This window comes from Diadema setosum, chromosome 5 (assembly GCF_964275005.1).
Source record: "Diadema setosum chromosome 5, eeDiaSeto1, whole genome shotgun sequence".
Lineage (NCBI taxonomy): Eukaryota > Metazoa > Echinodermata > Echinoidea > Diadematoida > Diadematidae > Diadema > Diadema setosum.
The window spans coordinates 9,622,700-9,754,278 of NC_092689.1; the positions used below are offsets into that span (position 1 = coordinate 9,622,700).

At 39.8% G+C, this 131,579-nt stretch overlaps 2 protein-coding genes across 3 annotated transcripts; one reads left to right on the plus strand and one right to left on the minus strand.

Moving 5' to 3' along the window:
- The first annotated feature begins 2,167 nt into the window (after window positions 1–2,167).
- On the plus strand, window positions 2,168–86,155 carry LOC140229067 (bone morphogenetic protein receptor type-1B-like). Its single transcript, XM_072309326.1, is given in 11 exon segments — window positions 2,168–2,261; window positions 55,867–56,014; window positions 73,743–73,909; window positions 74,538–74,652; window positions 78,831–78,972; window positions 79,958–80,150; window positions 81,832–82,129; window positions 83,453–83,628; window positions 84,677–84,765; window positions 84,768–84,812; window positions 85,465–86,155. Coding segments are annotated over 11 exon segments (1,590 nt in total). The 3' UTR covers window positions 85,588–86,155.
- A 13,136-nt stretch (window positions 86,156–99,291) lies between these two features.
- LOC140229068 (uncharacterized) lies at window positions 99,292–125,083 on the minus strand. Of its 2 annotated transcripts, XM_072309328.1 has the most exons (15): window positions 124,717–125,083; window positions 121,648–121,740; window positions 119,783–119,917; window positions 118,879–118,992; window positions 118,061–118,140; window positions 115,867–115,972; window positions 114,143–114,200; window positions 112,894–112,988; window positions 112,293–112,442; window positions 111,517–111,679; window positions 108,868–111,024; window positions 107,895–108,084; window positions 105,087–105,901; window positions 101,745–101,776; window positions 99,292–99,741 (listed from the first exon to the last, which is right to left on the minus strand). In XM_072309328.1, the coding sequence occupies exons 1-15, from the start codon at window positions 124,870–124,872 to the stop codon at window positions 99,619–99,621; spliced, it is 4,467 nt and encodes a 1,488-aa protein (XP_072165429.1). In that variant the 5' UTR covers window positions 124,873–125,083; the 3' UTR covers window positions 99,292–99,618. The 2 variants fall into 2 exon arrangements, with proteins under 2 accessions (XP_072165429.1, XP_072165428.1); XM_072309327.1 differs by lacking the exons at window positions 101,745–101,776; window positions 118,061–118,140; window positions 118,879–118,992; ... (1 more) ...; window positions 121,648–121,740; window positions 124,717–125,083 and having other exon boundaries at window positions 99,606–99,741; window positions 115,867–115,967.
- Between the last annotated feature and the right edge of the window lie 6,496 nt (window positions 125,084–131,579).

A 131,579-nucleotide genomic window follows, 5' to 3' on the forward strand; every position in this document is an offset into this window, starting at 1 on the left:
CGTCGATGTGTTTATGACCGCCCAGTCCATTCGAGAAAGATATTGTTTGCGCTCTTCATTCGGTTAAAAATTACAGAGGACATTAATGTGTTTCTGTTATGTTGACAAAAAGAAAGAAAGAAAGAAAGGAAGGAAGAAAGAAAGAAAGAAAGAAAGAAAGAAAGAAAGAAAGAAAGAAAGAAAGAAAGAAAGCAGCTGGTTATTGATTCGAGCATCGAAAAGACGACACAGCAAAATGAGCGTCGCTATAATGTTTTGATAACCAAACGGAATGTCTTTATGTATACGACACAGCGGACGTTCGGCCTATGTGGACAACAGACAATAATAATAATTGTAGTGACACTTTGCTCACTCCACACCATAGTAGCTGATGAAATCACATCAATATTTACAGCTCTCGATCTTTGCTAGGAGCATTATTGTATATAGAAAAGTCACAGAGCGAAGAAATTAGGGGGCATATCGCGATAATTTTAATAGAACGGATTTTTTTATTAGGATGCGTGAAATTCACAAAAGATATATTGACACTGTGCGCAATAGAAGTCCATAAACTATTCTTAATCAAGGAAATATTCTTTCACTGTACCTTTTTGTTAAGACTCGCTTCTCTTTTTAATCTATATACTGCTCATCAAATACACAAACACAAATACACACACACATACAACAGCATCATGATTTTAAAAAGCTTGCTGAGATGGGCTATACCGTTTTTCAAGAAAAGTAATTGTATGTTTCACTGGATTATTTTCCGCATTTCTACTTCCTAATTTGAGCTGTTCCAAACCGTATACTGTGGGAAAGCATGGTAGGCCAACATGGCATGAGCTTTCTGCTAGCCGTCATAATATGCGAGATCGTTTATATACAGCACTTCGAATAACGCAAATTTTTTTCTCTTACGATTTTCAATAAGTAGGACCTAATACGTGGAATATGCCGTTATGAGAAAAAAAAAACGAACATTAAAAGACAAGCCTGATTTATCTGTGTCATCAACAATGATCAGCAACAATAGACGTTCAAGGTGACACAAACTTGGCACACCTTATTGTTGGCCCTGGTTCAGAATAGTTTGCAGCCGGTTTTTGGCGCCCATTCAACAATTTGTTCCCTGTATAAAATCAGAGTCGGTTTCGTTACCACTTTCTGCAAAATACGAAATGCTCAGAATAGTGCATATTTCAGGTTTCAGGTCTCAGGTTTATTTAACACTTCCATCAAAATCAACACATCACAGAAACAAACAGCATTACAATCAAGACTACATAAAAGCATTAGTATTACGTTACTATTACAACAACATTCTTGACTCTACAACAAAACAAATATTGGATATTGCTTTGTAGCGGAGTTATTGGGATTATATCTCGTTTGCCAAACTAGCTACTGCAATGTGTCATCATATAGACCATAGTGGGCTGAAATGCACACAACGATAAAATGACTATAAATTATCAGTGATTCCTATATAATACGATGAAGATCTTTTTGTTATTCATTTTGTCTCTGGTGCGACTTTCTAGTCACAACAGCGTATACCAATGATGTGATAAAACAGGACTGTAGTATCAGGTTCGGACGGTGATTGATAGGGGAAGGAGACAGTGTAACTCTACCAATGGCTTGATTAGGTCCCTAATTACTAAGATGATAGGAAAATAGAAAATAACATTCAAAATTCATCGGGCCTGCGACTTCTGAAGAGAATACGAGAAATAGCACCGAGGATGTCATTAAGATACAATGAATAAATGCGTCACAACTGTGTGTGTCACATCTGAATAAATTGGAACAGGAAATACACCTGACATTTATTGGTCGGAGAAGAAAAAGATGTGAAAAGATAAAATCAAACGTTATAAATTACCGCGAGTGGAAGTACTTATAAAATTTGTTCCTTACTGCTTTTTACCCCAGCGTCAAAGCAAAATAAAGCAAAAACGAAGGATTTTCTTGTGTATTTGTATTCTCAGTGTAATGAAAGTTCTTATAGTTTCTGTTTAAATAATATACCGGTACACATTCTTAGATTCACCTGATTCAAAATCTTCAAGCACCGTGCTGTTTCCGAATGACGATTTGGGCCTTACGTGACGTCACTAAGGTCAGTCACGGTTCATCTGCATATTCATGAGCCTGTTTGACAGAGTACTAGAATATGGCGACAGATGTAACACTAACCGGACGAAAAGCGTGGTGGAATTTACCCTTTTTCTCAGCGTGTTTAGGACTGCTGAGCAGTTCTGCATCAGGTATGAGATCTTAGACATATATTGTAGAATACTGCATGATTTATTCCTTGACAGTGTTCGTTGAATAATCAGAAAATCTCGCTGAATTTGTTGATTTTGGCGGTGTTACCACTGTACGTGTGAATATGTACGGTGCATGTAGCGTAAACGAGTAATGTATCCACGGAGCCGTAGCCGTCTGCACAGCGGTCCGTCGTAAGGCAGGCAGGCAGTTCGGTTTGGTGTTACGGTGCATTGCTCACAGAAACTGACACGAAAAAGAATTGTGTTTATGCAGTGTCGTTTGGAATCACGCAGGCTTTTATAATCCTAGGAAATAGTAAAGACAATCCGCGACACTGGCAGTCTTTTTGAATTGTCTCTGAACTTCTAATGCAGTATCTGATGGGTGATGGCATGAATGAAGTGGGAATTGGCTAGACCTAGGCAATGAGCAGATCACATTTGTTTCGGCGTAGGCCCTAGGCCTATTTTCAGTGGAGAAGTAATTTAGTGCAGATAGTGTCATGCATGCATGGGACTGTGGTAATGTTGCTGATGACAGTGATGTGCAACAATTGTGATGTAGCCCATTGTAGGGCCTAGATCTGTCTGTGGCTACACTTGTAGGCCTAACATTAGGTTTCAATGAAGCCATGCCCCATGGCACATGGAAGCCATTGTTATGATTGTAGTCTTAACAATACAGTGTAAAGAGGTGTAGAGTTTATGTTACAATGTCAGTAAATTTGCATTTCACCAAGTCAAAATCACTCTCCAACTGAGTCCAAGGAAGTATACGACTACGGGCCTACGGGATACGAGTGTCCAACTGTCAGAGCATGAGATTGATATTGCATGATAGATACATTTATTGCTCAAACTCAATATGGGTCTAGAACTCATTGATATAAATCAAGGACGCTTAACTGAAAAGACAGGAAAGTGCGCGCTAATCCTGTACAAAACAAATGGACAGCGCGCGGTCCTCGAGCGTATTACGCACATCACCTGAGACGCGCTGTCTTGACACTTGATAAACAACAGCAGCAGCTACATAGTACAGGAATAGCACGTCTCGGGTGATGTGCGTCTTTTCCTGAGACGCGCTGTCTTTGAAGATGTTGTTGTTTAACAAGCGTCTTTGATTGTGAGATCATGTTGTTGCCAAATTTTTACCTCCACGAAATAATCCTTTTTACTTTAAAATCTTGTTCTTCAAAATAATCCCCTTAATCGTAAAAAAGCTATGACTATAATTTTTAAATCTTTTTAAAATAATAAAAATACCACTACCTTTGGAAATGAATGATGTTTCTAGGTGTACTGAGTTTGTACTTAGCTCTCTTTTGTATCGTCATGTAGGGTAGCCATTTTGTGTCCATTTTTATCGCGCGCCTTCTTATCTTGTTATCTACTATCTTTGATATAAATGCAAACATTCAAAGTTGACTGAGTCAATTGAGTGATAGAGATTGCCAAATTGAGGAATAGGATAGGACTATTCATGTGCATGGATTGTAGATTTACAGGCTATCATATCGTGAAAAATTACCCCGCTCATTCACTTCGCACAGTATCGCTTATTGCGTGTGTTATGTCTATACCACCTCCATTCACTTTTACACGCACGTGCGTGCGCGCACTGAATAAAGTGGGGTAATTTTTCACGATAATGCTGATTTACAGAGATCATGCACAAAATACAGGTGATTGTGACCAACTGGAAAAAAGAAAGAGTGAGGTGAAGTGGAATAGTACCGTAGTTGTGGGTAAACTTGGCCTAGCTGGTAAACTCGGCCCCCAGCACGCGCATTACAGCTAAGTTGTAATGCGCTCCCTGGGGGCCGAGTTTACTCATAACTACGGTACATGTATACAAAATAAGATACCAGGCCCAGAAAAAGAAAAAAGAAAAAAAAAGGTTCTGGTTAAAACTAGCATACATGTGCACTACTTGACTTCAATAGAAAGAAAAATAGCACTATTGAAGTTACCAAAGACACACAGTTTAACAAGTTCCTCGAACTATGACCTAGTATATGTTCTGGATTTGTTTAATATTCCTCACAAATTAATTTAAGAGTAAACGGCAATGAAAGTGAGATTTAGAACTCACTGTTTACAGCTCACAGTTGACAGATCACCCAAGTTCATTTCTTCTGTGCACGAAAAAAAAAATTACTCGTATAAGTGTATGCAAGATCTGCAGTGCATGATACCCATTCATTTGTAAACCATACCCGTTCTTGCGAAGTGCCAGGGTTTAGTGGAAAACTGTACTGTTTACTCATGAGCAGTGTGCATTTCTGTATTGAAGACTAAAATGCATGCTTCTAATGGCATGCATCAGTGGTACGCTCAGCAAATCGCCAGCAGGATATCTTTTTACTGTTTCCCTAGGGAAGTACATGTATGTAGTGGAAAAATGATTTGTCACTTTCAATGCTCTTGACCAATCAGTAAACAAGAAATGATTTGTGAACAGATATAATACCTCATGAAATAAACAATATAAATTCTATTAGAGAGTTCATACTTTGAATAGCAAGATACCTGTGGTCTTGCATGCATATTGTCTCAGTTGGTGTTTAATGTTTGTCAATCATTAACATCTTTTTGAACAGCTGTCCACTGGTGGTTTAATGTTACTGATTACTGTAGACCCTATAGTTGATTGCTTTTTTTTTTTAAATTGGAGTATAGAGTTAACAGAAATCAATGCTACACTGTATGTTTGCTTATAGGCATTTTGTTCTTCATTATTTATATTTGTTTACATATATCGCATGTGGATGTACTGTCGTTCTTTTTTTTTTCTTTGCAAGTTAGGCTAACACTCAATTGAAAGCTGCATCTCCACTGTATCTACATGTAGGATCTATATTCAGGATGTTAACAATGTCTGGATTAAGACTTCAGACATCACATGTCTCTTGTCCAAAGATAATATGCTCATATTTAACAAATTAAATAAATACATTCATGTGTGAAAAGCTAACATGTATCCAGTATTTTGCCTGTAATAATCATGGTGTGATGCAGCTTTTTAGGCAAATAAAGTAGCACTGTATGTCTCCCTTCCACCTCCACAGTAAAGTACAATATTTCATATACTACTGACCACATAGATGCTCGATGCTTTTTTGTCATTTCTGCTGCATGCGTTTAACAACTCCTAGCCCAGTTTCACGACAGTTTTGAAGGCTGCGGTGCTTTATCCAAAGTTGCAAAATCTTCCTCAAGCTACAGTTAGCACTGTTGGAGTGTGTGTATTCCTTGTCCACAGAAACTACATGTTTGATTGACCGAGAGCATAGGACTCTCCTTTATTTCTTTCCACATTTACAGTATATACAGTTAAAAACATGTACAATGATAGTGTATAATATGTTGTTAATCTGACCTTAATCATCAACGCTGCTAAAGTCAATGACTAAATTACTTCAATCTTGATCAAATAACTTGTTTTACAGTACCGGTACTCTGTTTTGAATGTTGCCATTTACTAGATTAGAAGTTTATAACAGAAAGTCAACATTTTCACTCCAGAACTTACTGAGAGGATGAAGAGAATTGTGCTCATAAAACTTGCCAAACTAAGAGAAACATGTTAGTTTTCTATGAAAAGATGTTAATGCAATTGTGCATTGAACACTGAATACCCCCTATATATCTTATGTCTGTCTGCACCTTGCATGGATGGCCCTTGTGTTTTATTTTCAAATTCTTTATTGCCTACTCAGATTTCACCCTCAATATACCATGTGCTTCTTTCCAGAGCAGTTACTCTCAGAGGTTCCTGTATCATCAGGGATGGGAGTCTTTAAAGATGCAAACACTATAAAATATACCAGCTGAAGATTAAAAATCATTTAATAGCAGGTAGACAATAACAAGTGTACTATGTTTATAGGAATGTTATAGTGCATTTTGAAATAGAATATTGCCTGCACAAGTGTGTGTGGGTACCAGACCACTGCTGTGGAGACTGCAGTTCTTCAGTGTATTCTTTTCATGTTTCATTGTGCAAACAAAGAATGTGGGGCACCGTTCATGTGTTTGAATACATGAGAACAGGCAGGTTTGCTCTTGATCTTGGACAAGTGTGAAAGCTGAGACTGCACCAAAAAAAAGAGAGAAAGAATTCTTTGCAGTTGAAAGCAGCACACCATTATTACAGCCACTTGTAGCAAGTCATAACATGAAGGTGTCCTTTTAAAGTGGCGCTCAATGTAGAAGTCAGAAACTGTGAGAAAGTAAATTAACATGGTGCCCTTGACATTCCAGGAGAGAGTTTCGGATGACACTGATGCCATCCAATAGGCTACTGCATGATCAAGGGCTGCTTTAAAAACACACACACACACACACACACACACACACACACACACACACAAAACAGCAACAACAATGATACTCCTACTAGTTACACTTATTGTACAAAATGTAGGTTCATACTTTACTAGTAGTTAACTCATAAACAGCTCAAACGACCTTTGAAAGAGCATGTTGTAGGAGCTATCAAAATAATCATGGAGCTGTGAGTACACAGTGTTGGTATAGTTGCATGCTGAATGCAGCTGAGTGATATGTGACAATATTTCTTCTCTTTTATATCATATGACAGTGGGAGATTTCATTTGTCTATTCCCATAGTGTGTTAGCTGCTATCAAAGAGTCTGATTGCTCTGACATCTTTATATTCAAGATTAGAGGGCAGTGCACAACACTTGCCGAGTTAAAACCCATTGTAAGCTCTATAACAAAAAAAAAAAAAACCCAAGGTGAACATCATTATGTCAGACCACGTAAGGTGGACATCATTATGTCAGACCACGTAATTGTTTTATTTTCTGTATTATGCTCCCTCAGTACTGTAAAACGAGGAATGTTCGCGTAGATTTTGATTTTGTGAATTTTGCGGGAGCCAAGATCCGCGAAATTAACATGCACATGAAAGTTCTTGTCTACATTATACGGATTTAATGTCAGAGGCAACTCACAAAATTTTCATGTCAAGAAAAAGGCTCCAATTCATGAAAATTTTATGCCACAAAATTATCATGTTTTACAGTATGCCTGGTATTACCACAGAATCTCTGAAACACATGGGACCAATGCATGTATGTGTCCTACAATATATCTCAAAGAAATTAAAGGGATGGTACAGTATTGGTGGAGATGAGAATTTGGCTTTTAACTTTTTGCGAGATACCAAGAAAACACTTATGATATAGTGCAGAGCATGCCATTTGAAGAGGAATTCAAAGTTTATTTGATGAAAATCGGGTTTGGAATGACTGAAACATCCAAAAACAAAGTAAAACAAAGAAATAATAATAAAGTGTGGGTCCCACACTTCATTAGAATCGCTCTTTTTTGGATATCTCAGCCATTTCAAAACCAATTTTCATCAAATAAACATTGAATTCCTCAAAGAATTACATGCTCTTTCATATTTCATAAGAGGTTTCTCATTATTTCACCAAAAAAAAAATCTTAGAAACCTGAAATTAGGTCTCAACGAAGACTGTACGATCCCTCTAAAACAGTGTTCTTGTCCTTTGTTGCCATATCCAGGCGTGGTTTCAGTTCAAGTCACCACAGGGTACAGTACATGTATGTTTTTAATAATGACACTATACTACACATACGAATTGAAATGTGGAAACATTGCAAAAGAAAGCTATCACTGTACATTTATTATTTAAGGAGAGTCATTTATATAATGGGGACATTTGCTGATGTGACTTGCAAATAAATGCCAGCTGTGATCAAAGTACATTCTTGTAATAAGCCAACTGAATTGTGTTCATGTACCTGAGAAGTCTGGAGGTGATATTGAGTGATTACATGTGCCCCCAACCCTTAGCACAATACTTTTTATCTATATTGTCCAAGCGAGCAAATGACTGCCTAATCAGATAACTAAGGAACAATTCAATGATCAGAAGCATATTTGTCTTGTCAATTCTTCCACTGTCGTTAATTATTAGTTGATTGTTCATTAAGCACTATATCATTGGAATTGAACGAGTCGATATGCCTGTGGGTATTGTGCTCTCGGTACATTGTTTCCCTGATAAGATCCATACCAGGTTGGCATTTCATAGATCATCCTTTTAAAACCTATGGGACTATGTAGGAGTTTATTCAGTTTGTTACAAACTATATGTTGTACTGAGATGCATGTCAGTAGCACTTTTTGTGACATTGTCCCTATGTGTTCAAGTACCTGTACATGTGCAGTTAACTAATGTCCTACACCACAGCAGGATGTTTTGTATCTCAGCGTTGGGAAAGAACATGTATGGTGGTGTATGAACACAGACAACTACACATACAAAATATCTAAAGGTGACCAAAGTCTGTAGAATATAGATGAAATAAAACTAGACACAAATGAAACCTTTAATACTTATAATAGCATACATGTCAAAAGGTTGTACAGAGTCACTTTAAATCATCATCATGCTAGAACTGCCATTTTCTGTCTTTGTTTTTTGTTTTAAACGAGGAAGATCAATAGGTATGCAAGAAAACAGTGTGCATATTTATTATGTCCACTTCTTATTTTTTAGGACTTATACACTTTGTTGTTTTTTTTTAACTTTTAGTCATATTTGACATATCACTGTTCCAAATTTAAGATCATGGACTGACATACTGCAGAATTGCTGGTTTAAAAAAAAAAAAAAAAAATGTTGTAGGCCTACACCCTGTGTTGGCAAGCTACTTTACTGAGCATGCACAGAGAGCTTTGTTTTGCATTTCAAACTGAATTCTTTATCATGTACACATGCCAGTGACTAAATATTGCAAACATGTGCCTGTGTAATGCCACGCTTCAGTTACAGTGCCATGCTTTAGTTGCAATGTATCCATTATAGCCTTACTATTTCAGGCAATCAGCATGATAGAAAACATAAACATTGCATCAGTGGTGCCAGGATTGATGCATTACGCATACACGTTTGCAAAAATTATTGTTGAGCTGATCAATATGAACTGCTTCATTGAGTACCGGTAGCATGCAGGGTGAGACGTTGGCAAGCTACTACAAATCCTTCACACGGGTGCTGCACTAGAGGGTTATTTTGAAACCCAATGCTGATGTATTGCTGACATTGTAACTGGTGCAGTGTTGTGTTTCAGTGCAGTGTTTACATTGTGCATGAGGCGATGTCTGCAAAGTTGGGGGATCACTGTGCAATAATTCAGCACTAAGCATGCACTGTGAATAGTATCTGTTTGAATACTGCTGTAGGTTTGCTAAAGAGATGTTCATCTCAGTTTGTTTTCTGTACTACATGTATATGAATAGGAGACTTGTTTTCAGTCATAGAAGTATCAAAGCAATAGTCCAGTGAAGATTTTAATTTTAATACAGTATATGTAGAATTATTATTCAACTGCAAAACATGTTATTTTGATGTGAAACAACAAAGTTTAATGTTTTATGTGGTTACTTGATTTCATCTTCTTGTGTGTATATCATTCTTTTGTGCATTACAGTCCGCTGTAGGTGATCCATGGCTTGTGTTGTTATTGTTGAGTGTATTTTTATAAGTGTCTATAAAGTCTGAAACCTTCAGTTTATGATGAAAGATATTTTATGAGCAAGACAAAGAGCTGTATGAAGTTGGAAAGAGGAGAAGCTTATATTGGTTGAGAACTGTGGTACCCCTAAATCAAACTGACTTTTATAAAAACTTTCTTTCACTCATTCTTTTTTTTTTTTGTCCAAAATAGTATCCCTCCAGCTAAAGTTAATTGTTTATCCTGAGTCATCATATTTTGTGCATTTCACAAGACTTTCAGCAGATGGAATAAGTTTCATAAATTTGATTAGGCGGAGGAGGAAAGATATTGCACAATTTGTGTGGTTGGCTGCCTCCGTATGTTTCCACATCCCGAAAATGTTTTTGCTGGAGATAACAAAAACAAACACACAGACCTCCGAAAAAGACGAGAAGATGATAGATCCATACTGCGAATAATCTGAAGTAAGAGGGAAGTGCTCCCACGGCAGCCATTGACTGATCAGATTGATCAAGTGCATATTAGGGCACGGATGGCGGTTCCCCTTGCAACAATCTAGCCTCGATGAATGTGCTCCATTTTCTGCCCAACCTTGGCTGCAGTTGATTCCCTGAAAACTTGTGACCCTCTTTTTTCCCCTCACAAGAATTGGCTATATCAGGACATAAAGATAAAGATAGAGGTATAGAGAAAGGGGAAGGAGAGAGAGAAAAAAAAAAACAAGAACAAAAAACCATGAAGAAGAGAGATGAGGATGGTTTGACAGAACCTGCAATTGTCGTCTATAATGACGCTGGTGATTGAGCCCAAATTGATGGAATTATGCTAAGCGATCGACCAAGTCGTGTGTTCGCATTTCCATTGCAAGGAGATATCGGAGGTGCCTGTTTGCGCAAATGTCATTAATGAGGGGTTTGGTTGGTATCGCTCATTTGCCTCCGATCGGGAGCAGGGTGCTGGCGCAGCATCCCAGTGGCAACCTTGAGAAAACACCTACAAATCGTGTATTGATGGAGATGGCACGGTTGTAATGGAGCATCACATTCATGTCACATCACAGCTGCTTCCTGCTGTGAAGTGTTTTCTTCTCGCTCTAACTTCATGTACTGTAGATGCACGTTTTTACAGGTTGTACAAATGTAGGTAATTGTGTCGTAGATAAAGTAACAAGCTTGCCTCTGTTTCAAGATCAGGTGAAATAACACATCTTGAGTATGTTAAGTTAGTCTTTTACTTCTTCTTTTCCCTTGGGACCATTTATTTTTCAGGAAGACTGATATGGATATTCTCCCTAAAATGTTGGTCATATAGAAGTCTTTTAGATGTAAGAGAAATAAGAAGCAATTTAGGGTAAGAGAAATAAGAAGCAATTTAGGGTCATGATTGAACCTTAGTAGACAGTACTAGTATTAGACAAAGTTAATCAATTATTTACAGCTCTGTGAAATATAGGGCTTCGGAAGATCTGTCGGTGAGTGCGTATGGGATTGAAACATGTCATGATGCAACAACGTAACTGACTTTTTTTTTCCCTTTTGAAAGACCTGTATGTATGGGGATATATCATCTAAATCATGTTAATCCTAAATCTGATTGGGTATATTACAGGCAAATCACTGTGATACTTGTGAAGAATTAATGCATTCACACATGTCAGTGTAATTCTAGGAGACATGATGTATTAATCCACATACTTGAAAAGCTTCTAAAACCAATCATTCAGTCAAAAAATAAAAAGCAGATAGAATTAACACTGTATGATAAAATGATAGAACTGATGCAGTTGTAGTTTCAATTTTTTGTTCTCATTGCCACAGGTATATTTTACTACAGACATTGATATGTTGATGCGTGTATTGAAAATTCCCAACAGATTACACATACACTGTGTACAGTGTACAACAACTGTTCAGATGGGCAGCATAGCCTACAAGTTACTCAAGCCCCAAAGCTTGAGGGTCAACTTCCTTGAAGAATTTGAAGTGCTGTATTGGGTAAACACAAGTAAGAAAAGATGGGCAGACTTGAGTGTGCTCAACTGTGGGATGAGATAATTGCCCATGTCTCCTGCTCTTTGTTAGGGGGAGAAGCCTATTACATAACAACCCCTTATAGGAAGCCATTGTTCTTTTAACCAATAGAAAATCTGTAGAGGCAGCATTAGCCAGTGAGTGGTCGTAAGTGAATTTGCCACAGTCTTAGCGACATCAATGGCATGTCTCCTACCACTATACAGAGCTGAATATAAACCATATGTTACAGGTAGACTTGTAGGTTTTCTATAGTTTCTTTTTAATCATCAGACCAGCAACTTTTAGTTTGCTTCTGTATGTTTGCACATGGATCATGCACTTCTACAGTAGTCATATCTAGCGGTATCTTCTTTGTCCATATGGAGCTGACTACATGCAGTTTTTGGGCAGTAAAACAACTTGAGTGATCCAGAACATGTGATTGTCAGAAGTTGAGAGGCAGGCCAGGGCCATGCTTGTCACATTAATCATAAAATGTATTTAAAATTATCATTGTTCGTCTTCATCAGTTCTTCTTCTCTATGATGATGATGATGATTAGTTTTATTATAATTGTTATCATTATTCTTGTTATTTTTTACTCTGATTATTCATACTCTTGATTTTTTTTTTATCAGTGAGTTAATTTTTTGTTGTTTTGTAGAACACTCTGTTGGTATGCATTCAGTATAGATGTTTAAACACTTACCCAGATTTTACAACAAACTTTGTCTTTCAACCACATCCACACATGTACTGTATGTAGTTTTCTCATGCAAGGTGTATGCCTGTGTGACTCATCTTTAAAAGCAAGAAAGAAAAAAGAAATTTATGCAGAAGAGAGTAATGAACTGAACATGAGAAGCACAGCGCCTTTGACAGAAGTTGAATACACACTCGGCTTCGTGCAACTTGGTGTGATTACTGTTGCATTAAAAATCAACACGCATGGTACCCTTTGCCTCATTATGCTGCAACTAAGACTGGGTACATACAACCTCCCAGTACACCTTCTTCCCCCATAGGACAAGGTGAGACTCTCCCTGCTCTATCATCCTACCAGTGTTTTCCTCATTATGGTGATGACATAATGCGAAAAGCAAGCGTTGCATCAGTTCCAATTTGGGAGACTGTCAACTGAGTCTAGCAGATACGCGTCTATGATACGGCATAAAGTGTACAACTGGAGTCAAACGCCAGTTCAGTGATATTGCAATTGTAGCGCAGTTGTTTAGGGAGCAAGAAGAGACCTCAGAGAGGTGTAGGAAAGGGTTTGTGGGTACTTCAAAGCAGAACTTAAAGTGCGCTGTATATTAAATTTGAAAGCCATGTGTGAAGCTATTTGATGGTGTATACAAATTATGGCTTTTCACTGGGGAAGAATTCAATCTGGCAAAATTTGATCAGAATTGTTTAAAGGGCATTTACTGTAGGTGAACTGCGGTCAAATTTTGATGAGCCTTGGCACCAAATCTTAATAGTGAACTATGGATATCATATTTTTACCAATTCTTTGGTGAGTGAAATAACATCCAGATAGGTGGGGAGGGGGAGAAAACATGTTTTATTTGATTGAAATCAAAATGAGGTTTTGAGTGGTGCCTGCTGATATTGTTTGGACATGCTTTTTGTTGCATTGCACAGCTGTTGAATGAATTATTATGATCGTATGCATCAGTGGTCTGGGACCCTGATACTTTTGGTGCATGAACACTGAGTTCTCTGCATTTGATAAAAAAAAACTCAATCTCTTCTACATCGGAAGTGCCAACATACAGGTATTTATGCATACCTTAGGACCATCCATAAGTTTGAAAAGTTGTGATAGAGACTGTCATACCTGGGTTAAGATTGCAGGAATTTTATTCAATAGCTACAGCCATTACATAATGATGTGCACATGTACTTAGGAAATGTCATGTACACAAACGTAGAGTGCATACCGTGAGTCACTCAAATCATTACACCACTTAAACCACAGTACGCAGACTTGGCTATTGTGTGCCAGCCCACAATGATTGTACCCATATACACGTATTTTCATTGTACATGCAGATTGCCCCGATTTGATTCCATGACCACCAGCCTGTTTTTATGCCTCTGCCCGAAGGGTGCCGGAGGCATTATTGTTGAATGTTCTTTCCAAAACTATGTGTGATGCACATGAATAGATGTCAGCCCATGATAAGCCCCCCCCGCCCCCATCTTTATCTGTAGAGGATCGTTACATGAACAATGCACAAGTGACCATGTGGCGTGTAGAGCAGTCAAAAGAGTACAGGCCCGAGTGTGAAGTGGGCCAGCGGTGAGAAACCACCCACAAGTCCGATGGAGTTCAGATGAGGAAAGCCAGATAGCACAACAGTAATGAGCTCCCATGACACAAAGTGATGTGGAGACGACAATTCTTCATCCATTGTGATTGCTATGGGGCTGTCACTCGGTCTGACCCAGTTCTGTTTACGAAGCTCCGTGTATTAATTTTTGCTTGGGCCAATATCATCCTTTCTCCCATTCTTGGATGCCAGCCCTACCTCACCCCACCCCCTTGTAGCATGTTGTTGTTTTCCAGGAGAATATTGTATTCGGCCATAGTTGTGATTGTTTTATTCTTGTGCAACTTCAAACAATATTGTGACCTGATTTTGGATAAATGATTGGTGAGGAATCAGTTCATGATGTACTTGAAAAGGGTTGCGGTGATGGTTCATATTACATAGGCATGTAGAGTTAAATAGATCTTCTTTCTGTGCTGAAGGTAAATGTACATGATTGTATATTTTTCTATGTCTAGATATGAAATTTTATGTTATCTTTCTACATCTCGAAAGAAGTCATCATCCTCTTCTTAATTAGAAAAAAAATCTTAATCTTGGTTACGCTGTGTTTGTTTGGAAAGCAAATATGCAGTATAATGCATAAGGTGAAATAGTCCATGACCAAAACAGTCAATTTAGATAGCCAATATTCTACATATTTACAACAAAAACAGAAACCTGAAATTCAACTCATTAGGGCAAAAGTTATCTTCGACTCTGCCAAGATTTTCTCAGATCTGCTGTTTATTGCGATAGTGTTTAAATTCATAACAAACTTTGTTTAAGTGGGATAAATGTATTATTCGGGACAAAGTGCTCAGAGTGAAGTACAACCAAGATGAAGTAAGTCGACACTTGGATGCTGCAGAAAGCAACATCCTAGAGTACTCCCACCGCCATGTGTGTGTATGTGTCTACCGTGGCACCAGCTCGAATTATTTTATGCAAATGACTCCTCAATGAGTTTCCCCTATTGCCACTGGCCACAAACTCGACTCATTGTATTCAGCCAGCATTTGCCGTCGGGAGGCATATTGTAGATGTGTGCCAAGTTACATTCGGAATGTACGCATGCCACATGTACATTTCAAATGCAACTGCCATTATGAATTTAGCACTTCACGTGATGTTCAGAGTTCAAAGTGCTCTGAAGTATAACTCCACTCCATTTTTCATTCGTTAATAAAGTGAACTTCATGCAAAAAGAATGGTAGAAGTTAGTATGGTATTATTGGGCACCTTATTGGAAAGCAGTGAGGTCTTATGGTCTGCTTGTTACACAACAATGATACTGGTACATGTAGACAAAATGATGGTTGTAATACTAGTAGAGTACCGAAGTGATGATGTCACAGTCTTTTGTTAAAGCTTGGGTTGGAACTAGGTGCAACCATGGTTAACAACGAATATGTTCAATTTAGGCCAGGTGAGGTTATTCAGAACTAGTTTCCATAGCGATGAATGGCTATAACATCACACTTTGGTGCTTTACAGCCTCATATCTCTAAGTACAGTATCCATTCATTTGCTGTGCAGACAAACTTTTGCTGAATTTTCTTGTTTGAGCTACATTGTACACGTAGACTTCTGAAATTTGGGTAATAAAACAACAACAACAGCAACAGACATGTATTCATTTTGCTTGCCATACAGCAAGTTAATATTGTTCCAGAAAAGTGGGCAAGTCATTTTGTAAGTCTGTAACAAATACATTGTATGGTGACAAATGTCATTAGCTGATTTTGGAGTGATTAATTTGTTTTGAGCATCTTGGGGAATCGTCTGAAAAGATTGGAAAATATTCTTAAATTGTGACTGAAATTGTTTCATAAGCTCACATGTGAAGTTTATGCTGTCAGCTCATGTGTAAAGTGAATGCTAATTAGCCAGGTATTTATGAGGAGTTGCTAATTTTCATTCTCTCTCTCTCTTCCTTTGCATGGTTTCATCATGATCTGGTGGCAAATCCTTTTCCCTTCCTGACTCATTGTGAAAGCAGGTAAGATTGTGAGTTTGTTCATGCCGTTGGCAACTGAGGTCACGAATGGGTTGTTGAGCTTGCAAAGAGCTGCAAAATAATGCATGGGAAAGAAAATGACAATACCTTGATTACTGTGGAGAAAATTTGGAGTTGTCTGAGAAAATTTTGAAAGAATACCCTGATATAAAGATTTTTATGGTTCAAAGAGAAGAGTGCATTTCTTAGAACTACAAATGGCAGATTGTAAGAAGAGTAAAAAGAAACAAAAAATTTTGATTTCAGAATCTAGTGTTACACTGAAGCCATTCAAATTTGATTGGTTGAGGATAATCCACCTTTTTTCTCTTATCTCTAGGAAATTAATGAAAGACGGTTAAAGCTGGACAAACATGGAAACAAAGTTAAGAAAGTTAATACATTTCTAAATGTAGGAATGGGGTAATTCAGCAGGTAAAAAATGTAAGTATGTACTATATGTTTGTTTTTTTTTTTAAGATTCTTGACCTTCCACCAGTGTCCAGAAATCATTATCACATCAATTATGTCCCGTTTGGGCTACCCTCTTTGGCTGTCACCTGTACTCTGATTTCCTGGGGACTCCCATGTGCTAATTGATAGTGGCAAGCCTCGCCACGGACTGCACATTAATCACTGCAGCCCCAATTAGCAGATTGCTCTGTGGACTCTTCGGAGGCAGCTGTACCTGCGACGACGTAACGCTTCACACGAGTGGGGAAGAAAGGCGACGACAATCGCGAGTTTGGTATGATGCGCTTGCCGACCTGTGCAGACAGCTCTCATTAACGATTTTGTTAACGTCGAATGTTTCCTAGAATGACTTGTTCAAGTGCTCATGTCAGTAAATTAGCACTTGAGTGCACAGTAGTGAGACATGCGTCTGTTATAAAGCAAGGTCTTTGTCATCATGTATGAAACGCTGCAAGAGAAGTGTGGTCTTTGCAGGATGGGTATTAAATTGTTCGCTGTTTGGAGAGCTCTCATTACTCGGAAGAGATACTGTTGGTATCAGGTCAAGTCTGTTGTTCTTAGAAGTTTTCATAGCCCTGTTTTACTGTAACCCTGTGGAGAAGGTGACTTCCCCTGTCCAGTTTTGAGAAGGAAGCTACAGCAGTGAGTTTTTTTCCCCTACTCCATTTATACCATGTTTGTGCACTTCCATTGCTTAGCTTTATCTTGAAATTAAATATAGTTTAAAAACTGCCTGATGTGGTAGAAATTGTATGGCGGATCCGATTTGCTGTCTTGTAAACAAAATAATATTGTTTCAATGATGGACATCAGATACTTTGTGTGTGTTTGCTTTAAATAGCAGTTGATACAGCTTATTGGCTTATCCCATGAATACAACTACTGACCCACAGTACTCATGCTGAATGTACCCACCATTTATTATGTTGGAGTAATTGTACAATGTATGTTATAGTATAGTAATCTGGTAGTGGCAGTAGTATTTAATTGTAAATTGCATAGCTGTGCTTCAAGTGCAACCACATGTAAGGCCTAAAGCATGCAGATTTCGTGCATGATATCATAGGTGCGTGGAGGGTTTGACTTATGGAAGTTTATAATGGCTTCTGATAATGGCTTATGATGATTAATAAAATATGAATGATTAATTACTGTAGAACCGAAAACATTTGCAGTATGAAAGCTGGCATTCACTGCATTGTGTAGACAAAAACTTTTGTCTGCATTTTACCTTTGCAAATCTTGGCTTCTCCAGAAATTCACGAAAGTTTCATGCACATGGAAATTTCTGGTTTAACAGTAGGCTCTGGTTTCTGACATGAACTTGTAGACAAGACAGAGACAGAGCGACTGAGCATGGAAAGGGGGGAAAAAGGCACGAAACTGTTATTTCAGTCATTTGGTTCCATCACCGCCAAGAGTGTAGTAGAATTTGACAAGAGGCTTTCATGTTTTTGTGACCTTTTCAAAAAGTGCCATTGGCCCAGTTTAGATCAAAGCTTTAGTGTTGTGGAAGGAATGTTATTGGTTTTTACTGCCTACTGTATGCTCCAGATTGAAAGCCTAGTGCCCAGTGCACCATGGTACACTGCAAAGTTTGAAAATAGTGGAGGATAGAGAAGGGGTATATTTGTACTGGGCTTAGGATGGAAGAGGGGACGCAAAGTTTGTGACAGTCTATAAGATGGAGAATTCACATGTTCTGAGTATACAACTGGCAAGATTGATAATAGAGGAGAAACATATCATTTTTGTATAAAGTGCCAACATACTGTTAGCACATGCCTCACTTTCATGTAGACCTATGCACCCGAAACTGATCACGGAAGAGCATAAGTGCATCTCAACTCAATGGAATTTCATTAATTGTATTGATTTCTGTTTGGTTTCAAGACTTTTGTAGCAGGTTTAAAAGATATTATGTAGCCTTCCAAATGTATGAGCTCCATTGGAAAACGTCATGATTGTAAAACTCTCTATATTTATCTTGAGATAGAGAAAGATAATTGTGAGTCACTAACCAGATTCTAATTTAAATATCATTAGTTTTGGTGTGGATAAAGTAGAAATCCTGCTCCAATTTCCTGAAGATGTTAATTCATCAGAATACATTGTATCTCCAGCCAAAGAAAATAATTGTGACAAAAGCTGCCCTTCTTTGAACCCTTATCCCAGTGTCAAAGAAATTTTGAATACTGGTACATGGAATGTGCCTCCGTCTGTCACAGACTATTGGTTGTGTCTTCATTTCATTGACAGAATGTGTAATTGCATGAAATATGTACTTTGCTTCAGCTCACATGTCTACAACAAGTCATATTTTTGCTGAAAAGATTTCACCCAGCAGTGTGATTTTATAAGCCCTTCCAATGGTGGTTGTTTCCCCATGGTTGTGTCGCGGGCGCGTCATTTGGCATGCCAAATGTTTTGTGGCGTCATTTTAGGGCTGTGTCTGCATCTGCACCTCTTGACGCAATTGTGCCGAAGTGCGCGGCGCCTGCCGCTCTCCCCTCGCTCCTTCATCAGATCTCGAGGAATTGAGTCTGTCATTGATCAGGCGAATCCCCCGCCCGTTGAGGAGATGAAGGAAGCGGAATAACGAATTGAAGAGATGTCAAGGGAGGACACCAATTTCCGATTACCAGTGCACCTCCCTGTCGATGGACGACCTTTGCCCTCTCTGAGGTCAGCCTCTGTGGCTACATGTACATGGCTGTCTCCTATGAGCTCATTTCCTCCCCTTCTGTTTATGGGGAAGGGGGAGTGGGTGTGTGGGTTGGAATAGAGGGAGTTCTTACAGATGTGTACAAACGGACTCATCTGATTTTGTCATAATGTCAAGGTTTGCTCATAACAGGGGCTTTGAACATCATATGGAAAAGAATAGGTACTCTCCAAGGTCATCATGGCATTCCATTTTGAAAAATCTTTTTATGATGGGTACAAAGAATGTGCTACCTCTGATAAATGGAACCAGTCCAGGCATGAAGGAGCAACAGGTGGAAAGTGACCGGAAATCTCTTTGCTGTTGCTTCATTGTACAGGTGGCGTTGAGGGCATTTCATGGCAGTGTTTTCTTGTAGTATGAACACTAGCTGTTGTGGTTTAACCCAGGTGTACCTGGCAACACTAGGGTAATAACAATGGCAGGGTAATAACAATGGCAGGGCCCTCTGGTAGAGCAGTGGCGACACTGAAGAGAACACTGTGGATACGTAGATAAGACATTATTATTATCATCATTTATTACTATGATTATTCTGTGGATAAAAACACAGTCTCTCACTATTGAGGTCCCTGGTTGAAATCCCAAGGCAGCAATGATGAGCACATAGCTGTCAGTCAGGCATTGTAGCTTCCTTGAGCAATCCTTTAGAGGGGACCTTGCTTAAATAGCCATTTAGAATCCTTTAATAGCAGTCATACAAAAGTAAGATCCAAATTCAAACCCAAACCTCAAAATGAGAGCATTTTTCTGTTACATCAAGCAACACCTTGTAATGGAAGCACTGACTTTAAAATGCAAACCTTCTTCCACTTGTCTGACCCTGTCAATGAGACAAAACCCTTGCGATAGCAGTTTCTCCATGCCTTGAAAGAAGAAAATCTTATCTGTTAGATATTTGTGAAAATGATTATCAGTCATACTGCCTGCAATTATTACATTGTTTGCGGTTTAAAATTTTAACAGCATTTCAAATTTCATGTCTTTGTATCTGATTACTCTTCATTTACATTTATAGAAATCTGGTATGGAAAAAAAAAGGTTTTACCTGTATTTATCATGCTTTACTGTACAGTATGTAGGGCTCCCCTACTCCCACTGATGCTGCAGTTTTTGTTCGCATGGTCGCAATATTATGCATGCTAATTTTAGAGATCAAGTCTAAAAAAAAGTTTAATCTCACTGGTGTAGCTTTTCTAAACAACACTACTATCACCTGTCTTCAAGATTTGTTTGTTTACAGTTTGTTATTATTTATTTTTCTGCACAGTTTCTATGTGATTTTGAATTATTGAAAGTTCAGACTAGTTTCTTTTAAAGGGGAAGTAATTGTGCTTTGTTAAATTCAGTTTGCTAGTCATCCATTCTGAACCTACTCCCCTTCCTCTTCCCCCCCCCCCCCCCGAAAAAAAAAAGAAAAAAAAAAGAAAAAGAAAGTGCAAATATGTGATGGAGCAAAAAGGATAGTAAATATCATTGTCATATTTTGGGAGGTGAGTCTTATTTACAGTTGTAACTGTATACCATCTTGCTTCAGATGTGGAAGACTAATCATAAAGCCAATCTTCATATCAACTCAAAATTCTTCAATAATGTCAGAGGCCCGCAGATGGAGAGAGAATTGGATGGACGTCTCCCCTCCCCCTTCCCCCCCCCCACCCCCCCCCCCCCCCATGGTTTAGTCAATCTACCTGGAATTCCTCTTGCCACTCCGGGAAGAGGATGGCCAGTGGCGAGTTGTCTCGAGATGAACTCATTCGGTTCCTGTCAATGCTAATCAGATAAAGAGCAAAGGGGAGTAGGATCATCACTGAAAGTTGTAATACATCGTTACTCTTACTTTGGCCTCTACTCTTACTTCAGCCTTGTTCCGTCCACCAGTGTATGAAATCGTATGAAAGATTTCTCTTCACTTTAGCATTAGCATTTTTGTGTACACGAATATGATATTCAAATTTTAATATCAAATGATGCATTTCTTTGATATGGATCCTTGGAAAGGTTACCCCTCCAAATTTTCTGCCATTACCCTGAGATGTACTTCAAACTCCATGGGTGCGTTGATTCCACATCGTAGGTAATGCAGGTATCCTACATTGTACCAGCACATCACTATCTTGGTTTCCCCACACACACTGTAGAGTGATTCTGTGTAAAAGAACAATTTGAATTGAACCTGCACAGTGGGAAGGGTGCCACTGCACACGCGTGTGCAAGGGAAATGCGCTAAAAAGATTGATCTGTTTTCCCCCTACTCGAAGGTAGAGTCTGTCCTGGGAGTCTAAGCAGTAACCTGATCATGTTTTCCATTTTTGGAGTCTGGCACCAGGAGTCTTGTTGAGGGGTTGCGACCCCACATGACACCCCTGGAATTGCCTTGTTTCCAGAGATACTAACCCAGTTTCCACACACAAACACACACACACAAGATTCACCTTGCACCGTCCCCGCAGTGGATACATGGCACCCACTACAGTGTGCAGTCCTCCTCGAAGGTTTCACACTGCATCACGGCCAGGTACTCCAGAGTGGACCGAGAGAAATAGAGTCCGTTCATTGTAATACCAGTCTAGTACATTGTTCACACCGCTTTCAATCATTTCAAATGTGTGATATATGACATTCGAGAAGTTGTGGTTTAGCAGGAATGTGGAATTGTGCTGTACAAGTAGGTAGCAAATCAGTGCTCTCCTACCTAAGCAGGTTAACAGGTAGTCTTTGTACCTGGGGATTTGATAAATTGTTGCACACACATTCTTAGACGGCACAGGAGATTTGTTTGCTTGTTCAACATATCAAATTTAGCCTACTTTGTTCAGAAAAAGTACATTTAGAGCAGTGAAATTTCATGCAGTATCCTTAGTCGATGACAATAAATGTACGTTGTTTAACAGTGTTGTATAAACATTGGATAAAAAGCTTCAGGATTTGGTATCGGGGTTTGCCTGGTGAGAATGAACCATAGAACATGGTAATAGTTTGAGATGTCACTAGGAAAAAAAGAGAGAATATTGAAACATTGGTTGTATTTTCCTTCTTTTTTTTTTTTGCGGGGGGGGGGGGGGAGGGAGCATTGAGTTAAAACATACCATGTAAAATAACATATATGTTCAAGGCAATTCTAGTCAAAAATGATTTCAACTATAGCCATGACATTGTGCATCCTACATACTATGTATCTTGTCAGTACAGTGCCACCTGTGTATGGACTTTACACTCTTTGATATTGGTCTTTTAATGATATTTTTTATTAATTGATATTTTTATTATTTGGCTTGATTTTATGATGAAGAGTGAAGAGAAATTGTTCTTGCTCACAAAAATTATTTAATGGTGACTTTTAATGAATATTGTCATGTGTCTGTCATGGACTTTAATGCATAGAAAATTGTAAATTGATATCATGTTACTGCTAGTAATGGACAGAGTGTCGCATGTTGATGCTTCGGTAAAACTGGAGTTACCATGTCTGTGACTTCTATCGGGTGGAAACAGGGTCTTGGTTGCTGCTCAGTAGGGGAATTCCTCCCCACACTGGCAGGCCCAAAACGGCCGATGCCTGGACATGCACATGTTGGGAAGGGAAATGTACTCAAGTTATGTAGATTTCATTGCTGGCTTGCTGGGAGTTCACAGTTGGAAATAGTTCTCGAGTGATGACCTTTGCTGGGGCGGCACGGTGCTTGAGCGCTGGATGTGGTCACAGAATACTGATGGAGGAAGGCCTCTGCTCTACTACTATACCGCACGTTTTAGAGACTTGATGCTACGTCGGCCTACCAGGTATACAACATTCTAGATGCACTGGTGGGACTGCCTTTGACAGAAATCACTGCATTATATGGCAACTTTGGATCAGATGGCTGGAGTCTTGAGTCTGATCTTGTGTTCTCAGTGTTGGTAGCTTTGCTTTTTCAGTGCGGTGCAAGAATCTACCATTAATAGGACCTCTGTTTCTTGAGAAATAACGGTACAGAATTGGTGCAAGTGATTGTAAGTGTTATTTATGTAACTACCATGCCAACAACATGAACGCTTATGACTAATTGGCCGAAACATGGTGGCTGCCATGGCAGCTGCAAGGTGGTAACAATGAATAAATCCTTCAGTAAGTGGTATGCGGTGGAGTATTGAAGTCAGCAACATGCACCAATGTAGGACGAATGAAAAGGCACCATTTGGGGGAGAAAAAAAATATTATCCATGGGTATGATGCAGTTTTGGGATAAACACTGTTCATTTTGCACCTTAGCTGGTTTGATGAACTGCATATTGTATGTACCATGTAAATGTCTTTAAAGTTAGTATATTGCGTGGTTTTACCCCTCAACGTTGTTTTTTTTTTTTTTTAATTCTCCATTGCGAAATGTTAACTCTAACTTGATATACCAATGATGTTTGTGATATACTCAGTCACGTTTCAATGAAATGATATTTCTTTTTTTCACATGGCACATGTTCTGCGGGGCAATTTCCCTTTTATATTGACATAACATGTCAATTTGGGAAGTCTGAAATTTCCTGTTTGCAACAGGATTTTTTTTTTTTACTTTTTTTTTTCTTGAGTGTCCGAGGGCATGTTGGAAAGTGGCATTTCCACTCTTTTCAAAATGAAAGTTTCTAAATCAATTGTATGCATTTCAGGTTGTTAAGTGCAGTCAACTAAATGATTTCCGCGGAGGATATCCACTGGCCCGGAGTAACCTTGTACCGAAAAGGGTTGAAACGAGAAGTTGATTAGGAAGTGTCATTGTGTACCCTCCATTATATTCGTCGGTTGCTATTGCACCTGTGCACTCACTGCAGAAGAACATGGCTGGTATTCCACATTGTGTGGCTGTGTGCCCAAGTGTTCTGTAAAGGGGGGGGGGGGGGGGGGTTGCTAGTAGTCCGACTCACACTGACCCAAAGTTCAACTCATTTGTCTGTGTGCACTCATCTTAGCCACTAAGTCTGGGCAGGATTTGATAAAGAAACATACATCTGGAGCTGTTTAGATTCCTGTTGGATGTAAACATGCAGTCACAGGCAAATTCCGTGTGACATTCTGAAATAAACAAACAAACAAAAAATGCCCTCTGTAAGGAGGAACATATAAGATCTGGATGTTGCCTCCGAATGCCAAACACTTTTGCCTATAGTCTGAGTATCCATCACAGTGAGAAGCCATTGATATCTAAAGAAAATTCATTAGCATATGATATTGAACTTGGAAAATAAGATCCCTTGTCAAAATACGATATTTCATCCTATCCTGTCAAGCCGTCGTGTTTAGATATGAAATATTGACTGTAGGCCTGCCGCATGTTTCCTTTGGGACTTACCGAGAAATTTCCATTCATGAGAACGCAGTCACCCCGGCAGGACGAGTGTTGAGTGATGGCGGGATGCGTAACTAATAAAGAAGGCAAGCAGTGCAAACTTATGAATTTCTCCTCCTCTTGGGACATAGTGTTGTCCTGGCCTAGGGACACATTTCTGTGGGAGGCGAGATATTATTTGACCTTTATCAACAGCAACATCATTACAATGATTTACTGTCATCGAGAGATTTGCGCAGCTCACTATCTGTCTGTCACTCATCATTTTTTGGTATCTTTCTCACTGGCAGAAGGCATCTTGACTTCTTGATGCAACTCCCTTCCCTTCCCCTCTTTTATTCTCTCTCTCTCTCCCATATTCTCTTCTTCTCACCCCGTTCTCTCTTACCCAGTCTCTTTACAGAATCTGTCTATCTTTTCCATCTCGATTTCTGCTGCTCTCTCCCCTTCACTCCCAGTTCTGCCTGGAGAAATAAACTTGAGGTTTAACTCGGCCGACCCAGTGTAAGCAGAAATGGGTGAAAGGAATGGGGGGAGATGATGAGACAACTGGGAGATGGAGGTGGGAGCACCACCTCTGATCCGGACGATTTGGATGTCATCAGCATTCAGAGTGATGCATTCAGATACAGTGTTCAAAAGTCGGTGCCGTGTGACTGCCGACATCTGCAGATCATTGTCAAAGCAGACAGTGTTATTTTCTGTCCCCCCACATTCGTGACGGATTCCATCATGGGTAAATGTGACTTTGCTTTCAAAATACGTGCATACCTGCAGACGGCGTTTGAAAGCTCGTCATCACATTCAGCATGCAGGTTCACATGTAGATTACTGTTGTTGAGGAATGGATATGTGCCATTCCTCAGCTGCAATTCAGAGATTTGGGAGGAAACAGATCGCTTTTGATTGACTTTATTATGCACGTAGGTACAGTTGTGCCTCATGACTGATAAGACATCCTGTTTATTCATGATTTAGTGTTCAACCGTATTTGAGAACAGACTTGAGAACATTGCTTATGTGTTCAAATGCACATAGGAGAGAGTCTGATGCAGTATTTGAAAGTTTGGGCTCCCAGCATGTTTGCAGCAACCTTCTGGAACCAGCCAAGCACACGTGACATTCCACGAAAGCCGGCATGTATAATTCTACACGCTCTAGTCTGTTGGAAAGTGCAAATTAGCCCGTTTTTTTCCACGCTAGGGCCTGTGGTAGGCGCCAACTCGGCTTAATTCGGATGAACAAAATGCAATTACCCAATCATTGGGGTTCAGTTGTCAGAAGGACCCTCTGGCTTCCAGGAGGAAAGAGAGCTCAGGCAGCTATATTGGGATAGACTTGGCCTTCAGCTTATTTTTCCTTCTTTTCACGCTCAGTTGCAGCGCGAGCGAGATTAGGGGAGAGGGCAGAAAATGTGTGGTGGTATGAGACGAGAGAGAGGAAAGAAAGAGAGACGGCGAGAGTTTGGAAGGGGTTGAGGTGGAGGAGAAGGTGAGAAATGGAGCCAAGAGATTAAAGAAAGAATGTGAGAGCACCTCTTCCCTCTCTGTGAGAAGGAGGAGAAGGAGGAGGAAAAACTCACATGCACACTGTAACCCTTTCAGGGTCACCGGCTCAAAACTCCACTGACGTTGCGCCCTAACATGTCATCAACAGTAGTGACAAAGACAGTAAAAGGTGCCACCAATGTATTTTTGTCTTGTTTGCTCTTTATCCAATGCTCTGATGATTGTTATCAGTAGATTGAAGCAGTTGCCAGCACTTTCATCCCAAACATAGGTTAGAATATCTCCAAGTTAATAAGTCTTTGAGTTGTGTAGCCCCCAGTTTTCTTTTTCGATATGCAGAATTAATAATGGCAGTTATTGAATTGAATAGAAAATGAAGGAGTATTGATATTTATTATTATGATGATTGATATGTCATCAGATGACAGAAATAAAAAGAAAAGAAAATGCTATTAATATAAGGCATTGATGGGCATAGTGATGATAATTATGAAGTAGAATTCATCATCACATGTCGCTGTGTGACATTCTGTTGAACAAAGTCAAACCATGAACTCATGCTTCAGCGAGCTAGTTTCCAAGGGAATCCCTCCGCCCTACCTCACTAATGAAGGTCACTGCAGCTACAAGTCCATGTACACAAGTAAGATTTCCCTCACTGGGGCCTACAATGTATGCAGATGCAAAAAAAAAAAAAAAAAAAAAAAAAGAAGAGAGAGAGAGACTTGATATTAGAATGAGGAAATGAGAGTTAACATTAACCTTCATTGCACTTACTTTAGTAGGAGACGCCAGTAGACACATTTACACAACACAAGAGATACGCACACAAGAGTTGGACACATCATATCTGCTACTCACAAAAATGCATTTTGCAGCGGAACTCCGCAAAATTTGAAATGGCCATTTGTTTTGATGAGGTTTTTTAAAAAGCATATTCTGCATTCTAAAACTTCTTCTTTTTTTGTAGCATGTAATCTTTATGAAAGTTCATAGCAGTGATATCAATAATAACAGCTGTAATGAAGGAATGATTATATTCTGTCAGCAAAAATGTATAATTTTAAGAAAGTCAAATATCATAATTGTCATACATCAAAGTCTTGCATGATATTTTGATAGACATCCACCAAAGACAAAGGAAGTTCATACTTTCACCCATATTTCAAAAGAATTGTAGTATTTTGGTCTTATTATGCTGTCATCAACTGATAAACATTATTCATCAACCTTGTATCATATGACCTCTAGGGCCCCATTTCATAAAAGATGTTGCTAGAATAGCAACTTCCCATAGCAACAATCAGGAACCAATCAGAGAGCTAGCTTCTTGTCATTACCATGCTAATTGCCATTCCAGCAAGAGTAGCCATCTAAAGGGCTTTTTACACTTGCAAATTTTTGCTTAGTCCCGTACCAACGGTGGGGCTAAAGGGGGGGCCTTAGCCCCAGCGTTGGTACCGGACTTTCCTTAGCCCACTTTCTGTTTGCACTTGTTTTTGCCAAAGTGGGCTAGCCCCACCGATAATCCTGACTATCTGGCCCTGCAAAAAAGCAGGGTTAGCACCGCAATTGCGGTGCCAAACAAGCGAGTGTAAACAGAACAAAAAAATAATCCGGGGCTAAGCAACGGAGATGAAGTCCGACCCCCCACTGACCAATCAGAAACGAGGTAATCAAGTGCTGCCGGTGCATGCGTGTACTTGTACAGTGCACAGCTTAATCATGAATATTCATGTGGTTTGGAAAGTACGGGACTAAGAAATACAAGTGTAAAAAGGTCAGTTTTCTCCTTAGCCCAGGACAAGAGCTTAGTACAGGATTTATTGGCGAGTGTAAAAAGCTGAAAAAATTGGTACGGGACTAACGATAGTCCTGGGTCAGAGAAAGTACGGGGTTAAGAAACATGTGTAAACAGGGCTATAGCAACTCTGTATGAAATGGGGCCCAGATGGACTGCTTTCAAGGGCCCTGTGGGATGCCATGTCAGATGACATACCAACCATTCACACCTCCTATTCACACTACCCATTCACACCATTGTAATGTGTTCTGCTGTAATGTACAGTGTACTTCCAAAGTTGCTGAAAATGTATTTCTCTCTTCACCAAGGTCATTCACTAACTTATTCAGGGAGGACACAGTCCGTGTGGTGTGGCAATCATGATAGAGGAAGCATGTGCAGATCTTAGTGGTACACTTAGCTTGTCAGAGTGTTGATAATGTGTATGTTGTGATTATTCAGGTGTTGAATGGGTCGATATCGATGTTTGTAAGCAAACACTCTTTCTCAGCTATTGCTAGAGGGCCTGCTAATGCCGGCTCGTGGATTGTATCGTCACTACTGACAAGTACCTGGATGAAAGTATTAGATTTTCTCATTTCATGTGGATATTGGGTGCAATACGATGTGTTCAAATTTGTTGGATGACTCCTGTTGGATCATGTGTTATTGTTTTGTTTTTTTCTTCTTCTTTTGGCATGACAATTCTCAAAAAAGGTTATAGTCACTCCATTATGAAGATACTACAGAGCACGAGTAGTCTGCTGTAGTGTGTTTCATTTATGGCTATAAGAAAACATGTCACAAACACAGGAGACATTTTTGTATCTTGAGAATTGTGGAGATGAATATATGCAACTAAAATGCATCTTTAGAGTCTGGTACTCAAGCACTCAAAAATTTTCCAGAAACGTTACCATTTCTCATTGCCTGTCTTGGAGGCATTCTGATCCAAGATTTGTCGCATGTTATAATAATCTTGATACCAATCGCCGTGTATCTACTATTTCTGTACATGACGCAGATGAACTTGTGATAAGGTAGGGTGGGCTCGTCGCAAAATGAGGCTGCCAGCTGCGTAGGGGTGAGCTTTGCCTGCCAAAGGAATCTGTCGCTGAGAGATGGGAGAATTTTGTCGGCCCCCTTCCCCCTTCCTTGCTCTCCCTCAACTTTCGCACTCCGTGTTGTTCTTGGTTCCGACAGGATTTGCCGAAAAGCCTCGGTCGGCTGGCAACCCAAGCCTCCCAATTTGAAACAGAATCTTGGTGGCATTGACCCTGACCAGTCTCTGGGATTGTCTTCCATTGTCGGTTCCCCGACCTCCGTGTAATGCCTAAACCCCTTCCATCCCTCCACAGCTCCATCTGGATTTTTCTGCTCTCTGGTTCATATTTGAGGGAGGGGGGTTGGGGGGAGAGGTCTGCATTTCTTCTCTTTCTCACTACTAAAGCCAAACAGTCTTTAAAAGCAAGACTCGTTTGTCAGAGGTTTGTTTTTGGTGTCACCAGAAGTGGGCAAATTTCTTTATCAAGAACAAAAACGTAGGCTGAAATTTTTTTTGGCTTCATATGTTGAAACATGTATCTCCCCCCCCCCCCCTTTATGCAGTAGCTCATGCTTCTCACTTAGATTTCATCATATGTCTGTGTGACTCTCTTGTTCATTTGTAAGACAATTAAAATCATGTCACGTGTGTGCAGTTGTGCTGTAGATATGTATCAAGTCTTGTGGAGTCTTATGTAGTTCTGTTAACACTTTCAGTCCCATTGGAAATATGCTGATGTATAATGTCAATGGCAATTATCGAAAGATGTCCAAATGAGTAATAGAATCAAGTTTGCATAATGTGTCTCCATGCACTTGGGTATTCAACAGGTCTTAGAGTTGTATGTAGGAATCATGAGATTCTTTTATGGGAGGGGATTATCTCCCCCCCCCCCCCCATCACATCACAATGTATGCTTCTTTCTTGTGAGACTGCAAGAAACTGAATTACTTCCTAATGTAGCTCCAAATGTTTAATGTGCAGTTGCATAGGAGCTCACTGTTGCCATGAAACATGCCCTTGAGGCAAGACTATTCCCATACTCTTTGATGCAAAAACACATGTGTTGTTGATACACAGGCACACAGTACAAGAGAGATGTGGACAGATGAAAAAATCTCCTCTACCCCCCAGTATAGCACGCTCTGCCTTTGAATCTGGTATTAGTTTCTCTGTACTGAAGTGGCAGAACTTTCATTGTGTGCTGTAACGATCATACATATCAGTATTATCACAGTCTTTGCTGTGAAATATTTGATGTGATGATACAGAAGTTGGATGCAGTTCCATTGTTTAGTCAAAAGTGCACTATACAACTGTAGTGTCCAATGTGGGTATGATTTGTTTTTTATTTCATTTTATTTATTTTTTTTTTTTTACTTTGGTTACCTTGTGACATGCCACGCATACTTGAACTCCAATGTATTGATATAACAGTCACAGTTAACAAAACAGAGGCTGATTGTAAAAAATAGTGGATAGGAAAATCCATGGGACATTACAGTATGTCATGTGCAGCTGTCAAAGCAAGGTTAAAACAAGACTGACAATAATAACTAGGCAAGTCATTGTCAAATGATAACATAATGACATTTACATGAAAAATTTTGAAGTTTTTCAGGATTTATTGGTCTACTATCCCTCCATTTTCCACTCCGTCTCGGAGTGCATTTATAAGGCGTTGGAGAATTCTTTGAAAGTGTACCAAACCAAAAGTGAGATAGTGGATTAAAAGCTATTTCAAAATTTTTTCATTTCCGTAAGTACATAAATGTGCGATTAAATAGTTTTGAAAGCTTTCTTCAGTCATACAAGTATACTACTTGTACATGTACTTTATGTCTTTTGGGTGTTTGTGTTGATATTTTTATTTAGACTAGAGTGAATTATGCAATATCCAAGGTCAATAATGCAACTTTATCTAGTCAGTATTAATATTTCTGCATGATCAGCAATATGAAATGATCTTGTCAGTATACACTGTATATCTCTCTGAAATCGAAAAGGGCATTGTATTTGTAAGTGACCCAAATTGTATATTTGATAAAATTGTAGACTTCATGTAAATATCTCTCTGAGTGACACAGGAAGAAAGCATAAGAGTTCTAATAACTTTACATATAAACTGGTAATTTACAGATACAGTGTGTACAATGTACATTATGTGTATGTATACTGTTAGTATGCTGTCTATATTGTATGTGTGTAGGAGGGCAGTGTACTGTTACTGTGTCTTCTTTTATCAGCATATATCTATATATGTCCTGAATGTACTGTATGTCTACACAAATATGTAGGAGAAACCTAAACAGGGACGAGACTGGAGCATATAAGGTTTGGTATCTAAAGTGTGGGGGTGGGGATGGAGGGGGAGGGAGGGGGAAGGGGAAGGGGAAGGGGGACATGGAGAAGGGAGGGGGGGTCGAAAGAAGCAGAGCGAGAAGATGAGAGAGAACAGGAGTGGCAGGCGCGGAGGTGTGAAACGTTTGTGCCCACTGATGTTGTCATAGCGCTGGTGCTCTTGTTTAATAAGGATTTGGGCGACACTCTCCCGAGATCCCTACCTGGTTTGGATAAATACTGGCGAATGATCCTTCTTCAAGGCGGTTCGGGAGAGGCTCCGTGTTTATTCTGGAATCTCATTTACTTGCCCCCATGCATGCATCTCGCAGACCAGAAGAAAAGAATCCTCATATTTGATTTCAATTCTGTGCATAGTCATCATCCAGTGTGCCCTCGTGGTTGGCTGATTGTCGCGCCGAGTCTTACCGAGTCTGCTTGGCAAGATTTTGTCAGTCCGAGCTCCGTCCAGGATTCAGGTTGGATGTTCTATGCATGCCTGCGCTTGCCATCTGTAAATTCTGTTCTGCGCCGGCCGAACAACTTGGAGCGAGATTTATCTTTTCATCCCTGAAATATCTTCGATGATGGTTGACAAATATTTGGTGAGAAATATGTTTTATTTGATTTCGATTACTCAGGGTGTCGTGGCAGAGTTCCTGACCGATTTGTGTAAACCACACAATATTTGTGAAGCATTTCTGAAGAAGGAACTGGCCTCGGTGTGTGCATAGTTTGGGTAAGATATGAAGTACACCCAGAAACGATTACATCAAGTGGGTCTTTGTGCAACTTTACACATTGCAAATTATATTTGCTGTGCACCCCAGGCTCTTGGCATCTCTTATGACACGTGAACACTTGGAATGAATATGTTTTTTCACGTGTGGCAGGACAGACGAACCATAAGAATGCCCCCTGCCACTGATGCAATGTGCATATATTCCTCACTGTCGGATCCTGTTCTTTGCTTCTCCTTTTCTTTTTTTCTTCCTCTTCTTTTTTAGCTAGACTCTCTTCTGCGGAGGGTATGAAATGCGCAGGCTGGTATGCAGCTTGAACATTGTCACTTTCCCCTCGTGGTACAGAGCTGGCTACAGCGACGGGGCCTGACAAATTGCGTGATTTACGAGGGTGGCTTACTCCGTCCTCAGTTGCACATTGAACAATGGATCGTGATGGGATTACCCGCAAGTTCAATTGCATTGACATGCGTTTATTCTCCTTGTCTGATCGCTAATACAGCAATGTCAGGGGTAGCGGCCTAATCAAGACAGATGAATGTAGAGATGCGTGAGTCATGTGCGACTGACATTTGCCAGAAGAAAAAGCAAGAAATCTTGTCAATTGAGTGTGGACAGTGACAGCGAATGAGGCTGTCTTTTTAATCACTCAGAGGCAAACTCTATGTGACAGGTAAGAAGATGTTGTGTTGTTTGTCTGTTTCCTTTTCTGGCCTTAGGGATTTATGCCAGCACGCATGTGTAGCGAGAAAATTTGAGGGGATAATCTTCTGTGTACTATTCATGAGAGTGGACTGAACACTCTGAGTTTTGCATATATATAATTATATGGGTGAAATATGCCAGTGATGTATTGACTTCCAAATCAATATTTCTCATTCAGTAGCAACTCAAAGCATCAAAAGAATAGCAAAAGAAGAAGAAGAAAAAAAGTCATTCTGCACCGGAGAATACACAGGATCCATGTCTGGAATAACTGTTAAATCATTTGTGCCCAGGGGTAAATTCAAAAACAAAATTATCTAGAAACTGTATGTTCAGTGAGTGCAAAATCTAAGGACAGAGTTGCAGAGGAGAGCTTGACAAACATGCCATGTTTTTCTCTGACTTATCTCCAGCTCAGTGGTCTATGTACATGTACAATTTGTACACATAGGTACGCATGTAGCATAGCCACAGCATGGCTCCTTTGGAGAGGCTTATATAGCAACGTACAAAAGCAGGCGTCGGAACTTCTCTGATTGGTGACTCACAGATATCACCAGATATTTGTATTTCACAAAGTAAGAATAGGATGTGCCTTCATCCCATGTTTTCATTGCATATTGACGAAGCAGCCGTCTTGCAGACTTTTTGTCGTGTGTACCATTTACATTCCTGACTGAAAGATTTTAGATGCTGAAGACAACATCATTTTGTTGGTGCAATACCTTCCCATGCTTCATACACATATGGATTTATGTATTAGGAAGACCATGTGCATTTGCATATAACCATATTAAAAGTGTGCCCATACATATTACGTGACACAAACGCATGCTTGAGGTGCAGATATATTAAAGATATCTCGTGTGTTTGAGGTTACAAGCTATTCAAGACATTCATAGCAAGCTCATAAGAGATATGTTAGACCACAGTGCAAGTAAATTAGCCGTGATTTCTCCTAACAATTGTACAATTGTCTAACTCCAAATCAACTTCTTTTAAATTGTAGACTGACTGTTCTTGTAATGTGTCATTGACTATTGTTTGGATGGGGCTACAGTTATCAAAGATGGATGCTGTTATATCAGCCCATAGGTACACTGTAGCTCTGTTGAGGTATTCTGCAATCTGCACACTGCTGTAATGCAGCCCCCCGTTGTCAGCGCTGAATTCAGAGGCGGGAGAATTTACTGCAGCTCACAGCATATACTGTGTTGTACGCATCGAATATAGTCGTGTATCTGTCTGTGTGAGCTTCATTGCTGTCAGCCACTCCAAGCACTTCTTTCTCCATGGGCAACTGCAAGGTAGTAAAAACTAGCTCATTACCAGTACATGCAAGAACTTTTACTGTAAAGCAAAACATTTTTGCAGCATGAAATTTTCACAAATTGCCGCTGGCACTCAATGCATATAATAGCGTAGACAAGAACATTTACGTGCATTCGAGTCTTGGCTCTCTCGCAAAATTAAAATGCATGCGAAAAGTTCTGGTTTTTGCTGTAAGCCACCAAGGGGGGGGGGGGGGTGGATCCCATGGAATAGAGGAAACCATGGGGCTTTGCAATACATCTCAACTAAACTACAGACAGAAACAGTATTTCTGTGGATCTCAGCCCTGTTTGGGCTTTAATGCCTTGTTCTTATTAGGTGGCTTGTATCCCACCTCCCTGATCAAAACTACTGAAGCATGGTCACAATATTTGATGTCATCACTACAGTCCCATACCACACCACAATGCCCTGTAACTGATAATCTGGCATAAAAAGGTTTTTGATGACCAATTCCAGGTTATCCAAAGGTAACAGTTGCAAGAAGGTGAGATTAGTCTTATAGAGAAAATATAAGATGATGGCAATCTGGGTGAAAGGATAGATTGACCAAAAACCTGAAAATTATTTTGATTCCAGAGGACTGAGTACTTATCTTTTATGCTGTATAGTCTTTATAACTGATACTGCAAATTTGTGGCCTTGCAACTTTGTCAACAAAGTGAACAAAGCATTTATCTCACTTTCTCTATGTCAAGGCAAACGTATTACATGTATATGTTAGGCCTATATGTATGTATGTAATAGGCCTATTTATAATATAGACCTTTACAATTACAGGAAAATGGCACACATTGATTGTATGTGTGTTTGTGTCTACATATAATCTGTACATACACTTTTAATGTAGAAAGATAAATTGATACAAGATAACGTATAGAGATATATGGATAGATAGATAGATATGAAATATAATTATGTTGCTTTTGCTTTATTTGCAAAATGTGTTATGGTCAAACAAGTATTAGAGTAAACATTTTGTATGAAATTTCTTTTAATATACATTGGTGTTGGGAGAAATTTCATGGGATAACAAAGGCACCTGTCAGGGAAAGTGACATTGCTGGACAGGTGTAGATGTTTACCTCTTGTGTCAAGGAGCAAATTACTTTATTCAGGATACAAGTCAAGCTTGCTGGGCACCTCCAGGGCAGGCAAGGGTGTCGCACCATGGGGTTGAGGCTGAGGTGTGCGCGGCCAGGACATAAATGGGGGCTGTTTCGGTCGGTCCTGCAAAACGTGTGGCGATGACATTCTGAGCGGATCGCGAAGAATCCACAGGATTTTAATTGGATTGTGGAAAGGTTGGGGACTGTCGTAGAACAGACCTGTGTAGCTTGGCGTAAAACTAATATCTGCCAAGGCAAAGGTACAATATGAGTGTACAGTGCATGTTATTTGTATAGCGTCCCATTTGTAAACTGCATACGCTTCTAGATTTAGCATTGAAGAACTCTAGACGGTATTAACAGGAAATGAAGTTTTGCAAGTGTAGAATGAGCCTATGATTGCCATATGACATTGATAGTATGCATGCTAGGATGAATTACAAGATATTTCTCATATGAGAAGCTGCAAAAGGGACATTGTCACACTGATTGGAGTGGTGAAAACTTACAGTGTGCAGTGCTCATACAACCGTTTATGGGAAGATTTTTCACTAGTACAAAATGCCTGTTGTAAATATGTAGGGCCTATCTGTACATCATCATTTTCTGCAATATGTCACTGTTACACTTTTACAAGGCATGCTAGAACCCCCCCCCCCCACACACACACATACTTAAAGGAATATTTTAAGCATTGCTTTATTATGTCTCTAAAGAGATTAAAGGCATAATTTACCATTTGCAGATGAAACAAAAAACCAGCATAAGTGCTTTATTATAGTTCTCAAATGTGAGTTACATGTAGGGTTAGAAACAGTCACTGTAAGAATATGAATCCATATAATCGATGCTAAGTACTGCTAAATGCACAGAATGTGAACAATAGTTATAAAAATGCTTCCAGACTAAACCGTCTACAGTTATGGTTTATTGAGAAAAATACTGATATCTCATTTTATGTTAGGCTTTATTGCGAAAATTGTATATGGTACAATCTGTATGATGTTTTGTGATACAACAAACCTACACATATGCATCAAATGTGATATCTTGAACACTTTTTAAATCACTGCTCCCATATGTAAACAAGACCTTCAATCTGTGTCTGTTTTCATGAAGTTTTTGGTGGTAATGTAGTTAGGTTGGTCTGTCCTTTTTTAATAGTCGGTTCAAGTTTTTCAAAGGAAGGGGTAAAAATGGGCCATCTCTTGCACTGTATACCATAGCAACTGGCAGCTTCATGTAACGCAACCCCTTCATCATTCTCACACCACAGCCTCGCGATGGGGTCAGTGGCTGCCGCGTTTTTCTAGCGATGATTGATTCTAGCCGCGGCACAATTTGTCACATGGGCAGGAAGGAAACAGGAGAAGGAAGGGGAGGGAGGTGGGGGGGGGGGGCAGAGATTGCAACTTCATCTTTGAGAGAGAAAAAAAAATGGGGTCGAGCGCGATGAGTTTTCTCAGGGAAATATTGTAAGGGAAGATGGGTCGTAGATGAGCACGTGAAGTCTCGCCGCGGTAATGCCGCGTGTCTCGCAAATGCAAACTTCTGGGACGTGCACTCATCCATCACGCACAGATGTTCATCCAGCAGCACTGGAAGGGAGGTGTTTGTTGAAATAACCTTTCAACATGCAGAGGGAATATGATATATTTGACATGTATATGTCTTGTTCACACGTTAGGGGTTACAAGACTAATGCACATGTCTCCGCCGCAGATTAGCGTGACATGTATGTGTACATGTGTAGTAGGCCCAGTCTTTCTCCGATGCCTGTCCACTAGCATCAAGAGATGACATGTGATTATATTCTTTACATCTATCGCATACTAATTAACCATGTACTTTTATGATCTGCCACTTTCTTTGCATCTTTATTAATCTGTAAACTCATGCCTGTTAACAGAGGTTTAAAACCATTAAGCATCTCCAAACCTTTCATTTCTACCAGCTTGTCAGGCATGGGACAAAGACCTGTCCACTTAAAGATTTTATTTTCCTGTAAGACAGTATTTTCAGGAGCTATATATACATCATAATACTACATATAGAAGCAATCCCTCACATCACATTGAATCAGAATTGAGGCATTTATTGAAACCAGAAAGGCATGTTCATCGTAAAACATAGTTCATTGCACTATCAGGTGACATCACATGAAGCAAAAATTTCGACAAAATTAATTAGAAGCAAACATCACTTTCAAACCTGTGTGAAATTATGTTTGTTTGTTCTTTTCTCTCAAAGGAGACGTCATACTGTATCAGAATCGCTGAGGACATTCTTTGATTTGGGGAACTGCTTTTCCTGTTTTCTGTTGCTGTAAATAAATCAAAATTTGTAAAGAGAGTTTGTGTTTTCTATCAATTTCTACCATTTAGGATGAATATACAAAAAAATCAGTGTTTCTCAGAACAATAATTTATTTTTGTAACAGTCATACATCTTAAATAGGCCACCTTGGAGTTGGTTATTGAATACCTTTTTCATTGCTGTAGTTTCCCCATGTAGTATAACCACAGTGTGAGTGTGTACATATTTTGAGGGAGTCATCAAAGCGCAACCATATTTATGCCAATCTCTTGAAGATACAGACATGAACTGATTTTGATTTCTGACCAAAGTGTCAGCTGGCATTCAGTGCTCATTTTCTGCAGAGCACCGCTTCTTCTTTCCCCTGTAAAGAAGCACACAAAAATGTGTCCGGCATGCAAACCAGCCACACCAATTGGAATGCACAATGTGTGAGACCATAGAGCATTGATTAGAGTTCAATTTGCGATCTAGGTCAGACTAACAGAAAGGGGTGACATTGCAGGCCCCCTTTCAATACCAGAGATGGAGACTTCAAAAATGGATGACCGAATGGAGTCACATCCCTTTGTCATCTCAAGTTACCCGCTGACCATCCTCTTTCCCCCGGTGTCCTGGGGAAACAGGGGATGTCCTCTCACCCTGAGAAGGCATCAAATTAGGAGCGATGGTCTTTTTGTGTGTGTGTGTGTGTGCAGGGGAGTGAGTTGTAGCTGGCCATCATCTGTGTGGAGAGCAGGATGGGAGACTTGTTTTGAAACCAAGCTGCCCTTTTACAATCCAGAGCATCTATGCCAAGTGTGAACTATGAATGACCAAGCCTGGATGATCCCTGACAGTTTGGTCAAGGTATCCACCCAAGGCTGGATCCGGTTTCATCACCCTGCTATCCTAGCTGATATTTATTTTGCATGTGCCCTGCACCACTCAAAGTGATGTTTCCTGTATAATAGAGTGAAGTATCTTTTGTGTTCTGGAGTGGAGTATTTGTAATGATATTGTTAATTTAGGGTATTCATTCTAAGCTCAAAGTTTGTGGAAGTTGTGCTCTTATTTCAGTGAAGATGTGTATTAAGTCACCACAGATATGATTTGACTTTTGATAGGCCTTATTTATTTTATTTTTTTGTGGTTCCTGTGGAGGAAGTGAACTGCAATTGACAAATTGACCTCATTGGTAATACTGTTTTAACATGTTGGCATTCTATTATTTGCACGTTGAACGTACTGTTTTTAATAGGCCAAGGACTTTTTGTAGTTTTTCGTGAAATATGTGCCCACATTGATAAGTGTGAGTGTTTGTGTTTGTGTGTTTAGATTTCACCATACCAGCCAAGATAGATAAAAAATTGTATGTGTTATCAAGGTGTCATCTTTCGAGGGATTTCAACTTTCTCTGTTGTACTTGAAGGTCGTCATGTGTTGTACACTACATGTGAGCTATCAACTACAAGTGTATGTCTGATTGCTATAATTCAGTTGATTGTAACTGTGGTAATTTGTTAGGTATCATGTCAGTGCATTGGTGACTTATCTCAAATTAGCTGATGTGTCAGTATTTCATGCAAATTGGCCAAAACAAAATGCTCCTTTGCCCTGGGAGTTTTGTGTCACTGATGGTCACTTTCCCTTGATGTACAGTAGGTATATATGATGGATGAGTTAGAAGGAAGTTTATATTGCTGTCAATAGGCAAATGCTTCAAAGGAAATGATATCAACAGGGTGCTTGTTCTGGCTGTTGCCCCCCCCCCCCCCACTACCTTGTAGGCCCTGTGAATCACAGTTAATTTCGTCACATTGCCTGTAACATGTTCCTGCCAGATTTTGTAGGGCAAATACACCTGTCTAAATACCTTTTATCGTAGGAAAGAAAAAAAAAAACTTGCGCTCCCTCTCCATGTTTACCAATGCCAACAGATTGTATTGACTAATCCCTCAAAGTCCAGGGTGTATTTTCCTCAGATTTGAAGTCTAGACTTGTGGGTAGCATTATGTAACCATTTTACCCCCACTGTTTCTGGACCAGAGAGTGTCTAAAAGTGCTGGCACCCTGGTGCCAGCTTGTGTGCAGGTTGTGACCTCGGAGCAAGATCCCGCTGCCAGGGACTGGTGTGCCTGTCACCCGGGTGACAGCGGGCTTGATGGGTTATTGTAGCAGGGAGGGCGTGTTTTGACACCGCAGTATGTGTGTCGAGTTGATTCGGGCGACCCCTAGCTCATTGAGTGAGCATTGTTTGATAAATGCACCAAGTCGGCCCCTCTCATGAATTGAGCCATTTTCACACCATCAAGTGCAGACATTTGCCAGTATTGTATGTGGTGGTGGTCCATACACTCACCAAGCAATGTGCTGTTCACTCCATTTCCTTGTCAATTTGTCATTGAGGATTTGTGATAGGGTTTACTTTGTGCCAGGATTTTATTTTTTTTTCTTCTTGAGATTTGTCCCAGTGCACTTTGTTCCATTGCACTTTGCTACTGGTCTGCACATTCTTACAATGTAATTTCCTTTTAAGAATGTGAATCTTGGTAACATATTATTGATAGAGGATATAAGTTGAGTCATGTTTGATTTAAAAAACCAACAACTTGGAAGTATCAACAGAAAGGGAAAATTGGGGGAATATATCACATCTTCACACAAACCAGAATCCAATCCTGTTGGCCACATTAATACTGACAATGCATATGAATGGAGGCAATATCTGAAGGCAGTAGCCAAATACCATAAGTCTAGATACAGTAGCTCAAAGATGCACTTTCACTTTTTGCAAATGAACAGTTCATCGGTCTGAGCTGAAACTGCGCAAACACACGTCTGACACTTAACGTTTTCAAGTGCATCTTCAGGCAAAATGTGGGTGTAAAGTGTGAGGATGGTTTCAGTTTGTAGGCCTACAGGTGACTCAAAACTGGTAATCAGCAGAAAGTGATGTACAGTGTATTGTGAAAGAGCTATTCTCAAAGGCCTATGGGTGCAAGTTACAGTATTTAAGGTGTATGGTGTCCACCCCTTTGTATTAAAGCATTCTCGGAATCTTAAACATCATTGAATGTTCAGCTGTTTGTTAAACGCTTTGTGGCACACACACTAAATCAGTGTACTGATTCAGAGAATGAAGAAGGTCAGACTGAAGTCGTGCATGTAAGCCTATTTGCGTTTGTGGTTTATTTTTGTTGTTGTTTTTGCCATAACACTCCTATCACATTTTCTGCTCTACTTTGGCAATCTTATTATGGTGGCCGAGTCTGGCACAGGTATTGTTTTAAGCTGCTTTGCGTAATGCTGTCAATCTGATTAGCATAAATCTGGGTAGATTTAGCATTTTTTTCTTTCAAGGTGTTAAGAAACACATTCCATGCACATCAAGTATTTTTTTTGTTGTGTGTTTGTTTGGGTTTTTTTTTTTTTGCAAATCTTAAAGCAAACTTAAATCACAATCCTCCCATGCATGTGTCTCAACATGTATTCTTATCAGATGTGGTCTGTAACTGCCAGTATGTGTTTTCCAATTGAGTACGGGATATACCATTATGATATATGCTGTTGCTCTCAGAATGGTTTTACTGTTAAACACAGTTGAGAAGGTTGAGCTTAGCTTGGTCTTGTATTTACTTATTTTGACTTTGTAAGTAAGACTACACAGCTGTGAGCTACATGAGGATATGCCATTTATGCTTGCTCTTTTGATTTTGTGCCATATTTACTTTCAAAGTTTACAATGTTTGTTAATGTCTGTGCATCAAGAATGTGTAAGGAACTATTTTGTACACAGTATTTTGTTGGATTCCATCCCACACTCTTTCTCAAAAACAGGCAGCATCAAAAACAACCAAAAGCATAGCCAAGTGTGCATTCTTTTCTCCGTTAGATGTGACCAACAAATTGTGTTCAACTTATTAAGTGCTTCATTCCACAAGGACTTTTGATTCAGGAAGAAATGAAGCAACCATTGCTGAAGCCATTTTTTTTTTTTCGTGTCACCCTCAATTCTTTTGTGTGTGTTGGGGGGGGGGGAATGACTTGTGTAAATGAAATTTAGTGTAAAAGATCATATTCATTGTTCTGGCAAGAATGTGTATAAGGAAAACATAATAATGATTTTCTTGCCTTGCTATGGTTGTGTGCTTCTCAGCCTGGGCAATGCGAGCGAGATAGGATCAGTGGTGCGTACCTGGAAACTTGTTCCGTCATTGTTCGGAGGATATTCAGTACATTGATTCTCAAAAGTGGTTCTCATCCGACGGATCGCGGGCGTCGATTCTGACGAGGGGTCATGCTCCGTGCCTGCAAACATGTTCACAGTTGTCATGTCGCATTATTAGCAGTCTAAACTTCCTGGCCTCTCAAACTGTTGTGTATGGAGTTCACCGGCAGTTGGTTGTGGGAGCTAATCCGACACTCTGAAAAGGCTCTTTACAAATGTTCTCTCCCCGCCGTTGAGAGGGGTTCATGGCAGTGGCCTTGCCTCTTCCCACTGGGGTGACTTTACTCCCAATAGTGCATGTACCCCGTGGTATTGCATGTCAATTGGTTTACCACGAAAGCAGATCAATAACCATTAGCCTGACATTACTATTCACCGCCTCTCCAAAAGGGCATATTGGACTAGTGTCCAGTAAGTTTCGTAGGCAAGTGTTGGAACATTCTACTTGCCTCGCAGTGAGTTTCACTTGTCCTTTAGCTGCTGGGCATGTGTAGGTCTGTAGCAAATCTGATCAGACTTTTACTTCTGTATGCACTCAGGATTTTCTTTTGTTTCTTTTATTTAAATTTTGAGGAACATTATGTGACTTTCGTCTGAGAAAGAGTATACTGAGTGCAACCCTCCCTTTCATGCTTGCTTGATGTCTAGGTTTAGAGAGATTTGATTTTCATTGTGATGATATCAGCCCGCATTGTTATTGACAGCATTGTCGTTGATCTCATTTGATAAGTGTCTGTTTTTTACATTAAAACCAAATTGCATTGATAGGCCAGTGAAAACAGTACATGTGACGACCAGCTTGGTTTCTGGAATTATTGTGTCTTGCAGTGCTGTTGTTTGATATTTAATTTTAAAACAGTATTGTATTTATTTCCTTCTTTACGGAAGTGCTGCCCACCTCTAGCAGATCTTAGCTAGACACCCATCAAAGTTTAGAAATGAGAGCCCCTCCCCTCCACCTTGCCATCCCCCTCTTCTCCCCTCTACCCCCCCCCCCCCCACCAATATCAACAACACATGAGATCATTAAAGGAAAGTAGTGCTGCACATTTGAACTCCCCCTTGCCTTTAACCTATCTTTCAGCTCCTTTCATTTGCAGGAGTCATGAGTTGAAATGACTCTTTATCTCTACAATATTTTGACAACAAGAGGTGATGAAACAAGCTGACTTTTTTCACCTTAAGCTGTAATTCAGACAGGTATTTGAATTGTTGGCAATTTTTTGGAGGAGGAGAAAGGGAGAGAGAAAGGGATATGAGACAAAGGAGGTGGAAGTCAGAGGAGTGCATGAGAGTTGGTTTGTCTAGAGCAGAGGGCGATAGAATTGATATTGCGAGAGATGCGCGGGGAGTGAGTAGAGAATGTCAGAGCAGAAACAAGATACAGTGGCAGAAAGATAGATCTCACTGCACCAATGATCAAATTCGAAGATTGATTCTGGAATATTATGTGGAACTCTTTCTTCATCAGGTTTAGTAGAAAGACATCAAACCGTCCAATTCAATACTTTGATAGTGTGAATGATGGAGCGTGGTGATGTCGTGTGAAGTGCTTCCAAATAGCCTTCAGAGTGCAACATTTGTGGAGGGGAGATATAATTGATGGAGATAGTCCGAGAAGACCATGGAGAAAGTGCAAGAAAACGAATCACTTGATGAACTAGTTCTCGAGGATGCCCTGGTTTGATTGACGGACAGTCAGGACGCAAACTGTTGATATAATTTTGCCGAGAGCCTTCCGAGTGCTGATTCAGGACTGGCGGGCAGGACTGTCTAATTTCTGCTCCTGCCAGTGCTGTTTTGAGAGAAAAGAAGATGAGAGAGGGAGAGGGAGAGATGGGTGGTGGTAATGATGCAGGAGATACCAAAGATGAGGATGAGATGTTGGGAGTGTGAAAGCCCATCCCTTCCCTGGGTCCCTGGAAGGAGGAATATTGTGATGATAAATCCCGCAGCAGAGAAGGAAATGTGCCGTTTTCATCACGTGCAGCATGACTGGCCTGGTTTCCTTGTGAAAGATCTACCTTCTCTTTACAGATGTAATCTCTCTCTAATGAGAATGGCTCGCATTCCATCTGATAATATTTGCTTGTGCTTTTCATGTAATGTTTACCTTAAATTGGGTGGGGTTGCATTCCCCTGAAAAGATGACTGAAAGTTTGTTTGTTTTTTTTCCATTAATGGAGAAGTATGAAGATGACCAGTGAATAGCTTTTGAGCTGTAGTTTTTCCTTTACCTCAAAATTTCATGCTGCTTGTGCACATCAATCGATCTCAGGATGTCAGTTGCAAATTGCATCCGCGGTAGACACTCGAGGCGATGTACCCCTAAATGCATTCTGCCAATATCAACCAGCTCCAAAACTTCCTGAAAAATCAATGTCAAAAATTCAGCAAGAATTGGCATTCTTCTTCTGTAATCCTTATCCTCTTCCCATCATTATTACCCCCTTCCTCCCCAATCCTCTTTAGAGCCACCTCCCTCTTGAATGCCCGAGAGCATCTCGGCAGTGCATTCTAAAGAGGAGTGTAACAGTTCGTAAGAGAGGTGACCAGTCAGAGAGCACGGTGGTGTGTACTGTACATCTCAACTTCTTGAAAGTGAAATTTGCAGAAATTAATGAAATTGGGAATATGGACTTGGCTGGGAAGCCCTCTCTGCTCTGCCTAGCAGCAGCTCTTTGCAATAGTCACATTCCTCTCCCAGTATTTGCAAATGTAATGTGAGTCCCTGCCGTGAGTCACGTATGAAGGCGAGTGCTCCCGACGATTTCTGCCGGCATTCACGTTGCTCTGCCCGTCGTTACCCCCCTCCATGATTTCTTATATTTCGTGTAAAGTTACACTCTGGCAAAGTGGTGTGTCAATTTACCCATCGACATGGCCCGTACATCGGTGAAGTCGGGATGAAGATTTGCCGTCCCTGTTGCATTGTCACTGCTTCCTATTCATGATGAAGTAGTGCTGCCGAGGGTATGGCTTGAAGTCTCTCATTTTACTTGTCACAAGGTGAAAGCACATCAGTGCAAATAAGGAGAAGCTGTTTAAGTTTGTGACAACTTAATGACTAATCCATGCCCCCTATCCTATGCACACACACACACACGCGTTACACATTTGATTACCAGTTCGGCAGCTAAAATCAAATCTTTTCAGATGGTTGGTTACCTACAACGAAAATCGCGAAGGAGTAAAACATGTTTGTAAACATTGTGCTGTCATTACTTTTGCAGAAAGAATGTTTAGCAAAGTTCTACTGATGTAATACACTTCTAACCTGCCTTAAAATGCAGAAGTATACATCATAATGAGGAATAGATTTTGGCACACTTGCAAGTTGCAGTGTGGAACTATTGATATTCCTTTTTCTCAACAATCAGATATTGGTGTGTTGTTGCCTCGGCCTCTGATTTGTGTTCTAAATCAAAACGCTACAATGTTTTATGTGGTTGCAAAAATGCATAAGTAGGACTGAGCATTCATAGTAGTTGGTTTTACAGATTGCTATGCCTTTCTTTGTTGATGGATTGCCAAAAGTAACACAGATTTGCAAAATGCTGCTTGATTGTAAATAAGCCCGATTGATGTGGCCAAATGACTAGAGTGATTGTTTTAAGTGATGATGAATAATGGAATGTTTTGTAGAACATCATGTAAGAAATTCACAGGCTATACATTTTTGGTCTTAAGCCATTTTCTCTTTTAAACACTTTTCTTCTTGCATAAAGTAATATGTATTTAAATTATGGGGACACTGTGGTATAGTGGAGAAGACTCTTGACTTTCAAAAGGAGGTCCCGAGTTCTAGTCCTGGCTAAGTGTTTACGACTTTAGACAAGATGTGGTCTGTGAGGTCCCTTGCGACCTAGGTGTTGAAATGGGTACCTGGCAATGCTAAACACTGAAGAGGCTACCCTTGGGAAGTAAGACCATCTACATATGCGTAAGATTTCTTTTTCTTTCTTTCTTTTTTTTTTTAGTCTTGTTCATACAGGAAAATAAAGTTCCAAATAATTCTTTGTGATGTATAAGAACTACATGTACATGTTGTATTACGTGCATGGCACGACAAGATGTAAACCATCAAATGCTACATTCCTGGAGATAAAACGAGCAAAACTCAAGCAGAGAGAATAGGGAAATAGAGACAGACAGACAGACAGACAGACCAAGGAAGAGAGAGAGAGAGAGAAAGAAAGAGGGGGAGAGTGATAAGGATAATGTTTCAGGGAGGGAACATGAATTTGAGTAGTAAAAACATTGTTGCTCTTTGGCCAACATGGATTTGATATGGACTGACAGAGACCTGTTTATTTTGGTAATGTGCTGGAGTGTGACAGGTTGTCGGGGAGTATGTGTAAACTTGACTGCAGAACTGGTGATGGTCGCGAGAGGCGGGAGTAACGACGGCAGTTGTACATTTCGGGAGAGAAAATATATTCGGAAACTGCGAGAGACAAGACAAATAGTGCCTTCAGAGGGAAGGTAATCTCAGAGTTGGTTGTAATGTGAATGGAGTAAAATGTGACCTCTGTCTGTTCTAGAAGAAAAAAAAAATAATATGTGAAAAATGATTTTATCTAATGATTTTTGGTAATTTGTTTCATCCCATTGCTCTGAACACAGGGATATTTGTTCATGTGGTTGTAGTTCTCTGTCCCTCTTTCTCTCTCCCTCTCTTTCTCTCCCTCTCTTTACGATTTCAAGTATTTGAGTATGTCTTGACTGTTGCTCACGTACGTTTCAAGTTTCTTATATAATTGTAATTCTATTAAGCTCTATTGAATCTGAAGTGAAAAGGTCAAATGCGGTCGCACGTCTTCAACAAGGAAGAAAAAATGTGAAAAATACAGAGAAAATGTAATGTATATAATCCAGTTCTGTTTAATTGCGATGACTCAAAACAGGAAAAATACAGGTCAGTTTGTTTTTTGCAGCAAATCCATGTAGTTTATCATCAAGCATAGTTTCATGCTGCATTCTGCACTGGTTTCATTTTTTTTTTTTTTTTTTTTGAATACCTGTGCGTGTTCTGTTTCTTTCGTCACATAACGTCTCATGTTACTGTTTGCTTGTGGGAGAGCTTGAAGCCACATCAGAGCAATAAGGACATCCAAACGTACAGTGTAGATTTCTGGAAAAGCGTGGAGGAAGTGTGTAAGGGAAATCTGTGCGGTTGGTACTGATTGAAATAAGCCATTGATCCGTGCAAGTGGACTGCTCGATAGAGGAAAAAACAATGCTAGAAGCTTTCCAGTAATCGCCCTGTGAGCACGGATATTGTGTTTTCTTCATTGGGGAGCTGAGATTATCAACATCCAACGGACAGAGTACAGGTGATATTGTCAATTCAGCATAGTCTCTGTACTCCTTCATTTTGAATAGTGATGCTCATATATAAACAATAGAAATGTTTGTCTTTGCTTTTGTACCTGATTGGTGAAATGCCACTTTGAGTGCTGTGTAATGTTGCCATTTTTGGGAGTTTTAATTTTCTTGGGGGGGGGGGGGTTCGTTCTTATTTCCTTTATAGATGAAAGTCTAGGGCAGAATAAATGAGGAAAATAGGCCTATATATTATTACTATTTATTATTATTATTATTATTATTATTATCATCATCATCATCATTATCATTAATATTATTATTATTATTATTGCACTGTGTTGTGCCTCTGCGAAAGTGCTAATATATGAGAAGTTAGAGGGATGGTGCAGTATTGGTGGAGATGAGAGTTGGGCTTTTAACTTTTTGCGAGATACCAACAAAACTCTTATGAAATAGTACAGATCATACCATTTTAAGAGGAATTCAAAGTTCATTTGATTGAAATAGGGTATGGAATGACTGAAACATCCAAAAGCAAAGTAAAACAAAGCGATCGTAATAAAAGGTGGGTCCCACACTTTATTAGAATTGCTCTGTTTTGGATATCTCAGCCATTTCAAAACCAATTTTCATCAAATAAATGTTGAATTCCTCATGGAATTACATGCTGTTTCATATTTCATAAGAGGTTTCTCATTATCTCACAAAAACATGTTAGAAACCTGAAATTAGGTCTCAACCAAAATTATAGATCCCTCTAAGTTGTACAAGCACAGTTGCTAAACTCTGTCTTGTACAGCACTTCCATCCTAAAACAAAAGTTCCCTCATTAACAGTTTTGATTCAGAGGTCCTGATGATTTAGATGCATTAAACATTGAAAATATGGATATACAATGTACACATGTCTCATTCTAAAAGGTGTACACAAACAGCCCAAGTTTTGCAGTGAATTCACATTGGTCATGAAAATATGTTTGATGAATTCTGTTAACACCTTTGTTTCTTGGTTTTTCTCTTTACAGCCATAGTTTAGATGTATCATTGGTATTTGTTTTTCAAGCAAAAACAAATACACAGTACATAATTTTTGAGCCTGGAGGTCCTTTTGAATGCTTCTAACAGCCTGTGTATGTTCAGCCTGTGCTGGTTGTCTTTTGTGTGTCATAGTTTGTGTGAATGTTCAGGCCATGTTTCAGGCAAGGGGAAGTTGTACAGTACCCTTTGCATGGATGTTTTTTGTAGGCTTATTTTTTTTTTTCAGGATTATTTCAGACTTTTGTCTGTGAATTTTGCAATTGCTAGTATGTGCATATAGGTGTGATCGCACAATTATTTCAAATGTGGCTTGTGATATTTGACTATATTTCATTTCCACATTCCTTGTCAGTCATCATTTCCAGAGTGAGAGAGAGAGAGCGGAAGAAATGTGATGGCATGAAAATAATGATAATACAGAGGGGAGATGAGAGGCGTTGGATGGGATTGGAGTCACAATTGAAAGAAGAGAGAGGGGATAATGCATCTGCCATGGGGCTGGGGGAGGAGGCAATCTTCGGCTATTTACTCTGGACGTTACACTAGAATTCATCGTTTGATTCCTCTGACAGGAGTAATCCCCCTCACCTTGCCCCGGCACGGCACACGGGGAGTTGATGGAGGATGATGCGATCAGTTTAGGAGATGCCTTGTCAAGCAACAGCTAATGTGATGGGGTGGAGGGGGGGGGGGGTAGGGAAGAGCATGGAGGTGCATGTGGGAATAGATAGGGAAATGGGGGAATAGATAGGGAAATGGGGGGTAACCAGGAGTTATGTATGAAGATTTTGGGGATGGATGTGGAAGATGGGGGGGGGGGGGGGGTGTGATTCGCTGGTGTTCTCTGGAGTGTAGACACTAGTTGCATCTCTACTTGTAGACAGGTGCATAGGCTACCCCCTTACCCCATGCACTCATAATACCCTCCCCTCCCCCCCCCCCTTCACCAAGGTTTCATCGTACAGACAATTTAATGGGCAACGGAATAATAACAATCCTCACACGTTCGCACTACCATTATGAGACTGCCCCTTCTTTTAATGATGACAGATGTTCCTTTTTAATATTTCTGTTTTGTAAAAGAGCACAATACATCTTGGAAATGCGTTATGATATGAAATATGAAGCACAACTACTGGGGAAATTCTGAATAGAGAATGACATAGATTTCAATGCCAGAATGGTATGAATACTGTTAATACGCACTGAATGTTCTAATTTAAAAAGCAAAACAAATCTGACTAAGGTGGCGCATTCACATATGCAGCACCCGAACCGGAATACTCTCTCTCTCTCTGTAAATGAGAAATTGCAACTTGTTCAATGCTTTCAGAGGTAGAATTAGAAGCACATGTATGCTTTCAATGAAGATATCAAGTTTTTATAAAGTATCAAGATCTTTTGCATTTCAATAGAATGTATCTCTATAGTTTATGCCCTGTGGAAATTTACAGCTTTATTTCAAAGCATTTCTAAACAGTTTCTTCCTGTGTTCCTTGGAGGGATGAGGGTTTAACTCTCTCTGTGTATGCAACATTATCTCAGTAATTCAACATACTTGTCATACAGTTGCTGTAATTTGATTATTCTATGAAGACACAGAAAGCGAGTCGGCATGAAATGAATTATTGTTACTAGACTTAAAAAGATTGTGTGTTTAATGGCAATGAAAAACAGGAGGTAAAATTACTGCTGTCAACACTGAATGAAAGAAAACAGCCATACCCACAAAATAACCAGCACAAAATAGAAATTCTAATACAGAGCAGACCTGCTGTCCATTATGCTCACAGTGCATTAGCAAAAGTGATCCACTGACATCATGCAGATCTGAGAGAGAATCTAAAGTTTTTTACTTTTTGAGTGTTTTACAACCAGAGAAGTGAAACGGACGATAAATAAAACATGTAACTCTTGAAAGATGAGAAAGGCAGCTCAAAGAAAGGAAGATTGGCTGAGGGAAATGGAAATGGAGAAGAGAAGTGTGAAAGAGAAATGAAGGAAAGGAAAACATAACAAAAACAGGTGACCCACTCAAGTATGATGACATGGCTTGACAACCAACAAAAACACAAAGTGAAACAAAACAACGCGAAAAGCAAATGGTTCTTCCCCTGACCTACATACTCACCTGCTTAGTCAGGTTAGAGCATCACGATTCTACCTGGTGCCTAAATTTATCGGGATGACAGAAAAAGAGGGTGGGGGAATCGAGGGAAAAGTCACGCTTTCCCTCCTTTGAAGAGGATGAGTAATACCTGAATTTGCATTGAAATTTTCTGAGAGCGGTCATCGTAAGCATCCAGCAGAACACCTAGGTGCGGAGCACACCTATTAGATCGTGTTACACTTCAGAATCCTCACTTTTCTATCTCTCTCTCGCTCTTTCACTTGCATTCCGCAAAGAAAAAGATGCTTGATGGACGTTATCGTTGCACTGTTCGAGAGTTTCACCTGTGGTGGGTGTGAGAATCCTGTCAGAAACTCCCATCTCGCCAACACAAAAGAACACAAGCAATGGCATTCTGGGAAATAGTTGACGGAGGAAAGACACACACACACACAAGTGCCCATAAATTCTTTCCATTATTCAGTGGCAGATGTAGTAGATTACCTGTTGTTGACATCATTCAGCATGATATATATTCTCTTTTAATAATCTCGTGTGTCTAATTAGCAAATTGATCTTGTTATTAAAACCGTGTCATTTCTTTCCTCCTATAGTGAATGTACAATGAAGTCATTGTCAAATTATGTTTTATTCATATAGTAAATCCTATCTGTGTACATGTACTTATAGCTACAACAAAGGAGGTGTTTAGATATCCTAGAATATATCAGCATTTATATGACTTACCAGCAAATTTTTTTATCTTTTTTTTTTTTGGGGGGGGGGGGGTCATAGCAGTCTGCGAGTCAGTCTGCAGAGCTTCTAAGTCTCCCTTATTCTACAGGAGGCTTTTTGAAAACTTCAATAAATGTCCCTTCTTGTCATCTGGACAAGAGAATATAAGAATCTCCCTGATTTGAGAAATTATTTGTTTTCATTGAGATGCATGTATAAATGCCAGCATCCCCCAGACTGCTCTTTGGAATCTGCCTTATTTTGGCTGTGTTCATCCAACTCGAGAGAGGGAATCATTGTTTTAAAGCCTGTTTCAAATGGCATTTATGAACGTGGTTCGAAACGTGATTCTCAGGGTGCCACATTTATCTAGACATCTACAATCGTGATTCAAAAGCCTCGCTGCGGAGCTGCTTTTTGCTGTTGGACCAGGGAAGTAGAGGTTAGCTGAGGCACGCTTTTTTTTTTGTAACCTATGGCACGTACGTATCCTCCAGGATGACCTCGGCTTCTTTATTAGAGATAAAAATGTGTTTGAAAACACAGTTGCGTTTGTCTATCACCCGAAAATGCTTCGAACACCTCTATAGATTGTGATTCTGCCTCAGAAAATTTGTAGATAAGCGCATCTTTGATGGTTGAATGTTGAAGCAAAATGTGTGTGTGCGCATAGATATTGCCGTAAAGCACTTTTTAGAAAATTGAAAGTTAGCAACAGTATCAAAATACTGTACATTGTGGTCTTGTCTTCCACAGAAGTTGTTTCATGAAAGATTGTCATTAGCAGCAGATCCCACAGTAAAGACTCAAGTAATGAATTTATTCAGTTCTGGCATTTTTATACATCGGTACAACACTTCACAATTTTGGAGCTGATAAAGGAACCTTTCATCTGAAGGCATGAGAAAGTTACCTGCCCTTAGTTTCCAATTCTTAGAATCGTAAAAGTGAGGTCACCACAGAATCACTATTCACAATATATCATTGCATCCTGCACACAACGTAGAATATTACTCATACAAACAAGGCGAGTGATACTGAATACCCTCTGCAAAAAGCATTTGATGCAATCTTGGCTGGGCGTACCAATATGGCTGCTTTTTAAATGGCCTTTTTTTTTTGTTACACTCTGGTCCGTGTGCCATCTGCTTCCCCACATGATTTCAACTCGCAGAGTTCAGCTCTGCCAAGAGGCATCGCATGGACAATGATTAGTTTACTTGTGGGAAACGTAGCCCTCACAAAAAGAAAAAAAAAGGGGTAATAAAGGGAAAAAATGTCTGGCATTGTTGATGCTGCGAATGCAGTTTCTACTTCATACATCGTTGCATAAGCAACGATCTCCTCGCGACACATAAATCTAACAGTATGGTTGAATGAGCGTTTTGTGGCTCTCTCATATTGAGCTGTCAGACGCAATTGCCAGCTCAACGAAGCTCCACATTCATCGAGGGCAATAACAAGGAGTGCCCATGTTACGGTCAAAGTGTGTTATCAACCCTGAATACCGAACAGTGAATAGCTGACACTTGCCAGGTGTCATAAATGTACCTGGTACAGCCATCCTATACATGTCATTGTCAGTTACTTTCAGTTGACAGTGTAGGACTAAGCATTGGGAACAAAAGGTGACATGTACACCCCCCCCCCCCCAATTGTTACTCAAAAAAAGGCATTCAAGTTAGATGCAAAAATCAGCATAAATGTAAGAATTATCAACTGCCTTTGTAGAAGTATCATTGTCTTGAATATGAAAACCTTGTATCAAGCATCTTTTTCATAATATAGCTTGATGTCAGATAAAATGTAGCATTATGCAAGTTAACCAGTCTTACTATTTTGTAAATTATTCCAAAAAAAAAATGCATGGTCCAGCAAAGCAGGTCGATGATAGCAGCAAAAACTGACACTAGTTGCAACCAGTATCTTGTGCAAAGATGGAAAAAAAAAAAAAACCACACACACACACACACACACACACAAACATTTTTCTCTGGGAGAAAGTGTGTTTAATACACAGATCCTTTGTCATGTGTACATAAATGCATTAATAAGGGAATACAAAAGATTGTATGATGACTATGTTCATTCTTGAGTGTCTGCACTAAGCCAGATAAGCTGTTATATGATATTTTATAGCCAGTGGATATTCAAACTGTTCGACTTTTTAGAATATATGATGTCACTCTATTTTCCACTTGTCTGTTTTGCTTGTCATTCTTCTTCTGTTGTTGTGTTTTTGGGGGTATTTTTTTTTTTTTTTTTTTTTTTTTCTTTGGTACGGTAGGTCTGTCAGGGGTAACCTCCCCTTTAACGCTTTGATGGAAACAAATGAGGAGCATCCATATTACAATCGATGTGTAATTTCATCTATGGCTGCAGACAATTTTGCGGCTGGTGTACATCAGGTGACGAATATACGTACTCCTACAGTACTGTATGCTACATTCAGTTCTACATTGAAGTGGAGTCAAAATAGTCATACTCTGAAAGATGAATACAGGATGTAGTGATACAGCTTTGTGTGTTGAAACTGACTTGGATATGGGGGTTGTTGAATAGCTCAGGGTGCATAGCATTGTAGTTTGACAATGGGATGATGCATGGAGAAGAATGTCAAAGCAGATGACATGGAGTTAATGATATTGACAGTGAAACTTACAATGTAAGTTTCTACACAAATATGGAATGTGGAATCCAGTCTGCATATGACTGTACAGGTCTATAAAGTAAGATGCAGGTACATGCCGGTTTAGGAAAGCCTGCATAAGTAATTTAGGATGCCATCAAAGGTTTAATGATGCTTCTTTTTTCCAAGAACAGATACAATGTACAATGTACAGTAGCATCCCATTGCAATTTTTTATTTTTTACATAGGAAAAGGAGTCTGAGATATATAGAGAGAGATAGAGATAGAGATAGAGAGAGCAGAGATTTATGGATGAGCTTGAATGAGAGGAAACATGCAGTTGAATTACATTTGTAGAGCTCTCTTTTAGAGGTAGCCCGGGCAAAGAAGCGAGTGATGGCTCAGGGGCTGCAACTTATCATCTTTGTGAATGAATGGATGCATTTTCCTGACAGTAAACGGCCCTCCATCGGTTTAAGAAGATAAAAAGAGAGAGAGAGAGAATGCTGGCATTTTCCCGCACACATTTGCATGCACATATGGAGCTTTTAAACAGCATTGAATTTATGTATGAATTACTCATCGTTTGGAATTGACTCGCAAGTGGAGTGGTTGAATGCTATTAAGCGCGGGGCTTGCGCATATTTCGGTCAGTTCCTGGCAAGACTTTTGTAGAGTTCACTTCCACAATTCCTCCCTCCGATCATCTCTACTGCTCAGAGGAAGATAGCGAGAGTCGACTATACAGCGAAGACGCTCAGCACTCGGAGGCCATGTGATGGAATAAAGATACTTGCTCAACAATACGGGATCTCAGTGTCACTACTGGACTTTGGTGTGGACCCAAACTGATAATTTCTGCATGAAGGCTGGGTATAAAAAGCACACACACAAAAAAAATCTCAACATCAAGATGGCTTACCACTACATGCGATACTATGAAGGTATGGAACACTACTGTCAATGTCGCTGTTGTTTATAGGTATTGCCATCCCCCCCCCCCCCCACACCACCACACCATGCAGGTTGTCAAAACCCAAATCAGTGCGTTTATTGTGTTACATTGATTTCATGTGCTCTTCAACAGGTGTGTTTATTAACCGTAACTTACAAATTCATACCAGCTACTCAATAGAAAGTGCAGTAAATAGAAAATGGAGGAGTAACAATGGTGATTACCTTTATTCAGATGTGCTTCAATTATACATTCAGAGAATATGTAAGATGACTCTCATCTAGCAATATACCTCTATATAGGGCTTCAGTGGTTTGTTTTTGTTTGTTAGAAGGGGTTGTGAACCTGCGGTCAAAGAAAATTAGAGCAGGCAAAACCATGCATCAGATTTCACTACAAGTCGTCTTGTTTTGGTGGAACATTTGACGCCTGTGACTGCCTGGCCGAAGCAGTACCACATGAACCTGTGTAGGGCTGCCTTTCTGGGACCCTCAGCAGTATCATGACACTGTTATTCTAGTTCAGGAGGGTACAATCCTACTTTCTTACTCGCCCTGCTTTGAGCGCGAAGGAAGCGAAAGAGTCTGTATCGGTGAATCCAATCGTTGATTTGTTACGTGCGCAGACTGCATTGGAAGTGTGGCCTTTTGCTGTGCCTGTGTGGCGGATCAATTCTTAATCTCGAGACTTTGTAATCGATGAGGATTTTTTTTCCCCCCCTGTCTCGCTTTTTTTTTTTCTGTGTGTCACGCATCCAACCCGGTTGTACGCTGCCGTATTTTCTCATTTGGACTAATGTATTCGTGGAGTTTCTCACTCTGAAACATGTCGGTGATTGAAACATCAAGTTTGCAATTTAAGCCTTTGTTGGCTGGCATGCGTTTGACACCTTGCAGGTTTCGGAGGCTAGAAGTGAGTGTTGGGAGCTCGTATTTCCATCCTCCAAGAAAAAAGATGGAGGTATTTGTAGAAAGGTTGCAGGTATGGCGTATGACTGCATCTAGTCGAACAGTTCAAGGCTTAATTACCATCAACAGAGAGAGAGAGAGACTGAGAGAAGGGATATTATAGGGAGAGATACACTTGGATGCAACATTGTGATACCCAAAGATTTTTACTGATCAAGCATGACATCGGTACATCTGTATTATGTTATATGGGCTGAGCATTTTTATGTACTTTTTGATACAACACAAAGACAGATTTATACCTTATTTTATGCCCATATTTACACAACTTCCATCCGTATTACGTTAAAACTGATCATTTTATTCAAGTTGGTCTTCAAAATGCGTTGATAACCCTTTAACCTTGTGTTCATTTTTCTCCACATTTGTGCTTCTGTACAGTACTAGCAACCGAAATGATGTACTGCTACTGTGACGAGCACTGTCCAGAGACGACCAGGAACAACACCTGCTACCCCAGCCCAGGGGGGTGGTGCTTTGCCCAAATTCAGGCGGGAGAGGATGGAGTACAACATGAGACACCTATCAGGTATGGCCACATTCAACAGGTGGACTTATGGGTATTGCCACAACAGCAGTCCGCTATTCTGCTGATTTTTTTTTTTTTATTCAATCAAGTTTTATTCATTCATTCGCTGATTCATCTACTTGTCTGCTTGATAGTATAGTTGCATATTTGATAGATGAATTGTTTGTATAAAATCATCAATCTATGGGTACATATATATGTGGCTAACAAATGTTAAAATTAGATCTCTATGTACCTAAAGAGACAGAAGTAGCTTATAAGAATGATGGCATATTGTTTGTCAGTGCTTCAGTTCCCAAAGTTATCTATTCATTCATTTTTTTTTTAATCATCATCGCTATCATTTCTCTTTGTTTTCATATTACATTATTGTCATTCAGTATTGTGCAAGTGGTCTCTACTCCTTTCAGCATCAGCATTCATCAGTTTGTCATCGAAACCAGGTTCACCTTTGTTTTAGGAATGAGACTGATGAAGATGCTTATTCTTTGTAGTGGCAGCTAGATGTCATGGTTTGGGTTGACACGCCATATCCTCATCGCTACTTTATAGCATTATCATTTCCTGTGATAGCTCTGCTCTTTTTATTTGTTGGAGAAGAGATCATGTGAAGGTCAAGAGGAGTTCACAGTCCCAAGGTGGGGTGGGGAGAAAATGGCTTTCACACCTTTGCTGATAGACTCGAAAGGGTGGACAGTCTTCCTTTAAGGAGAGCATGCCAAGATTTCCTTTGTTGTGTTTGTGATCGTCAAAGACAGCAGGGGGAAAGCTCGTCCACCTCAATTTGAAATTGGAAGAAAGATGAGCCGTGCCTGGTATTTCATGGCCGGTGCCCTGCAGATCTTTGGGGAGGCACGTAGACATGCGAAGTCTAAGAGATGGGTGGAGATGGAGGAGGGGGTAGGAGTTTGGGGAGATTGAAGCAAGTGATATTTTGATTGCCAGCAAAGGGTGCTTAAAGAGGCATTCAGCGCTTCGGCCCGTGGTCCCTATTACAAACTTGCAGGCTGTCCAACGAAAACAAGGTCTCGGCCCGGGAATGTTGGGAGAACGTCTCAGACGATGGCGTCAGGGGTAGCAGATTATCCAGGAGTGAGGCAGGTCTTGGGGCAGCACCTCCAGTTCCCAAATAATATCTCTGGGTTCTGCTAGTCTATATTAAAGTTGGGCCAACTCTAGGAAGAGGGAAGTGAATGTACATGTACATATAAATGATTTTTTTTTTTCTCTCTCCGAAGAAGAGAAAGAGAGAGCATCTAGGGAAGAGAGAAGCTATAAAAGAACAGTTATATTAAGCCCTAGACTTGTCTCTCGCTTCCGCTTTCTCATGTAACTTCTTGGCTGCTAATGATACAAGTTCAACGTCATTGTTGTTATCTTTCAACTTAGACATCAAAGGCCAGCACCTGACGTGCAAGAGAATCACACATGTTCAATTTTTTTCAGAGACTTTTTCCAGTCTCCAGCTGGTCGCAGATCTATGTCTCCGTGACATCTCCGTAGTTTGTGGCCAAGTCATGGAGACTAATTTTGTCCTTAAGTCTCCGCGATGTCTCTGCAACTTTGCGGAGACCCACGGTGATCTATACTGGCTACAGTGTAGATATGTTGCGAAGACTGGCCCCATTACTTAGGGGTGTTCCAGCCTATAAAGCTCTTTGTTTGACATGAGACGCACAATGGTGCATTCCTGGACGATGAGAGTGATGCGCATTCAGATTCTTGACGGTACATAGTCTCTGTACACTGTATCAAGTATGCCCACCATTTATGTTGTAACTTACTTTATGTAGTCTTTTGTCATCACTGTTACAGACTTCAAGAGGTACACCTGTCATTTAGCGTCAGTTCTGTCAGAATTCTTGTATGGAAAATGAAGTTGTATACAACCTGCAAATTCCCACACCTTTCATTTAAGGTTCATTTCAACATGGTATGACAGCGCGCACTGCAGAGGGGAGTTAAAGTGAAAAAGGAAGTGCATAGGAATACTCTTGTATGCCTGACATGTCGTATACATTTACAATTGCATTATTTCAAATCTGTCAACTATATTTTGTGGTCTTCATTCAAGAACATCATGCACAGAACTTTTTTTTTTGTTTTTTTTTTTTTTAAGGATTTGCTGCAGGGAAAAACTTGTCTTCTGCTTACACGACATTTGACGTCTTAGATGGAACTTATCGTCAGTAAATCGGGCACAGCAGAACTGATTATCGATGTGTCATCTCAGTTCTATGATTAAGCATCGTAAATCATTCAACTCGGAAAATGCGCAATTAGTGTCAGTGCAACTGTGCCATGGCAATTCGATTGTACTTTTGAACTCGCACATCTGTACATTGGGGCATCTTAACAGTTAAAGCCTGTCGTTGCACTAATGTCCACAACCCAAGCCCCAGTGGCTCATTTTACATGGAGATGGTCATGAAGAAAGCCATAAAGGCAGTTTCAGATGTATCTTCATATTCGCTGTACTTTTTTTTTTTCGTGGCAGTGTATACAACTGTAGGTGGATAGGATGACGTACCCTCCGCGGAAATGTCATTATGCCTTACTACCGTGCCCATCATCATTGCCTGCGAGAACATGAGGGATTTCATCATCCAAGAACCGAAAATGAAATGGGGTTGTCCGCTTCGAAACGGGGCTATCGATCCTCGCATCAATGTGCATGTGGTTATCATTTGCCAGCTTTTCACTTTCCACGGGAGTGACATTTGAAATTCACTCTTTGAGAGCAGCCACCCCCAGTTTTGAAATGATCACGCAAAGTCCTTTGTTTCTCCTTTGCAATATATTTTCCTGTATGTTTCTCAACATTTGAAAATGTCAGTTAAAAGTGTACTGTTACTGTCATAACTCACGCCCATAATTCTAACGTGACCTACTCCTGAGCCATAAATTACGGGCATTCAATGCAAAGGCTGGAATATTGTAGGCTGGCAATTTATGACCACTGTTGATGTGGTGTTTGTTTGCAGTGAAAGAAGCAGACTAAACAATGAAGTTCCTTCAAACAAAATATTATTTCAGCTCACTGGTGTATTGATTCAATCGATACAATTGTTGGTTCTCTTAAATGATGTGGGTCAGTATGCAAGTGACAAAAACTTGGAAGTCACATGTGTGAAATATGACTACGTAGTTGTAGTTATTGCAAGATGGATCATGTGCTTGACATTATATTACATCTCCTTTAACTCTTTTTATGCCACTTTACATTGAGAGTGCAACACATGAGTGCTTTTGGAAAACAGCCTGTTTTTCAAAGCTGTAGGCATTTTTCGCAAGGTATTTATACTAGAAATGCAGTACAACAAAAGTTGTAGAAAAATTGCAAGCTTTGCTGTAATGTAAATTTGATGACAAAAGGCTGTAACTATGATGCTCTCAATGTACTGTAATGTACTTAGTGTACGTAATTTATCCAACGGTTTGTGCGGAATTGTGCATTTGAGCAAAATTATTTGAAGTTAACGAGTTGTCCACAGAGTTGGGTGTGTGAATGTAGATACACAAAGAGTTAAAGAGCTTCAAAAGCCTCTTTGAAAGAGAAAGAAATGTGGATATGATATACTGTATATAATCACCAATGGAAGCGGCCATTCTTGCCTGTTAGTTGAGGTAAACATTCCAATAACGATGATTATGTTCTTTCCTTGTTTTGTCAGAAGCAATTCATCTCGGTGGAAAACAACAAAGCCATAAATGGCAGGTTCAGAGTTATAGCACATAATGTTTAGTGATTATTAGTTTTAGCCTTCTAGCTGCACGAATTCGACCTTGTACGTAGCAGTGGCTTGAATATGTGTACCTCAAACTCCACTGTGGTCCAAAGACTGTACGTATACTAAAGTGTGTATAGTATGTTTCCCTCTTGTGCCTGTGCTTTGTTATCTCTCTTCTCACTGTAAATGTGGCTTTAAAGGCAAAATTATTTTTGCTCATCAGTGTTTGAGATAGATACTCTTGGGTGTCATGTTATTATTGCATTATGGCAGAAAACTATTTATGGTGTGTAAGACTGCCCCACCCTTGTGCATGTGCATTTGTGGCAGGTATACAGAAAAAACAGAAGATGAAGAAGAAGAAAATAGTTGTCAAGTGGTACAATTGTCCGTTGACAGAGGATAGGCACAGATTTGAACACATGGGACGAAAGATAAACTGATCTTTTTACGAATCATGTGGAATTCACTGCCCAAAATAAAATGTGGTTTTTACATGGAAATTGAATGAATGGAAATATTCGGGGACAATATACGTACCCTGCCTTGCTCTGCATTCTTTTGTGTTCGTACTAGATTTTCAGGCCACTGAATTTGAGGAAACATGCTTGGCCAAACAGAAAGACGAATCACAGCAGACATGATTTTCCTGCTGTCAGCGAGGTAGACAAATCACCCAAGACACAATTTTCCCCCTGCCTTGAGGTAGCTGTCAGATTTTTTCCGATAGAAATAGATGATGAGATTCGAAATGTTGCCGGGATGCTCCATTCTATGTCTAGCACAGGATCATATCTCATGCCCAACCCTCCCCCTTTCCCCCTCCCCTTCACTTTCCTTTCTGCTCCTCCTCCACCCCCACCCCCACCCCCAACTCGACTCTTTATTCAACTGTTAGAAAACAGTTGGGTCTCGGGTCCTTCCCATCTAGATGCTCTTAATTCATTCCTGTGATTTTTTTTTTTTCTGTTTGCCGTTGCTCCTAGTGTTTCTCATTCAGTGCAGTTTCCTATTTACCCTCTCTTCTATTTGAGGGAATGTCTTTCTCTAGCTGCCAATAGTAAGACTCAGGAAAAAGGAAAGGGGGGGGGGGTAGGGGATGGGGTGGGAGGTTTGCCGCAGAAATAATCGTGAGCTCAGGTGTGCCCTCACGAAAGCCAACACAGTGCTGGGGCTGAGGCTGAAATTTGAGACTGTGTACATATTTCATGTGGAACTCCTAGATTAAAGAGGCATTCTGCCGGATTAGGTTTCATTCGAAGGATATTGATGGAAATTGCGCCGTGCCACTTGGCGTGCAATGTTTAACCAGGCGTATCCATAGCCAGCCTTCATCATGCAAATGCTGAGTGAAGTGAAGGGAAACCTGATACCCCATAGAGAATATTGTTGGAATAAAAATCAATGAAATAGATATAAGGGATCAACAAAAATCTTGGGCAAAATTCAAGTATCTAAAATGGTAGGACAAAGGGAATGTTGGCATATTATGCAATAAGATGCATCATAAAGTCTTTCGTGGTCCATCTATGTCACATGACTGTGACGTTGCATGGAAATCAATTTTTAATTATGGGCATGAAAAGGACATGTTTTGCTAACATATCTGTATGAACGGATGTCGAAAGGATGTTTAATAACCTGTTTGATAACCCAGTATATTAGTTAGAGCGGAGTCGAGAAGAGAATGTGCGTTTGGAGAAGATATGAAATAAGATACACTAATGATTCAGACGCAAAAACATAATAGAGTGTGGGTGTACAGTCCTAATAGACATGTGCCTGAAACAACCATTTTGAGTGGAAACTCTCCACTGAATGCCATGTTGCATGATTAATAGAGAGAGTCACATAATGATAGTTACCCACTTCTGATCAATGAGTCCAATTTCAGTGATCTGTTTAACATTTCATACTTTTTTTCACAGCAATTGTGCAATTAGAATCCATTCTTGAGATATGTACATACAATGTAGTCCTTCAGTCACCTACACAATGATGGTGTCGTTGTGAAGTGTTGAAGAGCAATATGCAATTAAATGACTACGGGGAATCGACTAGGAGTGTTTTCATAACCAGCATGATAAGGATGTACATGCTCGCGGCAGAAGACTGTGTGGATTGTGAAAGAATAGATATTGCAGACATTTAAGACCTGGGCAGAGCTAGAACCCATCATAAGATTGTATTGGCTCATGACTGTCAGTGGTCAATAAGTCCATGAATGGGCAGGGCCAGGTGGGTGTGGTTACTGGTATAGGGGCAAGCATCTTCCCTGATGCTGTGGTGTAGCATCGGAGCATGTGAGATAGATTCGACACGCTGCGAAGAGAATTTACCTTCACAGGGTGTTTCCCGAGCAATCAGGGTCGTTCTAATCGAGAGCAGCTGCACCTCCCAAGCCACGGCTACCGGGTCACACTTCCGCCCGTGACGGGGCGGAGAAAGGGCGAGAGCTCTCCTTTAAGCGCTCAGCTGCTGGGGCGAGGCGCCTAGGCAGCTTGAAATCTCAATTCTACCACCCAACCCCCCCAGGGGATGCTCTCCGGCATGCTTGCAGTCATGATGAATGAACAACGGCGAATGAAGAGCCCGTCTTTTGCCTTGCCTGCTCTCCTTTTAATGCTCTTGCTGTTGGGCGAAAAGTAATGTGATCGCCAACATTTTGAGTGGAATTTCTCATTATGTATTTTTTTCTTTTTTACTCTCCCTCTCTCTCTCTCTGGTAGCAGGCAGTCCCTGGTAGGCCCGGGATGCTCTGCTCTGTCTGACACTGGCAGGCATCCCGGTGCTAGTGTCATGCAAACAGAGGCAAGTTTTCCATCATCTCTGTGTCGAATGGAAGCCTGTGGAAAGAACCGTACCTGACATACATTGTATGAATAGGAACAACGATATCGCCATGTTAGAATAGGAAATGTTCGTAGTGCCACAGGGAAATGACTATGCTTGCATGTGTACATAATGTACTGTTTTTACGCTTGTATTGTACTAGAAATGTAGGGCATTTGCATTTGCATTTTCTGAACAAATCTTTCCATGACACTTGATATCATTATATGTGTAGGCCTCTAACAGTTGGTAGATAATTGTTTCAGATGACTGATTTGCATCAATGTGGAGAATGTAGTCTATGGCGCTCACATGATTACCACATCCATGTCATGGTGAATTTTAAATAATTAAGAGTGGTATAGTACAAAATGGTGTGAGCCAATCCTTGTTGGGCTTCTTCAGAGGTACATTTGTTACAATCCCATGACCTACTTATGCTAAGCCCTGCCTGCCACAGTGACACTCCGGGTAATTGTACTTTTGCAGCTACATACTATTCTCGTCTCCACGACAACAGAAGAAAGTAAAAGGAGCGAGAAAGAAAGTAAGAATGAGGCGATGGAGGAACAGTGTGAGGCAAACGAAAAAAAAAAAAAATGAAGGGAGAAAATTAGCATCTCCTGGAATTTACACACATGTCCTGGCAGCCAGTCACTGCACTTCTCTGCTTTCTCACCGCGAAAATCGAGCCGCGGCACTCAGGAATTAGTCATCGACCAAATTCATGCTTGGCAAGCCGGGAAAATTGCTCGAGTTCGATCTGACAGCCGGTGGAGGAACATTTTAGGGTTCCGCATCCAAACTTTTTTTTTTTTTTTTTGCGGGAGCAGCTTCCCGGCTGGCCCTTCTCTCCGAGCGCGGAATATTTGCTTCTTCGAAACCAGTGAAGTGCTGAAAAGTAGAGCAAAGGCGCCACTGGGACCAGGGCCGAAAAGTATTTGTCTGTCATGTGTGGATACGGGGTCAGTTTGAAGCTCTTTCCTACTTCATATGAAATACGTTTCACAACTTTTAATTATTTTATGGAACTGATAAAAAAAAAATTAACTTTTTTTCCTCCTTTCTCTTTCTCTCTCTCTCTCTCTATCTGTTTATCTCTTTCTTTGTTTTGTTAATGCCTCAAAGACACTCCATGGAACAGTTCTATATTGAGCCAGCTCTATCCTGGAATGAAGGTTTTATCCAGACATCCAACACAAATTTATGATGTTCAGGCAAGATTATAGACTGTTTTCTTCAAAGAAATAAAAACATACCCTGCCATCCTGATGACTCTGTATTCATGTCCAAGTGATTTTGCATCTTTATTATCAAGCTCTACCGATGACCGACTACTGCTACAACGTATCCGTCAGTCATGAATAAAAACACCTAATTTTGTTGTCAAACAGTGTTATTTTTGCATCAAATGTTGTGCCTAAAAATATCTGGCTTCTTTCATGTAAATTTTCAATATTTATTGTGTATTCTTATATTTTCCAAACACTGAGCTTGATCGTCAAACTCAAAATATGTCATGTATGACATTTTAGATATAGTTTCAATAAGTCACATATATTATGGATTGTATTTGCCAGGCAGTTGTAATACTATAAAGTCACATTGGTTGCATGGCTTCTGGTTTTGCATGTAGGCCTACATGTGACTAGGTATTGCATTTCATCTTTCTTTTTAGTTGAGATCAACTGGTGTGGCATTTGCTGTACAATAGTGGGTGATTTGCATACTTATGTAGGATTTTGTTGAGTTGCTACAATGTATTTCTCCGCATGTCTCTCAAATGAAAACACAACACGGTGTATTTAATTCCACAGCAAGTGACCATCCAGTAAGGAATAGGAAGAACATCACGTCCACCCAAGGTCCATACACGGCAACCAGTTCAGAAGGGAGTGGTGTGTACAGTCTTTTAATAGCAGACCTGGGTCCACTCTAATCAGGCAAGCACTTAATTGTGCTGGTCAATTAGATGTATGCAGTCGGCATGCGTAGGAATGTACGAGTATCACGGTTGACCAGTGGTAACAGGGGTCATATATACTCAGTGTCCAGTCGGCTCAGCAGCGGGCGTCCCACCAGTCCAACTGAGCCTTGTCCTCAGCGAAAGGTCATGTCTAATTATTTCAAGGCCATTGACCCCCAGGGGAAAAAGTGAAAGATCCAGTACTCGAAATTACTCCTGTCGGAAGGTCAAGAATCAAGTCTTGGTGAGAATGTTATGGATGATACTAGTCTCCAAAGGCAAGTCATTGCTGTGCTCAAGAACTATAGAAATAGTGCAGTCATAAATGCTGACTTCCTAAACTGATGATCCTCATATTGAGTCTGACAACAACAAAAAAAGATTAAATATCAGCAACAATCCTGTGTTTCTTAGGTTTAATGAGTTTAATTATCTAAGTAGAATCATTTTCAAAGACCATAGTGATACTCTTTCGGAGGATTATAATGGATATTGAAGGTCAGTAGTGTACAGATTTATAGATGCTATTTACATGAGACTTTACCCATTCCTTCAGTTTAACCCATTACGGAAGTGCCATGTCAGTATCAAGACAGTGTAGGCCCTATGTCAAATGTAACATGACAAAAAAAACTCTGTAATGGTTGAAGTCAATGCTAAACTGCCAAATGATAACGTCACTCACATAATAAGGTAATGTCAACATTAGAGAAATTCAAGACCTCTCCCGAGTTGTACACAAGATATTATAAAGGCATCAAATTGTCCCCAATAGCTACCAAAGTTCCAAGTTTCGAGGATAGGAGGAGCGCAATTTTCCCCTAGTCTTATTTGCTGTACGTGAAGAGACCGTGCATCACTAGAAACATTACCATCTCTGAAAATATGTGACAGAAGAAGGTAGTGTGCACTGAGTTGGCATACAGTAGATATAAAATAATCACACCTTGATAAATGACAAGTAGTTCTAGAGATGGCAATTTTTTTTTCCCCGTTTAATATGAAATGATTTTTGCTATGCATGCACTTATCACTTAGAGATTTTACCAGCATTTTCCTTTATAATGATAGCAGTATGATAGTCCAATCAGCAAATTTAGTCAGCAGATTTAGGTATTGATTGCAACACTTGAACAGTGTGTGAAATAGTACAAAAAAAGGAACCATTCAATGTGATGAAGTTGAAAGGATAGTGTTGCAGCTATCATATTTTAGTGATTGTGATTGTGGAACGTAATAATATAGGCAGTGCCTTCTCCCTGCCCCCCCCCCCCCAACCAAAATGATAACTCTAGTCACATCAGAGTATATGGTGACAAGGTCAATGGTACTTGATGCTCTTTGATACAGTGAGCTCTTAATGATTTCAGGTGTCGGCGTTACCGGACCTTCCTCTTACACCAGGCACTTGATGGCTGAGTGACTACCAGTTTCTGTGCTCTACAAGCAGCCGAACCTTAGAAAGAAGAACCCTGCCGAAGTGCTGTACTCTCCTGCTGCATGGTAACATATCCGCTATGTGCCATAAACATACCGCCGCGGCAGCTAGGGCCCGTCCCTGACAAATGTAATTGTCTGACTGACTGTCTGCAAGTATCCAAATAAACATCTCACCAGCCAAGGGTGGTGCTGGGTCTTCACCCTCACACATCAATAAGACATGACGTGTGTGCGCTTGGTTGCCACCGGAACGAGGAATAATTCATCTTCCATCTCCTACCTCCCCCCCCCCCCCCCCCCACCAACCATGTCCTCCTGCCCTCTTCCCTCCACCCCCACCATCATCATCTGCTCCTCCAAGTTTTTCTCTTTTTTTAGACCCTCTGCGAGGATGGGCTACTTGCAACCGAATATCATGCAGAGATAGGCCCCCTACTATTTCTCAGCATGCCAGGTTGGGAAACCTGAGAAATATTCCAACTTTTAAAGAAAGGTGCCTGCAGTAAAGATATGCACACGATTCATATTAAAGGCATTGTGTTTAATAAGCATGAAAAGTGTATTGAAATGAACAATTTTTCTTTTTTTCTTTTTTTTTTTCTTTTTTTGCATGCTCACATCACACATACAGCAATATGCTTACTCTCTAATCTGGGAAAAGCGTTGAATGTATTGCTCAGTTCCCTTGTGTTAAAAAGAGAAAAGAAAAAGAAAATAGAAGATGCTTTTGAACCGTAAACAACAACAAAATAATAAGATAGCACATAAAGCAGCAATAATACTTCGATGAGTTACATGTTTGTATATATATGCTTGTTATACTGTTTTCTGTAGGCTGAAAGACAATAAAACTGTACTTCAGGCAACAGGCTAATCTGGTGGGTCAAAATTCAAGCACAGCAATGATAATCAGTTCTGCATTTGTCCGCCTTTGTAGCAATAATACAGAGAGCAACAAAATGCATCTATCCACTCTCTCACTGGCAAAGTCTTGTCCATTCCTCCTGCCGGGCGGGCGGGTGGATTGCAATTCATGCGTGAGGATCGCCCCAGTACATCAGCTTTAATAATGCCTTGAGCCCTTTCCACCCACTAGGTCCATCTCAGTGTCCTTGACCCTGTAGGGGCAGTCAAGGTAAGCTGGCATTATCAGCTGACTGCAGGGGCTTTCACATGGTTTGTGTACAAACTTGTAGGTGTAGGCCCGTGTGTGTGTGTGTGTGTGTGTATGTCTGAGCATGCACGACATGTGTCATGTGTGTGTTTCTGTTTGTGTGAGGGTATGTGTATGTGTGTGTCTGTGTCGGGAGGGGAGGGGGTTGGGACTGACTGAAAGGAATATTAAAGTAAGTAGAAGAGGGATAGTCTCGCATTCTTTGAGTTGATTGTCATCAAAATGAAGAGACATTGATGTTGACCTTTCCTGGATTCCATAAATGAAATGAATACGGGGCAGAATAAGATTGGGATTCTGTGCAGAAAATGTCTTCTCATGGCTATACTGTGTGCATCCGAAACTCACTGAACGTGTGCATCTCCAATCTTCCCATGTGATCATTGTAAGGCCCTGTGGCAGCTGGCCCTTTCGCTCTCGTTACAGCATGCCTTAAAGAAATACATGCTCAAGTTTTAGAGGTTGTACCAAGGATCCAGCGACATCCACTTTTATCTTTTCACTTCTTGTCATTAGGAATAAGGCAGGTGTTGGTTTATTGTGCTGCGAGTTGTATTTTGATCATTTTTTTTTTTACCCCCGCTTCACAAAAATCCGTACTAGCCTCTCCTCCAATTTCCCTGCACATTGGTTGGTAGCCATCAAGTATTCATCGGCACAAATATCTGTCACCTCGGAAACCACCAGGCAGAGGAGGAGGGAGGCAGGGATTAGAGCTCATTTAGATGTAGGCGAGCGTCCCTAGACTTGTCATTGAGTGAGTGCTACTCTCCGTCACAGACTGGGTTGTTTTTTGTTTGTTTTTTTCTTTTACTATGGAGGAAGTCAGAGACAGGGGACGTTGAACCCAAACCACTCACACAGCCCAGGAAGAATGAGATGGGGAGATGATATAAGAAATGATGGGTTAGGATGGAATAGTGTTATCTATCTGTGGTTGGTTGTCCGTTTGTGTGATTGTGTGTATGTGTGTGTATATATAAATACTGGATATAAATGTGCATCTCTGTATGCCTGTATCCATATATGGTTGAGGAATATATCTACATGTACAATACTTCAGATTTGTATGTATGGCAAACCTGGCATTCAGATACATGTGTGATTAGCACCTTATTTCACATGTAGAATGTTTTAGATCATCTGTACACTTAAGCAATGAAAGGTACACATGTAGTAATGCAAAGTTGGAGCAATGGAGAATTATTCTAAAGTCCTTGCCCATTTGTTTTCAGGGCTTTCAAAGTTTCTTTTACCGATAATTTGTTTGTGGGCTTTTAAAAAAGTAATCATGTACGTGTGAGATCGAGATGTGTATGCCTTTACAACACTCCTGTGAATCGAGTCAACTTGTGAAGACATCTGCAGATGCCTTTGCTCAGAAAGAAAGTAAGGGATGAATGTACTTAAACTCTTTCCTGCGAGTGTGCGACAGTAGGATGTTGCATGTGGCCGGATTGGGACGACGGATGATGTATAGACGTGCAAGAATATTGATAGTACGACAAGAACGGTGTCGGACATTCAACCCCTCTGCAGAAAGGTATGGTTGCGGGCAGAGTTAATGAACGTGACTGGATCGTCTGTGACAGGAATGTTTGTGTTGCCATGATCTATGCGTAGCAACAGAGCAAGGCATCCGCCATCTTTTCCCAAAAATAGAGCGCAGAGCTAGCTAGTGACGAGGTTGGCAGTCTTGGGGGGTTGCTGCCCGACGGTATGCACATAAATGCAGGCATACTGTGTACACTTGCAAGGGAGGAGATATTTTGCACGGCTTAGAACAATATGGGCTCCGTGACACTGCATGCACAGATATAATAACAAGCCTCTGGCATGGGGGGGGGGGGGGGGGAGGTGGGGGAAGAATTCTGGATAAGATGCCCATCGCCCATTCTTTGCTTTGTATGTTTATTGTCCTGATACAAATGAAATGAAGGAAACTTCTTCCTTTGCGTCTTTTTTTCCCTTTGCTTCTTTTTTTCCCTTTTTTCCCCTTTCACTTTCATTCAGGGTTGAGCCATTTGTTGCTACAGTATCTCCTATTACAGTTGTGCTGAGATTATTGAATAAAGTGCATTACACTCGGGGCTATTTGTAAACAAGCAAAGCGCGATAGAAGCGCTGCCAAGAAAATGTCATCTTGTGTAGACAGAATGCAAATCAGAAGACCTGTCCTTGATTACTATATGACTTGCCAGGAAAATTGTCTCATAAATTGTTTTCCCCGGAAGTAGTTGTTCTAAAAGTGTGGAAAGGAATGCACAGATAACAAGCTATTGGGAACCTAGCCAATGTGGGAGGAAGATCAGGAAGTAGGCCCTATGTGTTGCTTTTTTTTTCTTCTTTTTTTTTTTGGGGGGGGGGGAGGGTGGGTGGGGATGAACTGATACGTTTTAAGGCACTGGCAATATTTTTTCCAAGCCCTCCCCCTGAACTGGAGCATGTATCATTGTTGCAGCAATTACTGTCAACAACCGGTGCCCACATTGAAGGTCAAACCCAAATGGAGTTGTAAAGTAGCATAATTTTGTGTGTATATGTATGTGTGTGTGTGTTTGCCATTGATATGTCCTCCAGTGTCTCCTTGCCGCCTTGCAGTGTATGAAAGCTGTTGACATGTCCCTTTAAAGTTTGGACCACTAGTTGCATACAGTTGTACACTGCAATGCATTGCACAGATAACTGTCCCCGTTAGCTAAATCAAGACTCCGATGGCAAGAGAGCGATGCTAGTACACCCTTCCCCTGAACCCCCCCCCCCCCATCCCCGACCCACCCAGCCTTTCTTGCTCAACAGTGAGTTGAGCAGCTCTCTATACTTGTTTTGTACACAAAATTTCACTAATTTTCAGTTTTCCCAAATATTTTGGCACTGACAGAACTTATCCATTGAGTACATGCAAAAACATATACTTTTTATAGATACAGTTGAACCTCTCGTATCCGGACAAGTCGGGACCGGGGCTCGTCCGGATAAGGGATTTGGCCGGATACGGGAGACTCAATGCCTTATACATGTAAAGTCTACATATACATACACATGTACTGATGTAACCCATTGTAGTACCACATGTAGTAATGTGTATACTGCAACCTTTTCATTGTTACACTCAGTAACAGACCCCAAAATAGAGGTTCGTGTTTGCAAGAATGAAATCATTTTCTTTTATAAATTCTTGGGATGATTTACCTAAATAATTATTAAGAAATGTATCCGTTGGGAATCCCCCTTTCCTCCCGTAATTATTAAAAAAAGATTAAAAAAATCACGGCGAGATTGCGTCCGGATAATAGAGAGATCCGGATAAAGGGAGGCCGGATAATAGAGGTTCAACTGTACCATGAACAGATCTGGAGAAGAATTTTCTTAAGTAACATGGGTGTATGCAAGGGGGGGGGGGGGGTCGGGAGGGTCATACGACCCCCCCAAATTTTCAAAAGGTCCACTTTTTGTAAAAGACAATTTCTGTTTTTCGAGGGCTTTTTACCCTGGGGTCTATGTACTTTAGGAAGGTGTAAGGTTAGCTAGTTAGCAACTTTTTTTAAATGCACTTATGCAGTTTTCAACTTACCGATTAACGAACTTACAAGACCCTTAGTGACCAACACAGGTTTTATCACCAATTTTAACATGATAAATGGGTTTTTTTAAGTATGCTGAAAAAGTCACTTTTGTATGCACCAAATGGCCCCATTTTAAGATATAAAATTCAAAAACTCCCTACTGTGGGAGGGGGGTGTCCCCCTCCCACACCCTCCCCCCGCTCGGTCGCTCCGCTCCCTCGCAAAGGTAAAGGTCCAAAAATTGTGATTACGACCCCCCCCCCAGAAAAAATCCTGGATACACCCCTGAGTAACCCATTGAGGACGGACTGATTTTGCTACAACACGCATTTCACATAGACACCTGCCTGAGTATACTCGGGACTCGTCCTCAATGGGTTAACCTTGTGAGAAAAATGAAAATTTGTGACTTTTTGTGTACAAACGGGATGGAGAGCTGCTCAACATCTATGTCGCCCAGAGTTGCCATTTTGTCTTTACTCTCTAATTTTTATTTGTCCATGACTTTTTGTGTGTGTCTGTCTCATTTTTGGACCAAGTTTTCACTGATCTACTTTTCTGATTTTTTTTTTTTTTTCATACAAAGCAACACAATATCAGGATGGAATTCTCCTTTAATGTGCAGAGAGCCAAAAAAAGAAAGAAGAAAAGTTCTGGAAGAACATGACCAACATGACTGCTTGTGGTCACAGACTCTTGCACAGGGGCGTGCATTGAACTCATCCATCATCCCGCCAAAGATATGGAAACGAAATTCAAGAGGGAGCGCTGATCATTTGACCTGTCATGTTAGAAAAACAGGATAGCTGGGTTCATAAATATCTCCAGGTTTCTCCCGATCTCATCTTGCAGGGATGGATGTGGGGGTGGGGGCAGGGCAGGGCAGGGGAGGGGAGGGGGCAGGGGAAGATGATTCGATTGAGCTCACATTCGGCTGCAGCCGACTGGAAACCTGGTTCTGTTGTCCACATACCCAGAACAACTCATTCTCTGCCCCATGATGACTGGGAAATAGATTAACACGTGTGCTTACACTCACTCAGAAACATACAAACACACATAATACACAAAAGCCCTTTTTACACTTGTGTTTCTTAACCCCGGACTTTCTCTGACCCAGGACTATCGTTAGTCCCGTACCAATTTTTTCAGCTTTTTACACTGGCCAATTAGTCCCGTACTATCTCTTGTCCGGGGCTAAGGAGAAAACCGACCTTTTTACACTCGTATTTCTTAGCCCCGGACTTTCCAAACCACATGAATATTCATGATTACGCTGTGCACTGTACACATACACGCACGCACCGGCAGCACTTGATTACCTCGTTTCTGATTGGTCAGTGGGGGTCGGACTTCGTCTCCGTCGCTTAGCCCCGGATTATTTTTTTCGTTCTGTTTACACTCACTTGCTTGGCACCGCAGTTGCGGTGCTAACCCTGCTATTTTGCAGGGCCAGATAGTACAGGATTATCGGTGGGGCGAGCCCACTTTGGCAAAAGCAAGTGTAAACAGAAAGTGGGCTATTCTTAAGGATAGTCCCGTACCAACGGTGGGGGCTAAGGCCCCCCCCCCCCCCCCTTAGCCCCACCGTTGGTACGGGACTAAGCAAAAATTTACAAGTGTAAAAAGCCCTAAACATACATGATTGTGATGCTTATTCTTCTCCATGGTAAAACAACCAGCATCGTTTTCAAGGGATGGGACTGGGTCCAGAACAGGCTGTCAGCCATGTGGTAGACATGAAATGAAATAGGTAAACCACCATGTCCTGGTATGATCACGTATCTCTTAGAAGAATGACTGAATGTTCCAGAAGCAATACTGAATAGCAGCAGCATGAATTAGTAAACCCAAGTCACTGACAGAAGTTTGATTGATCGACCATCTTTGTGATTTGGTCACTCTGGTGTCCTAGGAGCTCGACTGCATAGCAAAATGAATAGATAGACCCTGGTGACTCTCATCACCGAGTCAGTAGGACTTAACGTTCAGACGACAAGCCCTAACCTCGAGGTTAGGAAACCTCGTGGTTGAGCTCTTGCCCCCAAACATCGACGTGCATCCACACGACGAACTTAACCTCAAGGTTAATCTCCTGCCCCTTTGAGTTCATTGATTTTTGTGTCCACACGGTGCTTAACTACGAGTAGGAACCCCCCGCGGCTTGTGGTTAGAGCGCTGACCCTAAGATATCTCGTGGCCCTTAACATCGAGCTAACAGCAAGGTTAGCTAACTACAAGTGCATCTACACGGTCCCTAACTACAAGCTTAACCTCGAGGTTAAGGCTTGTCGTCTGAACGTAACTAGTGACGAAAGCATCTGTTGTCTAACTCACTATCCAGAATTGAACAACTTCCTTTGTCTTGATCTAATAATCACATGTAGAGGCAACTCAATGCATATTGATGTTCATAGGAGGTGTTTCCCCGTTCACTTTCTCTACTCGTGCCACACGTGGTCCGGGACAGTGATTTTCAACAACATGTGGCTTTCTCCATGTTTCCACACCTCATGAGACTACTGGTACATTGTATGTTATGAAATTTTGAACACCTTCTATGTAGTGCCATATGTGTTAGTGTTCAAATTCAACCCACTACCTGTTTTCTGCCATTGACTTTGATAATACAGTGGTACACCCAAAACCTGAAAAGGTTCTAAGTGGTACAGTGTATACCGGTATATGCGATGACAAACTCCCTATGTGTGTGAATAGACTTTTGCCAGATGTTTGCTTGTGTAAATAGTCCCAAGACAAAAGACTTTATATTTACATCACCCCTAGAAAGATCATGACACTGGGCAAGTCCCTGATCGAACTGCACTCTTCTGTATAACCATTCAACATGCTTCTTCCTTCAGAGTTCCGGTCAACGGAAGGTTTGGGATGGGGGCCACGGCAACACCATACAAACCCTTGCCTTGACATTGCCAGTTCCCATGTTCGCTATTCTCGATTGCCGTTTATTAATAGTTCTTGTCTACTTCTCTTTCTTCTCCTATCACTCGCTTCATAGATCCTATGGTTGCCTGGCACCAGAGGAAGATGGGGGACTGCTGCAGTGTAAGGGTCAGCTGAGCAATCATCTAATATCCCGCACCGTCTACTGCTGTAACGACGAGCCGAACTGCAACCTGAAGCTAAACCCTACCCTACCCCCTACAACTACCTCAACAACAACAGGTAAGGGCGCCTCATATCTACATTCGCCATGCCCCCCCCCCCCCTCTTTCCCAACCAATCAAAGTTCACCAAAGTAAGGTAGCCTGAATTGATTCTGGGAATAATAACATGATGATGATTTTGTATCTGGCCCGTGTGTGCATAGGGCTTACCTGAACCCAACTGTTCCTAGTGCACAATCATAGTTAGCCAAAAGTGATTTGAATGTCAGTTGTGTGTGTAGGTTTTTTAAGACTTCTGCAGATACATGGTTTGAAGTAAAGGGTAGCAGAATTAGTTTGTGATCATGCCCTTGTGTCTATTCAGCTAGAGAGTTAAATATACATGTAGGGAGGTACATAGTGCTATTGTCCCTCATGCTGGCCGAGTAGAAATCTATATGTGCTGACAAAATATTCGTTATAAAGTCTATGCTCTCTCCTGCAGTGTCAGTATCTATCTTATAGATTTCAATGTTTTTCCTGCACTGTTATGTGCAGCCTTCCCATAGATGTTTCACTGATCTGCTGAGCTTCCCTCATTTGCTAATGGTATCCCATCGGGCGACCTCCTGACAGTCGAACAGTACGAGCCAGACATGTGGTCAGTCACCCTGTCTGATTCCCTCCTTTTTGTTATTTCCTCGCAGAACTGCCGGGTGACGATAACACCTATAACACCACCGTCCACCAAATAGCCCTTCTCATCTCGGTCACGTTCTGCGTGGCAGCGTTCATCCTGGCCCTCACATTCTTCTACCTGAGGTGAGTATCGCGTTGCCATGGTTGCGTACCACGTACCAACATCGCATCACTAACAGAGGCATTAATTTAATAGATGCTTCAGATAGATATCCTCAAGGAACTTGGTCCTGGTGATATGGCCCATAAAAACTTGGGGTAACTTTGATACAGAAATTATCACCTTGTCATTGAGTTTGCAACTCTACTAAATTTTACTGCCTATTCTACACCGGATGCACACAAGATGGAACTGGGTAAATTTCATAAGGTCTGCTCAATAACTGAAAAGGTAGGTGATGCCTAATTTGTAGTGTCAACTGTTTTCTTCTAAAAAAGTTGCCAATTTAAGGACTGGTTATGAATTTAGCCACATAGAGTCATTTAGTAATTCTGCAGCAGAATCATATCGATAATGATATGACCCTTATGACTAATGTAGGGGCTGGAATGAAAGAGAAGTTATTATTCTACCTAATTAAATACTTACACTTAATAGCATAAAGATACAGCACCAAACCACCCAAGTGTGGTTGTTTGGACCAGATGGACTAACACCTTTTGTGTTAGCAGCATGTGTCCACTGATAAAGGTGCAGGCATGATTACAATGGTGCAGTCAGAAGTAGATTGCATTTTCTGATATATAGAGTACTAAAAGCAAAGTTCAAAAGTTGTTCGACTTTTAGCTGTCTTGACTGAGGTTTCTCGTTACCTAGGGATTTCAGAAATTTTCTTCTTTGAAAGAAGAAAAAGAGAATGTACTTCCTCTTGCACTGCAAAGCAAGTCATTTATTCAAGAGCCATACAGGCCGGTATAGATCTTATGGTAAACCCAACCACTCATGGATTGATTCCAGTTTGACACTGAGATTTGAAGGGATGAACTCTGCCCTTGGATTGCCTTAAATCTAAGGGATAGTCTTGGCAGGTCAGTTTTTTGCTGAATTTAAAAAAGAGTTTCCTAGTCAAAGTTGCAAGCACGTTGAAGAGCATATTTGAAATACTTCCGGGCATGGTACAATGCAAAGATTAAAAAAAAAAACCTCCTAAAAGCTACCTAGGTAATGTCCCGTTTAAACTTCATGAATTCATATGCTAGACCATTAAGTGTTCTATTGGCGAGTCAGTTTTCAAACGTTTGTAGCCACGGTTAAAAACCAAGGAAAGGGAAAATGGTATGTCACAGAAGTATATAGACATTTGGCACATTTGGTGCTCGTAAGCAGTGCTCAACCTTTGAAAAGAATAGGCAAATTTCATTTGAAGTGATTTCCAGACTGGGAGTGTGGTTGATGAGAGTTTTTTAACGCCATGTGGCTCAAGAGGGGGTAGCATTTGTATTTATAAATTAGTCAAGGGTTTCTGTTATTCTTTTCCAGTAAATAAGAAATTTGATAATTATCTCACTTGTATGTGTTGTTTGCCCACCATATATATAAGATATAGGTGTATGTATACACTTTGTATATGCTTACATATAATCATAGAGTTTAACTTCAAAATAGTTGTGGCTTTCTGCTGTTTGTGGTTTTTGTGCCATCATGAGCTGTAATTCAAACCCACACTCGCATCTCTGGGGAGAGAACTTAACTCAGTGAAAGCTAGTCTCGTGTGGTATCAAATGAACAGGATCCTGTCCTGTGTGTGCCGTAAACAAAGGTATCACATGTTTTCATTCATGCCGAGGAGAAGAAGCTGCTTTTACTGCAAGAAGATGATACAGCCTGTGTCCCAGCCCCTTTCAGACTGGATCACTTTCAACAGGTGCACGTGGGTGGACCTGTTGAATTTCCCTGGTGTGAACAGGCCCTCGGATCAAGTCTCATCAAAACACTGATGAAACATCAATGAAAATGTTAACATGCTGAAGTCACCCTTTTCACCTGCAACGTAACTTCAAAAAGTTGAATAGTCATTTCGAAGGAGACTGATCTGAAAGGATCCTCCATTGAATCAACATTGAATTTCCATTGAATTTCCTCTGACTTCACTGTATACATGGAAATGTGCTTAATGCCCAGTGAAAATGCAAGTGCCACAGCATTCCATATACAGCTGAGATGGCATGTGCACAAGACACGGATAGAACAAATTTGGGGGTTCACAGTTTCACACTTTTTGTTTGTACATTCACTGGGTTTCAGTAGGACAAAAGATTCATTGGAAGCAATGATTCTATCTATCCCTGCTGAATCAGTGGACAAACAACTGGAGTTCAATGGGTAATCAGTGGTGGTCCAGTGGTCAGCCAACAGTTAGAGTTGGTCTGAAATGGGTACTTGACAAGCCTCCTTAGTGCATCTCCTCTTACGAAGCATATCATCTTTCAGCTCATGAAACACTTCAGTTCTTATAAACAGTCCGCTTGAAATGTATGCGAGAGAAAGTGGGGGGAGGGGAACATGTTCAGTGTTTGTTATCATGGACTGTACATCACTGGAGAGAAGTTTCTTTGTACAAGACACAAAGAGAGAGAGATAGATAGATAGATAGATAGATAGATAGATAGATAGATAGATAGATGGATGGATGGATTGATGGATAGATAGATGGATGGATAGATAGATAGATGGATGGATGGATGGATGGATAGATAGATAGATGGATGGATAGATAGATAGATAGATAGAAGGAAGGAAGGAAGGATAGAAGAGGAAAGAAGAAAAAGAACGAGAGGGACAGACAAAGGATGACATGATACTGAGTATGTCAGTCTGGTGTCTGACATGGCTTTCTATGCCAACAAGAAGGAAAGGCTGGGGCCCATCACAGGAGCGGCCGGCGGGGGAAGGCAAGTGATCCTCATTTGTTTGTGCCATCGAGCTTATGGTTTTCTACGCGAGCCCCTCCCGTTGTCGTCGTCGTAACCCCAGCACCCATCGTAAATTACGCCATCAACCGGGAGCCCATCGTAAAGCTCCAAGCTGATCTCAATTAGCCATCGGAAGTGTAACGGGTTGCAGGGACCGCTCTCAAAAGAGTGCATCCATTCTTGTCTTGTGTATGGACCAGAGTCTGGAGAGCATGACATGGGACAGAGAGTAGTAGATGCTCTGAGTATAGAAAATGATCACGTGAAGGAACAAGAACTAGAAAGGAGAAAGGCAAGACATTTAGTGTGGGATGATGGAAACGCTTCTCATTCACAGAGCAGCGTATTCTCTTTTTTATGATTCTTTCTCGTCTTTCTATATATGAATTGATTACTTCCCGTGGAGTAAAAACTAGATGAGTGTCATGTCGAGATGCGACAGCAACTAGTGAATGAAATGAAATCCTCCCCCACCCAATTCTCAGAAGTTCTGATGTTTACATATATTCGTATCTGTATTGTTGGCATGATCTCTTGTGAATATCAGGAATGATCATGAATGGTTGCGTGCTAATATAAACAGAGATGATCAGTTTGGCACGAAGGATGATGCAGTTTGAGCTTTTGCCTCGGAAATTTTTCAAAATTATTGTTCGTTGAGTATGTAATAATTGGCATCAGCACGTACAGTCTTGATAGTATGTGTATTATTTCCTTGTGTATTTTTAGTAAGAAATATAAATTTAGAGAAATATACATCAATACCATCTTCACATTTGCTGTATGTTGGTGCATATCTTTGAGCTGTTGTTGTTGTTCCATTGTAAAGTTGAAACTAGATATTTTGAAATGAAGTCATCCATCGACCCTTGATTTTTGTGAACACTGTCAAGCTTCTCTGTTTGAAATAAAAAGTGGTATAGATTCTACCAACTTGCTACATTGCCTTTAGAAATAGGATCATATGTGATAATAATATTCAAAATACAGACAAGTATGTCAAGGTATCATGAATGTGATTTGTAGAACCAGATTTGTACAACAAGACACAGACAAGAAATTATGAAGCTTCTCTCCTTACAATCGTAGAGACCTTGAGTATTGCATTTCTTTTGACCACTGACACTTGGGCAATCTTTTGTGACACTCTTGGCAATGTACATGTATCTCTGTGGTCAAAGCCATAGCTGAAGCAGATTTTACACTTTCGGCAGGAATCCATAGCTATCTGACATAATCCATTCGCATCTAGAAGAATGAGATCACAAGGAACCCCCCTTTCTGATTCATTTATTGCTGTATTTCATAGAGTATGGGGAGAGGGGAGAAGTCTCTATATCACTGTTGACTCTTAAACTGCTCTATTTTCTCCCCTTCATTTCCGGCAGGTACAAGAAGCGTGAAGTGAGGAGGCAGTATGACTTTGAGACAGCCCAGCGGGACGAGTCCTTCATTGGCCCTGGGGAGACGTTATCAGAACTTCTGGAGAAGTCCAGCGCCTCGGGCAGTGGGTCTGGGCTGCCCCTACTGGTAAGTGGACTTCAATGTGAAAAGTAGAGTTTCTTCAAATATGAATTGCATCTAAAAAAACCAAAACAAAGCAAAACAAAAACAAAAAGGCTCAATGACAAGAAGAAGTTGGCAAATATTGCTAAGATGCCAGTTGCAGCACACCTGCATTTCTTTTTCTCATTACTTTAGAAAGAAAGAGAAATATCACATTTATGTCCAGGACTGGTATATTTGAAGATATGATCAAATCCTAGCAAAGAGCCTCCCTTTTTCTAGTCATGCAGGGATGCCGTAGAGATTAGTGTGGAATGAATTCAATACTTTTGTCATGGTTGGGGGGGGGGGGGTGCATTCAAGACAGTTGAAAACTATGTACTTATTCTACATCATATTATGTAATGGAACATGGCGCCATTAGTAGCAGGTGCTTTCTCTTTCGGTTTTAGTCACCTGGAAAAGCGCTGTGGTAACTTTTCCGAGATGTTAGAAGGCCATCAGATTTGTTAAGTGCCAGACTACAATAAGTCATGAAAACCCAGCGCATTAGTCAGATGTACTGATATTCCATGTTATCTGACCACAGGGAGTGTTTAAAGTGCTGTGATGATAGGGACTTTTGTAATGAGTGCTCAAAGCACTAGACAAGGTGGTAAGTCTGTGGTCACTGGAACCTGCCCTACCATCCGATTGATCACCCTACACTCTGGGTGGTAGTCCAGCCAGGCAACCACTTTATGGCACACGCATGCATCATCCACCCGTGTCAATGTTCACCTTCACACCAGGGTACCCATGTACACGTTTGGCTAGAGAGGAGCATTATGGTTTTATGCATCTTGCCCAAGGACACAAGTGCTGTGGCAGGACTTTGAACCCTAGACTTTCATGTTAAAGGCACAGTCCACCAGATGACACCACCTCCCAACAGCATGTGAAGTCCAGAACTTTCTTTTTTTTTGACAGGAGAACTAACATTTCCTGTTTATGTTTCTGCTTCTCACAGGTTCAACGCACTATCGCCAAACAAGTGCAGCTTATCCGGCCACTGGGGAAGGGGCGGTTTGGTGAGGTGTGGAAGGCAAAGTGGAGAGGGGAGAGTGTCGCCGTCAAGATCTATTGCACTGCGGAGGAGGCCAGCTGGTTCAGGGAAACTGAAATTTACCAGACTGTCCTGATGAGGCATACAAATATCCTGAGTAAGTTGTTACCATGGGGATGGAGAGAGAAGGGTGGGGGGAGATATTGAATGACTTTAATTTTGTCATTGTTTTTATTGCAAAGCATGAAGTGGAATTGGCATCTGCTCTTTAAAAGTACCTATTTGAGAGATCAGAATGTAGCCATGTTGGTAAAATGTCACTGAAAACTTGGTAATGTGTCTGTGAGAAGCAAGAAATAGGCACCATTTCTCACATGGCCAATCCACACACATTAACAGAGAGTAAACTGTTGATAGAATGCTGTCATGCATCGTTTTTAAATCATCCTGAGTCTCGGGTTGTGATGGTTAAATGAAGCTCCCACCAGTTTCAGTCTTGTTTGAAAATCAGTGAGAGCAGGGGGGAAAAAAAGAAAGACATGAAGATTGAGATGCCTCCATGCGAAACGTGAAACGAGCATTCGTATTCATGTGGCCCCTTAATCAAGTGTGAATGGAGATGCGCCTTGCAGGCAGGGAAGAGGGAGCACATTCTACTTGCGAAATGGCCTCCAGCTACGAGCAGTTAGACACCTCGTGGCGGCCAGACTGATCAAGAAAGATGAATTTCTGAAATTTGAGCGCTTCAATGATTCAAGAAGCGAAGAAGGAAGGCGAGTCATCATACACCATGTTTGTTAGGTTTCAGCTCTGTGCGCTGGGTTACAATTTTGACACTCTAAACGAATGCAACATGCTAATGTTCCATCATTTTGACAAGGTAAACTTAAATCTGATGGATGCATCTGTGGACATCCTCATGTTTGAAGTGGCAAGAGCATGTCATATACCGGATAATCTTAGGATTTGTCACCATGATTTTTTTGTATCTTCATTTTATGTAAAGAATTGTTTCATCATTCCATTTTCCTGCAGTAATGGAAATAAGAGAAGCTGTATTCTTGTATCTGTGACATACCATCTTTCTCTTGTACCGACTGCCACTTGTTGGTGTTAAACCTGTATTTGTCATGATTGATACTTAAATGCTGGCACAGGAAGTAACAAGCTGCAATTCCAATCAAATTATACATACAATATTTTACAAAGCTTTGATTTTTATGAGATATAATAAGCTGAAAGGACAATGCCAAAAATAAATATTGGTGGCTGGACAAACGTTTTTGCTGGATCTTCTTTTGAGGATGATAAAAAAATACTAAATGAAATTTATGAAGGTCATTTTTTCCTAAAACAAATGTCAAAAACTTTGTGCAGAATTGAGTGCCCAGTCAACAGTTTAGAAACAACTATGGCATTGTCACATAGGGACTAGTTGTTTGGATGTTATAGTTTGTGCAATTGTATCACAGTCTGTAGCTTCCTTTTGTTAGCTAATACTGTAAAAACAGAAGTTTTCGCATGCACGAAACTTTCGCAAATTACGCAAGCAGCCAAGATTCACGAAAATAAAATGCATGCAAAAGTATTTTTCTGCACAGTGCATTGAATGCCAGTGGCGATTTGCAAAAGTTTCATGCCACGAGAAAGGCTGTTGGCTCCAATTCACCAAAGTCTCGTGTCGCAAATGTTTCTCGTTTTACAGTATATCCTTGGCATGTACAATATTAAGGCATGTCCTGTATGGAGAGTGAAACCTTTGTCTCATATGTGAGGAAGTAAACAATGAAATTTACTGAGGGATCTAAATATGTGAAATTTCATTTCCACACTCCCAGGTTTTATAGCAGCAGATATCCGAGGTAGTGGGTCATACACGCAGCTCTTCCTCATATCAGAGTACCACGAAAACGGCTCGCTCTACGACTTCCTCCGAGTCAACATCCTGGACTCGCAGAGCATGCTGCGGTTGGCCTACTCGGCCGCCAATGGCTTGGCCCACCTGCACACCGAGATCTGCGGCATGCAGGGCAAGCCGGCCATCGCGCACCGCGACGTCAAGAGCACCAACATCCTTGTGAAGAAGAACGGCACGTGCGTGATCGCCGACATGTCCCTGGCGGCTCGCTTCCTGAGGTCAGTCCATTTCTCTGTGTACAACTTTGCAATCACAGTCCACACATGAGGGGACCTAGCAGTCATTTTTATTAACCCGTTGAGGACAGACTGATTTTGCTCCAACACACATTTCCCACAGACACTTGCCTGAGTATACTCGGGACTCGTCCTCAACGGGTTAAAGTCAGGATGTGTCATTATATATCCACAGGGTTCAGAAAGAACCATGGCAAGTCATCTCAGTTTCTTAATTATAGATTTTTCCCCCTATACTGATACTATTTTTTATAATGTGCATTGTAAATCAGAATGGCATCTAGCATCAAAGCGCAACTCCACACCTTGTTAAAATTTGGTCATGAATTTAAGGAAGGGAAGTTGTGGGGTTTTAAAGTTTGACAAGTGTTTTGGCTGAATAGTGATACTGGTTGACCCCACATACTAGGCAAATTCACTGCAGAGGTGATGTCATCAAGACACAATTCTCCCAATGCTTTGTGCTCAGAAATGACATTAAAGAATCATGTTTTCAGGTTAGTGATATAATTCAGAAAGTACGGTCCTATCCCCACCCCACATGGTGATCCCTGCAAAATCATTTCCACAAAACAAAACTGTAAATGGGAAAGGATCTGATTTCAGGTCTACAAATTAAATGTGATGATTTGAGTGTCGCTTATTTTGAGACTGGTAAGGTCATGACATTGTCACATATTCTATAGACTTCACAATCGTGTTTGCTACTTGTATCACTGTACTAATGAGAACAAATATCAAATTCCACATATTTCTTGTAAAATTTGTGTTATCTGTATAGAGTATGGTAATGCAGTTAGAAGGCACTAAATAATACAATAGCTTTCATCATCTGTATTATGGTGATAACAATACATCATTGTCATCATCATTGTTGCCAACATCATCATCATCATCATCATCAGTAGTTCATAGCCTGCCTGGCAGATGGGCCCTAACAATAATGCAGTTAGAAGGCACTAAATAATACAATAGCTTTCATCATCTGTATTATGGTGATAACAATACATCATTGTCATCATCATTGTTGCCAACATCATCATCATCATCATCATCAGTAGTTCATAGCCTGCCTGGCAGATGGGCCCTAACGTGAAGTTTCACCCCAAAATATGAATTTTTGTTCATGACATAATTTGACAGAATTTTGAAAGCTCTTTCATATGATGCAATCATCATTTTTATGATTTTTCAAGCCTTCAAGCCTTAGGACCCTTCTGCCAGGCAGGCATATAATATGAAGTCTCTTGCAACATCCCTTTAAATAATCAATGCAATGTTAAATGTCCACTGCCCCACCCATAGTGAAGCCAATGAGATCGACCTCGGTCAGAACACGAGGATAGGCACCAGGCGGTACCTGCCTCCAGAGATCCTGGACGACACAATGATGCGGAACTCCTTTGACGCCTACAAGATGGCCGACATGTACTCCTTCGGCATGGTCCTGTGGGAGATTGCCAGGAGATGTGTCACAAGAGGTGAGGAGAAGAGACAAATAGGGGGAAAGCTCGTAGGAACTCCCATCTGTTCTTTTTCTGTATCAAAACTGTGTGTATCCTTGCCCAATTTACCTTTTCCAACGTAGTAGGGTGCTTGTTTTGCTATGAAGCTTATATGAAGACTTACGTAACAATGAAGGCTGAGCTTACTAGATTTTGACTTTCGCTGACCCCATTCAGGTGCCCTTATTGCACCTGTATGTGTGTAAAACAGGAGTGGGTGAGCCCACAGCGCATGCTCTATTCATACATCTAATCGATATTTTGCATTGTTTGATGACACACGCAGTTGAACGTGGAAAGGAGATACATGTACTGCTCGACGGCTTTCACACAGGCTGAATACCAACCAGTCCGTTCTTTGTCAACAGGCAAAAAGAATCTCGTTTGCGATATTGAAGGTTCTCAAGGAATTGCGAAAGGAATGGTTTAAAAGAAAAAAGATAGGTCCAGAAGACATTGTGAAAGAGAACATTGCATCACTTGGTGGTTTTTGTAAACCTGCAACTCCCTGCATTAAATCCTTTCTTTCCTGCACTATGACATCATAGACTTGTGGGTTGATAAACTGGGGTTCCCTCTTCTTACTAAGCACACCAAGTAATGGCGTATGCACACTGCATACAGTTTTGTGAAGCTATTGTGCACCTTATTTCAGAGATGTCTTATTGCTTTTATGTCTCGATAAAATCACCTGAGATTGAATTCCTTTTGCCTCTCACAAAATATTCTTGAATTTCTGTAAGTTTAAAGTTGATATCAAGCTAGTGGCAATTATAAAGGGCAGATATACAAAGTGCTGTAAGGAATGTGTGGCCTCTATTAACCTAATGCTTCTACAAAAGTAGCAAGGGGATAGTGCAGTTGCTATGGGGATGTATAGACTACAGCTTTTGCTCTGACAAGATTATGTCCAATTTCCACTTCTCTGTGATGTGAAAACTCGGCTAACTTGAATTTCACTGGTCAGGCCAGATGCGTTTGCGCGCAGAATGTCTTACTGCTGCATGCTTGCCTCCCTCCCTAGGTATCGTTGAAGACTGCCAGCTGCCGTTCTACGATGCGGTTCCCACGGATCCCAGCATCGAGGACATGAGGAGGGTGATAGTACTGGAGAGGCGAGGCGGAGACCAGACATACCAAACAGATGGAGTGGGGATGATGTAAGTACTTCTCCTCTCCTCCTCCTTTTTTTTACTTTTTCTGTGTCTCATTCAAGTTCTCTTTACTGCCTTTTGCAAATTTGACTTTGATTGATTGCGGCTATCAGAACCATGGGACAGGAATCAACCCTGACTAAAGTAATTTTCCATCGTCAAATGCACTTTTGTGCAACTTTTTGATAGTTGTGCCATTGCTTAGAGAATCATTGTTGTTTAACCGTTTTGCTTGTAGAAGTTTACTGGCATAGTTGATCCTCTTCCAACGTGTGAGGAAGGAGTAGATTTTGCACACTTTTGCATGCATCTGCACAAGTGAGTTGAATATTTTTGGACATGAGAATTCAGAGTTGGAATGATGAAGGAATGATTTGAATGCTAAGCAGAGAAGCACACACATGCAGTAGGGCAGACATGGGCAAAGTCATTGGTGTTTTGGAGGGGTGGCCATAGGGAGGGCAAGGGCTAAGGGGTGACATGTCATGACATTGATTAGTCACAAAAGATGAAAATCTTTTTTTGAAAAGTGTCTTTCTTTTGTAGTGTTACCACTTGCACTGAAAAGGAAAGCCTATGTAAGTGGAAGTTCAGTCCCAGTACAGATTTCTTAAATAATTATTGCACACTGCTGTCTGTTTTCCTCCTGCTGCTACAGATACTGCGTACAGTGTCAAAGGTCATGTCGGAGTGCTGGAACCAGAACCCCGCCGCCCGCGTGACGTCGCTACGAGTCAAGAAGACGTTAGCCAAGTTGCAGGAGAACGAGTACAAGGTGTAGCTGTAGGCCACGGCGAAGCGAGAAAGCCAGAATTCCACAGACTGTGCGCTTTCCGCCGCTTGACAAGGTCGCAGCCCCTGGACTGCTTTTGTGCACATGTTGTTTGCACCCCTGCACCATAGTCATTGGGCCTATAACAAACGTAAAGCTGTTCAAAAAAGATTAAAACACAAACACTCGTGTCCCGCAACATTGTGGAGAGCATTGCAGTCATTGTTTGGACACCAAGTGTCTCCGGAAAGGAAGAATGCTATGGAAGGTGGAAGTAAGCTTCACTTGTTCTCGTTGCCAGAAAACTGGACACATGACGTGACCACGTCTTAGAGGTGAGACGTTTCGGCACAGCCCTTCTCAGCTGACTCGTACTGAGGTAGCTGGCGGCAACTTGCTTCGTGGAGGATAAAAACACAAATTGAAAAGATGAAACAAAACTATGGTACTTATGCCTCACCAAAGGTATCGGCCTGGATATGATGAGAGGGCTCACGGGGACTGACGTGGCAGAAATGATTTTAAAGTGCTGTGATGGGCAACGAGGGTAGTTGCCATGTCCACATGGGTTGTGTATTTCAGGGTGCAAGTACTTAAATCGTAGGAAGTAGGGGGAAAAAAAAGTAACAGATCACGGTGTAACCGTATCCTCAGACTCTGTACTATGCGAAAGTCCTCACTTCATTTCGACGTGTGAGATGGACTCAGTACTTCAGCTTCGTGGACTCGCCCAGGGAGAAGAGAGACAAGTACTGCGGGCTGGGCCCTCCAGGTAGACAACACGAGTACTAGACTTATGCAGTACCAGTAGATTTTTTGTAGCTGCCACAGAACCTAGCCCCGGACGTCCATCAAAAGTCGGGGATGGCTGGAGGTAGACGACCAAGAGTAGCTTCAAACTGTATTTATGATTCTGAGCATGAGAATTACGGCTAGTCACCGAGTCTATGAGTACTTAATTCAGATGACCTAAAATGCTCTGTGATAGCCGAGTAGCTTGTATAAGATGGGGCAAATTCAGATGTGAGATGGGAATGATTTGATATTAAAAAGTGCCAATTTTTTATTATATGTATAAACATATCTATATATATATATATGAGCTGCATGTACATATATATTGTAACAAAGATGTAATATCACAACTCCAGGAGAAACACTCTTATTTTCAGTTGATATGTAAAACAGCTCTAACGTCATCCTCAGTCTTGTAGAAAACAGAATCTAGATCAACTCCCTGTCAGCCGTAGATCTGTTCTTGAAGAGTTCTATTTAGCGTTGATAATCGTAAGTGCTTTCATTCATACCAAATGGGGCTTCTAACTGACACGTCCTATAATCATCAAAAGTACAGGAACGCTCTAACTACACTTTCCCATAGGTCAGTGTACCTTTACCTGTGAAACGTTTTTGTTGATTTTAATTCTCTGTTTATACTTGTAAGATCCCACTGGCATATATTGGTAATTTAGAATCTCAATTATTCCCACTATGGTTATGGTTATGATATTAGATTTCAAGAGAAGTCGGAACTTCCATTCATTCTAATTCAGATTTACCAACAACAAAAAGTAAAATGTACTCTAGACCACATCCATAAAGAAATACCATCACAAGTATGGTGATTTAGACGTTTTATATGTTTATTTTCCTTGTTTTAGTCTTATTATGCCAGAAATCAGGTAATGGCTAGCTTGATCTTCAAACAGTTTGTCTACACTCAATTCGCACACATATCATACTTTTTCCATCCATTTTGCTCTGAGAAAAATATTGAATAAACATTTGTCCTAATATTATTCCAGAAAATAGTTTATGAAGACATGCTTTTAAAGAAGTTACCCAAATTATGAACAGGATACACACTGAGAGAGTGTAGACAATTTCTATTTCATTTTACTTCATTCAACACTCCTTTCACGTTGTTAGAAGCGTGAAAAATGTGAAACGTTCCCACGTGGAATTGTTGAAAATTGAAGACCAGGGCCCTGTTTCATAAAGCTGTTCATAAAGTTACAAACAACTTATGAGCGACTGGTGATCAGTTCTGATGTGCTACACTTATCAGAATTTCCATAATTCAGCACAAGAACTGATGACCAGTCGCTCGTAAGTCGTTCGTAACTTTACGAACAGCTTTATGAAACAGGGCCCAGAAGAAGAGATCCCAATCTGAGTGAATACCATGCCCTATCACAACATGCAGCTCTCTGAAAATATGCTTTTTTTTCTATCAAATTGAAAAGATTTGCCAAATTTCAAAGAATGAATCTGAATTGTGATGAACAGCGAAATTGGAATTGTACAGTTTTTACCTGGAAGAATTTGTAAACATGTCACTGTGTGATAGCTAAAGATAGTGTTCTATCAAAAACGTGATTCTGATGTCACCTTTTATTTAAACCGTGTACAGGAAATGTGTAGTAAAATTGATTAGTCTATTATGATTTTGGAATTTCGGTTTGAAGTTCTGTACTCTCTGTAGATATACTGTATATGTACTGTACTATAACCTTGCTTTGTTATCATTTAGAATAGCAGATTGAACCGTGTCTCACCAATGATAAAGAAAGCAGTATTTTTTTATATTACAAATCACTGTAAACAGACACGCCATGTTATATAACCACACATGTAGACCGTGCGAATGGTTCCAAACAGTTGCTATCGTGTGATTTATTATTCTTTGTCAGGGGTCATACTTATTTCTGTATTCTTGTGTGTTTACAGCAGAAAAAACAAACAAACACAAACAAACAAAAGAGGGAAAATGAAAGCCCCAAAATACTTTATGTTGATAGCTCATGCTGGTACAAACTTAGCTGTGATGAATAAGGCAGCCAATAGTATATATCAGTACTGTGTTTTCGGTCCAAAGTAGGCATCCAGTACATGTTGATCCTGCTGGAAGTGCTTAAGGCGAGTGATGAAAGTTAAAGGATATATATTGATGTAGATTTTGGTTCATCCAGGTAGTATGATAAAAGCACGTAATTACAATGTAAATCTGTTCAACCACCTGGGCTTGTGAAAATCACAGAGAGAATGTCTGGCTCGTGAGCATCCATCTGTGATGGGTAAACGGGCGATCTTACTGCCTCTTTATTGTTTGTACGTCAAGGAATATTCCAGATCACTGACTAGTATGTTGGTGAAAGGTTGTGTCAGAGTCCCCCCTCCCCTTTCAAGGGAAGGATTATCCACATTTACATACACAGCTTTATGGACTCCTCTTTCAAACCATCTGGTTTCCTTGTCAATGATGTCAACTTTGTAGTCACAAAACCTTGAATTTCACTAGTAAGTCCAGTTGAACTTAATAATGCACTTTTGAAAGAAAAACCTTTTTTTGTGGCTCAAAATTCACTCCAGCACTTCTGTGAAGGTGACGTCATTGCTTGTAGTTGAAACAAATTAAGTCTCCCACATGTACATTACTCGAAGTGGTATGCCAGTGTTCTGTTGGGTTCCTGGAGTGTTCAAAGCATTGAAGATGCATGTTGAGAGAGTGGGCAAAGTAAGGCTTGTTTTGGGGTCTTTTCCATAAGCAAGAGAGAGTGAAATTTAACAATCATTTTTAGCAAGAGAGAATGAAATTTATCAATAATTTTTAGCAAGAGAGAATGAAATTTATTATTAATTTCTAGCAAGAGAGAATGAAATTTATGATTGATTATCATCAAGGCAGCTCACCATTTTGTAGTTAAGAATATTGGCATTTTATCCGGTTTTGATAACATGAACAGAGCTAACCTACCCAAATAGTTCTTGTTTTGTTTTTTGTTTTTTTTTTCACTGTAGTAGTATTTGCACAGGTCCACCAACTGTTTGAGGTACTGTAAAAGTGGAAATTTTCGCGGTGTTGAAATTTTCGCGCACTTCGCGCAACCAGAAACTAGCGCGAAAATAAAAACACGCGAATATTTTTGCTTGCCATACGTTCCTGTGCGTGATGTCTTGATTCCGCGGAATTAAAAACACGCGAAACTCTTCTGACCCGGCCTACCGCGAAAAATTAGTCACGCGAAAATATCCACTTTTACAGTACTAGATCTTGTGTGATTGTACAGAAACATTTTATTTTACATGAAAAGACCGAAGAAAATCTTGTGATACCTGGTTGAAATGATCACCTGTGTGAATGGAACTAAAGCCCAAGTGGCAGGAACAGATCAAGGCCGTGACCATTCTATTTTATTTCCCCATTCTTAGAATAGATAAATGTCCAATTGATACAGGTCCTTGTTGTATTGGAAAGTGGTACATGTATGACTGCAAAAGCAGGTCCTTGTTTGATTAAAAGATTTTCTGCTTTTGTCACTCAAAGCAGTAACTTCATTGACTTTAAGAAAGATGCTGTCACCCATATCTTGTTAAAGGATCATGGTATACCATATATTACACTGCCCTGCACCTGTGCACTGCTTATATTAAGGATGTTAAGTTTTAGCATTTACAATCAGCTCAGTTGTGTTTCAGTGTACTCGCATTTATTATTTTTTTTCTTGTTAATTTTTGGGTGATTTGTACAAAGAACCACTATGTTGATATTTATATTTTTCTCTACTTAGTATTATGATGAAAGTTATGTGAGCGAGACAGAGTGAGAGAGAGAGAGAGAGAAAAAAAAAATTGAGAGCTGGTACACGGTTGTACATTACTTCTGCCTGTAAATATTTATATGTACTACGATTGTACAACTACATGATTATACAAACCAGGCGTTTACCCATGAAAAGTCAACTTCTCGTAGACCTCAGCTGTTCTATTCCCATGTCAGTAGTTTACCTTTTTTTCTGTTGAATTATCTAGTGAGATTATCATTATATCTTATTTTATACAGACCATTTTATCATCCTGTAATAATGAGTGTACTATTTGTTGCAGGTATAGGTACTACTGATATGTGTATATCATTTCATGCCCCTGACGTTCGTACTAAATGATTATTTACCTCCAGAAATTCTGAAATTGATATCCTGTTTTTGAGGAATCTTTTCAAGTTGTTTACTTAGTCTTCTTTTTTTCATGTACTCATATTCGTAGATGGTCCTTTTGTTTAGCATGATGTTTCTAGTCCACGACATGAAACCAATTGTTTCACATGGATATTCACCTAGAAATGATTCTCACAAGGTATCAGTTCTTCACCTAATGATGATATCCTACAGAGAAAAACAGCACTCTTTCTTAATCATGCGCCGAAACAATTCTTATTATTCATTTGTATGTATTAAATGTTGGTGTATCATAACACACAGTAACAACCCTGGGCCCTGTTGAATTGATTATATAGTTAATTTTAACTGTAAGTCTATGGCAGCCTGTGTGGTAAGGAAATCTAAAATCAATTCTATGTTTTGATAAAATGGGGCTCTGACGTTTCAATAATATAATCGCCCACAGCGCTAGGATGCAGTAATGTTCCTGTGCAGTGAGAAGGTTAATCTCTTAAATAAAGCTTATGACCAAGTTTGCAGAGGAAGGTGGCATTGCTGGAGAATTCCTGTTACGTTTATATGTATAGACACTGCCTAATGGGGGAAAATAATTCCACATTGTCGGGACTTTTAATGTCTAGTAATTGTAAGGGCATTATGTATTGATAGGTGTTTCAGTAACGTGCCAGTGTTATTTGTGTAAGCTCCCATGAGCAATCCAGTACTGCCAATGAGTAACAAATAGCCATTATGATCCATTACTTTTGTTTTTAGACTTATGAACACTTTAACGGTAAGTTATTTTCAGGCATGCCCCTGAAGGCTTTTTCCACACCAAATTTCAGATTTCATATTGTTTAGATTCGTTCGCAGTTTGCATCAATAATGACATTGTAGTTGCAACTGATTGCCATATTGACATTGTAATTACAAAAATTTGTCATTCAAATCCAATGGAGCACCATCATTCATTATTTCATTAGCTCACTAGCTAACACAGTGGTATATGCACATTGCATTACAGTTGAACCTCTCGTATCCGGACAAGTCGGGACCGGGGCTCATCCGGATAAGGGATTTGGCTGGATACGGGAGACTCGATGCTTTATACATGTACATATACATACACATGTACTGATGTAGCCCATTGTAGTACCACATGTAGTAATGTGTATACTGCAACCTTTTCATTGTTACACTCAGTAACAGACCCCAAAATAGAGGTTCGTGTTTGCAAGAATGAAATCATTTTCTTTTATAAATTCTTGGAATGATTTACCTAAATAATTATTAAGAAATGTATCAAGTAGATCTTGAAAATAAACCATACTCGGCAAAGTCGACTGTAGGTCGCCATTGTTAGATTGAGTTGGGAATCCCTCTTTCCTCCCGTAATTATTTAAAAAAATCACGGCGAGATTGCGTCCGTATAATAGAGAGATCCGGATAAAGGGAGGCCGGATAAGAGAGGTTCAACTGTACTTGGTTTAATGCGTATAAAATGTACTTAACAATAGAAGAGAGGATCAATTGATACATGTATTTCATCTTCCCATGTGCTAGAACTTGTTATTTCTAATAGCAAAAATCACAGCCTTCACTTTATTGACAGCTTGCTCGTACATAGCAAGAACCAACACACCCATGACTTCACTAGTCTCCCATTATTCCATGCTTTCATCAGCAGTGTTAAAATCAGAGGAGACATTGTTCACATTGCACAAGTACTAGTGTCCGTGCACAAAATTATACCTTGATGGTAATAACTTCGCTTGGTACTAACTAGGTAGATGTGTGTCTTTGCTAACATGAACTGGGTCTTTTTGCAGAGTGGCTTTTAAAATGAAAAAGAAAATTGAACTTGACCCAATTTTTTTTTCTCTTCAGCCATTCACCATATGTAATGTAGAATACCAGCACAATTTATTTACCAGTAATGATAGGAACGTATGCATGGCTCGGATCTTGTTACAATCATCTGATCGAAGGCTTGTACTCTTTTTTCTTTTTCCCTCGCTGATTTCATTTGGCTTCCCATCATGCACTCGATTATTTGCCTCTCGTTTTGTAGTATCCATCATTGTACAATACGACTTCCGTGTTCCATCTTTTTAAGTTGTGTATTGTGAATCATATGCAATAATTTTCATTTGCAATTTTGGAAAACTGACTCTAAAAAATTGTTAGCGTCACAGAATACTTTTTGTTTCATGCAGTAGTAGGCATGGAATAGTTATTTCATAACATTTCTTAGAAGAACATACATGTATAAAAGCACTGAATATCGTATTTTTTGGGTGTACCTGCCCAGTTAATCTCTGTTACATGGGAGCCAGCTGAAGTCCTTGATTTAGGTTTTGTTGGAAACTATGATTATTTATTGACATGTGTGAATGTATACCCTTCCATCTCCATCAATATTTTAAAAAGGAGACAAAAAAAAAAAATCAGATATTCTCTGTACGTTCTATGTTAGCCATTCTACAATTTTTTTTATGTTTAAGTTAACTGTAGTAATGCTATTGATGGGGGAGACAATTTTGTGCTCTGGTGGTGTACGTAACTTGTAGAGCGACTTGACAGGGCATGATGCGATTACCGTGGCAACGTGACCGCGCCCGGCCACTTCACCAAGCATTCCCCGTCTCTTGGCCAACCCTCAGAAACTGCAGTCTTACCTGTGATGTCTATCCCTTGTTTGCTCGTCCAAATGAAGAGCAACCACGAAATTTGTGTTTTGACATTCTGTCCCCTACATTTCCACGCATCATGTATTCATTCAAGAGTAGCAGGCGGAGAGCCAATTTCTGACTCTCTGCTTCCAGCTGTCTTCAATTTTTTCGAGTGGAAGCGGGAGCATGGAGGGGCAACCTGAAGGAGTCGTCCTGGAGTTTAGGAGGATCTTTCGGTCTGGTGTAAGATTACTAAGATATTCAAAGTACAGCTTTGAGAGGGAAATGTGTACATATTTAGAAAGAAAAAAAACAAACTTTAGTATCCTGTAGGCTTGTACTGGTAGGCCGTGGAGGGAGTAAGTTGATTCCCCCCTAACAGTTACTACTTTGTTAATAATGACTACATTTTCAATAAAACGTCTGAAAATCAGAGTGAGCACGGTGTCGTTTTTCTCTTCACTGAAGCGTCAAAGTGCAAAGAGAGATTTTGAAAAATACAGCCACTTTAAAAATGATAAAGTTTGTTGGTGTTTGAGTAATGTTACAGTGTATGGCATGTTTGTTTGACCTTTTTATGTGTTGTTTGTATGAAAGATCAACATCACATTTACCAATCATAGAACAGACCCCACAAAATTAAAATCGAAGGTCAGTGAAACTTCTCACACACAATAATATTTGACATGGGTTGAGACACAGATATGTTTTTGCTTTTATTCTGTTAAGCCCATAACAGACAATCTTAATCACATACAAGTCCACATAAAATAGCATAAAATAAGTATTCTCTTTGATTCACACATAGCTTAATCTTGGTTTATTTTTCTTTAAAACACAATGCTTTCTGACATTTTATTCAACCTCAATAAATGTGTACGCAGATCGAGAGTCAAGGTGTTATTATTTCTCAATTTGCAAAGGCACAAATCACTCTAGCTCCCAGAACATGCTGCATTTCAATGTAAATCCAATATTTTCATTTAATCTGTCTTTCAATACTCTCAACCTGGTATATTTCACATTATACAATTTTTGCGAGTTTCACAAGTCAACCAATGATTGGAAAATTAACAGACCGCAAAAATATTGCCTCCTGTAATACACCTGCCCTTCACATGTATACTGTCTCTAATGTTGAATATTGTCGATGTTTCCTGAAAAAGTGATGAAACATATTTCTCCACTCGTGACTGTTCTCTATCACAAATTTAATCACTTGCAAAAATTGTCTTACAAGTCCGTATTTGTGAAATATGCTTGGGAAATATGTGGCATATTGTTCGTACAGGCGTATTTTTCCTTAACTCGGAAAACTTGTGCCCATATGTGAGGCAGTGGTATATGGGAGGAGAGGTAAGCTGCAAATGTTTTTCTCTATGGTGGCTTCAAAGGATACAAAGAATGACTGATGAGTGTTTTTGTTTTGATGTGAGGTTGCTTGCCTTCAGTTTCATCAGTCTTTGCTAGATTCTGTGGATTTGCCTCTGGCAGTATGTTCAAGAGGATTTTGAGTGCAACAGTTATCTTAACATAAAACAGAAGAAACTAGAAATGTCGCTTTGGCGACTGGTATGCCTCCGCCATAATGCATGATTTTCCCAATAGGTCTAGATAGTACATGTGGACACTGTGTGATTACATTTTCACAAAATTGGCAAAATATTGGAATGACAAGTTTGTCACAAATGTGTTGAATGTTCACCTTCCTTGACGTAGGTTTAATTGGATGAATAAGAGAGCATGTATCTAGGGATTTAAGGACTTTAACTTGACTTTGACCCATTCATACATTTAGGCATTGAGTAATTTTCAAGGTACAGGTGTGGAGAAAAAGTGAAATTTCTGAATTGAATAGTAAATTGTTACCATTTTCATCTGGCCCTTGACCCTAAAATACATAAGATAATTACTTTCAGGTAGAACATGCATAATATGTCCTAAGTTTCAAGGTAACTTGAGCCACTTCCGAGATAGGGAGGAAAAAGTTAGTTCGGCACTTTCACTTGATCTTTGACCTTTTGACCTTTGAGGCAAAAAGAGAGAAAAAAAAAAACTTTCCAGAGAATTTCTATTAGGTTACACACGCATACACCAAGTGTAAAAATATAACCCTGCTGGCATTGCATAAATATGAGGGTAATAGTAAAATTTTGAAGTCTTGCACTTGACCTTTGACCCCATGAACTCTACATTCTCTAGATAATCACTTCTAGTCAGTACATGTATATACTATGTTCCATGAAGATACCTTGAACAATTTTCCAAGGTACGGAAAAAAAAAAGAAGTTTTCATATTTTTACTTGACCTTTTGACCTATGACCTTTGACCTCATGACCCAAACTTTCACAAGAGAATCTTAATTGGGTAATACATGTATACACTAAGTTTCAAGATAATATCTTCAGGCATTCAATAGATATGGTGGAAATAGTGAAATTTTATGTATTTGACCCTGACCTTTTGACCTTTGACCTTTGACCTCATGACCCAAACTTTCATCAGAGAATCTTAATTGTGTAATACATGTATACACTAAGTTTCAAGAAAATCTTTTCAGGCATTCAATAGATATGGTGGAAATAGTGAAATTGTATGTATTTGACCCTGACCTTTTGACCTTTGACCTTTGACCTCATGACCCAAACTTTCACCAGAGAATCTTAATTGGGTAATACATGTATACACTAAGTTTCAAGAAAATATCTTCAGGCATTCAATAGATATGGTGGAAATAGTGAAATTTTATGTATTTGACCTTGACCTTTTGACCTTTGACCTTGAGCATGTGCACCCAAAAGTTGATAGGCACAACTTCACCCCCTAATACACATACATGCCAAGTTTCATTAGGATACCTCAACAGGTTTCGATAGTTACCTTGTCCACAAAATTCATTACGGACGGACGGAAGGACGGACAGACGGAAGGACGGACGGACGGACGGACGGACGGAAGGACGGAAGGACGGACGGACGGACGGACAACCCGAAAACATAATGCCTCCGGCACCACTTCATGGCGGAGGCATAAAAAAGACCAAACCAAATAATTGATGATATATTACAACTATTAATAAGGCAATGGAATATTTTGGGGGAAATGAGAGATACAATTTGAAGGAATTTATCTGATTTTAGAGTCAAACTCAAAATCAAGTACTAATAAGGAGTTTCAACAGTAGAAAGACAGCAGAAAGTCGCCACTAATCCGGGACAGTCTGAAACAACATAGGCTATGACATAATCGTTAGAAACCTACGCATGTCATCCACTGATCATTAACTGTCACAAATAAGAATGGCAGCAAATGTATATCCAGATCAAGTTGATGGGTCCTGTGAGACCATAATCCCACCTAGTTTGTTAAAGTGCTTTCCTATCTATTCTTTGAAGAAGCCACAAAACACTATGGGCCAGGCAATTTTAAATCGGGTTACATCCATAGGAGCAATAATACATGTGGTTGAAGAGACTTTAAATAGGGATTGCAAGGAATAATAAAGAAAACAACCACGTGTTCCATATGCGCTGTCACACTTCAACACAAAGCACATGAACATCACACAAATATTATTTTCTGTGTTAGGCAATTCTTGAGTCAATTTTCAGAGAAATTCATCGTCTTCACGCCTCATCCCAGTTACACTTTTACTATTAACGACAGATGACGTTATTGTAAGTACACCCTACACAACTGCGGTAGCCCTCCTTTCTTTGGTATCTGCAATGTCACATTTTGTTTCATCAAGAAAACAGATCCTGGCTTTTACGGAATACCTCTCATGCGTTTGGTGAGCATTTCATCTCGAAATTGGCGCGAGGACAAAAGAAAATTAATTATCAAATTCTCTTCTGGTTTTCCTCTTGCTTTCCTCCTGTGGTTCAGGCACCTGCACGCAGCCACAGGATGCCTCTTGTATGTGGAATGTTAGCGACATGTTTGCAAGCTCTTTACTTGTTTATCTGTCATGGTAAGGCACACGTCGCCTTATCCCTGTTCAAGGCCACACAATCGTCTGTGGGAAGTGCTGCAGACTTACAGGGCTACCGCCTTTTAATAACTGTAACCTAATTCTATACAAATGGCAAGACAACGCACGATTCAATAATTTCCTTGTCCACTTACAATCCCTCTGAATGGTCTATGTACTACTCCTTTGCAAAAATATATTATACTTATCTCGAATGACCATCAGATATGATCTTTGCCACTGAAATAAATCAGCACTCAATAATGCACCATGATCATACACAGAATTGTGATTTTTACAGATATATAAAAGCATGTAGAAGTCCATTGCAATCCAAATGGAGCAGCACTACAAAGAAACAGAGACAGAAAGAAAATTGAAAGCCTGCATTTTCCTTTCCTCTTCACTTTGTACATTGGAGCTCTTCATTTTTTTTTTTTTTTTATTTCACAAGATCACTACAAATCCCGACTATATGCCACGACTGCAAGTTACAGATCACATTCTAACATGACTTTTTGGCTGTCTGCTTAACTAGCAATTCTCTGCAGTTTGTCACACAGGGTCATGCATTTGGCTTCAAACATTTACAAAGTTAAAAAAAAAAGAAGAAGAAGATATTTCCTTTCTTTTTTATCTCTGCACTTCCAACAGATATTTATATTCTATACAGTCAAGTCTCCATGTAGCGTTCAAACCCATGTTCCATTTCATTGCATACCGGGTACTTAGCCTACACATACATACAACTGTACATACATACAAACATTTTGAAACATGGAGGTTGACCAACTTTAAGCCCTAATACTTCTTCATATTTGCATGCTGCCCAGCATACACAAGATAACAAATGCCTTTTTTTTTTTTTTTTTTTAATTTTCAATTATCATATGACGGGACTCTTATCTTACATGATATATTGTAAATAATCTATATCTTTATCAATATGATATCTGTTATTAACGTTATTTCATTTAAGACAATGTTGAATTGAACAAAATATATACAAACATGTTCTCAAGGACATTTGCTGCCTTTCTGATGGACAAAAGGAAAAAAAAAATGAGTTGTGAAGGCAGAAAAAAAAAAGATACTTTTCTACCACAGCTCTATGCATACCTTAAGTACTGATAGCGAAATTATTTGAATACAGTCCTTGTACACACACACATCTTTGAGGTCTGTCTAAATATCTAGTCACAAGCAAGCACAAAGAAAAGGGAAAATAACTTACTAGTAAAAATCCTTACAAATTCATAATCATGTCAGTTTAAAGTATATTGCAATGATCATTATGCTTTTATGTATGTAAGTTCTTCACATAAAATGACATAAAAAACAGTAACATGAGACTGCATAGATCTCATGTGAAATATAACTCTGTAGACAATATGTACAGTTGTACAAAGTGATAGTTGTGAAGATCAGCATCGAAGAGTCTTGAAATAGACTATCATCCAACATTCACATTTCCCTTGCCCTGTTTTGTGTCTTTCACACATATATATATGGTAACAACAGTCAAATCCATTACAGTCAAAATGACTCCAAACCTCATATTGCACAACACAATTTGCATGTGCAGTATCTTGGTTATTCCTTCCCCTTCTTTCACGTACAGGCACTGAATACACGTGAAGTTAATGTAATAAGACAGAAAATTTCATTTTATACTACGAAGGCAGCAATATACACATGAAATGAAGATGAGTTAAAGCTAACAGCTCTTGCGAGCAAAAAACAAATAAATGAATAAATAAAAAATAAAAAATGGAGTTTACCCATCAATAACTGAATGGGGAAAGCCCTGGTTTTTGGTATCAACATTGGATTTAGAGTCATGATAATCCAATACATCATTTTTTTTTTTTTGGGGGGGGGGGAGGGGGGATAAAAAGTGACAACCAAGGATGTTTTCAGATATCATTATTCACTCACACTGTACAGCATTATTGACTTCATTATTAGTGTGATCTGGGCCCCGTTTTATCAAAAGATAAAATCGATTTTAAATTTCCTTACCACACAGGCCGCCATAGACTTACAGTTGAAATTAACTATATAATCGATTTTAACTCTTCATAAAACAGGGCCCTGGTCACTGACTGTTACTAGGGTTATTGTCGGGGACTGACAACTTGTCAGTGCTGACTAACTTGATGAAACACCCCCCAGATGCCAATTTCACTACACCATAGGACTGGACTTATCACATCAAAACTTTGACAAATTTTGAAATACTTCATCTTTATCTTTCTTCTCTTTTCTCTTTGGAAAAAAACAATTGCATGGGAACTTAACAAAAACTTCTTGTGTTTCTCCACAAAATATCATTAACACTATTACTTGTATTAACTTTGGAGGGGAGAGGGGGGAAAAATTGACATCTCCTCTGTATGAAGCCTGTAAACCCCTCCTCAGCATCAACAGTCACATCCGCCCGGTGAGTGGGGCTCAGCCCAGATCGATGAGGTTCTCTCCCAGGTTTTTGGAGGGTAGGGCGTGTCCCCTCTCTGGCCACCTCACACCTCTCTGCTGGGGTAGAGGACTGTTAGACTTGATGCACGTCGTGGTATCCTGGTGTGTAAGGTAAAAAAAAAAAAAAAAAAATCCAAACGTGTACAAAGAACATTAATATCAATGGTTTCTCTTGTTCAACTTCTTTCTTTCTTTCTTTCTTTCTTTCTTTCTTTCCATTTTAGCATTTGTCGTTGCCTGATATTTGAAATATTGTTCAAATCTGATGAGATATTACCATGACTGCAGACTTCAGGACTCAGGTCACATCACTTTCTCTTTTTATGAGACATAAACCAACCTCAGAATGGAGAACAAATTTTTGGTATGGCTGCTGTTCCCCAGTGTTCTATTATCACAGAAATCATTGTGAATTGTCCAAATTTTAGGGCAGCCAACTATCACAAGCACCAGCTATCAAATGCACACAGTTTGTGTTTTTCAATATGACACACACAAACTGCAAAATGGTAAAATGCAATTAACAGAACTATTCATTTGCACCATCAATGGATCTCACCATTAACACACAAAAAAAAAGTAACTAATAAAATATATTTGATATAAATGTGATTAGGAAGAAAAACAATGTTAACCTGCACAAGTCAAATCATATTTACAACTTAACATTAAAACTGTGCTCAACTTTTTTAAGTGTGCTATTTACAAAACCAAATGCAGTAAAATCCCAATCATGATAACTCATCAGCTCAAATTGGATCATGTTTACTATATTTAAGTTGAAAGCACTTTTTTTCTGCATTCTGAAGCCATCTATGTAAAACATTTCCAGCAAACACACAAACAGTCAAACAGTGTGACCCATATTTCACCCCTGGTACTGCATGCCATATGAAGGTTTCCCTATCTCATCAAACAGACACTCTGCTAATCTGCTTCACTCTTTGGAAATGAAGTAAATGTACAAATGGGACTGCAAACCTTGGAACAAGTGACTGACACCCCCCCCCCCCCCTTAAAAAAAATGCAGTGGCATGCCAGTAATGTACATCCATTATTGATGTCAGTGAAGATAATCCACACAAGGTCTCAAAACAGATTTGTGGGATAAACACAAGGTATAACCATTGTAAACACGGCTTGGGAAGTTTTGGCATGTTCTAAAGTTTCTGAATGGTGCATAGCGGCAACTCTGACCACAAACTACTCGTGTATTGTGGGCTATTTGTTTGAAATCAGTTAGATGTACATCCTCATCATTATTCAATGATACCCCAGGGAAAGTTCAAGAATTGAACCACTCTGTGCCAAAATTGCACTGTCTATCAAAGAGGATGTCAAAATTTTTCAAAGTTCAGTCTGTTTCCTGAAAAAACAAACAAACAAACAAACAAATCTGTGGTCTACGGCCTAAGACACAGAGTGACCATAAATGAAATAAAGGACTTGATATCAATTGGTAACCTCTGCCTGTTCGGGGAAGAAATTTAAATGAAAGGTCACGAATCAAATCTCTTGGAATCAATTCATTCAGATCCATGTCCACAACTTTCCAGAAGAATCCATTGCTTTTGCAGATGGCATATTTTCCCCAATTAAGTTTCTGCAATGCATCACACGGTGCTTTAAGGAGAGACTTTTGAACTCAACGACCCCACAAAGATTCATCTAATTTTAGATAATGGATTAAATGAGTGTCAAATTTTTTAGATTCCCAGTTCAACTTAAAAAGTGCAAACACGTACTGATCTCAAAGTCAAATGAGTGAAATTGACAATATGTGAAAATTTCACTTTACTTTGCATGCAAAGTGAGTTAGTCATTTCAATTTTTCTCTTTTATGCTACTACCTACACAAATCATGAAAATTCCAATGCCTCTCATGCTGTGCATATACACATGATATTCAGTGGCCAAAATTTTAAGGGTTAAATCAACCTCTCTGGAAAATTGATGCATCGCAAGTTGTGCCACATGGTTGCTTTTCAGCAAAGCCTGTGACAGCGTAGCAAAAACAAGACAACCTGCCCCATCAGTAGAGCAAAGTTTAGTGATTATCAAAAACAAAAAGGAGATTGTTAGTGTCGATGAGTGATACTTACAAACCTCATAGGTCTTCCCAATGTGCTTTCGTCTGTTAGTAGTGGGAAGGCGGCGAGAGTGGCAGACAGACCGCAGAGGAAAAGGGTGCAAAGTTAGCAAAATGAATAAAACACAAAAAAGACACAATTAATAGCAAAAGGGTGCATAAACTCCAGAGAGGGGCGAAGGGAAAGACAGAAAGGGGGGGGGGGGGAGGAGAGTCACAAAAGATGATCATGATATGATCATGATAAAATCTGTTATCTTTACAATTTCTGTCCATTATTCTCTATTTGAAAGAAATCATCTCAATCAAATAGAACCAAGGACAGGAAAAACCGGAACACACACAAAAAAATGTATTATATACATGTATATGTATATGTATATATCAATATATATAATTAATATATACTGTCGGATTTAAACATTGTGAGTGCCTTGAGCACCATTGAGTGAATATGCTCTCATTATAAATGTCTATATCATGATTACCAACACAGATACATATATATATATCTGGCTATATTGACATAGTATACAAATAATGACTGCTATGAGGGGCACAGTTAAAATTATGGGCTGAGGGCATAGTTATGGTTTTCACATCACCAAGGGCCTACATAATTTTAACTGTGCCCCGAATATCAAGCTGTCATTATTTGTTTTATATACCGAAAATATAGATTCCGAAATATAGATACCGAAAATATAGATTCTAGTCTCTTTTACAGCACTCGTAATCAACGCTGATCGACAGCGCGGCGGTCGTATCATTGGTGTGTACATATGAGTGATCTATGTGTACGGGGTTGCGACTGTCTCCAAACCTATTTACAGGGCACAGTAAATCATGACGTCATTTTGATCAAAAATGGGGCACAGCTATTTTCATGACTCCACTTTTAACCAATCAGATGAGAGGAATATATATATGAGGTATATAACAATTAATCACTGAGATCTTGATAGATAAATCAAAAATGCAATACTCAGTTGGATACAGAAATAGAATCAGTGTCTGGGAAAACTTAGCATGGTTATGTATAAAAAGAGAGAAAAATGCCACAAATACTGATTATGCATCTACACCAAAAAATAAAAAGTCAATTTCATCAGACTGGAAATTGAATGGGGGGGGGGGGGGTGGACGGAGGGTCAGAGAAATCTCCATGTGCATGCATACATGTGGATGAAATAACTGATGAAATGTGTACGGTTCATTAGCCTGTGCATATAAAATCCTCAACAAGTACATGCTAAATTAGTCTTAGCCTGCAAAATCTCTGTATATTTCATGATATATATTGCCAACAGATGAGAGCATCACAAATGATTCTAAAGATAAAAAGAGAGAGTGAGAGAGAGAGAGAGAGAAAGAGAGACAGAGTGACAGAAAGGGAGTGATAACATATCACTCCCTCCCTGTATCATGCATGAAGATCACACAAAAGAATAAATACAGTGTATTCTGCATCAAGGTCAAAACGAGCATCGAGTGCAGTACCCTAGGGATCGATAACTGTCATTATGATGCTGCCCCTCTTTGGCAAAAAGGACATAAGTGCCTATAATGTCATTTTTTACACACAATCACTCTGCATCTTTCATTGCCATTAACTTCCGTGCAATGTTACAACATTTTGCCAGGCTATCTCTCTCATTTACGGTGAGCGATTGTGCTCAAAGCATTGCAGCTACTGAGGGCATGCAAGGTCAAGTCCAAAACTGTTAATTTTGATGATTCGATTCTTACTTCCTTTTGCCGTAATAGGGGAGGAGAGACACAAGCATTGAATTGGCACGACTGCCTGCATGCACAATGCATGCATTGCAAAATGAAATGGTCACTGTGTTCTACGGCACTGAATTAAATGCACACCGATTATTTAACATAGCAAATTAAAAAGCGCTGAAAAGATATAATGGGACTGCAAACATTCACACTACAATGTTGATGCTAAAAATAGTATGCATGCAACACAAATGTGAAAAAAATAAAAGAATAAAAATCCGCACAATACTAAATGGATCTTTCTTTTCTCATTCAAGGTCAAACTGAACAACAGAGTTTCTTAATGAGTTTCCATCGGGAATACTCGATATTTGCCCATCCACTCAGCAATGAATTATGCCGTATACCCACGCAAATTTAAAAGGATTGATTTGACAATTATGTACATTATAAGGGACAAGCAAGGACAGAAGGAAACAGAAAGAAATACAGACACACACACTCACACACAAACACAGGTGCATTAATATTCAAAAAGGGAGAAAAAAGTTGTTCTGCATTCCAGGTCTAATATTTACCTGCCATCTGTATCCAAGTTGCGGAGAAAATAGTGGATATGAGTAGGATATGATGAGTTAGGATTATCAGTGGATCGAAATGAAGTGTGAGATACAGGTGAAAATTACGATGAAATGAATCATGGATGGATGAATTTTGCATGTGGGCAGCTGCTGCATAATAAAAGATTATTCTCACATGCTCCAGTTAGTCCATGTACATGTAAATTGTGAAATTCATCTATGCATGACTGCTCCTTAAACTCTGCTTTTAGCCAACTCCTGATTGTAAAAATGCACCTTCCCCTCCCCCCCCCCCTTGTCCCCACCCTTACAGTCTTTGGGAAGTTTTGAGCAGTCTGTATAGAACAGGTACTACATTATCCTGTAAGAGTGTCACTAGCAGTCATATAGCACCCATCTATATAGTACACATCTCCTGAAGTGTTGTCTGTTTCATAATTTGTTAATGAGTTTTTGCATTTTACTTCAATTTTTTTTTTTTTTTTTACAAATGTACTACTATACAATTAGCCAGTATGTGTTCTAATATTCCTATTGTTTAGAGACAGATAACATTATTTGAATACAGGTGACCACCATTCAATGTCATGGGGTGGCTCTGAAAATGGATCCAAAAACTGTAATAGATTGCAGGTAGATAAAATGCATACTTAAAACCAGAAAGAGTCTGCTGCTATTTACACTATCATCTGCCATAATTTCAACTGAATGTGAGATGAACATAATAAGTCATCTGGCTGCCCCAAGTAAAGAAAACAATAACCTACGAAGTAATCTTCACATAATTTAATCTTATAACTGATGCATGATGAAGATTAGTTTTCTGAGTGTTTTGGCAGGTTATAGAGCAATGATATGCTGTTAGCTTCCAACTTAGCACAGTATGGATTGATGACTTTGATGAAATGCGGACGAGACTGAGTAAGTTACATTTGAAACTGACTTGTGTCTACAATGGAACATTATTTGCATGTGTTTAATAACAAAAATGGTTTGTAATGTTACTGAAATTCACATGGTTTCTTTCCTATGTGGAGTTAACTTACCATGACGAGGTATTTCCTGTCTCTCCACCCAGTCCAAGTTGTAAGTCCCTCTCTGAGCCTGACCACTTGCATACTGTCCATTGGTCTGAGGTGCAACTCTGCTGACTGGCATTGTCTGATAGCTTGTGGCATTGTTATTGCGGTTCCCCGCAGTGGTGTTCTGAGAAAACCCTTGGAAAGACCTGTCCGATGGCTTCGTGGAACCGAGGTACGCCGTAGGTGTCTGCGATCGGTAGCCACCCTGGTAGCGGCTGTGACCTGCGTCAGGTGGGTGCTGGGCGGAAGAAAAGCTGTGTGGTGTCATGCTTCGCCCAGACGTGACGCCCCCTATCTGTGACTGCACCCAGTCTCGGTGCACTGGCGTGGTCGCAGATGACTTTCGCAACTGTGAATGTCCCTGCGGTACAGTCTGTGATGTACTTGTGTTCACAGCAGGCACAATTCCCTGGTGCACAGGTTGGCTTGTGGCAACTCGACCATCGTACGCACCATAACTTTGTGGTGCACCTCCCGGCACACTAGTGTTCACTTGGGACACCGCTCCATGTCGCAATGTCTGACCCGAGGCAATCGTGCTTCGGTGGGGTGTCGGTGAGGATGGTACACTGCGGTACTGCTGAGGCTGATAAGCGCTCCTGCTGGTATCAACGTCGGTAGTACCACGACTCGCTTGGCTGTGCCCCTGGCCGTGTTTGGGATGTCTCTCTGCACCCTTGTCAGATTGGAGGTCAGCCACTCGCTGCTTAAGGAGCTCCAGCTCCTGCAGAGATTCATCATCCCGTCCACCCATGTCCGCTTTGCCCTCTCTCGATGTCCTGACAAATTAACCATGAAATTGAATACAGTTTATTTTGAAAATGACATCAGAATCAACAATGTTTGCAAATATCAACATGTGTTCTTTTGGTCTTTGTCCCATACATACACTTAGAACATGGTAGCTCTTTACCCTTTGCAAAAACTACAAATTAATTGAATTGGATTAAAAAGGTCTTTATTGACATCTGACTAGTGACCAACGGTTGAATTGCACAGATATACGTGTACTAAAAGACATACTTGGATATACAAGGAAAAATCATATTTCATGTACATAGTTTTGAGAATCAAAATATTAACCCTATCTGTGTCACGGGCCGATTAAATCGGCCCAAAACCTGCCATGTAAATGCTTGGGCCGATTAAATCGGCCCTATTTTGATTGACAGATTACTTCAAAGGCTATGACACTACCACTCTCTCAACTCATTTGTGATTGGCTGAAAGTGTAAGGAAACGATATCCAGTGTGCAAAAAAGCTTCCCCTCCTTCAACCAATCAGGAAAGCCTTCTCAAAGTCAAAAGAATTGTGGTGGCCCCGCCAATGTTTATTTGCATTCAGACTGCAATATATTGTGTACAGTTTTGATATAGGTTTCTTGTGTGGAGAACTTACACAAATCTGTATATGTGGGACTGTAATAAGATCGCCGTGTGCGATGAAAAGATCGTACACATGGGTCAATTTTCATCCATTTCATCTAAGTCAATATAGTAAAATATGAAGTGAAAACATTCAGGATCTATAGGGATTTCAACATCTTTGAATTCTGTGAAGGGGTATGGTTTTCGTGATATCGGCCTCATAAATGAACTGTAGAATAAATGAACACTGCACATTCAGTGCAGCAGTTGTAGCTGTTTACTCAGCACTAACAGCGGTGCAATGGGTCCCTAGTTAGCCGGGGCTAGCGGGGCAGAGTGCTAGGAGCAATAAGGGTACAGTAGCCTCCTACCCGCAGCTGGACAGTCTCGGTCTCGAAGCTTAGAAGCTGAGGTATGTTTGACTGTCGATCATTATTATCTAATAAACCGTTACTTTATGAAACTTAAGTTCAATGTAGGTTTATCATAAAGCAAATGACTACATTGATGGTTCAATTCTGTTCAATGAGGAGAGTGCAAAGGAGTCTAGCATACTCAACAGGAATGGACACTCTGAATACTGAATATTTTCAGTGACAATTTTTACACTTAGATTATCTTACCATACATGGCAATATTATAGGACAAGAATAATCTAAACTACAAGTAAAAGTCGTATAATCAATTAATATTTTCATCCTGACTAGATGTTAGCATGCTTTATCTACTTTCATGCCAACATTTCATTCATAAAACCAGAAATTGTGCGAAGTGTGTAAAATGTACGTTGTACTTGCCACACACTTTTGTTCATAAAATGAAAAGTACTAATGCTACTGACAAAATAATCACATCATCTGAAAGCTGAATAAATTCTCTACAACATTTGTATAGACCTTTTTGGGGTATAAGAGCATATTGTGTGAGAAAATGAGGTGGTAACATGTACAAGTAAGTCTGCAAAGATAATTATGTGACATAAGAGGGCGTCCTACTTAAAATGTGAGGGCGCCCTCACTCAGATTATTATGTAATATGAAAGTATAGACCATAAGCTTTCAAATGATGTATAACATGACACATTAATGTCAATAATAACAATCAGAACTGGCCAACAACAATCCCATGTCTCCGCACTGCAAAATGTCTGAACATTCTGGCTTTGTCTATGTGACAGAGATAGGGTTAAGAATTCTACACATATACAAGAAATTATATACTCAACGGAAAATAATACGTAAATGCAGCATCATTAACTGCATACAGTAATGCATATATGTACATCTTCAACATTTTGCATACTGGTATATGAATGCTTGAGGCCCTGACGACACTTGTCAAACTGTTGAAAAGAGCAAAAGACAATAGCAAATGGTATCGAACTGAGAAAAGGGTGTCTGTTACCTTGTGGGATCCGGGCTGGGCGGTGGTGGCGCCCTAGTCTTGGAGACTATCGGTTCCTGGGCACGCCTCTCTATGGTCAGCTTGCGATGGAGGGTACGTGACTTGAGAACCGTGGTGTTGTACTTTGTCTGCAGAAAGAGCCTCGTCTGATCCTTGAGGCCTTCCAGCCGAAGAGCAATCTTCAGAGTCGCTGGAAGGGGAGGGGGAGAAGGGTGAGGAAGAGGATCACAAGACAGGAAAGCCATAAGCATCGGCAATATCATAACACTGCTGATCTGTAAGGGCAAATACTCAAGGTACAACAGAACACACAGAGTTTACTATGGCAACAAAAGAAAAGTAAACATTATACATTTTGAGAAATAATGACCATACCCTCACTCATTCAAAAGAAAAAAATGTGCATGGATAATAAGATGAGACGGTTCTTGGCTCAGCTTGACCTGTTAAGGATGATTTGGTACTGAATGATCTGCATTCATTTATTTTCTATACAAAAGCAATCTACAGAATTCCCATTGAAACTAGTGAGAAACCAATAGACCAAGGTGAACAAATATCTTGAACGTATCAAATAGTGTAGCACGGTATTTTGGAACACTTAAGCAACAAACGAGTATCCACAACGGGATTGGTGTCTACATTGTATATGACAAAGTATGATAAAAACAAAGTTCTCACAGGCATACAGTAACCCTTCATTTCCATACCTGCCTCACACAAATTCATATCTGTATAATGCTGAAATACAACTATTCACGACTCATCAATAGAAAAGAGCGATATATGTGCAACATGCAATATATGTGTGACATTGCAAAGTTTTGTTGTTGTTGTTTTTTTTGGGGGGGATTATGTAACATTCATTTCTTTGTCAAAGGAAATGGTAAGAACATAATTCTACACCGATCATAAACTAACAGACTGAAGTTTCAAATAACCGAGATGTTAATGTGTTAAAGGAAACACTTACATGCAGCAGCAGTGCAGAGTGACAGAGCCATGGCTAGATCCTGTTCCTCCTCTGCTTTGCGAGAATTTAGTAACTGCTCCTCAACACCCTTGACCATCTCGATGGCCACAGCCTCCGATGTTTGGGTAGATGATCTTGACACATGGGACCCAATGGTTGGTTGTGAGTGGGTGTCTGCCAGTGAAGTTTTGGCTGTTGGTATGTGATGACTGAGTGCAGCCGTTTGGTGGACGTGACCGTGGGGAGGATAGACAGAGGAACTACTGAAGGAGGTAGCGCTGCTAGTTGATGGGGCGACAGAGGACGGGGTGTGGTCAGAGAGGGGTGCATCCAGAGAGTAGACGCTCCCCGAGGACGCGCTGGAGCGGTCGCGACTCCTGTAGCCGGAATCTCTACTGCCGACGGAGTCGATGTCCAAGCCATGAGTGACAGCAACCTCTTGGGTCTGTCGTATGGTGATGCCATCGTGGTGCAATACCGCAGAAGGCTTGCCCTCATTGGAGTGCTGCCTGTGGAGCTGTGGGACACCTGTGGGCTGCTGCATGGCTGGAGAGGTGTAGCCAGTGTGTATCCCAACAGTGCTACTGTCCCTTGGTCTGCCACCATCCGCTGTACCAAAGTTTTGCTTGCTGCTTGCGATGAAATGGTTGACCTGTTTCTTACCCGGTAGCGTGAGGAAGCCATTCTGGATGTTGTATTTGGCCCTGGACTGCTTCTCATCCACCTTTCGATCAGCCACAGATGAGGACCTGACCAGCGGTATGTGATTTTGCTGAGGCTGCTGCTTTTCGGCTGCCGAGGATTCTTGGTTGCGAATGGCTGCAGCAAGAATTCCCCCCGGAGCGATTTGCTTGTCTGACTGCAACGAGTTGGACCTCTTCATTGAAGGAGACATCTGGATTGGGTCTGAATTCAAGTGCTTCCTCCCTTGCAGCATATCATGGCTTCGCATTTGATACTGCAAATCGGGCACGCTGGAAAATCTGGGACCCTGATCGTTGGCAAAGCTGCTGTTGAGGGGGTCAAGTCCACAGCCTGTATAGGAAGCATCCTTCAAGTCTGGCACACTGCTGTGAGACTCTTGGTGCCTGGTTAGGGGTTTGATTGTGAGGGAATTAGTTCTCTGTACAAAGGTATCCCCGTTGATGGGTTCCCTGACACTACCACTCCAAGAGCCTTGTCTGACAATCGATGCTTTTGACGTTGGTTGAGTGGTGGATTCTCTTTCAGAGGACTTGGGGAGAGGGTTGCTGCGATTCTCCCGCACATTAAACTCCTGTAATGGTTTGATGTCCAATTGCTTTGTCCTCACATTTTCTGGATTATTTTCAATTTCTGTTGAGAAGTTACCCCATGGCTCGAAGGTGAGACTTGGTTGCCCAGGACCGGAGGGGTGAACGTCACATCCTGTCACCACACCAGTCTTAGCATTGTACACTGCGCCCTCCTCGGCAACAATATTCCTGGAGTTCAGCACAGTTGACGATTGTGCCGAGGATGGCCGTTTGACCGCCTGGGGTGACATGGGAACTTTAGGGCTGCGATCTGCAGGCAGGTTTCTGGAAGAGGAGGGTCTCCCGGAAGGAAGAGGAGCTGTCGGACCTCTAGACTCCTGCAACCTGTCATTGCTGATCTCAGAGGAGACCCTGTGGCCTTGGCCGACAATGTGGCTGGATCGAGCCAGCGAAGTTGTATATCGTCCTGACTCCAGCTTCTCGTCTGCATCATGCCCATCGAGAGCAAACTGAGAGACAGAATAAATGCCAGGTTTGGTTTTACCCATGGGGACGTAGGCCAGGGCATCTTGTCCAATTTCCACCACTGAGTTTGGGATCCAGCTCGCCCGACTGGCGCTGGCCACTGCCCCATCCTCATCGATCTGCCAGTCCTGATTGAGTTTTGCAGAGTCTTTCCTAGGACCTCCCTTCGATGGCTTCCCGGGCTCGGACGTGGCCTGAAACTCCGGCACTCCCCCTACAGCCCTGTAGACCAGAGTATTCTGGGAGTCACCAGAACTGACACTCTGACCACTCGCATTGCTGCTGGTGCTGTTTCCATGGTGATGGTTGATAGTGCATGGCTCATCAGGATTTATCAGGGTGTCTACTTTGGTGGACAGGGATTCCTGAGGTTTCTTTAATACTCTGCCAGGCACTTCTGAAAACACAAAATAATAGTATTTTATATTACTGATAATTATCACACATTCATGCAACTTTCCCTTCTCATTCAAAGGAAAGAAAATAAAGGATATCACAGAAATTTCCTGCTGGAGCATTATCTAACCTTTAAGACAAATTGACAACTTTGTTCAAAATAGAATACTATATACATGATGCTCACAATTGACTTACAGCTCAGATATTATATCAATATACCACTTGGAAGCATGCATTCTTTTATCCAAATCTATTCAATTCCAATTAAATTAATTCTTAAATGGACTGAAGTGACAAATCTTAAGATGTCATAAATGTAAATCAGTCAATGTCAAGACCTTTAATGATACAGGCATCACAGAATGTTAAAAAGTGACAACTCCAAAGAAAAAAGAAATAAATGATAAAGATGTCACAAGCAAATTAGGCCCATATCTTCAGATAGATGACACGTAAATTTATCTCTAAGACAGGAAGTCTCATCACAAACCATTTTCCTTGTCCTCCTTGTCGTAGCCTTTGAGCATTGTGACGCGCTTCGGAGCCGTGGCAGTGGACACCCTCTTGCCATCCGGGTAGGAGTAGAGCAGGAGGAGAGGCTGGAAGTGTCCCCGTCTACACCTGTCCACCACGTCAGACCAGTTGGGGCCAACCTTGTTTGTTATCAGAACATGAGGATGACTGTCTGGTGAAATCACCACATTAACAACTCATTCTTTGCCTACACTCTGATGCTGATTTAAATTCTTACAACCAAAAATCTTGTTACTCTCCCAAAACCAATTGGTTTGTGCAACCCACATAAAAATCCTGTATCTTTCATCTTCATCTTGTAATTATTTTCATAAGTTGGTAAATATGAAGAGATAAAGAAGTTTTATCCAATCTTTGGAAAAAAGAAAATCACAATTTCCTTTTCATCTTTGGCAAGTAGATTTTATGGAAACAGTGATATATTTTTGGCTCTAACATTTCCATTCATAAGAGATACCTTGATACCTTGAAAGCGAACAGGTGGAAGAATGCTTGAAATACAATTTCTGTTTGATTGGCCCTTTTAACAGCAAAAAACCATGATAACCTATAAAGTGAATATGTACACTCAGGACTTCTTAAAGTAGATCTTGAAAAATAAACTTTGGACATTGACTCTCAACGTATTTCATGCATACAATGCTCACTCAAAGTGAAATCATAACACAGACCATGAATTGTGTTTCATTCTGTCCACAAAATCTAAATTCCTACACATTATCGTAACTGTACCTGCTTGACGACTGCATCGTCAAAGTAGACCCAGTAACGGAGGTTGGTGTTGTAGAAGAAAGTGGTGTAGTGTCGGCCATAATACGTCACAATGCCAACAAGGAAGAGGCTGTTGGCTTTGGCTCTGTCATCGACAGCGTCGTCAAAAAGCTGAAAAAGAAGCAGAAACTCAGAATTATGCACATGAAGTGAAACATTTTCTCAGCAGCATTTAAAAAAAAAAAAAAGAGAGAGAAATACCTACAAGGCTGACAAAACCAACTAGGAAGAGAGCCAGCATTAAAAGTCTCCTTGTCCTGTTACTACAACTCTTACACTTGGTAGGACCTTCAGGAAAATAAAATTCAAAGGTTGGCGGAAGATAAGTCACAGGGCACCCCTTCCATCTAATCCGATCGACAGACAGGCGGAAGCTCAATTAGTTAGGGCGCCGCTCTTGGAAATGAAATTTCAATTTGCATGATCATGCTGATTTTTGCCAAGATGAGGGGTGACGTCATTTTTGACACAAGCTAAAAAGCATTCGTCACATCATGGAAAATAGTAGATGTTGTTTCACAACCATTGCTGCCTCTCGCACACACAGCACACCCTAACTTACCTCCCGGAGGAGAATGGTTGTGCCCAGGTTGCATATAACATCAGAAATGTGTTCCACATCTGGCTTGTCTGAGTCCCAAATCAGGCCAATGCTCACTGGCAAAGGGTGAAAAAAAAGAAGAAAAGAAAGAGATTCATATGCATCAAGAAAATCTGTGTTGATGTAAGGTCTGGTGTGTAGATGTGTGTGTGTGTGTGTACTCAGAAATATGTGCATGAAACACTCTAAATGCTCTTCAGGTGTGTCCCAGTTCTATGTCAGACAACTGGTGGCAGTAATCACTGGCCCAGCAACATGAATCTAGTCAAAATAAACTATGACTACTGTCAAGCTTTGCCACATGTTTAAGATTGCAGTATTTCTTCTTTTTTTTTTTCACATCCTCCAAATTTGGTTACCTGTGATACTACAAAATCTGGATCCAATAAGGAAGCTTGCAATACTGTGTTTTACGGTCTGATTGACATGAAAGGGTATCAAACACAAGCAGTGGAAGTCTATTCGGACATGGCAAAATCTATAATCTAAAATAACATTGCATCTATCATTTAAAACAAAATCTTTAAAAAAATTCTTTACAAGTTCAATTAAAAAAAAGACTATTTATCCATGGTATGACATGAATACAGTGATATCAGGAGATTAATATTTTAAACATGAAAAATTAATATAACCTGAGGGCATTTCATGAAGCATTTTGTCAGATATTTTTTCTGACAAACTGTTATAACCTACTGAAATCCTTGCATCTGGCTGGCTGAGAGCAAATAAGTCCCACAACTTTGTCAGACAAGACACTTCATGCAATGCTCCCCAGAAGACACTTCAGAAAAAAACATTATCACAATGAATCCACTGGGAATTGATGGACTGGCTTAAACTGCATTCACAACTTGTGACAGCAATGTGAATGCAGTGAAAATATAGGCTAATCTACATCTGATTGGCAAATATATCAGCAACAGAAAAATCTAATCAACTCTTCAGTTTATGACCTATTTGATAGCACAGGGAACTTTGTACTCCATATACAAAGTATGACTCTATTCAATAAAACTATAATCCGTCTGGAAGAGCAATATCAGATATCATATACTGCCACTGATGACATTCAGGCTGTGGTTCTCTGAATACAGTTTGTCTCACAGCACCCATGCATTTCAGCACCAGTTAGTGCAGTCAACAAAATGATGGTAAAATGTATATTGGCGTGCTTCCAGCGAAAGATTTTGAGCATCTCTTCACTTACAAACATCGGGACAGTTCATGAGTATTCTCCTGATCTTGATCTGGCGGCCACAAGAGCTCTGTCAACAAAAGCAAAGGAATAGTGATGCATTTTTTTTCCACTGAGCTACAGTATATGAAGCACATTGCAACTATCAAAACAATGACTCATAGTCATAAAAAATATGACTAATTACTAAACTATGACTGAGTAATATTCAAACAAGATTTTGACATCACCTGTAGAATTCAAGCAGTACAAAATGGGAACAAAACTCTACCAATTATATCTCATTATCTTGACACCATACTAGTATGCAAGTGAACTACATGTAAAATTTATGATCATTATCTTATCCCTATTCTAACTGGGCTATTTGAGACCAAGTTTTCCCGGGGGGGGGTCAATTTGACCCCCCCCCCCCCCTTCACATCTCGGCCGCCGATCGTGCGATCGCCGCAAAATTTTGCCTAAACATAGAGCCGCATGTCAACTACAAGATTACATGGTCATACAAAAGAAAAATTTTGATTTTCTATTTTTTGTAAATTAATTAAGCAAATTTATGCATGAAATCATATTTTCACCTATAACTCCCTTAAAACGACTGAATGATTGCTAAATTTTTGTGTAAGAGTTCCTCAAGACACATTGAACAATTTTCTTGTTAAAAAATAGCACAATCAAAATCAGTTTCTTTTGTTTTTTATTGTTTTGTTGATTTCTTATGTATTTCATTGTTTTTGACCTTTTGTTTTCTATTGTTTTTTGGCCAAAATTTGTTGCAGGCACTTTTTCAAGCTTATCTACATTAAAACTGATTAATTTCAATGGTTAAAAGTTGAAATAATCTAATTTATATCAATTTAACAAAAAAACACAATTTGCATTGGATCTGCACACGATATCATGAATTTGAGCCATTTTCGGGTTGACATGCATACGCAAAACATTACGTAACTTCAGAACGGTGTACCCGGACATTGCAAATTTGATCTCAAAATATGCGGGAGACTTCAAAGAAAAAAGTCATGAACTGACGTGGCAAAATCTTTGTGCGTTGCGGAATCGCGGCACAAAATGTTGAGGGGGGGTCAAAGTGACCCCCCCAGTTAGAATAGGGTTAACTGTCTCCTCTTTATGAATTATTCTGACTTGTAAATCATTGCAGTCATTGAGTATTAACATTGAGTATTATCGTAATGATTAATATTCTTTAAGTTCCTTTGTGGAGATATTCTTTATGAACTCCCTCGAGGAGATATTCATTATGAGCGCCCTTGTGGAGACATCCATTATGAGCTCCCAATATATTACATAAAAATGTAAATAATAATGTTTGAATTATTTAAAGTTTATTGTGGCCTGATTTGATTGTAAGTACTATGCAGCACAAATTATTTTTTAACAGGGTCCCATTTCTTTTTTTTTTTCTTTTCCTAACACAACAACAGCATAAAGGAGATGGATGGACCATTATGATACCCTCACTCACACAGACAAACTAACAATGCTCACCAACCTATCTATTTCAGTTATATTCATTTCATTTTCAGACAGAAACAGCAGACATTTTACAATGTACATTAAAAATAGGTGATGACAGGAAAGAACAGAAAATTGACTAGTGCCTGGGGATTAGAGTAAATAGAGTATATCTTAGAAATCTACTGAACGAACAGCTTTATGCAAAGAGCTACAAAGAATTCATTGAAATGCGACAGACTGACACATCATATACTCACGGGACAATCTCTGAGGTCTCCAATGGCGCCAGCCTTGCGCAAGAGATCCCCAAAGTGGTCTGTGTTCGGCCAGCGCCTGCTGTCTCGCATGCTGTGAGCCTCCGCACTGTTACAAGGGGACAATCACAATCAACAAAAGAATCTCGTATGAATTTTGTATTGTTGTCCCTTTAAGAACCTCTTCACATTGTTAGAAAAACTGCATATTCATAGTGATTACATTGTAATTAATGTGAAATAGTGCGAAGTTATAATTTGGCTAATAACATGTCAACCGATATTCCATTTTGTAAAAATATGTGAAATTAGTCAAATTGCATGACAATAAGATTATTTCTTTTATCTTCTTGATGTATTACTATCAAACAACAGCATACAAGTTCATTATGCATTTCTTTTTTATGAACATGATAATCAAATTTAGTACAGCTAAGGATATGTGTGTAAAATTTGTGCATGAACATTGCAAGATATTATATGCGCATCTACAGGATTGATTGAATTATTCCCACCATTTACTATTTTGCAGGATAAAGCTTTAATGACATCAATGAAGAAAAGTGCAATCGTAAGTAAGGAAGGAAAATAACACGGAGAAAATGAAAGTAAGGAAATAACTGGCACCATAACAGGAGAGTTCAAGTTACATGCCAACATCAGATGCCATGTATGGACCTGTAATGAGCACAGTCAGGCTCACATGGTGTGTCAAATAAATGGCTAGCAACATTTAAGCAATGCAGCTGGTTGTTGAAATACATTCATGCGGATCTGATACTATCAATCGGGTTCATGATCATTTTAAAGATATATATACACAGTGGTGTATATTGCATGTGACACTGCAAAGTATCTATTGAAGGACAAACAAACAAGCAGTAAATCTCAGAGAATAATTTTCCGTTCGTCTTTACAGCTGGCTGTGTACAAAAAACAGCTCAATGCACATCACTGACTGTGATGCCAGCAGACAGCACATGAAATCCAATCAATCACTCCATTCCGAAATTTGCGTGGCACCAATTCCACAAACACGCCTGTGGCGCATAAACGATCGGATGGGGAGAACCAATATCAGAATCACTTCAGGCAGCTCAGATTTATGAGAGAAGGTTTGTGAATCACTCCCAATTTCTTTAACAGTATTTCAGGTTTTCTTCTCCCTCCTTTTTTTATCTTTGTCTCGGCAAAATCTAATGAAAAAAAAATATATATACATATATTAATATAACCATGGTTCAAGGACTTCCAAAAGTACAAAATGACAGACTGGAAGCTACTGCCCGTGAACCAATGATGAAATATTTAGCTATCATTTTTTTTTTCTCTATTTTTGAAATCATATGTTCTATAGTCTTTCCTTTTCTTCAGCTAGCAGAGACATATACATTATGTACACTATCCTATGTGCTTCACTTAGTTTTGTTAAAGGGATCGTATAGTTTTGGTTGAGACCTTATTTCAGGTTTCTAACATTTTTTGGTGAGATAATGAGAAACCTCTTATGAAATATAAAAGAGCATGTAATTCCATGAGGAATTCAAAGTTTTTTTGATGAAAATTGGTTTTGAAATGGCTGAGATATCCAAAACAGAGCGATTCTAATAAGTGTGGGACCCACACTTTATTCCGATCGCTTTGTTTTACTTTGTTTTTGGATGTTCTAGTCGTTCCAAACCCGATTTTCATCAAATAAACTCTTAATTCTGAATTCCTCTTAAAATGGTATGCTCTGTACTATTTCATAAGTGTGTTCTTGGTATCTCGGAAAAGGGTAAAAGTCCAATTCTCATCTCCACCAATACTGTACCATCCCTGTAATCACAAAAAACACAAAATCACAACAACAAAAACTTACAAAAGTCATCCTACATACTACATGTATAAGCACTTATTGGACAGGATACTCTAAAAGGAAATGAAATCCAATCTACAACCATGTACACACATCATTCATTTTTCCCACTCTCTGGGGTTGGACAGTTCATTTCTCTGGTGGCTCTCCTCCATGCTATCCTGTCCATTGGGTCAATATGGGAAATATTAGATGCTCTTCTGTCTTCTTTGATTTGTAGTTTTTTCTACATGTATCCCTGAATATATAATACATACAAGATCCAAATACACATCGATAATATCTCTTCTAGCCCAAACTGTCTAAAAAGAAAAAAGATTCGGATATACATGTACTCACCACAGGGCCGCGCTGGAGACGTAGTGGACCATTTGGGTGAAGGGGAGGGGCTCAGAAGTGGCTCCACATCGACAGACATTCTGTATATAATGGAGGGGGGGGGGGGGAGGAATCAACAAACGAGTGAGAAGATGGAGCTGCCAGCAGACAGAGATTGGTCAGGTTGGTTTTAGACATTAAACCATATTGTAGGTCAGTACATGGAATTTTCATAATATGTGATCTTGTGTGCTTTGTCAAAGGAGGAATTTATCCCCAAACATTCCGCCTACCTTCATTTTCCTAGCATATAGAAAGAGCACTTGCCTTCCCATTACAACCTTCAGAGGGCAGGGAGAACAATATTACCCTTAACACATGTCAGTAACCGATCAAGGGACTGCTTATTGAAGAAAAAAAAAAAGTTGTTGAAGTATTTGTATTTTCTTATGCCATTCCATTAGTGTGATATCACAAATTGGTGCAGCCAACTTATCCAGTAATAACGAAACATGGATTAAGCCAAACCTGTCAAAATGTAAAACTTTTAAAAGGAATGCTACCTGGATACTCCTAGAATGACATCATTGGCATTTAACCTGTATCTTGCCTTTCACATATCAATGCACTAATGGAATGTTTGTTCATTCTCTTCATTGCCTTTTTTTCCAATCCACTTGTACAGAGGTAAAATGAATGGTGTCAGACCGGCAGTTCTGACCACGTTTGGTTATACTTCAGGGTGAAAGCACTCTGTATGGTCATTAATTTCGACCTCAAGCATTATACACAGTATAGACAACCGACAAAGAAAGGGGGCTTGTCGGTGTTGGACGTACGTGTTCGATGAGCGTCATGGCAAACTTGCGGTGAGGGATGCAGTGTTTGGCATCACACAGGTCCTCCTTGATGTTGTGGGCCAGGTGAAAGTGGATTCTCACCAGGATGTTTTCCTGCATGGAAATGGGGTGAGATACTGAGTAATACAGACATACCAGGAAAGAGAATGATGAGCAGGTGGACATATGATGAAATTGGGTTCCTTCAATGTCTCATCGCACTGAATCTAAGTATGTACATTCTGTACATACACTTTGTGCAAGTCTTTCTGAGACCCCTTTGAAATTGATGTGTCTGTGAAATTCGAATAAAAATATCACTAGAAAAAAGTGTGAGTGTGTGTGTGTGTGTGTGTATGTGTGTGTGTGTGCATGTGTGTGTCTCGATACTCTAACCAACAGACATTTGTCAATTCAGTTGTAGGCAGTGTATCATACGCATGACAATTGTAAACTTTCTTTTATTTTCATGTTTTGTTTAAACATTGAATTGACAGGAAAATCTACACAATTGCACCAATTAAGATCAATATGTGCATGAAACACAATGTTTTGAGGAATACTGGAAATGCCATCACTCACTTCAGGCACTCTTCACTTCCTGATCACGATGTTGAATTTACTTTTTGATGAAATTCAACTTGTCAAACATAAATTAAACACTTTGTCCTTCAAGTCTCCTCTATCCCTGAACTACTCAGCAAATACAATGTAGGATTTTTCAATAGGATAAATGTTCATATTGAATCTGTCAGCCAGTGAGAATTTTAGAATCTTTCAAAATTATTTTGGTCAAACATCTGCCACCCTTCTGATGGTCTCATCTCTCTACTGTACACCTTTCTGGCACTCACAAAGCAATCGCACAACACTCTGCCTACTGTTACTGCCTTCTGGCACTCACAAAGCACTCTGCCGCATCGTCCATAAGTCCCAGCTGGAAGCGGTGCTGGTCCTGGAAGGCGGTAGCGAGGGCCTTGCGGAGGGCGTCTGGCGGCAACACCATCTCCTCGCTGTGCTGTAGCTCGTTGAAGAGGGCCTTTGATCGAACAGGGCAAGATTTAAAATGCATTATTATATTCAGGGAACATTTCACTGATGATATTTGATAACACAGATATGATGAGTCACTTTTTTTTTTTTTTGCAAAGTATTGAAGGGTGACTCACACAGAAACTACACTCCTTGCTCAATTTAACACTTGACTAGAATTGAATTACATGTATGCATATGAAACAAACAACAGTAAAGTGTCCATGAATATCGGGAAGAAAAATATGACAAAATCTAATACTGTATACGCTTAATATTTCGCGAGGTTTTTATTTTTTGCGAATTTTGCGAGTCAGGTGCTATTTGCGAAGTTAAAGACACACGAAAATATTGACTCTGACACCGATGTGTATGCGACGTATGCATGTACACTTCTCTGTTCAGTACAGGACTCCATGATCACAAATGTAACCACTCGCGAACTCGTCGGGAATTCCCGATTTGCGAAAATTTAGACTCACAAAATATATGGGGTATACAGTAATAGATAAAACACACAACATTGATACATATCACTATTAATGTGCATTGTTTGCATCGGATCACTGTAGAATTGTGATAACCTAGCAACGGTTTTGACTTTTACAGAAGAGAGATCAATCAACCAGAGACATGATAGGTCTACATTGTATATCTTTAAACAATAATTTTTATAGGTGAAAACCAACAGGTGAGTTGTGTGTCAATGATGTCACTGCCTATTCAAACATACTTTAAACATGTGCTTGGTTGTTACGGTCATCACTAATGAAAACAGGTCAAACTCTGGAAATTCCACAACTTTCTTTATACTTCTTGTTCAACTTTAACAAAATGTTAAACTGCTGTTTGTTTGATATTACTGTACTCATTAGGGCAAATCTGAACATGGTGTAGCATTTTGCTGTATAGATACCATGTCAACGAGAACATAAGAAAATCTATTAAATGCATGCTTTCTCTTATCATTGGTTCAGAAATGGATAAAAGTACAGAGTACAAATGTGTAGGCAAGGGGAAATTGATATTGACTCCAGTGGTGCCTTCTACAGTGTATTAAACAGAACTGTTACAGAAATATTAGTATTGACTTTAATGACTATTTCTATGGTAGATGATTGTTTAAATCTAACATACTGATACAAGTACAATTGTATGTTGAACCAGTTGCTGTCAGCCAACCATGATGTCGGAAAAATTTAAAATATATACACATTCAAATATCATTCTTAGACCATACACCTGTACTTCCTTCACATACTGTACCCTACACAATTCATAGTTCAATGTACAGTATATTGTACATGTACAGTAAGTAATCAATAGCATTCTAAAACCTTGCTTCAAGTGGATTTGCCTAAAGTTGCTTGAGCTACATACAACTGTACCAATAACTATATGCACATGTATGCCAGGCATGAAGAAGTGCAAATTATGCAAAGAAGTAGTTAAGTAGAAATGCAGTGTACCTGTACTTGGTATTTGAGCTAAACACATTTATACATTTTAAAACATCAGTACTGTAACTCGGGTTTTCTGCATCACATCACATGTACAGCACAGCCACAACTATTATACAAGTGGTACATTTGTACATGTAGCATCCCTGAACTTTGAATCCAATGGATATGTTTGCAATTTCCTTTTTAACAGAAGACTATAACCAGCAAATGAGGAAACCCCTTATGTATCTAAACCTCACAAACAAGCAAAAGAAAGGTGATAGTGATGTTCTACCTTCAGGGCACAGAATATGCACGCCTTGCCCATGCATGCATGGCCGGTCATCTCACGAAAGCTCCTGCGGAACACATCTAAATGCCATAAAACCTGCAATGGAGAAAAAGAAATGATGAATGTTGTAAAGAAATATCATCACCAGGGAACATACTATTCATATTATTGAAGCAATCTCTTTTGGAAACTCCCTCATTGTAAAAGGTAGACTGTGGCGGTAATAGTGGCCTGTAATAGTCATCAATCATCAATGCCTCATATCATGGCATATATGGGAAAATGTGTACATCATGGGCATTGCTTTCTGGAAGCATCTTTCTTGGAATTTACTTCTGTACTACTTCATTGTCATCCTGCCCACTAATACAGCCGTACATTGTACAATAGCAGTAAACCTACAATGTAGCAAAAATTGTGGGTATTCAGGCAGTAGCTTAGCCATGCTTTGAGAGCAGTTGAATTAATGTTCGAGAACCACTGTGACAAAATGAGAATTAAGTACTTTAAAAGCAGTAAATTTTCGCGCATTTAGTCAACATGAAACTAGCGCAAAAACAAAAATGTGCTAATCCACTGATGTCTGCTTGCAATATGTGACACTATTTGATCTTTTTGATTCCGCGGAATAAAGTACACACAAAATTGATTTTACCTGACTGAGTGTGAAAAACTACTCATAATGTGAAAATTTCCACTTTTGCAGTACTTACAGTACATATCATCCCCTTTCAGACAGAACAAAAAAACAAAACATGTGATTTCTCAACTCAAATGTGATACACAGTTCATTTATGGTAAGGGAGGAAACATTTTTACGAGTTGTTTACAGTATTTCCTGAATATCACACAGATACCAAAAAATTCAGCACGCATGCAGTATTCCTCTCCATGATACTGTAACTGACAAATTCCCTCGAGGTGATGAAGCAATAGAAACCAAGCCAAATGACAAAGCCAACAAATTTAAAGCTTTTAGCTAATTCAGTTCTGATCAATTAACCCAAATAAGACAGTGTGCTCACTAATATTATACCATACATTCAAAAAGATAATTTAGCTGACAAGACAAACTGGATTTACTACAATATGTATCAACAGCAGAGTTTCTATAATAAAAAAAAGAAAAAAAAAAAAAAAACAGCTCCTCCAGTGTACATACGTGTACATTTTGTACAATGTATGTGTATCTCATGTGCTACAGACTGTACATGTATTGATAAAATTTAAATACTGTACCTCTGATAGACATGTGGAAAGTCCTTGTAGAGTAGCTGTATGTTGCAATAATTACATTGTAACATGATACATTTGGACATCATGATAATGATCACAGACCACACTGTACACCGAGTACAATCTGTACCCATGTACACTATGTACTGTTCCATACACCTGTACATCACATACGGTACTACTGACAAGACATATTTGTTTCATAGTTGTTTATGTGTGTTCAATCACAATGCTCTCAAATGTATGTTGAGCATCCTCATTACCAGTACCACGTAATCTCAACTACTGTGCAATACCATACAAGCCGTGATTTGAAATACAATCCCCATAAATTCCATTTCCTTGATTAAACTCTCAAGCTCAACTCCTTGGCTGCGATCAATCGTATTATCAGCTTAACGACTCGGAGGCAATTAGGCTACGACAACAAGCAAAAGTCTGCTTCCGGGGACTTACAAGATGTATGACATCTCGGCAAAGGCGGCTCAAATTTCTGGGATTTGCGAGCAATCACGCTGAGTGATGCACTCTTTGTGAATGAGCGCGCAATTCACATCTATAGGCTTCCAGATTTGCCAAAGAATATGACGTTTGTGACACAAAACCCTTTGGAATTGACTACACGAATGCTGATTATTTAATTGGTCACAAGCAAAAATGATAGCAATATTCAAGAAATGAGTACTTGTGTGGTGCAAACTTCAGTGAAGGAATCCTATTGCCAAATACTGTGAGCACTGGCTATTTCTCAAAGTCATTACAACCATTTGAGTTTGTTGCAACTGATTGCCAAATTGCCCTACATCGACATAAATAAGCACTGAATTGATCAGTATTTTAGTAGTAGCCATGATAAAAAAATCATGGGCGTACATAATCGAGTAGTAGAATTTCATGAATGTGAACATTTGAGTTTGATCATGATTTTGATCAAAATGTGCACATGATTTTTTTACTGCCACTGCCAAGTTTTGCTGTTATCAAAATAAAGAGTACAAGTGAAACTGTAGGATGGGCAAGAGGTGTGGATCAATTTCACTTCTTACAGTATTAAAGTAGCATTTAGCATGTCAACAAATATCTCTGCACTTCCTTACTTTTGTTTTCATACTGCACGAAGCATTGAGTCTAGTGTGATCAACAGTCATTTTCAATTCAATATTTTGTTTATTTATTGCTACTATCAAAGTATCTCCAGAGACTACTATTGATAAAGAAAAGAGTGTTTTCTGTTCCCCAGCTGCAGCTGGAATTACCATGGTAGCAACCAAATAAACTCAAATCTGATCACCATTGCAATGACATGATAAAATGGTAAATGACACTTGCTACAAGTACTGTTGCTACTGTAGATGAAGGTCTGTACACTGGGAAGTTCAGATGCATCCATGGCTGAATCTACAGGTTCGTTGTTATGCATGAGCTCATACAATAAATGTATGATAAGATCAAACTCATGCATGTAGCAAAAATTAAGCATATTTTTATTGCTAAAACTTAATTAGCATTTCCAAAATAATCTTCCCTTTTTTTTTATTTCAGTAGTGCACATTGTCTGCAGATGAAATTCACTTGTAGCTTAACTCTCTGAAAGTTTGTTGCCATTAGATTTCAATTTCTTGAAATACAAACAAAACACTTTAAAACAAATGACTGTTTGTTTCTGTAGTCATAGCTCATAAGACTCCATTCTCAGAATGAATTCTCACACATATACCAAAATTTTTACAAGTCATAAATGGCAAATTTTGTTTAAAATATTGGCAAATGCTTATTGTACATATTACTTTTCTCTTTTTCTGTGAGTGTATCCATCACAATAACTGAAGTCCATACCTGTACAGCACTGTTCAGAAAGCAGTTGTTGTCCCCGGGGGCATTCAGCAGTCCCTTGGAAAAGATAACCGATGTCGTATTCCTGGGTGTGAACATGTTCCTGACCTGGCCCGGCCGCTTGCGACTAAAATCTTTCAACCACGATGTCATGGACATGATTGCCAGACTGACTCGGGTGTTCGCTGATAAAACTGGCAATACGGTCAGAAGTCAACACTGGACTGCGGCTTTGATGCAGCACAAGAATGATGGCTTCGTGCAAAGAGTTACTATTGACACTGGACGAACTCTTCAGTTTTTCAGCAATGGGAGCTACCACATCCAAACAGTTCCTTCTTTGTGTTGGCACGTGAAGAAAGTCATGCTTTCATTTGCTGAGGTTCACTCATGAAATTGGAAGTGTGAGTGTTATAAAATTCCATAAATCAATTTTAAAAAGTGGTGCGCCTTCTTTCCTTCAGTCTCATTAGCAAGGACTAGATTGAATGTAGACCACTGTGTAGTAGTTTCAGATTACTTAAGGTGCTCCTTTTGTGAGAAAAAAAAAATAGAAATATTGGAATCACAATCTCATTTCTCCACTGCATCAACTAGGAAATGCAGTTCCACAGCTGTATGCTAAGATATTGCTTTAAACAGTATTGCCGCTCTGGTTTTCTCTCTGTCAAACAAAGTGCAGCTCAATGATTGTTTCTTCAAAATGTGCACCTCTTATCCTTAGCCGCTTATCATACTCTTCTTTCCAGCTCACACCGATTCTCTACAAAAACAACTTTTTTTTGGGGGGGGGGGGGAAATGGTAAGCCAACAATTACTGGTGCATTCATAGTAAGAGTATAAGCCGATTTTAAGCTGATGGCTTTATCATGTTTTTTTTTTTTGGCTGCGACCTTAATCTTGCTTTCCTTTTTCTGTGTATTTGTAATCATATCCATGAGATGGAAAAAAAAAAATCAAAAAATATGCTCTGTACGAGTGTTGGCACTCCAGTTAGAAAGCCTCTATTTCTCTCCAACTAGAATCAACCCATTCACACTATCTAAACCACAACTTTTGTGATTGACCTACATTCAAATTCACCCCTTTTCGGATACTGCATTGTGATTTGCTTTGGCATACTTTTATCAAATAGAAAACAGGCAATTCAATGCAATGAAAAGACAAAATAATTAAAATAAAATTCCCTGTGTGAAAACTACTCTGGTATCATGATTGTCCCATTACACCCTTGCCACGCCTACGGCTTATTTCGGCGACCGACGGCCGGGGAAATTTTCCCACCGGTCAAAAGAGGAGCGTCCTTGCAACTAACACTGCCAACAAAAGACACTTTGTCCCATTACTATGACTGTGCAACTTAATGGTGTGGGTGAGACCAGCACTAATGTCCACTCCATGTTCTCTTCTCACTTCAAACTCTTCGAATCCTCACAAGGCAAAAATATAAGACTGCTGCCCTCGTCTGCCTATTTCCTCTTGGCAAGCAACGCTACAAAACTCTGTGACGATAAGGGAATCCTCTCGTTGGTGTCGGTGGCAACGTTGCCACGGTAACCATTTGGAGCCAGCGAAGTCTGCAGAAGACTTGACCTCATTACTAAAGCGCAGGTGGTACCACAGCAGCTGTCCTCACACTGACTGCAGGCTTGGAAATTGGTTCAGTTTCTCTCTTTAATAGCCAAGTTGAGCACCTGCAGAAACGAAAAACAAAAATGAGATAATGAGCTCAAGAGACAAGAATTACTGCCCTGTTTAAATTCTATTGCCGTACATCTGCCTTTGAAATTTTCTCTAGCTCTAATGATTTTGTGTGGTATAATTTAATAGAATGTGAGACAGAGAGAGGAAGAAAGAGAGGAAGTGAGAGCACAGAATGCTTAAAAGACATTATATGTCAGGACAAGTAAAGTACTGCAAAAAAATATATTCCTCTGATATACATTCACTGCATACACAGTTATGGCAATTGCATGATTTTATTTTCTTGCTGTTTTGCCTTTTGTTACAGTTCAAATCAAGACAGGATATACTAGAGGATAAAGAGCTCAGTAAGAGAGCGAGAGAGAGAGGGAAGAGATATAGTGTAAAGCATATATGTACATATGAATACAATGTTATCAGGCTTATACATTTTCATTGATTATAAACATCATGATTAAATTGCCAATATATTTGTTTAACAAGTGCAATGTGAATTCCATAGAGAAAGAAAGCTTCAACACACAGTAGGAACATTTACAATGTACAAACAGTGCATGATAATAATCTGTTTGAATTATGGATAGCAACAAAGGAGATGATATCTTTACAGGTCCTGGTTATGGATAATGCATGATTTGTCCCTCATGCACACACTGCACAATCTTGAACATCCATGCTGTTCACAAAAAGAATCCCAAGTCCCTAGATACACACCTTTATGCCAGCATCTCAATGACATTTACATGGTGTACAGTACACATCTGTCAAAAAGTTCTGTGACTGATGACACACTGAAAACCCTTACTACAAATCAACACAATCACCAAACAAGTACCGGTAGTCCGGCACTGACATAGCATTTGACAAGTTCTCTATAAAACATGATCAAACCATGTTGTACAATGTACATGTAGGTTCTCCATGATCAAACCAAGGAGCTGTGCTTAAAGCTCCTTGATCACATTGTAACAAATACATTGTACACTTTTGTGTCACCTATGTGTACATTGTATCAGGGATTTTTCACTCCCAGCTCACATCATCAAAAAAAATGATTGCTGTAAAGACTACATTCAGCACTCATCTTCTCTCCCGACACAGCAGCAGAGTCACACCCTCGGGGTAATGTCTGACCTGTTGTCAATAAGATGGTTCTATTTGTATGAGTTTTTTCCAGGAATGGTGGGCGGATGGCCCATGGGACCGATTCAGCGGAGGATTTGATGCAAATGGCACATCACAAGAATGAAACTACACTTGCTACTTCAACTACAGCAGTACAGTACAGCACCCTAGTGCCCCTAATTACAATATATTAAGGAGACAAAGTTCAAGAACTTAACAAGCTGATAACAATAAACATGTACATTTTTTTATTGATGATTTGTTACTTGTCTCTGTACTATGCCCCATGCTCTTTTGTCATGAAATATGCAATCTGCAACATCAGTCGCATTCTAAACAACAGCATACATATTTGGTAAATATTTGCACAGCCACTTGCACACAAAATGTACAATGTGTAGGCCTACATGTACGCAATGCAAATGAATATTGACTTGCATAGATTCATAATACCCCGATCATCACTTACATGTAGGCCTACTAGTATGTGGCCAAAAAATACCGGGTATCTGACTGTGATTATGTGTCATATATATTTTATAGTACTATTTCCACTATCTTTCCTCAAATTACTAGAATATGCCCACAAAAACCTCAAAAATCAAGATTCTGCAAGTAACATCATCTGTCACTCATTGCTTAAGTATTGATTAACAAAAGACAGTGGAATGCAGTTTCCCCTATTTTCCTGCAATGCTTTTTGTCAATAAAGTTACATGTAGCATGGAAACATGGAAGTTATGATCAGTCTAGGAAAAGGTGCATTCCAATGTATTTAGTTTATCATATTTGTACTTTAGCAATGATTGACAGATATAGTTGTATATTATATCACAGGCAGAATCTTGGTTTGGAAATTGTTGTTTTTTTCTTGTTGTTGCTTTTTGGGCATATCCGAGTAATCTATAGAAAATGGTAGAAAAAGTATCATGAAATATATCATATGGCACATTCACACATATTTGGACATTCATTTGACCACATTCATTGTACAGTACAATGTATGTCGAGGATATCATGAATCAACACATGTATTAGAGGTCAACATGTGATATTTGCATTGCACAGTGTGATTGAACCTGGCCTCCTCTCTGAGAAATGATGATGTCACAATAGCAGCGCATTCCTGATGCATTACAGTACCACTTCATCGCCTCAAGTCATATCATTAGCATTATTTCATTTTTTCTGTCCCCATAGTTTGCTCTATCTGCTTTGCTTTTATACACTGTACATCCAACTCATCGTAAATACCTAACCACTCCCTAAGGACGTGACAATCCATGCAGAGAAATAAAGTGAATTACATTGTAGATATGCTTGTAAACATTGAGGGAATTGGAGGACGTCCAAAGTTTGCATGGAATTATTCCATGCAAACTTTAAAGAATACTGTACAGGTGAATTTAAACTGTACATTGCACAAAGGCACATCAACAAAAAAGAATGATGGCTCTCTTTACAGTACAAGAAAATAGTTTACACAACATAACCTCATGGCTCTACTGCTTGAAGAAACCAAGGGAGCTTTTACTAAAAGCTTTTACTAAAAAAAAAAAAAAAAAAAAAAAAAAAAAAGATACAGCTTTTACCACAAAAAAAAATAGAAAATACAAACAAATCTTCACATTAAAGAGCACACACCAAATGAGCCATAGATTGTAACATTAAGTATACCAATGTGACAAGCAACTTAGTAGTACAACCATTCCATTAGTAACATACATTGTAGATGAAACTACGTAAATATTACATGTACATATGAGCACCTACAATGTACAAAGTGTACAAATAGGGTGCAAATTGACTAGGTGATATCCACTGTATGTGTACACAGTAGGCGTATGCTGTAGATGCGAGAAAAATCCCTTTGAATGATCTTTGAAGCCCTAACTCAGAGCATCCTGGGATTGCTCGGGCTCTTCGTTATTTGACACAAGACTCAATAAAGCCAGTACTTTTTGCTCAGCCTTCCTTCCCCCTCTTTTTCCTCCTTCTCCTCCTCCTCTTCCTCCTCCTCCTCTCCTTCACCACTCAGATTTTCCTCACGGCGATAAGGTGCGATGATGCTGAAAATTGATTTGCCAATAGATGTCAGCCATGCCTGAGATGCTGGCTGCCTTACGAGAAGTCATGTTCTCGAAATGACATAGCTCGAGTTCTAGCCCATAGTGTGAGCTACAGTGACTGGTAAAACTTGGAGTAACATAAATTTCCATAACATTCCTGCTTGACAGGAAAGGAATACACTGGCACTCAATCAGCAATGTTGCTAGGCAAAAATTGGTGGTGCAGAAATAATAAGTGAATTTACAAATTATGTGGGATGTGCAAGCTTCCGTACTTCTTGGTCATCCTTTCCCTTTGATTTTCAGTACAAAGTAGCTGTTTTTCTCTTTGGATTATGACACATGCATTGTACTTTTGACAAATGCAGCTTTTAAAAACTTCAAGGAGAAGTTCTCCACAGCAAAATTGTAATGTCCATCCCTCAAACAACTTATTCTATCTCACATGTAACAAACATACATGTACATGTGCTTGTACTCTACTAGTACTAGACAAAACATATTTTCAGCCTCTACCATGATGGGCTCAGCCCCCTCCCAAAATCACAGCAAATGAAAATGACATTCTTTACAGTAGGCCCCATTCATTAATTTTCCCTCAAAACACGCATAGAAATACACCAAGGAGGGGATGGTTGTACTATTTTTTTTTATATGAATGAATAATGTAAGGTCAAGTAAAAAGAAAAACAAAGTTCCAATGAACACACAGCAGCATGTGTTCACATTGCAAACTAAATGTACACTATAATCATACATTGCAAGTTGAAGAAATTTTTCGCAGAAGACAACAGTATTCAGTCATACAATTATACAATGTAATTGTTTATCAGTCACAAGTACAATATGGCAAATGTCTTCTTACCAGCCGATATTCACTAATACAGTCCAGAAAAAAAGCAAGAGAGCACAGCAAACCACACTGTGTAGGTATGCTGATTGAGCTGATGCTCAAATCTCACCGTAGAAAAGTGATCTACATTGTACATTGTAGGCGACAACATGTGCAGCACTTTGCTTTTATTTTTCCTTTACGGAAGAAAAAAAAAAATCCATAAATGCAGCCACAATCGATTCTCATTAATGGAGCGAGAATTTGGAGGAAACAACACCTGAAACCTTCAGAGCTAAACACAGTGAAGAAAACCATTCATAGCATACAGTATACAAAATGGTATCATATCAATGTTTACGAGATATACAGTGTATTTATTTTGGGAATCTGTGCCAGAAACAAAAAATGGATGCAGCATCCGACGACAGATTAATATCAATCAGAAATTTTTAATGAGAGAGAGAGTGTACGCTCCGCTGCAGGTGCGGGTCAACCGAGAGCGAAGGCAGACAGCAACGACGTCTTAGCGGCAAAAGTGGGATAATGACACCAAGGCCGCACCTCCATTGAAGAAGAATAGGGGCGCAATGTCATGCCATTCAGGACATCTTTGTCTTTCCCATCCCGAGGCTGTAGAACTCCATACAATGTGTCTTCACCTTTTCACGATTTGACACTGATCAACCCTACCTACCGTCACAGCGCCTTTTTTTTTTTTTTACTCATCTCGAATATTGATTGACAGTTGTCCGTGCCGATCAATACAGCCCGCGGAGTTTATGTCAATCCATGGGACTTAGAGGCATGCATGTGTCTATGGATTTATGTGTTACAGTGTATGTCCAGAAAGGTGTGCAGGAAATGCATCATGGCTGAAGTAACGGTCATAGCATGCTGCTCGAATATTCCATGAATGTAAAGAATGTACCGTATACAAATGTACAATATGAATGTACAAAATGTAGTACATGTGTAGGCTGGTCATTCACTATCAAATGCATTGTAAGAGATGGCAGTGCTCTACTGGAAAAAAAAAAGGAGAAAAAAAAAAGATATTTGTAACAACATGGAAGTCAAGTTTCCTGTCAACATACTGAAATTCATTAAATCTACTTGTAACCATTTTAATGCAG

What these genes read in the sequence shown, in the direction of transcription:
- LOC140229068 (XM_072309328.1), bottom strand. Translation starts at nt 124,872, where the DNA reads ATGTCCATGACATCGTGGTTGAAAGATTTTAGTCGCAAGCGGCCGGGC. An exon ending in CCATGACGCTCATCGAACAC is followed by an intron (nt 118,141 to 118,878) that starts GTACGTCCAACA and finishes CATTATATACAG; the next exon opens with AATGTCTGTCGATGTGGAGC. An exon ending in CAAGGAGGACAAGGAAAATG is followed by an intron (nt 111,025 to 111,516) that starts GTTTGTGATGAG and finishes TTGTGTTTTCAG; the next exon opens with AAGTGCCTGGCAGAGTATTA.